Below are 121,123 nucleotides of genomic sequence, written 5' to 3' on the forward strand. Positions count from 1 at the left end.
TGAAAAATATAGTAGAAAGGGTGTTAGAGATCATTTATATGTTAATGGTATTGATGAAAGTTATAAAATTTGGTTTTGGCATGGTGAAGAACTTCCTAACTCATATTTCTATGGAGAATCTTCAAAGTTTGACACACATACATGTGAAGAGAATGATGTTGGAAGTGTAAAAGAAATGATTGAAGTTGCTCACGAGGAGTATTCAAGAGATCCAAATGGATTTGAGAAGTTGCTTACTGATGCTGAAAAACCATTGTACGAAGGATGCAAAAAGTACACCAAGTTGTCTACTCTAGTTAAATTGTATAATTTAAAAGTTAGGTAAGAATAGAGTTATACCAATTTTTCAGAATTACTTAAAACTTTGAAGGAAAGTTTGTCAACCTACCAATGAACTCCTAAATTCATTGTATGAAGCAAAGAAAACATTAGGTGCATTAGGAATGGAATATGAAAGGATTCATGCATGCCTTAATAATTGTTGTCTCTATAGGAAAGAATTTGCTAATTCAACTGAATGTCCTAAATGTGGTCAATCGAGGTGGAAAAACGTTAAGGATAGAAATGAAGAGAGAAAGAAAATTTCCTCAAAAGTGATATGGTACGTCACACCCATTTCACAATTCAAAAGGCTATTTAGAAGTATTGAATGTGCTAAAAACCTAACTTGGCATGCTAGTGAAAAAGTTGAGGATGATAAGTTACGACATTCAACAGACTCTCCAGCATGGAAATTAGTAGACTTTAAATGGCTAGATCACTTTGGTTCTGAACCTAGAAATCTTTGTTTAACATTGCTAGTCGATGGAGTAAATCCTCATGGTGATATGAGTTCTAAATATAGTTGTTGGTCGGTAGTGATGGTTATTTATAATCTTCCACCATGGTTATGAATGAAAAAAATACATGATGCTATCAATGCTAATTTCAGGGCCAAAACAACCGGGGGATGATATAGGCACATGCTTAGCACCACTAATTGAAGACTTAAAACTTTTATGAGAAAATGGTGTTGAATGTTATGATGCTTATCAAGAAGAAGTTTTCAACTTAAGGTCAGTTTTTTATGTGCTCATACAATTGTTGTTTTCCATTGTGATAAGATTGGTGCTACCGATACAAGTTCATTATGCTATAACTAGGTTGTGCATTTTTTTCAATTTTGTATGCAACAAGGTAATTAGATGTGCAACAATTAGACAAGTTGGAAGAAGATATTGTGATAACATTGTATTTATTTGAAAAGTATTTTCCCCCTTTATTCTTCACATTCATGATTCATCTCACAATACACATAGTTAAGGAAGTCAAACTTTGTGGCCCTATATATCTTCGATGGATGTATCCCTTTGAAAGATTCATGAAAGTCATTAAAAACTCTGTGAGGAATAGATATCGTCCAGAAGGTTGTATTGCTGAAAGTTATTTAATAGAAGAAGCTATTGAAAATTGTTCTGATTTCTTGTCTAGATTAGAGCCCATTGGGCTTGGGACTCGCAAGTCACAAGACCATTTAGACACTTCAAACATTGGTAGGCCATTGTCCATGGGAGTTCCATTTAAACTTGAACAAGAACTTCTACATCAAGCTCATCGATATGTCTTAGAAAATACAATTGATGTCCAACCATATACGGAGTAAGTTTATTCATTGCTTTCTTGATTGTTTCATTGACTTTTATATAATTAATCGAACTATTTTACAATGTTTGAATGATGACTACAAAGAAAACATATGAAGGCTTTCCAACTACAATATCGTAATAAGTCTAAAAATCAAAAATAACTTCACGAGGAACATACACTACTACAAATTTGGGTTTTAACAACGCAAGTTTTGCGTTATAAAGACTTTCAACGACACAATTTTTGCGTCATTGAAGCCACTATCAAGAAAGACTATTTAACGACACTTTGGAAAATGAACCTTAGCCAACATTCATTACGGAAAATGCATAAGCATAAGCATAAGCATAAGCATAAACATTAAGTACATGCCAAACTGGTCCTCATCCTTATTACATACAGTGGTTATGCAATAAACGGATGTTACTATCACATAAAATCTTGTGAGAACAATCGAAGTGTACAAAACAATAGAGTTAGCTTAGTTGCAAAAGTAATGCAAGTGTGAAGTTCTAAAGATAAAAAACCCGTCATTGGAGATATGTCATTCTATGGAGTGATACAAGAGATATGGGAACTCAATTATAATACGTTTAATGTTCCTGTATTTAAATGCGATTGGGTTCAGAATAGTGGTGATGTTCAGATTGATGAACTTGGTTATGTTTTAGTTGATTTAAGTAAAGTAGGACACAAATCATACTCCTTTATACTAGTAAGGCAAGCAAAACAAGTGTTTTATGTTGAGGATCTAAGTGATGTTGGATGGTCAGTTGTACTCACTTCACCACAAATAGACTTTGAAGATAGATATAATGACGACGAACTTGGTGATATAATACTACAGTGTGAAGGAATACCCAACGATATGCCAAATGTCGATTTAAATAATGACTTGGAAGACAATATCTCAACGTACGTAAGATCAGATTGTGAAGGCACATGGATACCTACATAATATTATAGTGGTGTGTTTTCAAAATTTCAGCCAACTAGACCATATGTTTATCATGTTCATTTATCTCATTTCATTATTTATTGTTTAAAACTTGTATATCATGCTAATTGTTTTTTCATTTTGATTGACAGCCTTCGCATACCATGGACACCTATATGGACGATTTTAATAAAGAACTTGGTGTTGGTGAGTTGAATGCAACAGTTGAAGAGATTGGTACTGGAAATGAAACCCCAAAACAGTTGAAGCGACCATGAGGACCTACTATTATGTTTGATATAACTTGCATTAGAAGTTTGGAAGAGAAGAAGGTGGTGAGGTATAATGAAGACGAAGCACCTATTAATGAGAATAGAGTCAAGCTAAAGTCTTTCATAGGGTTTGCAACACATTATTATGTCACTACAAATACGTCTTAGAAAAATGTGCCTGTAGAACTGAAAGATAAGATATTCACTACAGTTGAGGTATATATAATTTTAATATGCTTATATTGATAATGTTCTTGTTGTTCGGGCACTTTACTAAGTACTTTTAATTATTTAGACTGCATTCGCCATTGATCCAAGATCTAGGAAAAATATTCTCCAAACTGCAGGTATTTCCTTTTGTCAGTTTAAGAACTGGTTAACAACAAAATACATTATGCCGCATAAAGATGAACCACAACTACTTCAAGTTCCACCAGAAAAGTATTCCGTCAATGAGCAAGATCATTGGGAAGAGTTTGTAAGGTCAAACTTATGTGAGACCTTTCGGGTATGAATAACGTTTATACATCAAAATCATTCGAAAGAATATTTATTACTTTCTCATTAACAAATACATTTGGAAATAGGAAAAAAAAAAAGACAATTGTAACAAGATAGACGATCTAAGAACAAATACAATCATAGAATCTTGAGGAAAGGGTATGCCAATCTTAAGGAGGAAATGGTGAGAGAATAAAATTTTTATGGATTTTTATGCATATTATTAAGGATGTTTATGCATATCTTTAGATGTTTAGATGTTTATGTTTATGCAGTATGTTTAGATGTTGAAGGATGCTTGCTGTTGTGCTGAAAATGGAGAAAAATTGAGGAAGATTGTGTGATGAAGTTTTTTATGAAGTTGATATAAGTTCTGCACTTTAGTTCTATCGCTGGAACTGTAGTCATACATCTAATCCCATAGAATCCAATGAAATTATCATAGTATTTTATAGGGCCAGTTTCCTTTTCAACTAAATTATCATGTTGTGATAGTTAAGTTTTATTCCATTAACAAGAATGATGCTATAAATTATTTTCTTCTTTTATTAGCTTCAAAAGGATGTGAAGACGTGATAGTTGAGTGAGTAGGAGAAAGTGAGGTCTTGAGAACAAATAGGATATAAGAATTTTCTTTAGCATGGCTCAATACAAATCACAATATATGTATCTGTTAAATACTCACCGGGACAACAATGACAAGGCAACCATTAGAGTAACTTCAACCATTTCAAAAGTACTCTCGAATAATGTCTTTAATATTGTGGTAGAAACAAAATAGTAGATTTATATTGAAAAACAAATAACATAAGAACTAAAAATGACTCTTAAGAAAATTGAGCTAGTACTCTCTCTTGAGATTATTACTCAAGTATAAACCATCTAAAACAACACCTAATTTCCTCTCCATTTACTCTCTCAATTACTTCCTAGTTTAAGTTTAAATGGTCTAAAAAAATTATATTTTTCAAAAATTAGATATATAAAAGTGGAAAGTATGTGGTAAAAGTAGTTGTTTCTTGACATTTATTATCCCTAACTTTTATAAAGTTAAGTACAAGCAATTAATTTGCAGAGATTTAATTCCCACAAATTAATTTTCTTCATTAATCATCTCAATCAAAATGTAGCTGTGGGGACTACTGAAATAATTCATTGAATGACAATAAACTCAAAGTTATTGAAATAGTTCATTGAATGACAATAAACTCAAAGTTATTTCTATAATAGGTAACTTTTAGTTTAGCTTCAATTTGAGATTTCAACTTTTTGTTTAATTTTAAGAATATTTTGAAGAATATAGTAATTTTTTAAACTTTTGACAAAATTAGTGTAGTTTGAGAAGAAATGACAAGTATAGAGTAGTTGAACAAACTATTGTAAAAAATAGAGTAAGTTTACTTTTTCGAAGGAAGTTGTATACGGTAGATGACTTCCATGCTAGGTCGTGTACCTAGTATACAACTTCCATTATACCTTAGTATATGATCAGGGTTCGACCCCGACGTAGAACATGACTGTATGAAAATCGTGTACCGGGTACACCATTTCCTTGAAAAAAGTTAATTCATGTTTTACAATCTTATAACCTCCCATGGATTGTTGCACATATGTATTGACCTCCCATGGATTGTTGCACAGATGTATTGAAATTGTTGGATGAAAAAAAGTATTAACACATTTGTAAGTAATTGTTTTAAAGGTTCGACAATCCGAAACTTGGCCTTAGCACGCATAAAGTTTAGATTATTAAACCTCCAATGGATTGTTGAACATACGTATATTGAAATTTGTTGGATGAAAAAAGAGTATTTACCTTGTTAATTGTGAAAGTTATTTTGATATATTGGGTCCAACATATGATTGAGATAATGAGACATGCATCAAAATATTGAAGAAGAGTGCACAGATGCAATTTCAGAAAAGAGAGGTTATTAATTCAAAAATTTTAAAAATATAATTTTAGATAGATATGATTTTTAGAAATTATTAATTCTTCAAATGTAAAATGTCATAATTATTTAAAGTTATTTAAGGAGTCTTTTAAACCTATTTTTAAAAATTGAAGACTAGTTTTAAAAACTTGAGGACCAAATGAGCTGATTCTTATAAATTCGGACAAAAAATGTCTATTTTTAAAATTCTGAACGACATCCAAAACTCTCAAGATGTCTTACAATACCACTAAACAAACACAATAACTTAGATATACAATCATTGGGAATCTAAAGGAAGGGCATGTGATGTTAGAATACTTTAAATCTGTATAATAGATTAACCCAAGATCATTCATGCCAAATTGTCAAGAATAAGTTATATATCAGATTTCATTGTTAAGAATAAGTTGCATACCAGATACCATCTCCGATTAATTAATGATGGCTGTAAAATGTCTATTGTCTTCCTCAACCAAAAACTGAATGGCCTTAGAGGGATCTTTCTCTTGAGGGGATAGAAGAAAAACTGAGTGCTTATTGTTTTGAGATATCGGAAATCATATATAACCCTAAATTTGTTTATATACTAGTTCAATTAGGACCCCATTAAATCCTAATCAATCTAGGAATAGACTTCTACCCATTTAATCCATACTCAATTAGGAATCTTGGGCCTTAATTAGATAGATCACATAATAGGCCTAATTTAATAAAATAACCCAATGCGATAAATTAATAATTTACATACATAGCTCATACTTTAATTATTACATATTATTTAAATACGTCCAACAATCTCTTATTTGGGCTATGTTTGTATTCCTGATATAATTAAATCACATAAACTTTAAGTGCATATAAACAGGTTATTTTAATAATAGAGTTTCTTTAGTTCAATCTGATCCATCTCCTATATAAGCATGGAACCAACGCGGCTTTTGTCACTATCCTTGTAACTAAACCTTCTTTGCTTACCAATTTCAATACATTCAGTGACATAGATATCAATTATGGATGGATAACATGGAAACTATATGCAAAGTGATCTAGATCATGTCTGTTTCCAATTGATCCAAATTCTTTAATGAAATCATCATTAAAAAAAAAAACTTTATGCTAAACTACATTTGCAAAACTGCATGCACGATAAGTTCAGATAATAAAACATAGACCGTTCACTTTATTCTATATAGAAAACAAACAAATTAAGGTCAAAGAATATCTTTAATAACAAACTCCCACTAAACCATGAAATCAGAAATTTGACTAACTTCAATATGAGCAACATGCTCATGGAAAACTTTAGTGGTGAACCTTTAGTCAATGGATCTGTCATCGTAAAGTTTGTTTTTTATGTATTCTATCAAAATTTGACCACTATGAACTCTTTCTTTCACAATTAAAACCTTTACGTCTACATGTTTTGACTTTGTATTACTTCTGTTGTCATAGGAATACATTACTGTTGAGTCATTGTCATAAAATAATTTTAATTTATCGATCTTTGTCAACTATTATTTGCAGCCTAGTGACAAAATTTCCAACCATATTCCATAACAATATGCCTCATAACATGCTATAAACTTCACATCTATGGTAGAAGAAGCCATGAGTGTTCGTTTAACACTTCTCCAAAATATAACTCCTTCAACCAACATGAAGTTATATTGGCATCCAATATAATCGTCATCAAAATATAATTTTTGTTCTTTGTAAATACCTTATAACCCATTTGGCTGCTCTTCAATGATCCATCCCGGGTTGCTAAAATATCTACCTAATACTCAAATTATGAACATAATATCTGGATGCGTGCAAATTTGAGCAAACATTAGGCTTTCAATAATCGATGCATAGGAAACCTTTTGCATCTCCTTAATTTCTAAGCTTTCCTTCTAAATCTTGAAATTTGATCCATTCACCTTAGGGATTAAACTTAAATTTTCAGATATTTGAGTAAGGCCAACTCAATAAAGAACAAGTAAACAAATAATATACTCACAATTAGTATGTCATAAAATAAAATATGACAAAATAAGTGGGCCACTTTTAAAAGATACCTAACACAACATTGATGTCCAACCTTTGGGTGGAGACATCAACTGTAAACGATACTCTTACTGTAGTAATCAAAGTAATGACAATAAACTTTGTCAAAAAATTAGTCTTTCTTTGGATCAATTATTTTTCACATGTGCAATCCTTATACCTGTCACATACTCATTACCACACGCACACTCATAATTTGGCTAAATAATTATCTTTTTTTAGGTCGATAATTATATGCATAAATCAATGAATATGCACATCCTATATTTTAGAATTAAACTAATCTAGATAACAGATGCTACTTTGGCAACATGTTATTTTGATCAATTCAATCTAAAATATAAGATACAATAATAATAATAATTTCATTATTGCAAAAAAATAATGGAAGAAGAACACCAAATAATCTTTATCAAAGTTCACCCAATAATTAGGTGCAATATAAACATATGAATATCCCAAAAAAATTTATCATCCAAGTTTAATCTAGAGGATGATCAACTAATTCTTGAATTTTTTAATCTTGAATCAACAACATGATCAATTAAACTTGAATTCACAATATGATTAACCAAATCTTGAATATAATCTAGCTACAACATGATCAATTAAACTTGAATTCACAACATGATTAATCAAATCTTGAATCTACAACATGATCAATTAATCTTGAATTCACACCGTATGATTAATCAAATCTTGAATCTAGATCAATTAAACTTAAAACCACAATATGATCAATGAAATTTTGAATCCACAACATGATCAATTAATATTGAATTCACAAAATGATTAATCAAATCTTGAATCTGGATCAACTAATCTTAAAATCACAATATGATTAATCAAATCTTGAATCAAGATCAATTAAACTTAAAAACCACGATATGTTTAATAAATCTTGAATCAAGAAACTAATAGAAAACAAACATATTCCAACAATTTAACATGAAATTCATGCTCTGATACCCCTTGTTAGTTGTTAGGAATAAATATTTTAAATATATATAATAGATTAGCTCAAGATCATTCATGCCAAATTATCAAGCATAAGTTACATGCCAAATTTCATTGTCAAGAATAAGTTGTATGCTAGATACCATTTCAGAGTAAAATGATGGCTGGAAGATGACTATTATCTTTCATAACCAAAACATTGAATGTCCTTATTGGGATCTTTCTCTTGATGAGACGAAAGAAAGACTGAATACTTCTTATTTTGGTATATCGGAGACCATAGCCCTAAGTTTCTTTATATACTAGTTCAATTAGAATTCCCGTTAAATCCTAATCAATCTAAAAATAGGTTTCTACATTTTAATCTATACTCAATTAGAAATCTTAAATCTTAATTAAATAAATCACATAATGGACCTAATTTAATAAAATAATCCAATATGATAAATTAACAATTTACATACCTAGCTCATATTTTAATTATACCTATTATTTACCACATGTAAACTTAGCGAAATTAGATGGAAAATCGATCTAACACTAAGGTTTGTGCCAAATTTGGAAGTCCCCGACACCTTTATCCTAAATTTGGATTTGTAATTCTATCTCCTCTCCCCCTCCCCCTCTCCCTCTATATACGTGGATATGAAAGAAATTAAAACAAAAGGTATATCATCCAAATAGAGAGAAAAAAGATACTATCCCAAAATGAACTTTGCTCCCCAAGTATCCATATCAAAGAAGGAAGAAGAAGAAGCACGTGTTCAAATATGGAAATACATATTTGGCTTTGTGGAAATGGCGATTGTAAAATGTGCAATAGAACTCAGAATAGGTGATACAATAGAAAGCCATGGAAGCCCCATGACACTCTCCCAATTATCCACAGCTTTAAATTGTTCTTCCTCACTTCTATACCGCATCTTGAGATTCTTAGTCCGACGTGGAATATTCAAACAAGAAATCACTGAAGAAAATGTCATAAGCTATGATCACACACCTTTGTCAAGGCTGCTTGCAAGTAGCAACAACAACAGCATGGCTCCACTTCTTTTATTGGAGAGCAGCCCCGTGATGTTGGCACCATGGCATAGGCTCAGTGCTCGAATTAAAGGCAATGGAGAAACCCCATTTGAGGCTGCTCATGGAAAAGATGTATGGAGCTTTGCAGCAGCTGATCCAATACACAACATAGTAATCAATGATGCTATGTCATGTACTGCTAGGGTTCATACTGTGCCAGCAATACTTGAAGATTGTCCACAGATTTTTGAAGGAATTGGAAGTTTAGTTGATGTGGGAGGAGGAAATGGAACTTGCTTGAGCATGATTGTTAAGGCTTTCCCTTGGATTAAAGGCATCAACTTTGATCTTCCACATGTCATTTCTTCTTCTCAACAATACATTGGTGTTGAACATGTTGGTGGAAATATGCTTGATTCCATTCCTAAGGCTGATGCTGCATTCATTATGGTTAGTACGTACACATAACTAGCATAATTTGATTTAGTAGTTCTACAATTTCTAAGTTTGTGTTTGTTTGGTCATCTAATTTGCAGTAGTGTATATATCAGGTATGAATTTTAATTAAAAATTGTTTGACGGGTCGTTAAACTTTTAAGTTTTTGTCTAATGGATTCTTGAAATTTCAAAATTTTTGAGTCTATTTGATTGATTAGTTAAACCTGCTTTCAGTGTTTATTAACATTCACAGACTTAAATAGGCACTAATAATGGAGATTAAAATCTAGGGACCTTTGTAAGAATGAAATTGAAGACTTTCGGAGATTTAGTAGATACTTTTAAAAGTTAAAAGCATATGAGAAAAAAAATTAAAACCTAAGTTATTCACGAACTTAATTTCTAATTTACTTAAAATATAGGTAACAAATCAAATGACCAGTAATTCTTAACTTTTTCGTAAAAGTATTAATTTAGTTCATATACTTTACAATTTGTAATGATTTAGTCTTCACCAGGGAAATTGTTGTAAAACTGTAATAAAATTGGATACATGTGGAAATCAATAAATTAATCAGGGAGAATCATTTTTTTAGAAAAAAAAATAAAACAATAAACAGTTTAACAAAGTTGACCATTCATTTTGAAGAATTTCATAATAATTAATAGGAACTAAATTTTTATGTTTTATTCCAGTTAAGAATACAAATAATGAATCGTTCCTAATTAAAGTACAAGAAACAAATTGTTGGTTTTGTAAAAGTTTAGGGATCAAACATGTTTTTTAACCTAAAAAATAGCTAGATATGAACCTTAGCTTTCATATTTGCATGTTACATTTATGTGCTGAAATCTTTTGGATAAGAAAAAGGTGTATTAACTTTTGTTTGTTGAATTATTTTATATTAGTGGGTGCTACATGACTGGGATGATGAGACCTGTATCAAAATATTGAAGAACTGTAAAGAAGCAATTTCAGAAAAGAGAGGAAAAGTAATCATTGTAGAAGCAATTATTGAAGAAAGATCAGAGGAAGAAAACAATAATAATAATCTTGGGGATGTGGGATTAATGCTTGACATGGTGATGATGGCTCATACCGAAAATGGCAAAGAAAGAACAATCAAGGAATGGGGTAACGTTCTTCGTCAAGCTGGTTTTACTCGATACACCATCACACCTATTCGAGCTGTTCACTCTGTAATTCAGGGTTTCCTTTGATTTACAAATGTCCAAAAGAAAAAAGTCTATATTTACATTTTGTTATTGTATGAATTTCGTCTTTTTACTTCGACGTAATGTAATGTGTGAGACGGAGATATTTAATCTTTGACCTTTTGGTTAAAGAAATGATAACGTCATTTAAAGTATGTTTAGTTTGTGATTTGTGTGAAGGTTTGGTTAATTATGATAATAAATAATAAAGATTTTGTTGTAAATCCTATTAGATTGACACATGTTTAGCCTCCCTCCTTCATTGAATTTATTTTACATTAATAAACTATACTTAAAATTGACGTTTGAAATAGTTAACTAGGTGGGGTCAAAACTATTTTTGTACTATTTACAACCATCCATCTCAGTAAAAAATAATTAATGTTTTGCATATGATAGATAGAACTAAATAATGGTATGTGTATGATTAACCAGTAGTCTTTTAATTATTATTATCATCGACGTAACTTTTTTAAAGTACATTTAATCAATAACGTTATCTATAATTATTTGTAGATATTTTAGTTTATTTAGATGTTGTATTTGAAAACATGAGGTTTAATAAAAAGAGAGTAAATTTTATTATTTTGTTTCTTCTTTCTTCCAAAATTAGGTTAAGAGTTAAAGTTTTTTAAGTTGAAATGATAAAAACTATAACATAAATGCATCGTATCATTTGAGCTATACTTTTACTATGACTTAAAATATATATATATATATATAAGCCTCCAAGGAGTAAGTGTTTTGTGGGATGTTGAACCATAGGGAAGTAATTATATGCATTTTGCATGTAAATTCTTTATAAAATAGTTTTGAAAATTTAATTTCGAAAACTTTTTGGAATTTTTGCTAAAAAATTTCCTAATTTCTCTTTTATCAAAAATAAACATTTTCACCTCTCTCTTGCACTGAAAAGGAAAATCATACCTTCCAATTTCATCTCTCTCCCTCAAATCTCTCTATTTTTATTCTTTAATCAATCGAGTCCCACAATCTGATTATGAGTCTGGAGGATAGTAAGTGACTACTACAGTGGTCTGTTCGAGTTCGTGAAAGGAGTAGACGTTTATATTTGGAAGCTACCAAAGGTAATTTCTAATTAAACCCTAAATCTTTTTTAGTTTAGGGTTGCATGTTAACTAGAAGCATATAGGATAAATTCTTGATTATTTTTCTGGTGCACGTCTATTTCCATGATGTGGTGTATATATATATATATATTCTTTTGATAAAAATTTTATAAACCTACTGAATTTTTATTTGTATTTTTATGCTAAATAATCACACCAATTTGATATGGAAATTCAACCCCTACTCGTTACCACTCCGATCTAAAATTAAGCACCAAAAACATCTTAATGGCAAATCGTAAGAAATAGCATTATAAGCCTTTTCAAAACTCATTAGAATAGTTTTTCTCGACAATAAGATTTACAAAAAAATCTAAGCTCTTTGTTTTTTGCTTTTTCGGTGAAATCTCGAGTATTAATTAACTTCGGGATTCTCCAAATTTTTTCAAATATTCTCCAAACTTGACTATTTTTATCAAATCTTATATAGTAAATTTTTATATAATTTTCTACAATCTTTTAGCCTAATTTATGTGATCCACAATTTATATGAATTTCTAAATTTCCAAATGTGGATTTATTAGTGATGATTTTTCTAGGTGGATTTTACGTGCATTGTGATTTTTAAATTTTAGAAAAGATCAAATTTTGATTCTCAGTATTAATTTGCCATAGATAACATTGAGAAAACCAAAATATATAGAATTTCAATGTTAAACCAACATGACTTCAAGTTTTTCAATATTTTTCCATATCTTAATTTTTTATTTTTATGCAAAATTTGATTTTTCATGAAAGATTTGATAAATTAGTTAAGTTTTGATACGAACTTTGAATAAAATTGCCTAATACTTTTTAAGGAAAATCGTAAAAAAAAATATAAAATGAACAAGCTATTTACGTTTTATAGCAAAATAAAGTGCAATGTGTTTTTGTCTTTTATGGTTTTTTTACCGTAGAGTATAAATAGTTTGTATTTTTTATTATTGTTGAAAAACCCTCTTTTTTAAAAATTTGGTAGAATCTCAATGTTAATATTGTTCTATATTTCACTGGAAAAGCAAAAGATAACTATTAACATAAAAACTAATTTTTAAGTAAATCCCGATATTGTTCTCGAGCAAGAGATGATCGATCAAGAAAAACTAGTGTAGTGAATTTTCGAAAACGTGCTAATTTTGAAAAGCGAAAACACAGCAAGAAGACGAGTACTTAGGACAATTTCTCCATTCTGATAGGTTGCACATATTTTTGTTTAAATTGAATAAGAATTTTTTTTCCTTTCATTTATAAAAATGAGACACAACTAAAATATAAAAATAAAAAAAATATAATATTAAAATAAAAATTATAATACATAAAATAAATAATTAATTAATAGATGAAATAAGAAATTAGAAAATTCTCTTCAAATCTCCCTCCCATTTATTTAGAAAGTTCGCCGTTCACTCTTTCAAAACCCGGTAATTTAGCAGATAAGAGATGGAATATATAGCCACTAAGAGAATGGACATCTACTTATCTAATATTTATAGTACTTTCAAATTATTCATAGACTCTCACTTTTTTTCGTATATCTAATATAAAGCTCAAAATTTACTATCGAAATCGAATATAAACTTTTTAAAGTTGATACAGTATTGTTAGATATAAACTTGCAAAACATTTATAATTTGTTTAAAACTTTTTTGAAGTTAAAAAAATAATAATAAAGTTTACTATATATCAATAATCAAATTTTAAGAGCTAAACTTGCAATTGAACATAAATTATTTATTATCTGAAGATTTTATTGAGATTCTCCACCTCTTGTTGTCAAGGAAAAGTCTAGCAAAAGAAAATATTTCAGTGTAATTTAATTATAAAAGAAGGTGTTCCCACCATACAAAGATGGCTAATTTTAATCATTTAACATTCTTTCCCCCCATGCCTGTATTAAATAAGTTTGAAAGTTGATTCAATTAACACACACTAGGATCCACAAGGTTGTCAATAGCTTTTTACTTTATTAAAATAATTAAAATGCCTTTCTTTTATACTATAAACAAAGTTTTATATTTTAATTATAGAAGAAAGGATAGCAAAGAGCATAATGAAATGCTATTGTAATAATGAAAGGCGAGGAGTTATGAAGTTTAAAGAGTTGTAAACACTACTATGACCTACGATATAAGGAGTTAATAAGATATTAAAATTGATAAATCTTTAATGGAGTCATCCACAAACTCTTTAGGCCAAACAAAGAGTGGAGTTCATAACTTCCTCTTTTCTTCTCTTACTTCCAAATTCTTTGGATCACTCTCACTCTTAAGTTAAAAAACAGTGTTTTGAACCTATTTCAATAGGCATAAAAAAATGTAATTTTCACTTAGATATCATTTTTTATTTTGTACTTGATTAAAAGACTTATATTATGCTAACCATTCATGTGTTTGTGTACTTTGATGCCTTTAATCTCTTAATCAAATATTAATTATTATTTTGTGTTTTAGCACTACTTGAGGGTTAAATTTATAACCTAATAACAAATCCATCACTATATTAATAATAGAATCTTGCACAAGATGTTGTTGGTTACTTGTATGGAGAGTCACAATGGCAAGCATCAATGTAGTTAACACATTGGATATATTGTGATTTTTTAAGAAGTAATTTAATTTAGTGTATGAAATATGTTATCTATTTTTGCTTAAATTCAGGTTTGTTCCATAATTTTATGATCTTAGTTTATTGTGTTATAGGATTTGAGCAATTCAAGGATAAAATTTTGAGTTTGATGTCAATTTGGCGAGCTAATTTGGACTAATATGAAGTTAAACGATATCAACCGAGGCAAACCGTTGCAAACTTCTTTAATTCTCCCTTTGTCACTACAAGAGACGGTGGTACTTCCGATGCTAAAAAACATCGACGAAAATGAAAGATACGTCGGGAAAGGATATGCCGACGTACATCACGACGTCGGGAAGAACGTCGGGAGAAACGCGTTGGGAGAGGCTTTCCTGACGCCGTGTTGGTACGGCATCGGGAAAGCCTCTCTCGACGCCTAAATACACGTCGACAAAGGTGGCATTGGGAATACCTCTTTCCCGACGCACCTTATGCCGACGCACCTCGCGGCGTCGAGAATGCCTCTTTTCCGACGTTTTTTCCCGACGTTTCATTGCATCGGGAGTTCCTTTTTATATATTTTTTTAGTATTTCATTTCTATTTTGTTTACTAAAATATTTTGCTCAAACATTCACAACGATGTTCGGATTGCTCAAATATTTTTTCCGACGTTTTGGATTAAATTAAAACAAATTGAATATAAATTAAAATAAATTAAGAAATATACAAACACAAATTAAAAAAAAATTAATAATACGAATAAGTTCTCACTACAAAAAATATAGTTCTCATAATACAAGAAAACACAAACATAACAAAAAGTCTCCCAACGAGGTGTGTATATGTCATTCTACACCTTCGGTCCTAAAAATGATATAAAAGTAACTAAGTTTAGTACATAATCATATATTGCAAAAACTTAAGAATAATAGAGACATATATACGTACCGCAGAGCTAGGGATCATGTGGTGTAACGACCCAACTTTCCGGACTAAGCTGAGGTCACTACTCAATACTAAGACTCGATCACAAACACAAAACTCATAAAGGACCGGTTACGATTCATTAAAAACGTTAGAAATTATACAAAAGCAGTTTCGGGCCCTAGTTTAAATCACAGTCACGAGAGTTTCAAATACAATACTCAAGTCATCAAACTCAAAATCACAAAACCAAATATTCTAACAAAATATATCAGCGGAAGCATAAAGAAAACCAGACGCGTCCATATGGCCTTCACGCATCCTTCCTGCCTCTCGCCGGTCTGCCTCTCGCTGTACCCTTACCTGAAAAGTTAAAGAAGAGAAAGGGTGAGTATAAAATATACTCAGTAAGGGACCCACTACTGGGCCCGTTAGGGAACAACAGTTAACTTCCTATTCAGGGGTACCCTACATAATAGTCTAGTGGTTCCATAGAACGCACACATCAGTCTCGTGATCCCGAAGGATGCACATATCAGTCTAGTGATCCCGAAAGATACACCTATCAGTCTAGTGATCCTGAGGGATGCACATATCAGTCTAGTGATCCCGAAGGATGCACGTATCAGTCTAGTGATCCCGAAGGATGCACGTATCAGTCTAGTGATCCCGAAGGATACACCTATCCGTAAGGTACACTACTCCATAGATGAAGCTAACCGTTACCCCTCAGTCCATACGAAACCGTCTACAACAGTCATACCCCAACAACATTCATATTACAATTTCGCTATAGGCTTCGCCAGTTAGATAGTATAGGTTTAAACAACTACATCCTCAGTTGCTATTCAATCAGAATCGGACTCACAGTCCTTCCACGACAAAACTCCATGATCAATGTCCAGATAAAAGACTACCACATACTAACCGTAAGACTTTAAAGTCCATCGACATACAATTCCAATCCAGAACGTAGCCTATTAACATAACTACAATATACCGAACATCCGGGCATCGGTGTCTATCCGTAAACAACTCCTTACACCCGATGGTACACAAGCTACAACTAGCGGTCACGTTACCTTTACATCAGACAAGAGCATAGCAACGATACTTAAAAGTCAAACATACATCCATTTATTCAGTACAGTTACTAACGTGTAATCCCCTGTGGATTACTACGTTTCCAGCCTCGATCCGAGGTCTAGTAGTAGGAAAACCCTTACCTTACACTTGGTTATGCCCCTCGATCGAGTCCACACTCAACAGATCCATCTAAACGAAATCAAAAGGGTTTAAACGACGACACTAATAAAAGTCACCTTTTTAAATCATTCGAGACAAAAAACATCGGCTTACCCGAGTAAAGGGAGCTATACCCAAATGAACTTGCCGTGGGACCTAAGAACTTGAGTGTCAAATCCCTACTACCTCCAAGGAACGAAAGATAGGACTCAGTCTTACTCTAATATTCAAACCCAAAACGGTTATAGCAACATTGGGTAAATTACCAAAATGATCCTTACCGAAAACTCACCGTGACCCGAAGTGGAGGGAGAAAATATGGCTTAAGTGGCTCGGCTCGGCTTGGCTCACCCTCGGCTCGGCTCGGCTCGGCTCAGCTCACCCTCGGCTCGCGGCTTGCGGCTCGCGGCTCAACTCGGCTTGACTCGGCTCGACTCGTGGCTCGGCTCGCGGCTTGACTCGGCTTGCGGCTCGGCTCGGCTTGCGGCTCACGGCTCGGCTAAGATTCACGAATCGGGTCGCTTTGGATGAGGGTTCTCGGGTCGACTTGCAAGATGGGAAATCTGCGACTGTTAGAGGTTCGCCGTCGGCTACTCGGCGAACGACGCGGCGGATGGCGGCTGGACGTTGGCAGACGTGATCAGACGAAGGACGTACGGCGGCGTCTGGTTACGTGAGACCAAGAGGGAGGTCGAGAAAAGACGGGACCGCAGCGGACGAACGTTGAAGCTGAAGAAGTTGCCGACGATGGAGACGGAAGTGGAGACGGAAACGCGACGGAGGAGAAGAGACGAAGTCGGCCGGCGGTATTCGTCGGGTGAAGAACGGAGAGGGAGAAGGCGCTGAAATGGGCGGCGGCGGCGCGAGGAAGAAGAAATGGACGGACAGGGAGGGGGTGTCGCGCGCTTAGGGTTTCTTTTTAAAAATTTATTATATATATATATATATTAAATAATAATATTAATTAAAAATAAAATATTAATATTAAATAATTAAAATAATATTAAAATAATAATATTAATATTAATATTAAATAACAATAAAAGTGTTAATATTAAATTATAATGATAATAATAAATAATAATGATAATAATATAATTAATACTATATTATTATTTTATCGTTTTACAAAATTTTAAAATCCCGAAAAAATTCACATAAAATGATAAAATTTTACCTCGAAAATTCGGGGCATTACATGTGGTGGTCCCTGTTGTGCACGAATTAATTCTTTTATCATCTTTTTCATGCTTTCCACTTATGAAGCTAACGCTTGATGTTTCTGTCTTGTACTTCAATCCGTTCCATAACTTCATGAAGTTTAGCTTGTAATTCAATCTCTTTTTCTGTGGACTGCGAACAAGATGTCGACGAACTGCTTGCACTCGCAGTTCTGCGAGCCTTCGGCTTGGGTCCCCAACCAAGGCCTTTTGAGTAGCCTAGTCGTCTACCCAACACCTGATCGCATATCTCATCCTCAGAGAGTGGCTGACTACCTTCTAGGGTAGGCTGGGATTGGAGTTCCAGCATTTGATTCTGCAACAAATTTGAAAACTATGTTAGGTAACGTGCAAAAATATATAATGAAAGTGGATAATTAATAAGGGCATAACTTACATGCGCATCCTCGGCGGCCTGCGACATGAACGTCCCAGCTCGAACGTGTGTTTTCCGAAACAACTCCACACGATCGATCGGCTCCTCATTTCTCTCAGCGAGCTTGTACTGTCGTTGTAGAAACGACTTGGACCTGCTACTATGATTGTAAGGTTGTTTCTGTCTAGCAGCCTTATTCGTCTGTGATTGCTTCTGCATTAAAACAATTATATTGTTTACTTGTTTATTTCTTATACATATTAAAACTTGTTATTATAATTAATCATGACAAATACCTAGAATGCACGGCTGATATAGTGGTCGCAGAGGAAGTGTCAATCCTCATCACGTCCAACCAATGCGTTTGGTGGGTTGGCACGAGCCTCCTCCGGGTCGCTGTAATTTTTTAAATGTCTGTGACAGTCGGCCCAAAACTCTTTAAAGGTCGTGAGCATCTGATGCTCAATAAACCTGTTCATTGCTTGATCATTGAAATCAAGCATAAACAATCGCTACACATTACAAACATAACACATTAAACTGGTTAAAGTTAGATATGTTTCAAATGAAATCATATATAAATGTGTAGTGTACTTAATTATCTGGAGGTCGCCCTTGACGACCTCAATGTATTCTCTTCCAACGTCCGCCCACTTAAGACAGCGGACGGGAAATGTCCTTCGCACGCACACGCCTATCGCCTGGCTGAAGCGAACGACGTGTGGGGAAATAAGCTTCTCTGTTCTAGGGGCGATCGTCATCGGAATGCGCCCATTAATTGCAACGTGGCGCTCTAACTCCAAGAATCGAAACTGCACACGTCTCCTAGGAGTCGGAGTCGCATGTTGTTGAGAAGAAGACCCTGCTCAATAAATCGATAATAACATATAAAGTTAGAAAAAAGAACATGAAATAATTGTATAAGTTAAAATGAAGAAAATTCTTAGACTCATCAGTATTATCGCCCACAGATGACAACCCTCCCGCGATGTTATCTAAATTGTCCTCAAACTCGAGGAACATATCGTCCATCTCCATAAAATTATTACGTGGATATGACATATATAATGGCTGTGGACATAGAAAACAAACATTCAATAAGCAAATACGAACACATAGCTAGAATCAAAATATATAAACTAGATAAATATGTGGGTACGTGGTTTGTCACTATAATTCGTCATCGCTTGCATGTGATAAGCGTTCATTCACATCGTCGATGAAGTCGTCAGTGACATGACGCACAACCGGTCTTTCAACGATTGTGAGATCAACGTCATTTCTGCATAGAGTGTCATCCTCGATGTGGTCATCCACTTGATGGCTTACAACGGCTTCTAGTATATTAATATGGTCATTCTAAACATCCTCCACTTCTGGCATGTCCTATATATGCTTATTTTGGATGACTTGCACAACTTTCCAATTACTACCATTTTTTGGATCATCTACGTAAAAAACTTGATGTGCTTGAGTTGCAAGAATTACAGGTTCCTCCGCGTACCAAAAACGGGATGTGTTAAGAGATTTGTACCCTACTTCAACGTGTGTTCTTTGACTTTTGTTTACGTCGATGTCATACCACCGACACTTAAATAGCCATACATTTCTTCCCAATGGATATTGTACGTGCAACACATCGTCTAGAACACCGTAGAAATTATTGTGGCTAGTTCCACTTGCATCGCTTTCACCAATGACCATTATTCCACTGTTTTGAGTAGTACGTCGGGAATCAAGTTCAATAGTGTGAAATATTACACCACTTACGATGCATCCATTGTAACAACAAACGTCAAAGGATGGTCCCATCGCTAGTGAGAAGAAATCATCAGATAGGTTTGCAGACTCACACAATTCTAACACCTGAAATGAATATGACAATCATTATAGACTTCTCACGTGCTTAAATATGTTAGTTCTTACATGTCACACTTAAATTTGTTATATACTTATGCTCGAAACCATTCAGGGAATGCCCGTTCATGTATTTTATATAAATTCATAGAATTTTGAGCATGTCGACGTTGTAGCCTCAAATGTTTCCTAATAGGGATGAGTTTAATTTCTGTAAGAACAATATATAACAAATATTTAAAAATTACGAAGATAAGGAATATGCTTACTTGCGATACTCCGATATTTTGTCAGCATTGTTCAGTATGTACCAATGGAAGCGTCGTTTCTCTTCCTGTGATATAGCACGAACACTTAATGTACCTAAAGGTCGTACTTTCTGCTTGAAAATTTCAAAGTCACCAATTACCTCATCCTCTACAATGGTATCATCATTTCACTCATCTTTTGCGAATCGAGTCTCTATACCACGTAGGTAATGTGAACAAAAGGTGCTTGATTCATTCATGACATAGGCTTCTGCAATTGACCCCTCAAGACGTGCTTTGTTCCTAACATACTGCTTTAACGTGCATAGACTTCTTTCAATCGGATACATCCAACTGTAAGAAATCAGACCAGTAATCTTCGTTTCATATGGTAAGTGATCGGCAAGGTGTACCATAACGCTAAAGAAGACAAGTGGAAATATTCTTTCCAACTTACAAAGTATGATTATGATATCTGCTTGCAATCTGTCTAGATCACTTACTCTTATCGTTCTGGCGCACAAGTCACGAAAAAATTACATAATGCGGTTATAGCAGTGTATACGTTCTTCGATAAGAATGCTCGAATACCAATTGATAGCAGTCGATGTAATAAAACATGACAATCATGCGTTTTTAGTTCTGATATTTTCCCCTCCCTTCATGCACACATCTCAATATATTAGAAAGAAATCCATCGAAAAACTTAACTGATTTCAGAAACTTGCAAAACTCTACTCGTTCACTGCTAGTCAACGTGTAGCTCCATGTGGCTTCACCAATCGGTTACCCACTTCTACAAGATGTAAATCCTTTCTTATCTTCAGATCTTGTAGATCCAACCGAGCATTCGTGGTACTCTTCGTTTTCCCTTCGATGTTAAATATCGTACCAAGCAAATTGTCACAAATATTCTTCTCAATGTGCATTACATCAAGTTTGTGACGTAACAGTAGTCTCGACCAGTAAAGAAGATCGAAGAAAATACTTTTCTTCGTCCAATTAAAAGCTCTTTCTTTTTTTATCCTGTATTGAAGGATGTTTACTCATAACTAGAAACTCCAACTGATCTAGTTGTTCTAATATTTCATGCCCATTCATCACCACTGGAGGAGCCTTACGCTCTACCTTTCCATCATGTAGCCTACTTTTATGCCACACGTGATTCTGTGGAAGATAGCGTCTATGTCCCATGAAAGATATTCTACCTCGTATCCCGAAGGACGATCTATCACCCATGCATATAGGACATGCCTGATACCCCTTCGTACTCCACCCTGATAGGTCACCATACGCCGGAAAGTCATTAATCGTTCACAACGAGGGTATGTATAGCTGAAAGAATTGACCTGTAAGAGATTCATACGTACGCACCCTAAAAGTCCATAACTCTTTCAATTCCTCAATCAATGGTTGAAGATACACATCAATTTCCCTACCAGGAGATTTAGGATCGGGTATGAGCAATGACATAAAGAAAATTTTCTCTTTCAAGCATTTTCATAGGGGAAAATTGTAAGGAAGTAACACATCTGGCCACATACTGTACGAGGTACTCATTTGACCAAATGGGTTAAACCCATCTGAAGCCAAGCCCAAATGCACGTTCCGTGGATCAGAAGCAAAATCAGGAAATTCAGAATCAAAGTGCTTCCACCCCTCTGCATCAGCTGGATGTCTCAAGACATCATCTGTTTCAACACATTTATCCCTATGTCATCTCATGTCAGCAGACCCTTCCTACGATACAAACAAGCGTTGTAATCTAGGTACCAAAGGAAAGTGGCGCAATACCGTATGCAAAAAAAATTTCCCTCTATTATGATTAACCTTGTACCTAGCCTCACCACATGTAGGACAATGTTGCAAATCAGCAAACTCTTTCCAATACAATACAGACTCATACTTGCACGCGTGTATAGTCTCGTATCCCAAGCCCAAATCACGAAGTTTTCGTTTTGCTTCATAAAATGAACTAAGAATAGTACTACTACACATTGAAAACGCTGCTCTTAAGAGTTCTAATAACATGTCGAATGACTTGTTACTCCAACCATTTAGAACTTTCACATGCATCAACTTAACCAAAAAATTTAGCGACAAAAATTCAGAACAACCAGGGTACAACTCATTACGTGCTTGATTCAATAAGTCTTGAAATATATTATTTGTTCTATCTTCATCTATATCTACCCCAACATTCATCGGCATTTCATCTTCCAAACGAAATTCCTCTATTTCCTGTTCATGTTCAATAGGGGCTTGTAAATCATTTAGCATACCAAAGATTTCACCTTCTTCATTAAATTGCCTACGACTAGTTCCTTCATTAAAAGGATTACTACTAGTTGTTCCTTTCTCAAAGTTTTCTGTACCTCTAAAGCTTAATGACTCTCCATGATACACTCATTCTGTGTAGTAAGGAGATATTCCAATAGTAAGTAGATGTCGTTCGACGCTCTCTAATGAGCTCCAATTTAAATTCAAACATCTCTTGCATGGACACCTTAATCGTCCGTAGGCATCAACGTAAAACTTGGCAAATTCTAAAAATTGGGTCACTCCATGTCTATACTCAAGGGAGAACTTATTTCTAAGTTTCATCCAACCCTTATCCATCGTTTAAGTCCCTAAAACATAAATAGATTTGATTAGAAACATATCTCTCTCACTCTCTCACATCCATAACTTACTCCCCTGAATTTTCACTATTTTTCAATAACTAACTTCAAACTATAGAGGCTACCATAACTGCAGGATAGCCAACACAACCTAATTATTAACAACAAAATATTTCAAAATCTTCGCATCCTACAAACCCCTCCAAACTACAGAGGCTACCATAACTGCAGGATAGCCAACACAACCTAATTATTAACAACAAAATACTTCAAAATCTTCGCATCCAACAAACCCCTCCAAACTACAGAGGCTACCATAACTGCAGGATAGCCAACACAATCTAATTATTAACAACAAAATACTTCAAGCTATTTCAACTATAAACCCCCCTCCCAATTCAATTTTCAATTTAACTAAATTTTCAATTTAACTATAAATCCCCTCCCCCCAATTCAATTTTCAATTTAACTATAAACCGTCCCCCATTCAATTTTCAATTTAACTATAAGCACCCCCCCTCAATTCAATTTTCGATTTAACTATAAATAACCATAAACCCTAAACCATTCAAATTTCAATTTAACTATATTAACCCTTCCAATTCAATTTTGAAATTAACTATTAATCATAAACCCTAAACCCTTCAAATTTAAATTCAACCACAAATTACACACATTTTATACAAAAATACATTTAACAAACAAAAATCTATTCCAAAAGAAAATCCTAAAACAATTTTCCTAAAAGAAACCCTAAAACATAAATTTAAACTAAACAAATTTTATTTTTCCACTTACCTAAAGTGGCAGACGGCGGCGACGGAAACACTTCGATCTCCTCTCTTTTTCCCTCTCGACTTTGACGATCTCTTCTCTTTTCCCCTCTCGGTTTCAGTTCTGTATTTTACAGAACTGAAACGATTATAAAGGGGATTTTCCGACGGAGTGCCGCAGCGTCGGGAAAAAGGTAATTCTCGATGCTCATTAAATGGTTTTCCCGACGCATTACCGTACGTCTGGAAAACCCCTTATTTCTGACGTTATTCCTGATGCACTGTGCACGACGTCGGAAATAATGTGTTTTTTAAATTAATTTGGCCTTTTCCCGAGCCGCGTGGCCGACGCGTATTTGATGCGTCGGGAAAAAGTGTATTCCTGACGCCTTTCCCGGCGTAGTGTCATAACATTGGGAATACACTTATTCCCGATGTTCTTTATGCCAACACTTTTTTGGCGTCAAAAATTCTTTGTTTTCTTGTAGTGTGTCCCTATAAATTTATGAGAGCTTAAACTTATTTCTATTGTAAGCGCTCGTTATTCTAATTTAACATGCATTATTCTAACCAACTCAGTATTGAACCTATTGAATGTCAATTAAACGCATGAAAATTAGGCATTATCCACTTGAGGATCTCTAGAACTTAATTCTATTGGGAAATTCAATACTCCATGTTTAATCGTATTGGGTTAGAATAATTAGAACCTTTAGATAATTTAATTGGATTTTCCAATTTAAATTGGTTAGATGAAGATTGCAGATAAATAAACAATGATATCTCAATGAATGAATTTTTTGGTTAAGAGAGAAATCATTATAGCCCAAGCTAGATTCTTTAACATTGAATTTTTACCTATCTCTTTGTTTGATGCAAGTTACTTTCTTGCCAACAATTTCTACGAAAACTCTCATGTATGATTTGGAGTTGCTACTAAGATGCTTAGTAGTAGGTGAATTCAGTTATTTATTCGACAAGGGTTTGGACGACGAAACACACAAGCCAAATTGGCACCATTAAGAAGAGCTGCGCTCAGATTTTTCTCCTTATATTTGTATTTAGGTTCAAGTTTCATTTGCACAATATGGTAAATATTCATTCTGATAGGTATATATATATATATATGCAGGTAATTAAATCTCTCTATATCTCGTTATTGTTATTTGTTTAGTCAAACAACATCCTCTATAAACATTTTTCGAGAACGGTTACCTTTTTCTCCTTTGTAGACAGTGGCGTATCCAAAAATTTTGTATAGGGAAGACACTATATAATAAACACACTAAACAATGTAAAAACAAATATTAATAGCTTCAAACATTAATTAATTTAATACGTATTACAATTGTTCTCTATGAGTTTTCATGTTTTGAAATCGATTCATGATAAGTTTATTATCTAACTTATCCAATAAATGTTGTTCAATATAAGCTATAAGACAATCATTCATCCATTGATCTCCCATTCGATTGCACAGTCAAGTCTTCGCAATATTCATAGCAGAAAATGTTCTCTCTATAGTAGCTATTGCAACCGGTAAAATCAACGCTAATGTGAGCAACCAATAAACTAATAGGTAGACCTTATCTCTTTTCGTAATGACCATTTTTACTGTAAGATCACCAATGCTTTGTAGTTCAATAAACTCTGAACGCATATTAATAATGTAATTTTGAAGTTAATCTTCAAGCATAAAGAGTTTAATAGCTGAAAAGTCTCTTCGATAAAACTGAGAAAGTCAACTAAGTTTTTGTCTATCAAAAGTAGCAAATGAATTACTTGGATTCAAACAAGTCATAGAGAGAAGCAATTCAGTACTTGATTCAGTAAAATGGTTGTTCAACTCTTGGAGTTGCATATCAATGACAGTATAGAAGACTTCAACACGATAATGATGCAAATTTGTAATTGGTTGAGATTTTTGACTTTTTCGTCCTCGAACTAAAAACATAGCATCCATTTTAAGAACTTCAATATCATGACTACTGCAAAAATAAGAAACTCTTTCCAATAATCAATCCCAACCAGATTCTCTCATTGCTTACAGTCTACCTTTACAAATGTTGACTACATTCATTGCATTCACAATATCCTGATCTTTTCTTTGTAAGACTTGAGAGAAGTCATTTGTGATTCCCAATATATTTTTCATGAGATGCATATTGAAAACAAAGTCAAATGACATGATTGAATTCATTAGAATCTGTGCTTCGTATTTTTGTTCTGAATTTGATCCATTATCCACAATTGTCTCAAGCACATCAAATATTGAAGAGAAGATTGTAACTAAACTCGTTAAAGTGTTGTAATGTGATCCCCCATCGAGTATCTCCTAGTCTTTTAATCATTATCTCTTGATTTAATCCTTGTCCACTTGATATTTCACCATTATTTAAAGCTTCAAAAATTTTCATGCTATGTTTCTCTCCTAGAATATCTCGACGTTTTGCTGATGCTCCAATAACATTTACTACATTTGTAGCAATAAAGAAAAGACCGGCAGTTTTCACATAATTTTTTGCAGTATTTACAAGAGCTAATTGAAGTTGATGAGCAAAACAATGAATGTAAAAAAGCACATTCATTTTCTTTCAAAATAAGTGCTTTCAAGCCATGGAACTCACCTTTCATATTACTTGCTCCATCATATCTTTGTTCTCGCAAATTATCAATACTTAACCCATGTTGAGAGAAAAACCATCAATAGCTTCCTTAAGTGATAGGGCACTTGTATTATTGACATGGATGATTCTAATAAATCGTTCAATCACATGACCTTCATCCACATATCGTAATACAACTGACATTTGCTCCGTTGAAGATATATCTTTTGATTCGTCTATCAAGATAGAAAATTGTTTGTCACTCACATCTCTTTTTGATTCGTCATAACTGTATTAATAATTTTTGTTGTAATGCAGTTTACTATATCTTTTTGAATATCAGGTGCAATCAATTTCAAATTATTTGGAGCATTTTCAATGTCATGGCTTCAATATCCTTGTTATGGTTGCACAACCATCGCAATAGTTCAAGAAAGTTACCTTGATTCTTTGAATCATCAGTCTCATCATGTCCATGAAATGCAAGACCTTGCCGTAACAAAAATCGAGTACAATCAATTGATGCATCTAATCGAGTTCGATACTCAGCTCGTACTTGGATAGACATCCTATTTAAAAAAGTCTCGATATGTTGATTCTTCACTAACAAAACATTCCCCTCCTAATTCTTCACTTACTTCTGGTTTGAACAAGTAGCAACATAAACAAAATGCAGCATCCTTAGAAATATTATATTCTAACCAATTGGAATATTCTTTAAACCAAGCTGGATTAAATCGTCTTGACTTTGCCCCAAACTTCTTGAATGGAAAAATATGATTTCAAGGTTGACAATGACCTTTTTGTAGATATGCTCTACAAACTTGATCTTGAATATTATAATTATATTCAGAAATTCTAGTTCTTAGACCAAGATCTACAAGTAGTTCTCCTAAATTGATTTCTTTATAAGATCTATCAGAATCAAGACTATGTATCTTTTTTACGGATGATTACTCTATAGTTTCTATTGTTGTTTTTCTTTTAAAATATTTCTCCATATTGATATGTTAACTCTACAAAATTAGTATTAAACAATAAGTATTATGGTTTATCACATAGATTGAAAAGTATTAAAACTAAAAATATTAAGAAGAATTTGAACTTACCGGTAAATTGATATGGTACTATATTCTAACGATGAATGAAAAAAATTTATCTTCTAGCCTTTAATTCTAAAATAAAATAAAATAAATATATACTTAAGTAATGTAAATGTGAATTTAAAAATTACATAAAAAAATTAAAATAAAAAAGAAAGAATAATACCTTTTTCATGGAACATTTTTGAGAGAGTGAAAGTTTAGATCACCGACTTTGTTGTATTTTTTTTTTCTAAATATTTGTTAGATAACAAACGACAGCGGCTAGAAAATAAGTTATGGTTTTATCTTAGTTGGGTTTTTTCCTCTTGTTAATATTGACATTTGGAGAAATAAAATTATTGAGAATTGGAAAGATATTTGATATTTGGGAAAAGAAAATTAATGACGTTTGGAATAAAATATATTTTGTGACAATTTAGGAAAAAATTTGATATTTGAGAAATAAAATTATTGAACTTTGGAAAGATATTTGAAAGGGAAACTTACATAAATGTAACAAAACTGTAAACTATTTACGGCCCGTGTAACAAGCCCATTAAGGCAAATTATTTTTTCAAAATTCCTTATTTGCCCTTAATCTTTTATAACGATCTTTCAAATCTGATTTTCTTCTTCTTTTCGATTTTTTCACGATCGTCATTTTTAAGTTATTCATCTCGTCTTTTATATATCTTTCATCTTGATCATTCGAGCTATTTCGAGTTTTGTAATTTTCGACAACATTTGCTTTGATATTCATTATCTTCGATAACATCGTTTCTCTTCTTATCATCTTGGACAATCAAGATCGCATATATTGTTCTGTTGATATCATCTAAGTTATTTTGGTTTCGGTGAGTATTCTAAATATCCTTTTTCTTTGAACTATTTAGTTGATTATAAAATTTCGTTCAGAATTATATATTTCAGCGTGAAGATAGAATGTTTAGCATATGTAGGTATTACTGTAAGACATCCTGTATTTGGTTATGAAGATCGTTGAAGGTTTTGATTACTGTTTACATTGATTTAAGAATTTATATTTCAGTATGAATGTCGTTTGAGTTTTTTGTTGTTTGTAAGAATTTAAGATTTTTTATTTCGTTTTTAACTTTTAAAAATCACTGTAAGATGTGTACATCATTATGAAGATCGATAGTTTGAAGTTTTCAGGATAATTTTCATTGAATTACTTGATCGTTTACCTTTACCAACATAATCGTTTAACAATATACAGACGATTGTTTTGTTATATGAACACAATCGTTCATCTTTACGAACACGAAAATTTTCAATATTTTGTATGATCCGCATCTTTAAACGATTTTGTATCAAATTCAATACGATTGTTTAAATGATCAGCGTCTAAAAGCGATCGTGTATCAATTTTAATAAGATGGTTTAAACGATCAATATCTTTAAACAATCGTGTATCAAATTGGATATGATGGTTTAAACGATCAGTGTCTTTAAACGATCGTTTAATTTATTATATACGATTGTGTATTGGTGTTAAACAATCGTTTAGTATTTATTAACTTCTTTGCACGATGGTTTAAACGATCATTGTCTTTAAATGATCGTTTAATTTATTATGTACGATCATGTATTGGTGTTAAACGATCGTTTAATATTTATTAACTTCTTTGCACGATCGTTTAGTATTCTCTTATTACATCTAAATACTTAATTATATTTTATTTTTTTTTAGATTAGAATGTTTATTCCTATTGTTGTTTTTTATGGAGGTCAATGGAATGGCTGCAATGTTTATGAGAATTACTCAGTGTCCGGAATTTTGGTAGATATGTGAGTCAGCTTTAATTCTTTGGTTGCTTTGACATGTGAACAACTTGAATTGGATGAATCAGTAGAATTATCTGTTTTACTTGATTTTGATAAAAGTAATGTTCAAACTGTGGTGCCGATAAAGAAGCACAATGATGTTGCTTGGTATTTAGTTTTTATTAAAAATGCAACTAGTAGACATCCATTAGTTGTCCATGTAAGTGTTAATTGTTTGGGAACGTCTTTTTCATCTAGTAGTGTACGGGAGAATGTTGGTATGTCACTGAATATAGGTTTTTCTTCTTCTGTTTCAAATGATGAAGTTATAAGAGACATCTCTTATTATTCTGATTTGAAGGAAAAAAGTTTATTTGAAAGTAAAGAAATGCTTTTAAAGTATTTTTGCATAATAGCAGTGAAGAACAACTTTCAATTTAGGACTACAGTATCAAATTTGAAGTCTCTTAAATTTAGATGTCAGCAATAAGGCTGCAAATGGTATGTAAGGGCATCTCGTTATAAGAAAAGTGATTTGTGAATGCTATGAAAATACACTTCTGACCATGATTGTTAATTGAGTACTGCCCAAAGTTATCACAAGCAAGCTTCTTCAACAGTAATTGACAATTGTTTGATAGATGATTTTAGATTCATGTCTACTGATCGTTCAATTCCTAAAGAGATTGTGCATAAGGCTCGTACAAATCTTGAAGTTAATATCAGTTACCAGGAAGCTTTGAGGGCAAAAAAAACATATGGTAAAGATATTACATGGTGATACAGTTGAATCGTATGCATTGATTCCAAGATTCTTTGATAAATTAGTTGAATCTAACCCAGGTATGATTATTTTTTTATATCAAATTTAAATTGATTTGCAGATAGATGTGGATAAACTAATATCACAGGCTATCTAGATAGACCAATATTGGCATGTTTGATATTCTTTATGTTCTTTTTTGTTTGTGCTGATAGAAATATGTTTTTAATTATTATAGGTACATACACTGCTTTAGAAATGGATGATAGTGGTCATTTCAAGTTTCGTTTTATGGCTTTTGGTGCATCAATTGAGGGGTGGAAATATTGTAGACCTATTATTTCTGTTGATGGGACATTTTTTAAGTGTAAGTTTGGTGGCATCTTATTAACAGCCTCCTCACAAGATGGTAACAATCAAATCTTCCCTCTTGCTTTTGCCACTATAGATTCTGAAAATGATCCATCATAGACATGGTTTTTTTTAGAAGATACGAAGTAGTTTTCAAGAGCAGGCTAATTTAGTCATTTTTTCTTATAGGCATCTTAGCATCCCCAAAGGAGTTTTAAGAGTGTTTCCTGATGTTGAGTACTATGTGTGCACAAAACATCTTTTAAGTAACTTGAAAGTCCATTTTAAGAATCCACTACTTGATAAGTATTTCTTTAGCTGTGCTTATGCCTACACTGTTAAAGAATTTGATTACCACATGAGATGCATGGAGTCTGTTTGTTTAAATATTAGAGATTATCTTAGCAGTGTTGGTTTTAAGAAGTGGTCTCGGACATATTCACGTAGAATAAGGTATAGAATGATGACATCAAATTGTGCAGAAAGTGTAAATTCAGTGTTTAAAGATCTTAGAGAACTAACTGCGGTAACGATGCTTTGTTCAATTAGGTATGTATTGCAAAAGTGGTTTTATGAACGAAGTAAAGCTGCTTCTACAATGAAGAGTCATTTGACTTCTTGGACTGAGAATATTCTACGTTTAGAACATGAAAAGTCGAGAAGATTATTAGTAAGATTTTTTATCCTTTTTTTTTTATCTCGAACAATTAGAGATAGATTGCTATCTTTGTCTATCCAATAGATAAAGATAGCAATTTATCTGTTCCTGTCTTAGATAGCCACTGATAGATTAATATCTATATATATCGAATGTATACAAAGATTGAAATCTATTTCTTCTTATGTTATTAATTGTCCTTATTTGTGTTATGTATTAGGTTGATCCAATAAGTACAACTAAATACCAAGTAACAGATGAAAATCAACAGTTTATTGTGAAGTTAAATGTGGGATGTTGTAGTTGCCGAGTATGGGATGTTGAAGAAATTCCTTATGCATATGCTCTTGTTGTTCTACGAATGCTTAATTTAGATACCTATTCTTATGTATCTGAGTTTTATTATAGAGAAACACTATCAGCAACATACAATGGTTGTATTCAACCTGTTGGATCTCATTTTGATTGGAGAGCTGTAGATTTTGTCATGAAAATATTACCTCCAGTCTTTAAACGGCAGGCTGGAGAACCAAGAAAACAAAGAATTCCATCTATTGGGGAATTTAATAGTTCAACTCGATGTTCTAATTGTAATCGTAAAGGACATAATAGTAGGACTTGTAAGCAAGACAAGGTCTGAACAATTAATGAAAATGTGTACTATCTTTCTTTCATTATTATGTATACACGTTTGATATTAAATTTGATGGAGAGTTGATATTGTTTAGACATTAGATATATAAACGATCGTTTAATATTTTTTATGTTTATTAAGAAGATCTTTTAGACTTTACTAAACGATCTCTTAAAGATATATGCACAATCTTTTACATGAGTGTGATACATATAAACGATCACTTAATATTCTTAACCTGTACGTTTAGGAAATCGCTTAATATTCTTTTAGATATTAGTGTGGTTTATATAAATGATCGCTTAATACTTTTTATGTTTATTAAGAAGATCGTTTAGACTTTACTAAACGATCGCTAAAAGATACATGCGCGATGAGTATTTCTCTACACGAATATTTTTGTATTTTTATACAATTGTTTTGTCACTACAAGAGACGAGGGTACTCTCGACGCACAAAAACGTCAGGGAAAGTGAAAAAACGTCTAAATATGCCAACGTTTTTTACGACGTCAAAAATAACGTCGGGAGAAATGAGTCGGGAGAGGCATTCCCGACGCCGTACCAACATGGCGTTGGGAATGCCTCTACCGATGCAATGACATGCGTCGGCCAAAGTGGCGTCGAGAGTTCCTCTGCCGACAGACCTTATGCCGACGCATGAAGCGATGTCGAAAATGCCTCTTTCAAAGTTTTTTTTGACGTCTTTTGTGCGTCGGGAATTCCTTTTTATATATTTTTTTTAAATATGTAATTTTTAATTTTTTTCTCTAAAATATTTTGCTCAAACATTCACGACGACATTCGGATTGCTCAAATATTTTTCCCGATGTTTTGGATTAAATTAAAACAAATTCAATATAACTTAATAAATTAAGAAATACAAACACAAATTAAAAAAACTGATTTAAAGTTAATAATACGAATAAGTTCAAAAAATATTAGTAAGTTTAATACAAAAAATGTAGTTCTCATAATACAAAAAAACGCAAACATAACAAAAAGTCTCCCAACGAGGCGCGTACGCGTCATTCTACACCTTCGGTCATACAATAAGCTATTCAACAGAAACAAGCTACTATAACTGCAGGATAGCCAAAACAAATCTTAACACACATATTACATTTTCAATTCAAAACATAAACCCCCTTCAAATTTGAATGCAACCATAACCCCCCTCCCCCAAATTCAAATTTGAATTCAACCATAACCCCCTACAAAAATTTCAATTTAGCTAGTAACCCCCCTTCAAATTTCAATTTAGCTAGTAAGCCCCCCTTCAAATTTCAATTCAACTATAACCCACCCCCCCCCCCCCCAATTCAAATTTCAATTTAACTATAACACCCTCCCCCTTCCAATTTAATTTTCAATTTAACTATAAATCTTAAACCCTAAACCCTTCAAATTTCAATTCAACCACAAATTACACATTCTATACAAAAATACATTTAACAAACAAAAATCTATTCCAAAACAAAATCCTAAAACAATTTTCTTAAAAAAAAACCCTAAAACTTATATTTAAACTAAACAAACTTTATGTTTAAACTTACCTAAGGTGGCAAACGGGGGCAAAACGGCGACGGATGGTAGGGCCGACAACGACGATGAAACGAATGGCGACGAATCTTTGTTTCTCTCTTCTCCCTTTCCCTTTTGTTTTCAGTTCTGGGGTAAAACAGAATTGAAATATTTTCGTGCGGCGTCGATAGAACCCCTTATTTCTAACGTCGTTCCCGACGCACTGTTCATGGCGTCGAGAATAAGGTGTATTTTAAATTTAATTTGGCCTTATTCCCAATGCCGTTTGGCCGACGCGTGCTTGACGCATCGGGAATATCCTTTTTCTCGACGCCACTCCCAATGCATTGTGCGTGGCTTCAAGAATAGGGTTTTCTCTGATGCAGCTTTCACGACTCGTCTGTTCGGCGTTGGGAATATCCTTATTCCCGACGTTCTTTGTGTCGAGGTCCTTTTTGGCGTCAGAAAAGCCCCGATTTCTTGTAGTGTGCAATATGTATCTAAATGAATACAAACATTAACTTAAAAGTACAAGAACCAAATATATATTTATTTACCAAAAGTATTTATTTGCCCAAAGTTCCAGTACATACTGTTGTCTAAAGAGTTTCATGTTTTGCACAGTTAAACAATCATGGTTAGCATTTGTTACAAGGCATTCAATAAATTTAGAACAGAAAATGCCACAATCCAATGAACGCCCTTTTTGAAATGTGGTATTCGATCTGAGTACTGGCCAAGGGCTATATTTGAATCGTTTTGAATGGAGGATCACTCCAATTACAATTGTGAGTGAGGCGATGCATCGTGCAGGCATTTCAAGAGCTTGATCAACAAGTTTCTTCTCAACATAATTTGGCATCGAGTCGACACGTAGATCTTGCATGTCCTCATATTAGCTGCAACAGCCAACCAGTGTTCTCTTATGTTGATGCAGCCAATCACGTAGTTGACATCTCTCCACCCTGGTTTATCTTGAAAATCACCAACAGCTGTGTTGAAATAGTATTCCAAATCTTCTTCTGTCCATAGATTTAAGTGTGTTGTTGTATCTGTTCATTCAGCTTTCTTATTATTTGTTATCAACAGATGAGTATCAAAAAGACGTTGTCAAACTATGCAATGTGGCTTATTGATTCCAGTCTTGGAGAACAAGTAAAAAATATTTAGTCAGAAAATAATTATGTCGTTTAACTTCTATACAAAAAAAATTAAAGAATAAAAAATTACTATAAACGCGGAATCTATTACTCTAAAAGTATACTTGCAAAGTTGCTTGATATGCGACATTTTTTTCTGCAAGTGGGATAATAGAAAATCCATGGTCTACAAAGAAAATTAAACGATCGTTTAGTGAATGAAAGGAGAGTATAAGTAATCGTTTAGAAAATACAAGTGATCTTTTACTTACTAAGTGATCGTGTAATATATATAAACGGTCGTGTGGTTAGATAAAGTATGTTGTACTCAATCGTGTATTTTTATATATATAATAAATTTTGGAAAGAGTACTTACGTCGTCTAGTATCCATGTGTTTTCTTCAAGCTTTTTGAAAAAAAAAATCTTTCTGGTTGTGGAGACTACTTTCCTTTCCTCATGAGTTGTTTTTCTTAATATTTTTCATGCTAAGTATGTCTTCCATAATTTTTAATCCACTTGCCACATGGGATTATATCTATCTACTCTCTGATTTCGACATCTGGGACAAGTATTGTAGGTTCTGATATGATCTCAGTAGATGTTGTTGGTGGATTAACTTGTTGATCTTGATCAGACACCTTTTTATTTACTATTTTACATAGCTTTCTTCTCTTTATTGGTTTTTGTTGTTCATTTGTTTCCTATAATGCACAATGTTGTTAACTAAGGAAAAAATATAAAAAACAATAGTAATTGATGCAAAGTACTTCAGAGTTCTTTTATATACATACCAATATAGATTCTAAATCAATTGTAGAACTTTCTTTCTTCATTACTGGTTCATTTTCAAACAAAGTAGCCGTTTCATCATTTTTTTGAATCTCAACCTATTGTTTTGTTGTTTCTTGGAATGTATAATGTATGATATTAGACAAGTAACAAACTATTAATTTAAAGGACTACACATTTTGTTGTGTATACATACCAATTGAGATTCTATTTTTCAGTTAAGGTAGATTACTGCACATTTCCAATTGTTTGATACTTAGTTACTTGTTCATTTCTTTTTCTTTTTCTATCTCAGCCAAAGTAACTAGTTGATCATTTTTTTTTTGTATTTCCTACAATGCAAAATATTAGGTAAGAAACAAACTCTTAATTCAAAGGACTACACATTTGTTATGTATACATACCAGTTCAGATTCTTCATTTACAATTGAAATTGATGGTGGCACTTCATGAATTTATACATTTTGATCTAATGGAGTCATTGCAGGTTAGTTGAGAGTACTACTTGATGATGGTAGTATCTCACAAAGTGGAACAGGATGGCTCACAAGTGAAAGGGTTGTAATCATTTCTGGCAGGTCTTTTTCTTTCTAACTTTGACTATTCATATTATCTGATAAATTTCTTATAGTCAATAGCAAGTCTACATCCCTGCCATCTATGCTAATATCACTATCTGATTCCTTTTGTTGTTGCCTAACAAAATGAGAAGAAAAAAAAGAATAAGAAGAAATACAGTTACTTATTTAGAATGTAAGCAATTTTCAACAATATAAAGCAGTAAACAATGAATGAAACGTTAACCTTTGGGATTCCTCTTGATGTTCAGTATGTTGTTCTTCAGTATGTTGTTCTTCAACATATGGTTGGTCATTGGTGATCATATCTTCTCTATTCTGATGATCATGATTGTCATTCTGATGTGTATGATCATTCCCTTGATTTTGATTTTGATTCTAATAAACAAATAAAAACAAAAATAAAGTTAAAAAAATGTGTTGTTAAACGATCGTGTATATAAAAGTAAACGATCATGTAACTTTAATAAATGATCGTGTAACTTTGATAGACGATCGTTGAAATGTGATAGGAGATCAGATATTTTAGTTAAACGATCGTTTATTTAAACAACTGATAAACGAAATACTTTCTGAAAACAAATTTTACCTGGACCAATCTCTCGAGCATCTGCTTCATTTCAAACAGCTTCAATGGCTACTTTCTGATTGTGTCATCCATCCTAGAGACTATAGAAGTCAGTGTGGATAAATCCTTATGAACTTCTTTTATTTCGTTTTTCAGTTTCTTGTAGGATTTTGAATGACTTTGTTGTTCTTTGTCATTTGACTTCTTTGATCTGCAACATTTCTTATTGGTGATTGGATGCATTTCAGACTGGTCAGCCACTGTTTGACTTTGTTTTCTTCGGGTGATAGTTATGAAGATGAATCTGATTGTTTCAATGATTAGTTGTTCATTGCATGATAAGGAGTATTGATATCATTGTTGTTAATATCTGGAATGGATTCATCGTCCTCCATTTGCATGTTATCATCCCTTCGAATTCAACTCTCCATGAAAGCTTTCTCTTGGGTTGATAGCTTCAGTTTAGGTTTAAAAACAGTCTGCAATGTTACAATCAAAGAATTGTTAATATAAACAATCAAAGAATTGTTAAGCTAAACGATCGTATATGTTAAAATGTATATATACAATCAGTATAAAAATAGACATGTTTGTATGTGGGATAGATCACGATAGATATAGATTGATCAAAATGAATATAGATTAAAACCTTTTTTTATGCGATATAGATGGTGCTAGATATATGTGGATGATGGAGATAGATCGAAATGAATATAGATTCAAACCTTTTTGTATGCAAGTCAGATCGTCGATCGCAACAGTTTTGTTGAAGTAGTTACCAAGATGTAAACGATTGATGAAGAAGACAATGAAAGAAAAAGTATGAGCAAGTTCCTTCACCTTTTTATAACCCTTCATTTAGATCGCATTTTTGTAATTACGATTTATTGGAGTTTCTGTAAATTTTGGTTTATAAACGATCGTTGAAATTTCTCTACACGATCGTGTATACTTAAACTTTTTCGTCATCTTTTACTGTTTATTACCTTATCGTTTATATGTATGATTATCGTTTATATAATGTACAGAATCGTGTATGATTATCGTATATATTTACAAACGTGAACAGATGCACAATCATTAAAGTATATTATTATCGTTTAACATTTATGTATTTGGTAACTTACAAGATCATGTATCAATTGTATATTATTCTACACGATGTCGTTTAATAATTGTTTATTGACATTAGTCGCTTGCGAGGACGATTAATCGCGCGTTTCTTGGGATATTTTTGGTATTTTGCATTATGGGCCTATGGGCTTTTTCCGTTTCTGAAATTGTTCTATAGAGTGTAAACAACTTACTGATTTGTTATATTGTTAAAAAGACCCTTATTTGAAATTTGAGAAAAAAATTAATGATGTTTGAAATAAAATATATTTTGTGTATAATTTATGAACAAATTTGATATTTAGGAAACAAAAATATTGAACTTTGGAATAAAAATGATTAGAGGTCGCAGGATTTGAACCCCTGACTTACTTGTTACAAAATGAGAGTACAACCACACTACACCAAAACCACATTTATAAAAAAAACAAAGCATTGTTTAATATATATTGTAGTTCGACACTTCAAAATTAATATTAAAATACAAAAATCGATAATGTGAGGATAGGCACGTGCCCCCGCTGGCCCCTTAATAAATCTGCCCCTGTTTGTAGAAGAAAATTAATTCCTACACAATAAATAATTTTTGTTACATCCATTCTCTTGGAACGCCATATTTAGAATATTTCCTGATAAAAATTGTTATATATTTAGTAGAGAGCTCGTGCATTTACACTAGACATTAAAAACCAATAAAAATAATTGAGAAACGAAACGAAATAAATACTTATTTTTGTTCCCAATAATTTATACTATATATGAAAGTGTCTATAGGGAGAAAGTTTTTCCTCACCATTTTGCCCTTTTTAAAAGTTAGATTTGCTTAGTTACAACTTTGATTTTATTGTATTGAAATTTTCATTTCATTTCATTTTATTGTATTTATAATTAATTAGTGCACTTTCTGTTCCATTATTTAAGAAAACTAACTATTAATTATTTAATAATAATAATAATAATAATAATAATAATAATAATAATAATAACAATAATAACAATAATAAGTAGAAAGATTAGATGATGAAATACTAGAATGCATCAAGTTTTTCTATTTAAATTTTTAAATATTAATTAAATAATTAATAATTTTGCATCCAATTATATTTAATAATGAAATTTGAGGAGTTATGCACATTGAAATTAATAAAAATAATATTTAGAATAAATGATATGTTAATAAAAAAAGAAAAAAATAAGTAGAAAGTTAAGAAGATTACAAGAAAAAAAAATTATTAAGGATTTTACATTTTATTATATTTAATAACGGAATTTCAAAAGCTATACAACCTTTCCTACTCTATCCTGTACTTTTTTTCTCCAAAATCTTAATTCATTTCTTTTAATTTGTTTATTGTTTGTGTTAGTTTGTTTGTTGTGTATTTTTTTTTCTCAATTAATTCTCAATTTTTTTAAAGAATGTAGAGTAGTATTTTTGCATTAGTAAGAGATGTAAGAGATGTATATATACTTTGACTAATGTTGTCAAAGTAATTCTTTTGGCTTCTATAGATATTTTCAAGTTAATTTATATAATGATCTTACATCAATAATAGAATGTTTTGTAATCTTTTAGGGGCCGTTTAGGGGAAGGGTTGGGTTATGGAAGAGTTAGTGTCACTAGTTTTATTATAACCCTTGTTTAGGGGAAGGGTTTAAAAAGGTAGTTTTATGATAAGAGATGTTTGGGGGAAGAGTTATGATAGTGTTATGAAAAAGATGTGTTTGGGGAGAGGGCTACGTGGGTAGGGTTATGAAATTTTTTGTTCACTTATTATTTTTTTTTTCCAATTCACATTGTACATATAAAAAAAAATCTTATTTATATTGTTTTATTACGAAAGCGTCGAAAATTTGTTGTAACAGTTTCTCTTACTCTCTCCAATGGTGACGTCCATGTCTAATGTTATGTAAATTAGTAAAACAATTGACCAATTTCTAAATAATTTATTAACAAATTCTGTTACTTTTATTCTAAGTCATTTTTACAAATAAAAAACTAGTTATTGCATATTTGTAATTATCGATAACGTCGTACATTTATTTTTAACATCTTCGATTACATGCTCTAACGCATACGTCCATGTTTATATTGGTGAATTCAATTACTTATTACGTAGCACTTAAAAGTCATATTTTTCAACCATACAGTGTACAGATTGCCTTGATTTCAACCAAACTTTTTAAACTAAATTTCGATAGTAGAACATTAAAAATAAAACATATGCATAAAATAGTAGAAATCACATACACATCAAAGTACCGTACATACGAAAAAAAAGTTTGATAAAATAAAATTATAAACAATAGTAAAAATCATAGTCCAAGTTAAGTAAGCCAGCTAAGAAAGGATAGAAACTATCTCGAGATGTTTCGTATGAGGACTCTGCAGAACTTCTTCCTCTCTTTGTCAGTCATCTCTACGAAACCGTGCATGTCATCCATACTGCACATGAGCTGCCTTTGGCATAACGTCCTGTTCAAATTGCTTAGGTCGGGCATCTCACGTAATAGGTGTAAGAATTCTTGGCGAATAAAGGTCTCATTGGCAAGGGCACACGAATGGTCCTTAATTGGTCATTCGTACACTCCAAGGTCATATGTATCATATCAATCTCACCCTCTCATTGGCTTCTCCTCTTGCCCTCGTACACTTCAAGCCCTTCCCTACAAGATGCGACTGCATAAAAAACGGGACCACTTCAAACTACCATTGGGAAAAATCTAAATTCAAACTACAATGCGCAAGTATTTTCACATTTTTATTAGTTTCCTTACCCTAACACAATTGTCGAACACTTCCTTCTCGACAATGATGCACTAGCTTTGCCTCATCGTTCCATCTGAATCCACTGCACGCTGGCCCACAAATCCCTCTGATAACCTGAAAGGTCCATGTTAGTGTCTTAATTCTGCAATCTATTACAATGCTGACTCGGACACGACATCCAGGCAACTTTTCTATCATCATGCAGACAAGTTGGGTCAGGTAACCTTGTCGGAACATACTATTCCTCAGCTTCCATCCGCTGGTGGATACCAACTCCACTAAACATTCAACTAGAGTGTCCTCCTCCTTCATCCATACATATTTGGGACACGGGATGAGATTGTCATACTGAAAATAAAAAATGACAATAAATACATGAAACACGTTAGTAGTTTCGAATGTCCACATTAAAGAGACACAATAAATGCCAAACAATATTAGGACGTATCATTATAATTTATTTCCCCATTGATGTAAAGCATGCACGCATACATTTGATATTCAAAATAAATAGTATAAGTAATTTAAATTGTCATACAACTCAGGGGTTCTAATTTCAAATGGTTTTAGCTATGTGTTACGCAACTGTCATTCGATGAAAATCGCTTCAACTAATTCATTCTACCACTGCGACCACTTGTTTGTGGTCTCAATGACTAAATGTCGTCTCCTGCGGTGGTCATTGCGTATGCGGAGTTTTCCTCGTCAACATCGTCTATGTCTTCCTAATTTGTCATTTTTCTGTTTATCAAATTATATAGCAGGTAACATGCTAGAATGGTGCGACACTGCACTTGAAGGGGATAGTACGACTTTCCACGAAGTATTGTCCACCGATCCTTCAGAAGACTGAACACGCGCTCAATCACATTTCTTACCGATGAGTGTTTCATGTTGAAGTATTTCTTTGTAGTGGTTGGGGCATTTCTAATGCCACGCTACTCTTGCAAGTGGTACCTCTGGCCTCTATATGAGATGAGAAATCCTTTCGCATTTGGATAACCTGCATCGCACAAATAATAATATCTTGTTACAAGAACCAATGGTTTATGCGCGTTCAATATGGAATTTCAAAACGACGTGGTGGGATTAAAAATTGTAAATGCCCTTTGGCACTTGCAGTCCGTTTGGTCATGTAAGCGCATCTCGCAGAATCCGCAAGTCTGCTGCAGATCCTTCCCAACCGGCCACTACGTATACGAAATCCCCTTTTGTGTCACAGACACCGAGTACAATAGTGATAATTTTCCGTTTACGCATTCTGAACGTAAGGAGATCGATTGTGGGCACATTCATCTTTGTGTACGTACCATCTAACACCCCCAAGGCAATTCTGTAGGTTTAAACAAACGGACATACATTAGTGGGACGTACTAATACGTGACATAAAGATGACTTCGACTATGCACACCTCGAAACACTTCCACCGTGGATTCATGTAGTTGTTTGTTACTAGCACCAGTTTCTTTATCAACTTGTCATGGAGTCGGACCACAGCCAACAAGACGAGGTTGAAATGTCACAATATAGTCTCACCAAACCGTACAAATTCTCTTTGAATAACGCGGTTCTTCACGTCATGCAAAAACATGGCAACCATTTTCTCAAGATCGACAATCTCTGTCGACGAAAGGCCAGCGATAGTCCTCAGTAAATGGAATAGAATAGCAAATGTTCATCTCTCCATTCGCGTGCTTTGTCGACACACTAGATTAGACTCGTGTATCATGCGAAAGTACGCAAGCTGCCTAATTCTATGCCTAGTATCATACGGTGTATATGGGAGCCGCTTATTATCATTCATTATTGCCTCCAACATTAGCAGCATCTGACATTGGGCCAATGTGAACGGAGTTAAGACTCCAAGAAGGGTTTATGGATCTATTTCAAAGTACCTAAAATTTCCTAAAAATTATTTAGTAAGCGTGTTATTATAATGTTCATATACATGGTGAAAAAATCTCTATTCATCATAAAGTTAGTATATAGAAGCCGACTTGGGTTACATGATGTTTTAAAGAAATAATTAAAAACCAGAGAGACATTTTTAAAAGTGTAATCTGAAAATTGGTAACAAGTGTGATGAGATGGAATGTGAAGAAACATTTTTTTTTTAACTTTTGCAAAATATTTACTTTTTTTGTTTCAAGTTTCTTTTAACCTGTGATGAAAGTTATACTAAAAAGTGTTTTAAAATAAATTATCTTATTCTAAGTGAAAAAAATACCCGTGACATTTATAAAAATAGTTTTATAATTATGTGTTATAATGAATGAAAAATTTTGAAAACAAAAAATTATGTACAATTAAAACTATAGTATGTTTCTAAGCATCGAAGTTTCATTTTGTTCACAACTTAGGACAATGAGTTCAAAACTTTTTACAATGTTGTCAAATTCAGAGTATAGTACGTTTCAAATGTTGTCAATTTAATTTTTTAAGCACCTTTAAAGTGGCAGGCCTATTTTTTAACTTTTCAAAAGCGGAAAACCAATTTTAATGTGATGTTCTAATTTTTATTGCGTTTCAATTAACCAAATTCACGTTTGACGCCTTTGATTGGTATGAAACGGTATTACAAAATAATGGGAAAGAATTTTATAATCAAATTTTTTGTTACACTACTCGTAGTAGTGAAATTCTTTACATTGGGATAGTAATTTGTGAAAGAAAATCCAACATCATGCATGTAACAAAAAAGAATAAATTCAAAGTTTGAAAGCATAAAATAGAAAAGAATAATACAAAAATTATTCAATAAGTGAAATGTCCATAGAAATGTCCAAAAATTCAAAAATTACAAAACTAAAATTTGTCCCGTACAAATATAATTAAATTAGACATTTGTAAGGAAAAATGAAATAAATGCACTACAAACGAACATTGAATCTAGAAACGGCTAATTCGTAGTACCTCTTAGAAATGTAAGATGACTGAGGACGTTCTACCAAAACAAAATAAAGACGTTACGAAACGAAAAACGGCGAAAAGCAGAAACTATTTTAAAAAGAGCCGGAATGAAGGAATAAAAACCAAAAAAATGAGTACATACCTTGTACGTCGATGAATGCACCCAAAATGAAGGTTCCAAAATGTAATACGTAAAAAAAACATTCAAACGTACAAAAAAAATTTTGGAAAAACTTGTTTAGGAGCCTCAGAGTCATGAAGTCGGTTAAAAAATGTGAACCAGATTTCATAGTAGTGGAAACATCAATTAGGAGAAAAAAAACATAGAACAAAGCAAATTAAGAGAGAGAGTACAAGGTACATACGGCACGCAAGACAGCGAAGAAAATGCATCGTAGGAAGTAAACATATTTAACGACATTAACACAAGATTCATAGTGGTTGAAACATCGCTTAACATATTTGAAAATAGGTAACAGTCCGTATATTATCATCCAACATACATTAGAAGAGAAGGCACGTATTCATGGGATCCTAATAATATAGGAAGAACATAATGAACAAAGAAAGTACATGGGAAACTCATACAATGATAGACCAAAAAGTGATGGACAATGAAGCAAAAAATGGAAACAAAAAAATTACATACCAAAGACAAAGTAGCAAAAGATAGAAGAAGTGAGCAATGGAAGTCCGAAAATGCAAGTGCTAAAACACAAGAGGAAAGGTGAATATATAGGGGTGGATAAGAGAAGTTATGATGTCTTTAGTGACAACACACCAAAAGAAATCAAAGGATCTCTACAAATGATAGTGTGAAAGCATAGAAAAGTCACATATGTAGTCAAACCCTAACCATTGCAAGCTACCATTTTTAACACAGAAAAGGTAGGTTGTCAAGAATATTAAAAGGACTAAACAATCTGCAACGAAAGGGTTTGGACGGCCAATATTTATCCCCTAAAAAGTAGTCAGTACATAAATGAACAAAAAAATGAATAAAGTACATAATGACAGAGAAGGGAAATAACAATGGAGTTATAATCGTCAAACAGCCCAAACAATAAAATTTTAAGGGAAAAAAGCTGACTAACAACCATTGCACACACTAGAAAGTAGAGGACCAAAAAGACAGAACAACCTATTTGTACACAAAATTAGCTAATGAGGAAAGAAATATCAACTATCAAATATCAAATATGAATAAAATTAACTAATGCAAACAATATCAATTATGAGGAAAGAAATTCATAAATCAATCTGTTAATTCATATACTCATCATCAGCTTTCATAAAAAAAAAAACAAAAGATTGAAGTTACCTCCCTACCATAAGCCAACCTCACCGATTGCCACAAAAAAGGGTGTGGCGTATAGCATCGGTCCAAAATCAGTAAAGGCCAACACAAATCAGCAACAGGAACACGCAGAGGCAAATCGGCAAGACAATGTCGAATGGGCTAAACCCGAAATGCATATCCACGAACAACACCGATCGAACATGTGATTGACGACTTCGGAGGTAAGGAATACTCCTCATCAGTCAACGAACACTACTACAAAAATCGGATTACTTGACGTTAAGACAGTGTCAAGTAAACATTTACTTGAAGTTTTTAAAAGCGTCAAGTAATCGACTGTCAAGTATAGTCTGATTACTTGACACTAAAAAATCGTCAAGTATACGTATACTTGACACTACAACACTATCAAGTATAAGTATACTTGACACTTAAACACCATCAAGTATACGTTTACGTGACACTAAAACACCGTCAAGTATACGTTTACTTGACACTAAAACACCGTCAAGTATCCGTTTACTTGACAGTAAAAAACCATCAAGTATACGTTTACTTGACACTGTATTAACGTCAAGTAATCCATCAAAGTTCACCTTTTATGTGTCAAGTAATGTTGTATAGTTGACGCCTTCTATGTGTCAAGTAAACATATACTTGACGTTTTTACATGTAAAGGAATATCGTATACTTGACATATATTTAAACATTATGTATAGTACTGTTTATTAATATATATTAAATACACAAATTTTTCATTTTCTGGTTCTTGCATTAGGTACATTTGTTCCAATAAAACATATCCATCAACAAAATAAACTTTTCAGAACCAGTATAGTTATGCAACAAGAAAATGACAAAATAATTAAGTAAACCAACAATAATTTCATTTGTTCTCACCAATGTCATCAACGATTACACAATTCCAATCTAAATATAGCCAACTAAAATTTTCTATCTGTGGCCTATTCCAAAATCAACAATAATAATAGCTATCTCTTATATAACCAATAATAATAGCTATCTTGTATACCAAAACTAAAGTCTCTATCCCCTTGCATTTATTGCATCATCTATAAGTATAATGGCTATGAACAAAACATTTACACAAAAAATGTTATGGGCATTCTCATATGGATCTTCGCAGCGTGTCTTCGCGACGGTCGTCGGCGTCTTGGGCGAAAGGTTGGGTCACGCCAGGGTAAGGTAAAGGAGATGGAGATAGAGAGATTGAAGGGTTTTGGGAGAGAAATGGGGAAAATGAAAGGTTTTTTTGGAGGGAATTTTTTTATTATTTTAATAAATTTCTTTTTACTAAATTTATTTTAATACATTTCTTTTTACTAAATTTATTTTAATACATTTCTTCTGCTAAATTAATTTTTAATAAGTTTCTTTTGGAAAATTTATTTTAATAAGTTTGTTTTAATAAGTTTATTTTAATAACATTGTAATAACTTTATTTTAGTAATTTTATTTTGATAAATTTATTTTAATAAATTTATTTAATGGAATGAGAGAAATAAAAAAATATTTTTATATTTAATATTTTTATATTTTTATATTTTACATTTTTAAAATATTAATTTTCAAAGTATCAAATAAAAATTTTAACTATACTTGACGTTATTTCCACGTCAAGTAAATGTCAACTATACTTGACGCGAAATCAACGTCAGGTAAAATCTGCACTATACTTGACGCTACAAAATCGTCAAGTACAATCTCAACTATACTTGACGTGACACAAAACGTCAAGTAAAAATAATTCGAAAATTTTGGTGAAAATTTTGTTCTTTAAACTATACTTGACGTTGTTTTCACGTCAAGTAACGTTTCGCAATACTTGACACGAATACAACGTCAAGTAAAATGTCCTTTATACTTGACGCGAAAAAAATGTCAAGTAAAGGTTAGCGTAAAATTATCCGAAAAACTCTGTGAAAACTCTGCTTTTTTGGAACTATACTTGACGTTTTCCTTTAAAATTGTCAATACTTGACGTTTTTTTAACAAAAGCGTCAAGTATGTAAAAGTGCCTACTTGACGTTTTTTTAACAAAAGCGTAAGTATGTAAAAGTGCCTAGTTCAAGTAAAGTAGATTTTGTAGTAGTGGAAACATACAAACCCTAAACCCAAACGTTTTGGAGGCAAAACCTTTCGGCGAAACCTTCAACAAGTTCGTTTTAGGTTTCAGAGAAGAAGAGGGAGACTTTTCAACAAACTGAAAGAGAGAATGGAAAGGGTTTGAAGGGTAAAACCGGGTTTATGGAAAACCTAAAACTAGGATTTCCATAACTCTACATCGTTTAACCTTACCTAGCCCACAGTGTTACCACTACAAATAAACGGCCCCTTAAGTCTCTCATCATAACATTTTTTAATACAACTTATGAATATAACTATGTAAAGCCAACAATTTTTTTATATAAAAACTTTTTTTTTTGTGTAATTTGTTTCTTTTTCTTTCTCAACTCACCCTCTAAAAATTTATTTGTTTGTATTTAGAGTACTGAAGAAAGGTTTAGGATCAAAGAGTGATCGATTATGACAAATTACGAACAGTTTAGTGGTGCCAAATTTGAAGAAAGGTGTCTTATGAGGTTATCAAAAATGGTAAGCCCGGAAGAGTTATGAAGATATCGAAAATGAAATTCTAACGTTAATTAAACTCTAAAATGAGAGCTTTGATTTTTCCATCAAAATTTCAATTTGGTTGTTGTTGAAAGTTTGTTATGATAGAAATTATTTCTCTTTGAGATGTGAAATATAGTGCATGATTTTAATTTACACCTTACCAAATTAACCACGTTAGATTAGTTAAGTTTTTATATATGTTTTTTGAATTATTTAAATAATAAAATCATCTAATAGTTAATTATAGAATGTATATGGGAAACAATTTGGTGTCTAATATTATCATGTGTGTGCGCTTACTTTCATATTCATAGAAATTATACATGTTCAAATAAAAGGAGATCACATAACTATCTTAATTATACAATATGAGATTCTCCTATATTTTAATACAAATTCATATTATGCTATTTGTACAAATCCCACTATTTTAATATATTTAAATAAAATGACAAATTTCACGTGCAATGCACGTGTTACTAACTAGTTCCTTACAAAATGGAAAACGTTTTTTTTTTTTTTTTTAGAACAAGAAACAAGGAATGTTACCAAACACTCTTTGTTTCTTATAAAATGAAAACATAAATAGGAAACAGGAAACAAAAATGTTACTAAACAGGCCCTGAGTGATTGCTTACTAGTATACTCATACTATAAGAGAGACTAATTAAATCTTTTTAGAGGTCTCGCACTTAAGGGGAACCCTAAGTGATCTTTCATCGAGTTGAGTTATTTGTGTGTCCACTACTACAAAACTGGGTTTACTTGACACTTTTTACCTGTCAAATATTTATTTACTTGACGCTTTTCAATGTGTCAGCGTCAAGTAATCCACTTGCTGTAATATATACTATCTCAATCACCAATTGATCCAAAGACTTAAGCTAGCGGGTGAAGTTCAAATTTAATATTATATCCTTTAACACTATATATGGAAATTACCAACAAAAGTTAAAACCAAACAGAACTTATTATTGACCACCTCAATCACACACACAAACACATGATCAATATCACAAAATTAATAAACATACTAACCATGAAGAAAGCAGCATCAGCCTTTGGAACAAAATCAAGCATATTTCCACCAACATGTTCCACACCATCATACTTTTCTGAAGTTGACACAACATTTGGAAGATCAAAGTTAATACCTTTCATCCATGGAAAAGCCTTAACCAAAACACTCAAAGTAGTCCCATTCCCTCCTCCCACATCCACCAAACTCTCAACTCCATTAAATATATCTCCACAGTTCTCAAGTATCGCAGGCAAAGTGATAACCCTTGCATTACAACCCAATCCCTCATTAAACATTCTATTAAACCCTGGATTTCTTGCACCATAACTCCAAATATCCTTCCCATGAGCTACTTCAAATGGCACTACTAAATCACTATTTTCATTATTATTGTAACTATTCTTAAGCTTTGCACTAAGATTGTGCCATGATGCAACAATTTCTGGGCTATTCTCAAGCAAAAGTAAAGGAGCTACATTAATGAGCATATGAGATAGTGGTGTTTGAGAATAGGCTATGAGGTTTTCAGGTGTGGTTTCTTCTCTGAAAATTCCTCGATGGGTGAGGAATCTCATTATGCGAAACAAAAGTGGTGGAGAGCAATTTAAAGCGGTGGATAGTTGAGAAAGTGTCATTGTTGGTCTGCCATGGCTTTCAATGACATTGGCGATTTTGAGCTCTATGGCGCATTTTATGACGGCTGCTTCTGCAAAACCAAAAACGTATTTGTATATTTGGATCTTCGCTTCTTCTTCTTCTTCTTTCTTCCATTTTGATTCTTTGGTGATAGTTTCTTCCATTAATCTTGTGATGTTAATCTCCCTCTATTATCTCTCTACTTGTTTTCCATGTTCTGTCTGTATATATTATTATTGAGAATCCCACCATGTAGAGATCTAGCTACAATTTTTATAAAATATCTTAGTTCCCCAAATATTTTGTTTCTTGTTTCTCTCTCTCTGTTTTTTTTTTTTTTGAAATGAAGTAATTATTAGGTGTAGGGTAAGAAAAGTAAAATTTTGAAAAAAAAAAAAGTTAAAAACTTTTGAAAATTAGCTGAGAATTAAACCTTTTTATTTCCTTGAGAAAAATGGAGTAATGCTAAAAAAAAAAATTGAGAGAATAAATTCAAATTTCTAACTTTTGGTAGATAATCTGAAAACATAAATTTAGAAACAAAAGGAGTTCAATAGTTACATTTTATGTTTTCATATATGTGTTTGGTGGTAGATTAAAAAAATTGGATTCTAGTTAAAAGAAAATGTTTAAATATGTTTCATACTATACTGTATATTTATAAATTATAAAACTAGATATACTTATCCACAAAGATTTGGATGACTATAAACTATTATTAATTTTTTATGAACATAATTTATGTTTAAAAAAATTGTGAAACCGTGATTTTAGTCTCTATTATTTGAAAAAATTTAGAGTTTAGTCTATAGTTTGATAAAATATCAAAAATAGACCTGATGATTTGACAACTTTTATAAATAATTCCTACAAACAAGACTATTTTTCATGATTATATATATATAAAAGAACTAAATTCTAGTTAGAAATAATAGAGACTAAATTCTATCTTTTTAAAGGGACTTATTTTATAATTTAACCTAAAAATTTATATAATTATTATTTTGTTTTATTATATAATTATAATACATACACAATACATATTATAATAAAAAAAATGAATTGAGTTTATACCAGATATATTGTATTTCTAAATACTTTTATATGTATTTAATATAGCTTTGCTTTTTAAAATATAAAATTCAAATTCTGGATGCAATGAAAATATAAAAAAGTTGGTTCTAGAATTGTTTACATAATCAGAAAACAGTTTTTAGAAACAGGATCTGGATTGTTTGTCAAATGCATATTTGTTGAACTTAGTGAATCTGAAAACCTAAAACATAATTCAAATTCTTTACCAAACAGGCTCTAAAACACTACCGTTCGCAAACCGTCGAGCGCCGCAGTCGGACGTTTTCTGTCATGTCGTCCGCCGAGCAGCAAAACCGTCGCAAGTCGCCGAGCCCTCCATTCGTCGCTCCGTCGAAACCATCTGTCATTTCGTGTGTCACCGAACGCCCCAACCCGAGCTGCTGACCCACGCCATCTTCTCCGCCCGACTCGAGTGACAGACCCTCGCCATCTTCTCTGCCCCAAGCCGCACACAGCCGTTTCTCCTTAGCCGCGCGCGTGTCTTCACGTCGAGCCGCCCGCAGCCGCGGTCTCAAGACACCCGGCAATCGACTCCTACCTTCTACCCGAGCCACCCTTCTTTCCAGCCTTGAGCCACCAAGCCATTTTCAAGCCATCTAGTTTATGTTTGGCTTTTTCCCCTAATTTTGGCAAGTCTTGGTAAATTTGAGCGGGTCTTTAGCAAACCTAACTAAGGTTTAATTGTGATCCTAACTAAGTTAATTGTTGGATTAAATTGACTAGAGTTAACTGGAAACCAAGTTGGGAATTTGTCCAACTAAGTCTAAATCAAGTTCGGCCTCGATTTTTGGGTAAGTTAAACCAACTGGATTTTTCGATTCTTAATCTACTGCGAGTTAAATTATTTAAATTGAGTTAATTACCCTTGTGGCTTAGGATTCTTTCCCTTGGGAAGCTTGACCACGACTGTTAGGAAAATCTCGATTTAACCAATCTCTAGGTAAGAGATTCTACTACTAGACTTTTGACTGAAATTAAGAGATCGCATGTGTGTATGGTTATGCATGGACAATAACTAAATTGCATAACTCGATATTACTGATAATTAATGACATTGTAATGATAATTGATGCTGATGACTGATGTTATGTTAAGACTAGTAGTATGTTGATGAGGACGAGCGTTATGTTTATGATTTAGATATTTGGATAAGTATGCTATGATTGTTATGTTATGTCATGTTTATGATAATGTTATGACATGTTACATGCTATGGATAGGGTGTATTGTTAGTTTCATCTATTAGAGTTGTACTCACATGGGTGTCTCTCAAGATCACCACCTTTTTATGACTGTGTAGTTCGACTGGATTACCAGTCCATTATGACATTGACATAGACATGATTACGAGTGATTTGACGGGGTCACTCACAACCCGATTATCTTAGTGTTTCCTTCGGGTACACTAAAGACCAGTTGTTCTAGGTGTCCCCTTGGGTTCACCGAAGACCAGTTATGTTCCTACGGGACTACAGATTGCACGTGTTCGGGAACGTGTCAATTTAGAGATACCACTTTACAGGACTCTAATAAAAAGTTAACAGACACCTAGCGGGATTAGTAGTGGGTCTCTTACTGAGTATATTTTTATACTCACTCTTTCTTGTTTAAATTTTACAGGCAGAGGTAGAGGTAAGAGCAAAGGGAAGCTGGCGACTAACAAGAAGTGACCGTGGCGAGCCATAGGGATCACTTTGCTTCCACGTTATGTCATTTGATTCGATGCACTTTTTATTTTATTTTATTTTATTTATTTTCTTTAAAAACTAGATATGGCCCAAGTTAGGATTTTATCTAATTTTATCTTTACAAACATTTGTTTATGATTTTTTAATAAGTATTAGAGGTTTTGGTTTATTTCTTATTTTTAAAATTAAGAAAATTTTATTTATCTTTTAATTAGTAATGACTTAGGCTTAGTATAAAGAGTTGGATCGTTACACTTGTGTCAATTTAAACCACAAACAAACAATTATATCAATTTAAACCTTGTATTTTAGAAGTTGTATCAATTTAAACTTTAAACTAATAATTGTATCAATTTAAATCATGAACTTTTATAAATATATCAATTGAAAACCCTAAATTTAAATAATTGTTTCACTTGAAACCTTCAATTACGTTTTATTTGGATACACTTATAAAATTAAGGATATAAATTGATACTTTTATGAAAGTTTAGGATTTAAATTGATATAGTTATGAAAATTTATGGTTTAAATTGTATAACTGTTAATTTGGTGGCTAAATTGATACAATCCAAAAATTTAGAGTTTAAATTTGTAATACGAATTATTAATTTATGATTTAAATTTATCCAAATCAGAGTGGAAGATATAAAATGATTTTGTTTGCTTTAAATTTTATGAAGTCTAAATAGATATTTATCCAAAAATTCATTATTGTCTTTGAACAAACAGATATGTTATTGGTTTTGATATTACATAATCTATATTTATCTAATATTTATAGTGTGTGTGTTTTTTTTAGAGAATTAAAAAATGTGTTTACCTCTTAGTAATTACTTTTCAATGGTTTATTATGGCTACTTTAGATTAGGTGCCAGAAATTAATTGTAGAGATTAGCACAAATTAATTTTAGTCATCAACCACCTCGAATATAGTAATGTAGCTATGGAGGACCAATGAAATAGTATTCATTCTTTTTCTTCCAAAAATAATGAAAATAATTCATTAAATGGCAACAAATTCAAAGTTATTTTTTCTAGAAAAATAGTAAAAGATGAATAAATGGGCAAAATATTTTTCCATGATAGCAAACTAACAAAATTGTGCATACATCATTTTTGGACTTAAGGATATTTAGTCACTTTCTAAATATTTTGTGATTTTTTTTACTATATTTGAATAATAGAAGGTTTTTCATTTTTAAAATATAATAGAAAGTCTGCGTAACAAAGCTAAAAAAATTAGTCATTTTTTAAATATTTCAGGTTTGTCTTTTCATCTTCTTATCGGCTTCCTTTGTACTCTTCTTTTTTATCTTTTTTAGCTGCGGTTTCTTCTATTATTTTTTGTTTTTAGATTTGGATAACCAAATCTATTTCTTTCTATCATCTTTCTTGTTTTTCTCTCTTTTTAAGTGCATGTATATCTTTCTTCCTCTTTCTTCGTTTTTTTTTTCATTTACTGGATGCACCGTATCGTCTTTCTTCTTTTCTATTTTTACGTTTAGATTAGGTAACCAAATCTGATAGGGTATAAGAATCTTGAAAAAATTGGTTAAACGTAACTAAAACTAAAAGACTGTATATAAAAAATATTGAAAAAAATAGTTTATACCAAATTTTGAAAAAAAAAACCGTTTAAATTTGGAGTAACCAAATCTAAACAATCATGTACCCAAATCTAAACAATCGTGTAACCCAATGAATTAAAGAATCGTGTAACAAATTAAACGATAGAATTAAAAAACAAATCTAAACGATCGTGTACCAAATTCATTACCAAATATATTATGCTCATTGTTGACGGGACATTTTTAGTATGTTACAGATATATTATAAATGTAGATATCCATAACCTACATAGATTACAATTTTCATATAACTTTCATTCAATTCCATATGGTAAAATTTATCCCATTAAATTTCATAATGTAACCTATACTATGATATGTCCTATAAATAGAGGTGTGTAGGTGATAGGTTTGACATCGCATTTGTGTGTTGAGTGGGCATTGGGCCCGTAGGTGCGCATGGGGCGTGCATGGTGAGCGTTGGGTGGGCACGACGTACCTAGTGGGCACCGAGTGGGCACAAGACAGCGCCAATAACCTCTATCGTGGGCACCTTGCGCGCGCCCCACAAACTCCCGCAGACGCATGGCGCGCGCGGTGTCAAGGGCATAATTGTCCAAGGTATTATTTATCGATGGTCGTATGCCCGAATACCCCTAAATCACTTTATCTTTATGTCTTGAAAGTAGTTTAGGTTAATTCTTTCGTTTAGGTGTCACCGAGTCACAGTGTGACATTTCGGCTTTTTCATATGCAAGCGTGCCAAGGCCAAAAATCTCAATATGTACTATAGAGGGTACATAACTAGTCCGACCCCCGCCCAAGCCTTGTCGCACTCTTTGCAAGTTAAGCTATTTTCTTTGCAATTGACAGTCTTCAATGCTTTCTTTATGATGTTTTCAACTATTTAATTTCTCTCTCTCGTTTTATAAAAATATTTTCTCAAGAACGAGGAGGGAGGCTACATCATACCGCGAGTTTGTCCGCGAATTTTGAATTTCAAACGGCTGACTTGTTGATCGAACTAAACAAGTGCCGCACAATCGTGTTGAGAAGTTACGATTGTGACACGCGGCACTCTGCGCGCACGCCCCACGCAGACACATGGCCATGCGGTGCGCCCGCCCATGGCCGTGCCGCATTCGTGCGCATGGGGGCGCTCATGGTGCATGCTCGGTGGGCATGTAGGCATGCACGGTGGGGGTATGGGTTTGTTCCAACCACCTCCATAGAGTTTTTTTTCATGAATTCTAGACGTGGGTGGTCACGCCCAACGCAGACGCATGTTGCGCGCGACTTGCGCGCACGTCCCACGCAGACGCCTAGGCATGCAGCGCGCGGACACATGACAAAAAATATCATTAAGTCCCATTGAATTTCTTCCTTCTTTATTTTATAACAAAAAATATCATTAAGTCCAAAAATGATGTAGGCACAATTTTGTTAGTTTGCTATCATGGAAAAATATTTTGCCCATTTATTCATCTTTTACTATTTTTCTAGAAAAAATAACTTTGAATTTGTTGCCATTTAATGAATTATTTTCATTATTTTTGGAAGAAAAAGAATGAATACTATTTCATTGGTCCTCCATAGCTACATTACTATATTCGAGGTGGTTGATGACTAAAATTAATTTGTGCTAATCTCTACAATTAATTTCTGGCACCTAATCTAAAGTAGCCATAATAAACCATTGAAAAGTAATTACTAAGAGGTAAACACATTTTTTAATTCTCTAAAAAAAACACACACACTATAAATATTAGATAAATATAGATTATGTAATATCAAAACCAATAACATATCTATTTGTTCAAAGACAATAATGAATTTTTGGATAAATATCTATTTAGACTTCATAAAATTTAAAGCAAACAAAATCATTTTATATCTTCCACTCTGATTTGGATAAATTTAAATCATAAATTAATAATTCGTATTACAAATTTAAACTCTAAATTTTTGAATTGTATCAATTTAGCCACCAAACTAACAGTTATATCAATTTAAACCATAAATTTTCATAACTATATCAATTTAAATCCTAAACTTTCATAAAAGTATCAATTTATATCCTTAATTTTATAAGTGTATCCAAATAAAACGTAATTGAAGGTTTCAAGTGAAACAATTATTTAAATTTAAGGTTTTCAATTGATATATTTATAAAAGTTCATGATCTAAATTGATACAATTATTAGTTTAGGGTTTAAATTGATACAACTTCTAAAATACAAGGTTTAAATTGATATAATTGTTTGTTTGGGGTTTAAATTGACACAAGTCCCCAAAGTTTAAAAGTTCATTTTATTTACGCTTAAAATCTAATATGGTGTTATATAAACATATAAGAACTTATTAAGAAAAGCTAATAATTGACAATAAAAAATAAAATTAAAAAAAATAATTCTATGCCCATTATTTGATAGTGTTTTAGAGCCTGTTCGGTAAAGAATTTGAATTATGTTTTAGGTTTTCAGATTCACTAAGTTCAACAAATATGCATTTGACAAACAATCCAGATTTTGTTTCCAAAAACTGTTTTCTGATTATGTAAACAATTCTAGAACCAACTTTTTTATATTTTCATTGTATCCAGAATTTGAATTTTATATTTTAAAAAGCAAAACTATATTAAATACATATAAAAGTATTTAGAAATACAATATGTCAAGTATAAACTCAACTCATTTGTTTATTATAATATGTATTGTGTATGTATTATAATTATATAATAAAATAAAATAATAATTATATAAATTTTTAGGTTAAATTATAAAATTGGTCCCTTTAAAAAGATAGAATTTAGTTTCTATTATTTCTAACTAGAATATATATATATATATATATATATATATATATATATATATATATATATATATATATATATAATCATGAAAAATAGTCTTGTTCGTAGGAATTATTTATAAAAGTTGATGAATATATAATCATGAAAAATAGTCTTGTTCGTAGGAATTATTTATAAAAGTTGTCAAATCATCAGGTCTATTTTTGATATTTTATCAAACTATAGACTAAACTTTAAATTTTTTCAAATAATAGAGACTAAAATCACGGTTTCACAATTTTTTTAAACATAAATTATATTCATAAAAAATTAATAATAGTTTATAGTCATCCAAATCTTTGTGGATAAGTATATCTAGTTTTATAATTTATAAATATACATTATAGTATGAAACATATTTAAACATTTTCTTTTAACTAGAATCCAATTTTTTTAATCTACCACCAAACACATATATGAAAACATAAAATGTAACTATTGAACTCCTTTTGTTTCTAAATTTATGTTTTCAGATTATCTACCAAAAAGTTAGAAATTTGAATTTATTCTCTCAATTTTTTTTTTTAGCATTACTCCATTTTTCTCAAGGAAATAAAAAGGTTTAATTCTCAGCTAATTTTCAAAAGTTTTTAACTTTTTTTTTTTTTCAAAATTTTACTTTTCTTACCCTACACCTAATAATTACTTCATTTCAAAAAAAAAAAACAGAGAGAGAGAAACAAGAAACAAAATATTTGGGGAACTAAGATATTTTATAAAAATTGTAGCTAGATCTCTACATGGTGGGATTCTCAATAATAATATATACAGACAGAACATGGAAAACAAGTAGAGAGATAATAGAGGGAGATTAACATCACAAGATTAATGGAAGAAACTATCACCAAAGAATCAAAATGGAAGAAAGAAGAAGAAGAAGAAGCGAAGATCCAAATATACAAATACGTTTTTGGTTTTGCAGAAGCAGCCGTCATAAAATGCGCCATAGAGCTCAAAATCGCCAATGTCATTGAAAGCCATGGCAGACCAACAATGACACTTTCTCAACTATCCACCGCTTTAAATTGCTCTCCACCACTTTTGTTTCGCATAATGAGATTCCTCACCCATCGAGGAATTTTCAGAGAAGAAACCACACCTGAAAACCTCATAGCCTATTCTCAAACACCACTATCTCATATGCTCATTAATGTAGCTCCTTTACTTTTGCTTGAGAATAGCCCAGAAATTGTTGCATCATGGCACAATCTTAGTGCAAAGCTTAAGAATAGTTACAATAATAATGAAAATAGTGATTTAGTAGTGCCATTTGAAGTAGCTCATGGGAAGGATATTTGGAGTTATGGTGCAAGAAATCCAGGGTTTAATAGAATGTTTAATGAGGGATTGGGTTGTAATGCAAGGGTTATCACTTTGCCTGCGATACTTGAGAACTGTGGAGATATATTTAATGGAGTTGAGAGTTTGGTGGATGTGGGAGGAGGGAATGGGACTACTTTGAGTGTTTTGGTTAAGGCTTTTCCATGGATGAAAGGTATTAACTTTGATCTTCCAAATGTTGTGTCAACTTCAGAAAAGTATGATGGTGTGGAACATGTTGGTGGAAATATGCTTGATTTTGTTCCAAAGGCTGATGCTGCTTTCTTCATGGTTAGTATGTTTATTAATTTTGTGATATTGATCATGTGTTTGTGTGTGTGAGGTGATCAATAATAAGTTTTGTTTGGTTTTAACTTTTGTCGGTAATTTCCATATATAGTGTTAAAGGATATAATATTAAATTTGAGCTTCATCCGCAAGTTTAAGTTTTTGGGTCAATTGGTGATTGAGATAGTATATATTACAGCAAGTGATTTACTAATTTTCTTCTCTTGTGGTGTGTTCTTTTCATATTTTTAGTCCGTTCATTCACTAACTTAAGTTTTTGGGTCATTTGGTAGTTTAGGATACAACTGATCTTAAGATTCGTTTAAAATTTTGCAGTGGATTTTACATGCTTGGGATGATGAAGATTGCATCAAAATTTTGAGAAATTGCAAGGAAGCTATCGGAGAAAATAAAGCAGGAGGGAAGGTGATAATCATAGATTCAGTGATTGATGAAAATGAAGAGAACAAGATGGTTACAGATATAAGATTAACTTTGGACATAATGATGATGACTCGATCACGAAAGGGAAGGGAAAGAAGTGCTGATGAGTGGACACAACTTCTAATTAACAAAGCTGGTTTCAGTCGATGTACCATTACACCAATTCCTGCCGCTGTTCCATCGATCATTCAAGCTTTCATCTCATAATTAATAACAAATTATTATAGGATTTCATTTATATGCTCTACTTCTTCCTCTTCTTCCTTTTCTTTGATTCCATGTATTGATTAAGGGAAAATTGACCGATATTATCATCCCTACTGGAACTTGTTTACGTCGTTTTTATATTTGAAAACAACTCTTCTGTTTTTATATGTGATTGCTTCTTTTATATATATATATATATATATGTATGTATTATTCGAGAAAGAGGCCATGTTTTCATTTAATTTGAACCTTTGTAATGTAATTTTTCTTTCGGGTATTAACTGATTTTTACTTGTTTGGTTGAACTTTCTACAAATTTTCATAACTACAAGTGAAGGTAATTAACTTTTACTTGTTAACCAACTTTCATTTTTAATTTTGACATTTTTTTAAATTGAACTTTATTTCCTCTCAATTTTTAATTTGCGTATTTATTAAGTATACACATGAGTTGAATAAATATGCTAAATTTCAACAACAAAAATAGTTTTTTAGAACATTATATTTTTTTTATTCATTTTTCAAAATTTAGCTTTGCCTTTTTGTAATAATAAATAACAAATTAGATAACAAATTTAAAACTTTACATGAGAAATGACGGTTTTATTGGCTTAATTTAAAAAAACAAAAAATTAAAAATCAAATAATTAACAAACGAGATTAAAGGAGTATTTTAAAAAATATAGTGTTTTTTTTTTAATAATAACAGGGTAGTTCGTGAAAAAATGACAAAAATAGGATACATGACAAAACTATTGTAAAAAATATGGTAGATTATTAAACGAGCGAAGTCACGACAACTTCCATTAATCTGCGACAGCCTATTTTGGCCACTTTGCTGACTAGTTTGACCACATGGATAAAGAACGTTGAGTACCGTATCCACAACTACCGTAATAAAAAAAATTATGGTTTAAATATGTAATTAAATATAATTAGAAATAAAAATTTTAGTCAAAATTACAAGATTTGAAATCTAATTGATTTTAAATTGATTGATTTTGTTTTGCATTCAAACATCAAAATTCATTTAAAATCTCATTTAATTTGAAATTCTTTCAAAAATCCTAGGGTTCCAAACAGAAGTTTTTTTATTATTCTTATTTAATCCATTTCCATAAAACTTAACTTTCACTAAATTTAAAAATTAAAAATATATAAACTAAAGTATAACTAAAATCTAAAGTAGAAACAGTAAAATCATACATATATATATATAAAAACTAAAAAATTAAAAAATAATAATAATGATAATGATAATATTTTGCTTTCGTTACTGTACTGTTAGGACTGGATGATGATAAGAACAATATTTAAGTACTAGACTTTTTAATTTTACATCTAAAAAAGTACAAATAAAAAAATAAATACAAGATTCATACATACCTTATTTTATTGTTTTTTTTTTTCTCCTTCTAGCTGGTCGAGAAAAAACAATAAAATAAGAGATAAAAAAGAAGTAAAAAACAATAAAATAAGAGATAAAGAAAAGGAAACACAAATAAAGTGATACAAAAACGAGTAAAATGAAAAGCCGTGGTGGAATGTAACCAGCAAGAAGGAGAAAAAAACAATAACATAGGTTATGTATTTAATATATATATATATATATATATATATATATATATATATATATATATATATATATATATATATATATATATAAAGAAAAAGAGTAAAGAGTGCGCAATGTGGGTGACAACTCATTAAAATCATAGACGGAGTTTACAACTTCGGGTGATAGTTCATTTTAGTTGTGAATGGGATCTACGACTTCGGGTGCCAGCTTATTAACCGTCCTATTTTTGTTAATATTTTTTCTCATACCCTATTTTTTATATTACTTTTTAAAATAACATTATTTTAAAAAAAAAGTTTTGAAAATATCCTAGTATTTTTTTTATTAATAAAAAGTGTCACAACAAATTGAAAAAAAAAAAGGTATAAGGAAGGAATTCAAAAAAGAATTACATGAGGCAATAATTGATGTGTTGAGGTAAGTGATGATGACCCATATCAATAAAGGCAACAAAAGAACAATTGAAGAATGGACAGTATTTGTTATATATGCAAGTAGTTGGCCTATTCAATAATTCTTCCCTTGAAACAAAACAATCGAGAAAAAAATTGTGTCTAGTCCCAACCAAGAGATCACAGATATTTTGCCTAGTTTTGCTCAATATCTACCCCATTGCTAAATTATTAGATACGTTTTCAAATTTAAATCTTATCTTCATTGCTCCATCCTTCTATATTTTATAATCATTACTACAAAAACAGACTCTCTTAACGTTTGTCATTTTAAATACTTGACAGTTTTTAGAAGAAGAAAACTTTAAGAAATGGGTGATTTTGAAGATAAAACATCAAAAAAATTTATGAAAGTGTGGAGCTGAGCCAATTTTTTTAAACTTCTTCATGCGGGGTTTTTCTTGATGTTTTAAAACCGTTAAGTGATATGTACTTTTTCTTGACGTTTTAAAAACATCAAGTAGTATCTATTTTTTCTTTAACGTTTTGAAACATTCAAGAATTTCTATGAAAAGGCAAATGTGAGCGAATTTTTGAAAAAAATTCATGCCGAGACCTTGCTTGGCGTTTATAAAACGTCAAGTAATATGTATTTTGCCTGATTTAAAAACGTCAAGTAGTATCTAAAAAATTTTCCTTGACGCTTTGCACACATCTCCAAATAATAAGGAGAGGGTCAAAGAATTTGAGGCGAAACGACTGGTTTCAAATATTTTCAAGAGTGGCTTTATTCAATAACTCTCCAAATAATAAGGTTAGAAGAAACTCGACTCATAAGGAGAGGAGAGGGTCAAAGATGAATAAAGAAAGCGAAATGACTGAATCAAGAAGTTTTATGAAAAATGATGTCAAGAAATATGTCAAAGAAACAAGATGAAGACCACAACAAGCTAAATTAATTTCTTGATGTCATTTTTCATCCCTACCTAAAATAATTCACCACTCATTCTATTGTAAGTTCTAAGAAACCAAAATGCCCTCCCAAGAAATTAATTTAGTTTGTCGTGGCCTTCCAAGTCAAGTAGTGATTCAGATGTGATCACTACAAGAAATCAAGGTTCTTCCGACGCAGAAAAAGGCGTCGGAAGAACAAACGTCGAGAAATATGCATTATCTCGATGCCACTTTTCACACGTCGAACGAATGATCTTTTCCCGATGCCATGATAGAGACGTCGAGAAAGAGGACAACATTTCCAAGTTTTGGTGTAAGGCATCGAGAATAATGGCTTATCCCGACGCAGCATGCACGTGTTGGGAACTATTAGTCGAAAATTTTTGAACATTGATTATGTCAGACAGATATTCCATATGCATCCAGCATGGCATCAGGGACTTCATCGAGAGTAAGGGTAGCTCTCGATGCTATTTTGTTGCATCGGAAATGGCGTCGGAGTAATACGAGATCCCGATGCTATTAGTTATTCGTCGGGAACGACGTTAGAAGTAAAGGGATCTCCCGACGTTTTTGTGTTGTATCGAGAGTTTCCTTATAAAATAGATCTTTCAGTTCTGTGAAACACAAAATCGAAGTGAAAGAGAAAAAGGAGGACAGATCGACTCTGCCGGCGATTAAAGAGAAGAGAAGCGCCCAACCGTCGCCGCTGTTTCCCTCGCTGCCGTGAACCTACCGTCATCTCCCTCCCGCTGTCTGCCACCGCACATTCCTAGTTGAGGTAAGTTTAAAATCCTAAATTTTAAAAAATGTTAGTTTAGTTTTTTGTTTTTAGAAATTAGTTCTAGGATTTTAATGACGAATTAGTTGTAGGATATTGTTTAGAAATATATTTTTGTTTTTGAAATGGGAATTTTGAATGTGGGTTGAAGGAGGACGTATTTGAGAAATTGATTTGAAAATTTGAAATTGAGAATGTGTGGGTTGAATTTGAAGAGTGTGAGTGGTGTTTAATTGAATATTTGTAGGGGGTGGGTTGAAAATTAGAGAAGAGTGGGGTTGAATTGAAATTTTGAGGGGGGGTTGAATTGATATTTTAAAGGGGAGGGTTGAATTGAAAATTTGAGGAATTAGGATTGAAAATTTGAGGGGGGAGGGGAGGCAATGGTTATTATTATGTTAAAAATTCTATAGCATGTGTTAAGATTCATTTTGGCTATCATGCAGTTATGGTAGCCTTTAGTTCAATTCTAATAGTTTATTTTTTAGTAGTTTTGAATAACTTTGTTGCTGATTTGGGATTGCTATTCTACAGTTATGATAGCCTTTTTTGTTTTGACTTTGTTTGTATTTCTGAGGGTTTGAAGGGCTATTCTACAGTAATGCCTCCAAAAATCGTCCATCTTTCCAGTAACACTTGCCTCAAACGACGCAAACTTGCAAACTCGATTACAAAATTAAAATGGTCAAAACAATAGCCCCTTACATTAATCAAATTAATGAAAAACTGTAATCTAAGGTGCCAAAATCAAAAACATCTATTTTCCAAACCCACATTCAAATCGGAAGCGTATGAACGCCGTGCAAGTGAAATTCAATTTGTAAAACCAATAAATTCAAAGAAAAACAAAAAAAAATTTAAGCATGCTTCTTATGGAGGAAAAGGTGTAAAGAAACTAACCTTTGTAGAACCTTAAGAAACTCTTCTTCCAAGCTTTCAAGAGCACCACAAAGTCTTCCTTGTTATTCTCTAGGTAAAGAATACAGAGAGTTGTGGGCTTCTATAATTTTGGTGAGGGAAAAATTTTGAGAGAATTTTGTTTCTTTTTGGAATGCAGAGAGATTGATAAGAGAGAGCACTAAAAATAAAATTTCTCTTTATCTTTTATATCAAATCTTAACCATTGATATTGATATGGAGAAATAACTTCCTCCCTCTTTCCCACGTAGAAGGGAGTTATTCTATTTATTTATTTTTAAAAATATATTAATTAAATTTAAAAAAAATAAATTTAATATAAATTTAATTAATCTATATTATATCATATATAATATAACCAATGGTTTAGATCTATCATATAATCTATAATTCTAATATGAATCGAATCCATATACATTTTAACCTATAGTTTATTTATGAATCTTATTCATATTATTATTATTATTTGAATCATATTCAAATATTAACTTCTCTCATAAAAACTTTACATTATAATGTATCACTATATTAATTGTATCATATACAATTTATTTCCTTTAATCAATTTGAACAATTCAAATTAAACCAAAATAAATTTGATTCTCATTTATCATTATTGAGCTAACAAGGGGACCTTATGGATCTACAGAATGAAGCTCCAATGAAATGTGATTAATTAATTAAACTCTTTAATTAAATTAATCTCTATTCATTAACTATTAGTCATTCCACTAAAGACTAATAGTTGCACTCTTCTTAATGTAGATATATTTTTGTGTCCATTAGATATAACCAATCAACAGTGCAATGACCCTTCACAAATTGCTCGTAAGTACAGCTAGGCCAAAAATTACCGTTTTGCTCCTGTAATTACATCTAACTCCTTAAGTACCATTGATTCCTCTAATAAACAATAATTATAGTCCTACTATAACTAAACTCCTCTCAGGCCAAGAGAGGGTGTGGGGCACATTGTTCAAGTCCTGGGATCAGCCCTTAAGAGAGCAATTTCTCTACTTACTCTATCTATAGAGAATGAGTGAATTTCTTCTTGTGTAGCTGTGTTCCCAACTCCCCAATCAGACGAATCCCCAAAATGGTAGGCATATTGAGTCGGCTACATAGGCCACTCTTACCCATGCAAATAAAAGGATCGTCTTCATAGGCAGGAGTTCACAACTCACTCAAGATTCAGGTCAAGTCACCTATGGTCATCCTGGTAAAATGTAGTCTCAACTAATAATGGTGTTAATAAGAGAGACTATTCATTTCATGGTCCGGTCTTATACAAACTCTTTGTATAGAATACCCCCGCTCTAATGTTTTGACATGAATGATTAGGATCAAATCATTTGTAACACTTTAGAACAATCGTAACAACTACAACGCAAGCCGTATTCGTAGTGTCACCAGGGTAAGGTATCCAGCTAAATACATTTAATACAGACCATTTAGGTTATCACTTAAACATGATCCACTTGTATGTCTCCATATACATGTTTAGATTATAGAAGATAACCTTAGATGTTAGTTTATTGGTTTTGTGGGTTAATGCAACTAAATGTCAAATAAAATAAAACACTTTATTTTATTAGATAAATAAAAAAGTTTGTATAATATATACAATTACAAACTACAAGATCACGAGATTTAAGGCATCAGTCCCAACAGTGAGAGGAGAGAAATATGTTTCTAATCAAACCTATTTATGTTTTAGGGACTTAAACGATAGACAAGGGTTGGATGAAACTTAGGAATAAGTTTTTCCTTAAGTATAGCTCGGGTACAGTAAGGACCACCATATGATCCCTAGCTTTGCAGTAAGTATATATGTTTCCATTATTCTTAAGATTTTTAAATGACAGTATACAGGGATGATATGCATATATATGTACTGAACTTAGCCACTTTTGTATCATTGTAGGACCTGCGGTGTTGAATGGCGTACGAGACTCGTTAGGAGACGTATGGCTTTCTTTGCGCTTTTTTGTATTATGAACATTAAATTTTTTGTATATTATGAACGCTGTTACATTTTTTGAACTTCTTTGTATTATGAACATTAATTTTTTTGTTGAATTTGTGTTTGTATTTCGTAATTTACTAATTTATTTTGAATTTTTTTTAATTTAATTGAAAATGAATGTGAATATTTCAGTAAATAGAGACTCGATTGCAAAACATTATAGGAAAATGTTTCAAGAAAAAAATAAAAATTACATATTAAAAATATTGCTCAACGCAATACAAACGTTGGGAATATGTTACAAACATCACGTCGGGATAGTTATTTTTTACGCATGGACGACGTCAGATATAAACACTTCGGGAGTAGTTATTTCCGACACACAAATGACGTCAAAACTGTGGACGTCGGGGATTACTTATTGTCGACGCATCAAAGATGTCGGTAAAGACGACGTCGGGAGAAGGTTATTCCCGAAGCCTTGTTGGTGACGTGTCAGGAATCAATCTTCCAACGTGTTTCTTTCGACGGTCTTTTCGACGTTATGTTCTACATTGGAAATTCGTTTTTCGACGTCTTTACCACTTTCGCCGACATTTTTGTGCATCAGGAGTCTTCCTACTTCTTGTAATGTGTATAATTTTCTAACTCTACAAACACCTTTTTGAACCTGTAAGATATTATGGTGATGGTGTTAAAAAAATGGAATTTTAGAAGATTAAATTTCGTTGATGTGAGATTGAGGAAATAAAAGAGAAAAGAATTAGGGAAAAATTTTGTTATACTTCTTAGTGACGATTCATCTTACTTTAAAACCATGAACGGTTGGAGGGTGCAGGCAAAGTTATTCCTTCTATCGCATACATCCATGACATTCATTTGTTACACAATATGCCAAAGGTATGCACAAGCTGTAAAACAATGCACATAATTCAAAAACTATTTTTAGATGCACCTGTAAAGGATCTTCTTATTGGAGGTAAGAAAATGCAGCTTAAAATGTGTGTAATTCTTCAGTGCATACGGTGTAAAAACAGTTATCTACGATTCAAAATCCATTTTTTAGTTAGGTTATCTGCAGATTAAAATACATCAAGTTTCCTACATGAGGCACAATGTAAATAGTTTCTGAGTCAGAGCTATTGCAAAACTTGAGCTCGTAACAACGGTAAAGTAATATCTAAATATGCAATATGTACCTTATTGTTTGATAAAAAAGAAAAATTTGATATTAACATAACCTCTAATATGCCTCTATGGCCACGAGCCAATCTTAAGGAAGCAAAGTACTTTCCACCACCAAAATCAAGATCAGAATGGTTTTGGAAGTTGCAAAAGCATAGGTCATGTAATATCAAATTTGCATGTGATGCAAAGATGTAACTTTGGAAGTTCTCTTGCTGATAAGAGAATGGTTGTTGCGAATGGGTGTCTTAATGTGGCTTTTTGCTTTATGTAAAATTGTTGTTACAAAATCTTTTGAAAAGAAAAGATAAAGCAATGAGATTTATTTGGTTTGAATTTGGTTTATGGATTTCTGATATTTTCATTATTTTTTTTTTCCTGTTTACTTTCTAATTTGGTCAGTTAGCTTTATAAGTTGAAAAGAACCAAGTTGAAAGTAAATAGCAGTACATACTACTAGAAAAAGACCCTTTCTTGACGGTTGATTTTTTTTTTGACGGTTTTTGGAAAAACCATAAAAAAAGGGGTGGTTTAATAGGAAAACCGTCAAGAATTTTGATGAAAAGGTGAAGGGGAGGCAATTATCAGAATTCTTGACGGTTTGGAAACGTCAAGAAATATGAACTTTTTTCTTGATGTTTTATAACCGTCAAGTTTTAAATTTTAAATTCTTATTTTTTGAATTCGATATTCTTGATGTTTTTTTAAACGTCAAGTGATATGTACTCATTCTTGACGTTTTAAAACTGTCAAGAAATATTGATAAATTCTTGAAATTTTAAAACGTCAAGAATTTTTATGAAAAGCGGAGGGGATTCATTTTTATATTTCTTGACGTTTCTTGACGTTTTAAAAACGTCAAGAAATAATTTTAAAAAAAAACCTAATTTTTAAAAAAATAAACCTAATTTTCCATTCTCTTTATTACTTTTTTCCTTTCCCTCCACACAACCCAAAATTTTACATTAAGTCCCAACGGCAACCCCATTTTCACACCTATCCCAAACGTCCCAAACGTCGCTGAAGCCGAAGGCATTGTTGTCGAACGCCTCTGAAGCCGAACGCGTTGTCGTCGAACGCCGTTGAAGACGAACATTGGTAGGCCATTGTCCATGGGAGCTCCATTCAAACATGAACAAGAACTTCTACGTCAAGCTCATCGATATGTGTTGGAAAATACAATTGATGTTCAACCATATATGGAGTAAGTTTATTCATTGCTTTCTTCATTGTTTCCTTGACTTTTATATAATTAAATCTAACTATATTACAATGTTTGAATGATGACTACAAAGAAAACATATGAAGGCTTTGCAACTACAATATCGGAATAAGTCTAAAAATCAGAAATGGCTTCAAGAGAACATAATCGGACTTTTATACATTGGTTATAAGAAGAGGTATAGTGTTGAACCTTGTCATTTAGTTATACATGTTATGTGTTGAACTTGAAATAAGAATTCTTGTGGTAGGTATCAACTGAGCTTGAAGTTGGAAATAGTGGAGTTTCAGATAACTTAAGGTTGATTGCTCATGGCCCTCATCCTTTTGTTATTACATATAGTGGTTATGCAATAAACAGATGCTATCACACAAAATCTTGTGAGAAGGATCGAAGTATACAAAACAGTGGAATTAGCTTAGTTGCAAAAACAATGCAAGTGTCTAGTTCTAAAGATAAAAATCTCGCCATTGGAGATATGTCATTCTATGGAGTGATACAAGAGATATGGGAACTCAATTATAATACGTTAAATGTTCCGGTGTTTAAATGCGATTGGGTTCAGAATAGTGTGGTGTTCAGATCGATGAACTTGGTTATACTATAGTTGATTTAAATAGAGTATGACACAAGTCAGACTCATTTATACTAGCAAGCCAAGTAAAGCAAGTGTTTTATGTTGAGGATCCAAGTGATGTTAGATGGTCAGTTGTACTCACTCCACCACAAAGAGACTTTGAAGATAGATATAATGACGACAAACTTGGTGATACAAGACTCTGGTATGAAGGAATACCTAATGATATACCAAATGTCGATTTAAACAATCATTTAGATGACAATATCTCAACGTACGTAAGATCATATTGTGAAGGCACATGGATACCTACATAATATTATAATGGTGTGTTAACAATTTCAAACAGCTAGGCCATAAGTTTATTATGTTCATTTATCTTATTTCATTATTTATTGTTTAAAATTTGTATATCATGCTAATTTTTTCTTCATTTTGATTGACAGCTTCGCATAATATAATATGGACGATCTTAATGAAGAAGTTGGTGTCGGTGAGTTGAATGCAACAGTTGAAGAGATTGATACTAGAAATGAAACCCCAAAAGAGTTGAAGCGACGACGATGACCTACTATTATGTTTGATGTAACTCGCATTAAAAGTTTGGGAGACAAGAAGATGGTGAGGTACAATGAAGACGAAGCACCTATTGGTGAGAATGGAGCGAAGTTAAAGTCTTTCATAGGGTCTACAACCCATTATCATGTCCCTATCACATATACGTCTTGGAAAAGTGTGCCTCCAGAACTGAAAGATAAGATATTCACTATAGTTGAGGTATATATAACTTTAATGTGCTTATTATATTGATAATGTTCTTGTTGTATGGACACTTGATTAAGTACTTTTAATTATCTAGGTTGCATTCATCATTGATCCAAGATCTAGGAAAAACATTCTCCAAACTGCAGGTATTTCATTTCGTCAATTTAAGAACTGGCTAACAACAAAATACATCATTTTGCATAAAGATGAACCACAATTGCTTCAAGTTCCACCTGAAAAGTATTCCTTCATTGAGCAAAATCACTGGGAAGAGTTTGTAAGTTCAAGGTTATCCGAGACCTTTCAGGTATGAATAACTTTTATACATGGAAATTATTTGAAATAATATTTGCTACTTTCTCATTAACAAATACATTTGGATATAGGAAAAAAGACAATTACAACAAGATAGACGATCGAAGAACAAATACAATTATAGAATCTCAAGGAAAGGGTATGTCAATCTTAAGGAGGAAATGGTAAGATGTTTAGATGTTTAAGGAGGAAACTCCCATTTTTGTAGCTTGTTCTTTCTTTGTTGCCGAAGAAACCTTATAGAATTTGGGATGTCTGTTTAATATTATTTCCTTCTTGTTTGGTTTGATATCTGGTGTAACGCTCCTCTTTACTTGCATGGTGGTGGTGGTGGTAAGGGGGAGGGGGTTGTTTGTTTTTTGTAAGGGATTACATAAAAAGTTGTAACTAGGATTCTTGTAAGGCTTTGTCATTTAAGGGTTGGGAGGGTTTGTTTGTTTCTTGTAACCCTTTGTATAGTTAGTGGAGTTGCATAAAAAGTTATAAGTTAGTTTTTTGTAACTCTTTGTTATTTAGGGGGGGAGGAGGGGTTGCATAAAAAGTTGTAAGATATGTGCAATATTCTAAGATATATGCAATCTTATCTTGCCAAAATAGAGCAATAGCGATATTTCACTCGCAAAAGAACATTAATAAAAGCAGGAAACAAACTTTATGGCGAACAGTAAAGGCAAGTATAAATATTTAAATTTATTGTATTTTGTAGATTACTAGCAATTAAGATTAGTCTGTTATTCTAATTTGTTGTTTTTATAGTGTCCACTACAAGTCGGGAGCACTACATGTGGATACTATGTCATGAAGTATATGAGAGAAATTGTAAATAGGGGAAGCATTGTCATCTCGAATTCGGTATGTTATATATCAAACTATTTCTTTTGTAGGTATAATAATTTTCATGAATACTAATTCATTTATTTTGCATGTCTACAGATTGATAAACGAAAATCATACTCACAGGCCGAGTTAGATGAGGTGCGGGTTGAGTTGGTTGAGTTTTTGGGGTTCGTACATATGATATAAGACTTATTTTTCATCTCTGAAATAGGAAAAACTTTATTTTTTGTGGCTGATTTTTCGAAATGTTCATATGGAGGGGGGTTGATTAATATACTTTTGAGACTTTGTAGAGGTTTAGAGTTTAGGTGAATTGTTGATAGGTGAACTGTTCATATGTAGGGGGTTGCAATTGTGAAACTCTATGTATTGAAGATGATATACTTTTGGGCTAGGTTAGTTAATTAGATGATGATTAGTTCAATTCTTGGAAATCTGTTGAAATTGTTTATATACATATATATTTGGTTTTGTAAATGATATATGAATATGATGCAAAGTTTTGGAAATGATATGAATGGATGATGTTTAGTTGTCATTTGATGTATATTTATTGTTTATATGTAGTTGAATTCTTAGACCAATGAGAGCATAATACAGGAACAATAATATAAATAAATTACAATTAAAAAAATGGAAAATTGTTTGACGGTTTTGAAATGTCATGAACAATACATTTCTTGATGGTTCGCAAATGTCATAAATAACGAATTTCTTGACGGTTCCAAAATGTCATTAAAAAGCACTCTTGACGGTTCCCAAATGTCATGAAAAAGAATACTCTTGACAGGTACAAAATGTCAAAAACAATGACTTTCTTGACGGTTATTAAATGTCATGAAAAATGCACTCTTGACGATTTTTAAATGTCATGAAAAATGCACTCTTGACGGTTTTTAAATGTCATGAATATCTGTATTCTTGACGGTTTTTGGCCTTCATCGTCTCATTCTTTACGGTTCTAAACAGTCATGAAAACTTATCCTCTTGACGGATCTAAACTATCATGAAAAATTGAATACTTGACGGTTATAAACTGTCAACAGTATCAATTCTTGACGTTTTTTACAACCATCAAGAAAATTGCCTTTCTTGACACTGGATTCAACGACGGTTTTAAAACCGTCAAGAATACTCTTTCTTGACAGTTTAAAACCGTCAAGAGAGTCAGTTTCTGTAGTAGTGACAAGACTGGTAATAAAAAATTTGTCAACCCAAAGGTTAACATTGTAAAAGGACACACATATTATTTATGTTTAATTTCTCAAGTTCTCCATCTCTCTCTTCTTGAAATTAAATTAAAATTTTCATTTATAGAGTTAATTGACACTACAAGAAATCGGGGTACTCCCAACGCACAAAACGATGTTGGAAGAAAATATATCGAGAGAGACACATTTCCACGATGTTGTTTTGTACACGTCGGAAAATGGCGAACACAATATTTAATTATTAACATTTCTCGATGTCGTGAATGCGTCGTCAGAAAATAAGAACTCATTTCCAACGTCTAGGTTTAAAGCGTCACAAATAGTTAGCAATTAAATAATATATATCTATTCTCCCTACGACCCATGCATGACGTCAAGAATGGGCACCCCTATTCCTGATGGTACTTGTTATCCGTCAGGAATAGTTACCCATCTTCTCGACATCGTGCATGAACCATCGAGAATGTTCAAATATTAATTACGCCATATCACTATTCCTAAAGCCCCATGCATGGCATTGGGAATGGGTTTAGGTTGTTTCAACGTCGTTAGTAATTCATCGGGAATGTGTCTGGCTATTCCCAAAGATTCGCTAATGGCGTCAGGAACATGGAGGATCTTTGGATGTTTTTGTGGTGCGTCTGGAGTCTCCTTATAAAAACTCATTTCAATTCGGTAATTCACATAACCGAAACAAAGAGAAAAGAGAGAAGATCTAAAGTAAAAACGAATAGAAGGAGAAGATCATTTTGTGTCGTTGTCGTCATGCCCCTGCCACTATCTGCTGCTGCTCATCCCTATTTCGATAATTTTAAAACCCTTAATGTTAGTTTAGGTTAGTTTAGGTTATTAGCTTAGAGTTTTGTTTTTTAAAATTAGTTTTAGGATTTCAATGATGAATTAGTTTTAGGATATTGTTTAGGAATAGATTTTGATTTTGAAGTTGAAATTTTGAATGTGTGGCTTGAAATTTGAGGGGGGGATATTTTGAAAATTTGAAAATTTGAAGTTTAAATTATAGGGTTAAGGGTGAGGGAGAAGGGGGTTTAATTGAATCTTTGAAGGGGGTGGCTTGAAAACTGATGGGAAAAACTACAAGAGGCATGCTGCAGCGGAAGATATAGAATCAAGCTTTACTCTATATGCATCTAAACGATTTAGAAGTTAACAAGCACATGCTATGCGATGGACCTAAACGAAGAGTATAAAGGTAAATGAAGAACTTACCTTTTATAGTTATGAGCTTCTTCTTCGATCCAAAGCTTCTTCTATGCCTGAAAATCACGAGCAAGGACAACCACCAAGTTGACCTACTAAGCTCAGGACCAAGAACGGAGTTGTGAGGCTCGATTTTGTGAAGTAAAACTTAGAGAGAGATGGGAATCGGTGTATCGCTTAGGTGATATTTTTAGCAAAACATCATCATCTTCTCATTCTGTAATGAGAAGTTTTATATGAAATTTACATGCAAACTGGATGTAAATTATTTCATATAATATCAACACCTAATCTATTCATTAACTCTTTAATGAAATTAGTGGTCTTTAATTCACAATTGGCTGCCATATCGCCCACTAACATTTAGTAATTAAGTAATTACTCAAAGGGGCATTTTGATCATTTGACCAATTAAGTCAAAGTCAAACTTTGACTTTTCTTAGTCAAAAATCAACTTTTTGACTTTTTTCTATTTTACCCGTCTTGACTAATTCTAACCTCCCGAGTATGAATCAGCATTCATTTTTCTAAAATTCAAATCATATTTGAATATAAATCTGGTCAAAGTTCAAAGTTAAAATCAACATGTTGACTTTTACAACTTTGACCATTTCAAAACTTTTCAAGCTTTTAAATATGAATCTATATTCATATTTATTTAAATCATATTTAAACAAAAAGCTTAAAATTTATTTTTACCGACTTATATCTTATATATTTGTCGATTTCTCTCTCTATTCTTAATTCAAACAATTCGAGTTACTTCAACATATTGTTCTTAGTTGAATCCATATGAGCTAGTAGGGAAACCTAATGGACCTATAGATCATGGACTCCAACAATTCGAGATTAACTGGCTAAACTCTTTTAGACCAAACTTAATCAACATTCGTTAACTAAAGAGTCATTCCACTAAAGACTCTTAGTTGTACTCCCCTCACTATAGATATATTTCTGTCCACCTGATATAACCATGATGGGTAAGTCGATCCTTCACAGGTTGTTCGTAATCTTGGCTGGGTCAAAATATCGTTTTACCCCGAGATTACATCTTGCTCTTTAAGACCCACTGATCCACTATTGAACAATTGGTTTAAGGTCCAACCTATAAACCAGAATCTTTTTCGAGCCAATGAGAAAGTGAGGCCACTTGTTCAAGACTTGGATTCAGTCCTTAAGGGAACAACCTATCTACTATCTCAGAAGTGGGTAGGAGTGAATTCCAACTTGCATCCTATGTCCCTAGCTATCCACTCGGTCTTACCCCTAAAATGAGAGGTTTATTGGGTCAGCAATGTTGAGCTGTCCTCACCTATGCAGATCTAAGGATACTATCGAATGAACAAAAGTTCATAGTTAGCTCAGGATTAAGATCAAGTTACTTAGGTAATCATAATTGAAATACTCAGTTTATAGTTTACGGTGTTATAACTAAAAGTGACTATTTCGTGGTTCCAGTTTTATGTAAACCATTTACATAGGATGCCCCCACTTCCATGTCTCTACATGAACGATTTAGGATTATATCGTTTATACTTACTACGGAGTAGGCCGCATCCATAGTGTTTTTCCAGAATAAGGCGCCCAACCTTATTCATACACTATAGAGTATTTGGGCTATTAACTTGATTAATCCATGTTTATGTCTCTACATAAAGTTCAAGTGTATTTGACAAACTCATTAAAATAGCCTCGAGACTTTAATTTATTGGTTTTAAGATTATAGCATTCAATAATAAATTTTATTGAATCAAATAACAAAGTACGAGTTTTAGGACAAAAATTCCAACAAAAACTTTATAGGGGTAAGGGCTATTAATGTTCTAAAAATTCTGTAACTTGTGGTTGTGATTTATTTTGGTTATCATGCAATTATGGTAGCCTTTAGTTCAAATTTAGTTGTTTATTTCTAAGTAGTTTTGAAATCATTTGTTGTTGATTTGGGACTGTTATCCTGCAATTGTGGTAACCTTTTTTTGTCCCAACTTAGTTTTGAATTCGTTAGTATTTTTTAGGATTTGAAGATGTGGTAGGTAGCTTGTAAAGTAGCATTGTTGGAAGGGGTAGGTAGCTTGCGAAGATTAAAGTTGTTTGTGGTTAATTAGGTTGTAGTGGCTTTCCTACAGGTATGGTAGCCTCTGTAGTTTAAATTAAGTTAGCTTTAGTGAAACATTTGGGACATTGTTATTACTTATTCAAAGGAGTAAGTTTAGGGTGTAAGAGGAGGAATATACTTCTAGTCAAACCTATTTATGTATTTGCTTAATGATTGTTTGTTTCTTTATGTCCACAGGTACTCTGGCATCATTGTCGAGCAGATTTGAGGAGACAGATCAGATGTTCCTCGACTTCGGTGAGGATCTAAACATTGCACAAAAAGGGTCATCCTCGGTGGGCTACAATTTGGGTAAGTCTCTCGGTACATTAATTCATAATTATTTTAACTTGTTTTTCTCATATTTTCTTGTTACTTTATTCAGCAGAAACTACTCAATCATCTTCGACTCCTAGGAAACTTGCGCAGTCTCGACTCTTGGAGGTGGAGAGGTACGTCCATGCCAATGGTAGGATTCTCATGTACATAGCCCCTGGCGCGGAGAAACCCATTTTACCATAAGTTGTTCAGTTCAACCAGGCTATTGACGTGTGTGTGAGGAAAATATTTCCAACTTACTGCCTCAGTGGGCTAACATTGGAAGAGAATACATCAAGGTCGCCAAGGACGATCTACAGATACGCACAATATAAAATTATGTTTTCATTTGAAACATACTTAACCAAGCTAAAGTGTGGTGTTCTGTAATGTGTAGCACTTTTTGGTGCTTGATTTCAACGATCAAGCATTGAATAGATTTGTTGAGCATCAAATGCTCACCTGTTTCAAGGAGTTCAAGGGCAACTATCATAGACACTTCAAAAAGTATAGCGACCCTGAAGAGGCACGTGCCAACCCACCGCACATATTGATGGGACGTATAAAAGATTGATGCTTCCTCTGTGATCACTACATGAACCGTGTATTCCAGGTGAGCCTTTAAATTTTGCAATGGTTCTTTCATTCAACTTTTTATATGTATAAGAAATAAACAATTGTTTTCATGCAGAAGCAATCACGGATGAACAAGGTTGCTAGACAAAAGCAACCTTACAATCATAGCAATGGGTCGAAGTTGTTTCTACAACGATAGCACGAGTTCGCTGAGCAACGAGATGAGTCGGTCGACTGTGTGGAGTTATTCAGGTAAACACACGTTCGAGATGGCACTTTCGTATCCCATGCCGCTGAGGATTCGCATATAAGTTCAAGCAATACTTTTGTCCTTATTATGTCATTTTTATTTGTGTCTTACTAACTTAATTGCGAAATTTGTTGCAGAATCAAATGCTGGAACTCCAGTTTCAGCCTACCCAAGAGGGTTCTCAGCCACTCTCTGTAGACAAGATGTGTAAGATTATTTTGGGTAGATAATCGGGCTACTCAAAAGGTCTTGGCTGAGGACCCAAGCCCAAGTCCCACAAGACGGTCAGTGCTAGCAGTTCTTCGACCTCGTATTCGCAATCCACAATGTACAAATTACGGGTCAAGCTTGATGAAGCAATACAAGCGATTGAAGAACAGAGAAAAACATCATAGATGTTGGCTTCACAAGTGGAATAAATGCGAAAGCTCATAGAAGAAATGAGTTGGGCATAGAGAGGATCATGATCCCTTGCAGTACGTATATATGTTTCCATTCTTAAGTTTTTTAAATTACACTATTCACTGATGATATACATATGTACTAAACTTACTTTTGTATGATTGTAGGTCTCGTCAGTGTAGAATGGCATACGCGGCTTGTTAGGAGACGTACGTAGTTTTTTTATTTCTATATTTTTTAACATTTACTATACTTTTCGTCGGTGTATTATGTACCTTTTGGAACCGTTAACTTATGAAATTGATTTTGAATTTGATATTTTATATAATTATTTACTAATTTATTGTTTATTTTCTGTAATTTACTATTGAATAAATCGTATCAGAATCGAAAACGAATAGTACAATTGAATAATATATATATATATATATAAATGATTTCCCAATGCACTAGATATGTCAGGAATCTAGAACCTCTCCCGACGCACTCTAAAATACGTCAAAATGACATCAGGGAAAGTATTATCCTGACGTCCTGATATTGTGGGAAATATAGACGTCTGGAGACATACACTCGTGATGTCGTGTTGGTAGCACGTCAGGAATATGTCTCCCAACACATTCTTCCAACTCTTTTTCCGACGTCACGTTCTGCATCAAAAAATCTTTTCTCGATGTATTCGAAGCCTATTCTAACGTTTTTATACATCAGGAAGAGTCCGACTTGCTGTAGTGTGAGATTAGTGTTTCATAATAGGGGCACTTGCAAAAAAAAAAGGCAAAACAAGTTAAAAATAATTAAGTTCATAGCCCACACATTTATTATTTGCAAAAATGGAAAAAACAAAGTCTGCCTCACATATATAAGATGTAAAATATCACAAATGCCTTTGTTACTGATATACATTTGATACATCTGTTGGCTGTTACACACCTGATACACCTAATATCGCTTGATACACCTGATATTCTTTGATACACTTGATATACATTTGATACTTCTTGATAACCTTTGGACCTTGATACACTTGATGCACCATGATACTTTTTGATACAATCGATACCTTTTGATACACCTGAAACACCTTGATACACCTAATACTCCTTGTTACTCTTGATTCTTCTTGATACACACTTGATACCTTTTAGGTCTTGATACACTTAAATGTCTCACTGATAAGGTTGATACACTTGATGCACTGCGAATACCTGTTATGTTTTATTAGTACACCCAACAAATTTGATATGCTTGATACACGTGGTATGTTTAATACACCTGATGTACCACAGATACACTTAGTATTCTTTACTGATAAACTCGATTGATTAAATGCACTCGATATGACCATGCATGCTTGAAGTCCTACTTATACACTTGATACGAATTATTGATGTACACTTGTAAACTTGATTGATGTACTTGGTAATGATTCACTTTACTAATATATTGATATACTTAGATAATATATTGGTGATGTGCTTGATAAATGATACACTGAATTATATCGCTTATATACTTAATTATACTACGATAAACTGCATAAATTTGAAAAAATAAACATCACGTAGTAAGTATATCAACTAACTAATACATATAATATAAGTACATCACAACAATGGTATACAAAATTGATACAAAGTAAAATAAAAACCAAACCAACGTAAAAATAAATAAAACAAAATGCTTTGAAATCAAATTTAACTCAAAATGCACATGAAAAAAGTAAAGAAAAATCATAAACGAAGTTAAATTACTCCGATCAACAACCATCTTAATTCATACTGTAAATAATGTACCATTGATATTCTAAAATTAAGATTAAAACATGAAGAACAAATTGGATTAAAAATGGGAGAAGAAATATGTAAATTATTGAAGGAAAAATTTGTTTTTCTTGTCAAAAAAGAAATGATTATGACCTTAAAAAGTGGGAGAAGAAATAACGAACAATTGAGGTATTAGAAAAGGGAAAAGAAATAAATTATTGAATGGTGGTTTGAGAATAATAACATATGTAAGATGAAAAGCATTTCAAAGAATGAAACTTTTTTTATATTTACAAAATTTTAAAACAATATCCTGTATTTGCTAAATCATATTGGTGGTATTTATTTGGGGTCTTTTCAATAATATAACAAAGTGGTAAATTATTTACACTCTATAGAACAATTTCAGAAACTGAAAAAGTCCACAGGCCCACAATGTAAAATACCAAAAATACCCAATAAACGCACGATTAATCGTCCGCATGTGCCCGATTAATATTGATAAACGATTATTAGACGCCATCGTGTAAAATAATATGTAATTGATACACGATCTTGTAAATTAACAAATATGTAAACAATCAAAAAATAAACGCTAAAGAATAACGAAAGACTTTAGATATAAACGATCGTGTAGATTATCTTTAACGGTTATCTCATATGTGCTTCTAATCAAGTATGAAAGTATAAACGATCGAAAACGATCATCATACACGATCTTGTACATAATAACCATATATATAAACAATAAAGTAATAAACAGAAAAAGATGGTGAAAAAGTTTAGACATAGACGATCATGTAGCTTCAACGATCATATGAATAAACATTGCGGTCATTCCATTGACCTCCATAACAAACAACAATATGAATAAACATTCTAATCTGGAAAAAAAATATAATTAAGTATTTAATGGTGAAAGGAAGAATTAGATAGATATCTATTACAGAATAAGAGAATAAAATGTACTAAACAATAAAATAAATACAATGCAAAAAATAAATAAAGATCGTGCAAAAAAAGATAATAAATACTAAAGGATTTAACAACAATAGACGATCGTATAAAATAAATTAAACCATCATATAGAATAAACTAAACGATCGTTTAAACCATCGTATTGACTTAGATACACGATCATTTAAAGATGTTGATCATACAAAATATTGAAAATTTACATGTTCATAAAAATGAACAATCGTGTTCATATAGCAAAATAATCGTCTCTATATTGATAAACGATTATGTTAATAGAGGTAAACAATCAAGTAATTCAATGAAAATTATTGTGAAAAACTTCAAACTATCGTTCTTCCTAATGAAATACATAATTCTTACGATAATTCTTAAAAGTTCTAAATGAAAAAAAAAATTAAATTCTTACAAACAACAAAAAACAAAAACGACATTAATACTGAAATATAAATTCTTAGTTCGACGTAAACAATCATCAAAATCTTCAATCATCTTCATAACAAAATACAAGATGTCTTGCATTAATACCAACATATTCTAAATATTCTATCTTGAAGCCGAAATATATAATTTTGAACAAAATTTTATAATCAACTAAATAGTTCGAACAAAAAACAATATTTAGAATATTCACCAAAACTAAAATCACTGAGATAATATTAACAGAGCAATATATACGTCTTGATTGTCCAAGATGACAAGAAAAGAAACGATATTATCGAAGATGATGAATATGTTGTCGAAAATTACAAAAAAGACAAAGAATAATCAAGATGAAAGATATATAAAAGACGACATGAATAACTCAAAAACGACGATCAAAAGAAGAAAAATTATAAGATTCGAAAGATCATTATAAGAAAATAAGGAGGAATTCTAAAAAAAAATAATTTGAACTCATTGGCCTGTTATACAGAACATAAGTAGTTGAAAATTCCCCGATTTATTTTCTAATTTCCAATTTTCGAATTTGGGCTCATTGGAGTTGTTAAAGTTGGCAGTGAGGAGAACAAAAAAACTGGGCCTTTATTTAGAGGGCTGGTTTTCTGGGAGTTGACAGCCTTTGTTTACATTCTCTCCTTTTCTCTCCGGCCACTGCCTCGCCTTCGTCAACCGTCTCCGATCGGCTTCCGTTAGTCACCGGTAAGTCTCCTTCTCTCTCTCTCTCTTTGCGTTCTTTCCTTGTTTCTTTTGGCTTATATTTTTTCTTTCCTTCTCTCGTTCTCAGTCTCGTGCGCCGTTGTTCCATTGTCGCTCAACTGCCGCTGCCTTTCGACGGTGATTAAAAGGTAAAGTGGGTTTTTTGGGGTTAGTGTCCGTTGGTTTGGTTTTTGGTCATTTGATTTCTTTGAGTGCAAGTTTGATTCCGATTCAGGCTACCCTTTACCAATAGAGTTTAGATCTGCAATTCCTAACCTATTTGAACACGACAAGTAAATGCTGAAAATTGTACAATAATCCTTGAAATTTTCCTTATGTTAGGTTCGTATTGTTTGGATGAGGTCTGTTTCAGATTGAAAGATAGCTTGTATAAGCCCTTTTAAGCCTTTTCAGTGTAATTTCCAGTCCGAACTCGGGTCTTAGATGCTGGTGTTAAATGCAGTGTATGGATTAGGAGTTGTTTTAGGCGGTTGTAAGTCAAAGATTACTTATTTTGTGGCTGGCAATTTATTGATTTAAGTTAACAGGTGTCAATTCAAGTTTTGGATTAACTTTGTTAAAGTTCTTATGGATGAAATTCGATTCAGGGTCATCAAGGATTTCTAAGTTGTGCCAAGTTACTGTTGGAAGTTGTTGGAATTCCTTACGGGTTAAGTGGCCTTATAAGGGCAAGGTTGGGTGCTTAGTGTATATTTATGCGAAGACTTGAGTTAGTCATGAACCATGAAAATCATATTTTATCATGAATTTGTATTCATTGATTTCAGAGCGCAGTGACTGGAATTTCTTTTCCATAAATGATTAAGCCATGAATTGTAAATGTTACAGTTTATGAAAGTCATGAATTTTATGTTATATATGCATGTATGTTATATATGAATTGTAAATGTTACAGATTGATGTGATTGTGGATGGATGGTTCTATTATGTTGCACTCAACCTTTCCTAAATCTTCTTCTCAAGAATGTACTAGACGATCTATTAACTAGAGTTGCCATGTTCTGCACTTAGTCATGTGTTTAAAATTATTTCAATGCTTATATTAAAATTCAGACCTGGCCCTTTTATTCTCACATTCGAACAATTTGTTTTCTTATTTCAACAAGGATCCCAATGCATGACTGATATACACTTTTTTCATTTTGATTATTTGTGGACAAGGTGTGTTTTTTATTTTCTTTTTTTAAGTACAGGTGAACTTATTCTTGAGGTTTTGTTATAAAAGTTCATGCATGTGGTGAATCGTTGATGACCTTAGATAGATGTGTTGGAAAGTCAGGTCGTTACATTAATTATATATTTGTATGTCATGTCTGATTTTTATGTATTTGCAGTCTTCCAGATGACACCCTGTTAGGATTCCATCCCTCAAACTTAGTAAAGTCCCTACAAAAATAGAGAAACAAGACAGTACTCTGCTATAATTCTATTGATGATAAATTCCAGATGAGTTCACAAAATACCCACATAATACACTAAAGGACAGCACAGTAAAATAAGAAAGGAAAGACAAAAATAAATGCTAAGGTTATTCTCCAGCTCCTTCGAGAAGTCTAGAGTCTTCTCCTCAAAAGCCTCAGCAGCCCTTACCCAAAATATGACCTGATTTGCTAATCCCCAAAAAACATTCCTTATATACCTCATCAGGGGTGGGTCCCCCCCAAAACCTCCCCGCCCTTGGCTTTCTGTGTAATTCCCGTCATACCTTTCCCTGACTTCTTCCTTTTGTAGGTGTAAATGATTGGGGGTTTAGCTCACCACCTGAATTGTGGAATTTATCTTTTGTTTTGTTTTGATATTTGGTCATCTGAATGGTGGAGATTTACATTTTGTAACGAAAATGTTCAGGTGACTTGATGGACCTCGAGACAGAAAATAGAATAGCTGCAATTCTAATGAGAGAGGCGGCAGAATTGCGTCGCCAGGCTGAGAAAGATGGTGTGGAGGCCTATCTGCGGCATCCTAAAGTCAGGGGTCGTCCAAATTCTCGTTTTCTTACTGCGACAGTTCTTGGTGTTCAACAAGGTTATTTCTCAGTTTATGTTCTGAAGTGTTTATTTATCTGTAACATGATCTTATGTTTGATGATATGAACCCTAAACCCTCTTGCCGTTTTATTGGTTTTCTTCAATGATTGAAAATTGAAAGTAAACAACTGACCTTTTATGTACTTTCTCTTTTTGAATTTGAGGAGTGGATTCTATTTGAATAGTTACCTTTTTTTTGTTGCGTCAAGTTGATATATTTGTTTTTTTATTATAGCAAATAAAGCTGTGGAAGTGAATGAAATGTGGAGAGTTCGTCAAAAGGAGCTTGAACTGGATGACAGGCTTAGAGGCAACTCAAGAGATCGAAACAACACCTCTAGGAGGCGAGAGAGTTCCCGACCGTCCATCATTTCCAGCCATGAAATTCCCAGTAGTTCAAGCCCATCTAGTAAAAGAATTTCTGAGGATTGTGACTTAAGGGAGGATCAAGGCTTAAAAGATGAAGAACTTGAGGAATTTTTACACTCAAGGTATCTGTGTGTGTTCTAGGAAAAATATGATCTAATGTACTTCGGTTGGATATTTCAATTAATGTATGATGGGGTAATGCTAACAATTACTTAAAAGGCTTTCGGTGGCTTGACATCAGTTTTTCCATTTTATTGCAGGACTAAGCGTGGCAGAGGTGCAGTTGGTTCACGAATGGATGAAACTGGTCCATACCTTGCCCCTTGCAACGAGTCAGATTTGAGTTGGCCAACCTGCTCTAATTTTACTGATAGAAGAGTTGTTCATGGACCAGAGAAGCCTAATTCTCTGAAATCAGACAGCTCTTCCGAAGAGGAGAAAGATAGATGGAAACGATCAAAAAGAAGTTCACACAAGCAGCATAGAAAGGACCATAAGTCAAAACACAAGTCTGAGAAAAAGAGGAGGAAAGAATCAAAGAAAAGCAAACGCCACAAATGAGAGCCTCCACAATTGTTCATTGCAGCGCAATGCTCTGTTCCTAAATGTACCCCATACTAGACTTGGGGCTGTGTACATCTTAACTATAGATTTACCAAAAGTATAAGATTAGGGAACTCTTGCTGGGCTGGATTTCCTCCTCTGCATTTGTTTTATTGGTTACAATGCTCTATAAAAATGGTCAGAATTTTGCACAAGTTTATGCTGTATTGAAGTTAAATCTGTGGATTATATCTCTGTATATAAACTATAGGACAAGCTCATAGATGAGTCATAGCTCAATAGCCTTCTCTCTTACTCAAATTTAACTTTGTTAGAAAAAAGTGTTCTTATTACTGTACGAATGATTGGAGGAGCAGGAATATATCTCAAACCTTTCCGAGTGAATTCGTGGGGTAAATTGAATGACAGATGTTATCAAAGTTTCTCTATAGAATGTTGGGATAATTGTATAAGCATGAATCGAGTTGCTAGGCTCATTGAATAATGCAGATCAACCGCTGCATTTTTCTGTTCATTGAGTGCACCTATTTTTTAGATAAACTTGTTCTAAGGTGAAAATTGCAAATTTTTTGACTGTATATATATGTGTGTGTGTGTAATTTAGGTAGCTTATGCCTTTTGATTACAAAATTTAGATTTAATTTGGATAGCTATAAAGTCTATCCAGACTGTAGATTAATAGAGAGCAGTTATATGGTAAAAGAAAGTAAATTAGTGTTTGATAAATTTAACTGGCATTCATGCTTCCTGAGTGATAATATAATGCAAACATAGCTCTTCTAAGGTGAAACACTAAACATGTTCAAATTACAAGAATTTGATTGTTTTTAATCGGAAATTTCTAAAGTGTATGAAAACGTTTTTATATATTAAAAAAGATTGGAAAATTATCAAAATTAGTAAAGTGGAGAAAATAATTACACTTCACAGCAAAATAAATGTTATGAATTTTTGTCATTTAGTGGTTTTTTGCTACAGAGTGGAGACTAGTCAAAGAGGTTTTTGAGTGTAACGCCCCAAAAATTAAGATAATTTATTGGGCGTTATTTTGAATCCATTTAATGAGAATTATTTGATTTAGGTGGGAATTGAAATTAATTAAATATTTCTTGGATGAATATTTAATTAATTAGAGGTTTTGGCATGTGTTGTTTGTTGAGATTTTGATTAGATGGTAAGTTAAGAGAATTAAGTAAAGTTGTGGATTTTTAGTGTTGTTGAAGTTGAATTTAATTAAATAATTATGGATGTTATTTAATTAAATTATCGGGTGAAAAGTTTGTTGGAGATTTAATAATTATATGTATATGTGGAAATATATATACAATTATTATGTTAATGAAAAAGATAATTATATTTGTTGAAATATAATTATTTAAGGATAAGATAATTATTTTGGAGAAAGAATATTTGGTAAGGGAGAAAAAGTAAAATAATTATATTTTGGGAAAATATAATTATTTGTAAAAGGATAATTATTTTGGAGAAAGATAAATAATAATTAATTATGGTGGAAGATAATTAATTATTTTGGAAAAAGATAAATAATAATTAATTATTTTGGAGAAAGATAAATAATAATTAATTATTGTAGAAGATAATTAATTATTTTGGAAGAAAGGTAAATAATAATTAATTATTGTGGATGATAATTAATTATTCTGCAGAAAGATAAATCTTGATTCTGGAGTGAAGTTGTTATGGTTGGGTTAAGATAATTCATGTTGGAAATTATAAGTGATTTATTGGAAAAGATTTGATTGATTTAAATAAATTGAGGATTTAAGTAAATTTGAGATTTTGGAGGGAAATGTTAGTTTTGGTGGAATTGTAATTAATTGAGTATATATATATGGATATATATATTCAATTAATAATTTGGAAAAGTGAAGTTAATTATATGATGGAATATAATTATATTTGTTTGGAAAAGAAGATAATCCATAAAGAGAGAGATGGTTGATTTGATTGGACGAAAAAGATATATATTTATAAGAGAGAATAATGGTTTAAATAAATATATATTTATTGTAGATTTTGGTGAGAGAAAAATAATAATAATAAAGAAGTATTATTATTATTATTAATGATTATAAATGCCTAAGATTAAGGCATTTATTTAGGAAAGATAATGGAAATAAAGATATATGTATATTTTTTTGTATTATATATATATATATATATCCTAAAAGGAAAAGGAAAAGGAAATAATAATAATAATAAATATTATTGTTATTATTTGGGTCTATAAATAGCTTAAGATGGAAATAAAGGAAAAAGAAAGAAGTTATTTATCTTCTTCTCTAAGATAACCCTCTGCTGTCGCCGCCTCAGTTGAAGTTAAGATTGGTCTCTTTGATGAATTTTTCATCAAGGATAAGAGGATTTTCCAACCTTAATTTGAGTAACCTTGGTAAGCCAAAGAAATTAAATTAATATTTTATTAATTTAATTTTGGATCTATTTGGGGTTTCTGTAAAGGTTCAATTGGCTAAACTTTTTTTAAGATCTAAATCTTGGATTTTTCCCAATCAAGGTTGAATTGGTTTCAATCCCAATTTTTAGAAAGTTAATTAATTTGGGAGAATTTTTGGGTGTTAGCCAATTGCCAATTTCATTAATTAAGATACTAAGTGTTCCTTTTATGATTGGGATCAAGTTAATTGGAGAATTTTACTGTCAACTAGGGAGTACCTTTGTTTGGCTAAAATCTCCAGGTAAGAGATTCTCCTACTAGACCTTCGAACTGAATTCAAGAGACTGCATGTAATTATGATTATGCATTGATGGTAGCTAAAATGCATAACTTGATGCTACTGATAATGATTGTCATTGTATTGATGTTGGTGATGATGACTGAGATTATTATGTTGATGATTGATGATGATGACTGATGTTATGTTAATGACTGGTAGATTGATGTTGATGATTGTTAATGCATGATATATTAATCACATGATTAAGGACGTTAAGATTAATACTCATGCCATGTTACGATGTTATGTTATGCTACATGCTATGGATAGGGTGTTCTGTTAACTTTGTCTATTAAAGTCGTACCTGGATGGGTGTCCTTCGGGATCACCACCTATTTAAGACTGCGTCGTCTGACGGGACCGCCAGTCTAGCATGGATATTGATATGATTCGAGTGATTCGACGGGGTCCTCGCATCCCGATTGTCTTAGTGTTACCCCCGGGTTCATTACAGACCAGCATGTCCTAGGTGCTCCCCCGGGACACCGAAGACCAGATTTTCGTTCCTACGGGAGCGCATGTTGCACGTGTTCGGGAACGTGCCAGAGATTGGGTACCATTTTCAGGACTCTAATGGGAAGTTAACAGACACCCAGCGGGACTAGTAGTAGGTCCCTTACTGAGTATATGTTTATACTCACTCTTTCTATGTTTAACATTTCAGGCGAAGGTAAAGGTAGAGGAAAGCTGGCGAGCGACAAAGAAGGATCCGTGACATGCCATATGGGGACTCAGTTTTGCTTCCGCGTTTATGTTTCACTGTTTTAATATTCCGTTTTTAATGAAAATTTATTCTTCCCTCGTTTCAAAAAAAAGTGTCTCTTGTCATCGTTCCGTTTTAGTAACGACCTCAGCTTAGTATAAAGAGTTGGGTCGTTACATTGAGAATATCTACTTTTTGAAGTAAGAGAATGGTGCGTCTTTTACCAAAAGAATGGGGTTAATCCTATAAGCTCAGCACCCAAACCTGTTATTCTTAGTTCACTTTCGAATGAAATGGTGACCTCTGGCTCAAATAACCTTTTCTGAAGCAACAATTGGAACCTCTTCTGAAGCAACAATTGGAACCTCTTCCCTTTTAGGTCGAGTTTGTGCCTTTGGTCTTGAGACTTTGCTCCCCATCTTTGAGTGATTGGAACTCTCATTGAAAGATAGAAATCCATTTGTCGACTAAGGTTAGTCAAGGTGAGGCAGAGGTGTGAACTAGCAAAAAACTAGACCGACCAAGATAAATAGTTTGGTTATTTTTATTATTCTCGAAAAAAAACCCTAGATTCTTCCTTTTTGCCAAAAGATTTCAAATAAAATATTTACATAAAATTATTTGTTAAATCTTTGATTATTTTTTAAAAATATAAGCATCTCCCCATATAATAGTAACCATTCATTTTTAGCAAATATATGTTATCTTTAATTTAAAAAGATTATATTATTTAAAAAAGAGAATGCTTTTACTTCTATCATTAAATTAAAAGTATATTCATTTAAAAAATAGGATTTAGAGATTTTTAAGGTCCTCAAACCGCAAACGTACATTAAAGTGAGAAATGTCATTTTAATTAAAAAAGAACTCTTGAAGGAAGGAACAAAAAAGAAGAAAAGAAAATCTCTTCCAAAGTACACCTTTGAAAATGCGGTTCTCCGAAACTAACAACAAAGAAGAGAGCTGTTAACAGTTAAATAATTAGAGCTAATCACTAAATACATATATAATGCATCAGTTGCATTTCTTGGATTTTTTCGTATTATCAACTGCCGTTTCGGGTAGCACAAAAAGCGCAGATAGCTTGTGTTGGTGGATGATTAAGCTCAAAACGGCTGTGTTTGCCGCCAAGAACAAGATGCTTGCTAGCCATAGTTGAATCAGCACATTCTTTCCTTTGAACTCCAGCAAATAACCCCACATCAACCAATGAAGCTGTGCTCCCGTCCAGATTGATACTGATAAAACGCCTTTCCATTTGAGCTTCATCTTACTCCAAGGAAGAATCAAAGGTAGAAGACAGAAGAACCAAACAAAATATTGTGCTGTGACTACCTGTTGATCAAATATGAAGAGTTTCTCAAAAACTTCATGCGCATCAAGACAATTGAGTATTGATCATGGAGAAAAAAACACGTTTTGACAGGAGTCTTAAACACTATCTATAATATATGATAAGATCAAAAGTTGGATTTTGAAATGAACCTTGTTGAATGCCACAAATGCAACTGTCTGTGCAAACCAGCAGAATGGAAGATCTTGAGCAAATGATAAAACGAGAACAAGCTGCACTACTAACTGAGGCAGAAATGAAATGAGCTTCTCCACAACCGAGAACTCGCGTTCATGGTGAAGATAGATGTGATAGAAATATATTGAGAAATTGTGTCTTGGGTCAGTACGTGTAAGATGATAGAGTAGCGCCTCATGCAGGAATTCCCAACCATATAGATAATAAAACAGTACAGTGCAGAAGATGAAAATCGAACCAGAAATTAGGCCAAAAATGATTCTCTCCTTAGTCATTATGGATCTTAATAGAAACAATGGATTAAAGATATGAGCCAACCTCGACGGTAAATTGCTCTGAGGAGCCTTTTCATCACCCTTGCTCCAATTTTGTAGAGCGGGATTCAGACCAGATTTGAATACATTCTGGTTCAGAATCAGAAGAATAGGAAGGGCATAAATGATCGGGTAGATTCTGAAATGGACGACAAGTCCATACCAAAATGCAGCTTGTAGCAACTGGCCTGTTATAGGGAAAGAGAGTTATACTAAAACTACAAGTAGGTAATCTACCAATTAAGTACTAAATGGCAAATGATATAAACAGACAGGAGAATAATTCTTATTGATTCTGTCATAAAAAAATGAATGCCCTTTGAATGCAAGCATCCACCTATAAAGCTAAAGTTACCAAAGAGTAACTTCTTCTAGGTAATAAACAAAGATGATCTTCAAGAACTAAAGAAAATAAAAGAATCCTCTTAAGAAAAGATGCAAAATAAAAGAATCCAAAGGATACAAGACTCCTACATCAGCAAAGTTTTTTTTTTCCCTGATTTTATTTCAACAATGTAATGACCCTCTAGGTCATTAGTATATGTTTGCCCAAACCAGTTGCTCAGATTGGCACTGAATGGCGAAGGTATTGTTTATGCTTTGAAGTTACATTACATTTACATGGAATATTAACAACAGCAAATTACTTTGAAAAAACTAGCGTTAATTGTCAAGTTAACTCCATATAAATTAAACAAAACCTGCAACTTATCAATCAACAAAAGATTATAACTTTAGAAATGTGAATATAGTGAAATGTGAAGCATGCAAAATCCAGCTACATCTAATGAATTATCTCCCAATCTACAAATTTGCATAATTAATTTTAACTTCACCGAAATGACACAGTTCCGATCGTATATTGAGAGAGAACAGAAACTTACACCGTTCATCAGACACAAAAGAATCTTAAGAACCATTGCACAAACAAGAGGCTCGCAGTTTCCTCTGGTGCCAATGGTAAACGTAAACGGATTAAAAAGCCAAACCATAACAGAACCGATGCACAAATTTTCTGGAACCCCACGTTTCTTCAAAATAGTACGTATAAAGTACCCGACGAGCAAATCTAGACAGAATCAAGACAAAGTGATTCAGATAGCAACAGAAAACTACAATTCAACGAATCAAATGAAAAGGTGAGGTACCTGATGCTGAGAATAGAAATTTTCCCCAACAGCGATGGAAGATAGTGTTCGGTATGAGCAAAAACGCGAGCAATGGTGAATATCTGTAAGTGGATCTCATGTAGGGGGACTTTCCGGACGCCATTAGAGAAGCAGCGTCTGAGAATACGATGTAATCGACATCAGTGTATCTGACCTCCATGTTCGCATCCTGCCACTCGCCGTAGAGTATGAGTACAAACCTGAAGATGGCTGAGAGAATCAGCAAAGAGCCGAAGCTAAAGGACGCCATGGCTGTGCTGAATCAGAAATGGCTGACGAAACGCGGGACGAGGAGACAGATGGGGAGACGAACGAGGGATTGGGCTTCTGAAGAAATTGAAGCCCATGGACCATGAAGGTTGGGCCTGATATTGTGTCAAATGATCTCTTTACCAAACTATATTTCATCTAAACTATATTGAATTCGTAACGGATACTTTCAAATACCTATGATGGGTAGTTTGATGTTTTTGTTTTTATGCTAACGTATGTGATACGATTTTATATATTAGTTTTTATGCTGACTATCTGAGACTCGATTTGACGTATTATTATGCTAGATTCTTCTTTATGTAGTATTTTTCAAATCAAAATTAACAACCTACTTGAAATGTTCATTCGTCTCAATTAATGAAAAAATAAATAAATAACCAAATCTTAGAATCCATCGTCATATTTAGTCTCTACGAAGTCTCGTAAAATATAACTCTCTTGAATATCTTAAATAATTTATCAAGTAAAGTTCTTCGTTTATCTTCATATTTTCCTCTAAAATTCTATGATTGATCTCTGTCTCTTTTCTATTACATTCTATTGATTATTGCACTGCTTTTTGTATTGCACTTTATATGGTATTTCGTACCCTTGTAAATAATTAGACACTTTGTGATCTTTTGTAGATTGATTTATATTTAGCATGTCTATGTTAAATTTCATATATCCTAAAAAATTTCTAAGAAAAAAAAGTATCTTCAAACATTTTTTTTTGCTATCTTAGTTTTCTTGGTCTTTTAAAAATTACAGTATCATTGTCTGCTATGATATCCATATTCCATATTTGTATTCGAGTCTCCCTAGTCATAATATTTTGTTTTTCTATAATAGAGATTCTCGTCATTTATATGAATTTCATATGGTTTCTAGGAAATATCAATTGATGTCCCACAGATTAAAATCCTATTCGATTTAAAATAACCCAAAAAATTATTCTCTCATTTAGGATTTTGTAATAATTTATTAGAGAAAACTTAAGATTTACGGATACAAACGGTAACTTTCACGAAATAATTTTTCTTTGCACTCGCAAACAAATTCTTTTTGATTTAAACCACGTGAAAGGATGGTAAAAAAAAAAGTTACCCTTAGCCATTCACCTTAGTAACAAATACTCCCTTTGAACTAATTAACTTAGAGATAATTCAAGGCAATAATACTAAAAACTCCTTATTCCTCAAAGTGTTCCATTTTTTGTATTGGGATTTATCTGGTTGATAATTCTACTATTTTTCAACATTTTCAATTTTTGTGGAACAGCATTTCAGAAACTATGTATACTTTCCTTTCAAGTTTTGGAAAATATCAACGTGTTGATAAACACTTTTCTCCGTAACTCAATCATCTATCAAGAACTTTTCTCCAGCTCTTTGGTCAAGACTGATTTCATCAACATGGTCCTATCCTGTTCATGCTGCCTTAACATTTTCCAAGGGAAATGGTTAACAACTAGTAAAATCAAGACCTGCTAGTTTATATATTAAGAGACTTCTAAACTCTCCCATTTCCAGAATCAAGGGGATTCCACCTTCTCATCAACTTGAAGTTTCAAAACTGAAGCTCCTATCAGCAGCATAGTCCACAAAGCTGTACAAAGGCATCACTCGGTCTCCGTACTTTTCAAATCCTTCCAATTCATTCTTAGCTTTGGTCCTCAGCTCCTCCGCCACCTCCTTAGCTTTCTCAATCCCATATACTCCAACGTAGCTCTTCCCTTTTCTTCTTTTACTCTCATTTGTTTCATCGAGTTTTTTCGATTGTTCTTCCAAAATATCATCAACTACCTGATACAACACCCCGACCGCTCTTCCGTATCTTCTTAGTCTCTGTATCTCAGGGTCTTCTGCTCCAGCTAGAAGTCCTCCACACACTGCAGAGCACTGGGCCATTTCACCAAATTTTTTTTCTTGGACAAATTCAACGGAGTTGGGGCCTCCCTCAAGGTCAAGAAACTGTCCAGCTGCCATGCCTCTGGAACCAACGGCTCGGGCAATCTCGGCAACCACACGGAGCAGGCGGGACTCAGGCACAAGATCAAAGGGTGTATGTGAGACAATATGTTGGAAGCCAAGGGGGAAAAGTGCATCACCTGCAAGGATAGCCATGTCAACACCATAAACTGTATGGTTTGAGGGTTGGCCACGCCGTGAGGGGTCATCATCCATGCAAGGAAGGTCATCATGGATCAACGAAGCTTCATGAACCTGTCAAAAGACCCATGATCAATTCGTGATACTAAAATGAAATGTGTTGATAAGATATATTGAAAATAATCTAGTGACACGCAATGGCTTGTTACATAGGAACAAATCGTCACATTGACTTTCATATCACAAAGAACTAATAAGGTATCTCAATCCCTAAATGTTAAAACCATCTCCAAAGGCTAAATAAAATTGAAGATCCCAGATTGCTTTTCACCATAACTCAGTTTTCCATTTGGAGAGAGATACCATAACTTGGATCTGGATACCAGTTCTAGACATTAATGGACATGTAAAAGCTGGTAGAAAAAAATAAAGAGAGACAAAATGTAAAAATGAAATCAATGTGCTCGGTGTAAGGACTAGATGAGGATGTCTATTTACAAAATACTCAAACTCAGGTGAAGAGAAGTACACACAAGTACAGATATCAGATAAAAGCTGTTGAAGTATTGATTCAAATGATTTAACTAGATCAAATAAAAACCACAGCTAGAAAAAGAGCATAGAACACAAGAACTATTCAACACTACATTTTCTATCGAACTCTCTACCCCAAACAGCCCTTTTAAGGTTTCTCTTTCATTTATCCATCCGACCCTCTACAAAAGTAAAGCCAAGCAGCCCAGTGCAGTTTCCACGTTTCTAACAATCCTGGACATGATAATGAAATCAACTCACAACTTGAAACGAATTGAATCACTGACTCTGAGAACCAAAATTTATAATGTAAGAGATTGCGTAAAGTGAATTACCCCCTGACCATCCCTCGGGTTTGTCCTACCCTACCTAATTACAATTTATAGTTAAGGATTGAAATTGAACAGCCAGCCTTGTCCAAGTACTATGACAAAAAAATTGCAAGCGTAACACATACAACCAGGAAACTATAATCAAAAGTGAGTAGTCGAATTATTGAGTAAATTAAAGTCAAACTAGATTTACATCCCAAGAAACAACAGAACACAAGAATTCAAGCAACTCTCAAACCAGAAACGTGAAATTAGATAAGAGAAAAGAACCATTTCGAGGGCACAGGCGGTGGGGAAAGCGGCGAGGCGGTCGACGCCGAAGAGCTCGCAGGCGGCGACACACATAACGGGAGGAGCTCGCTTGGCCCCTTGAGCCAAGACGGAGTAACGCATAGCCTCGTAGATCTGCTCTGGATACTGAATTAGAACAGCTTCATCCAGCTTTTGGTTGATCTCGAGAATCAGCTGTTTCCAGTATGTTTTTAGGTCAAAGTGAAGCGATTTGGTTTGAGAAGAAAGAGCGGAGGAAGAAGAGGAAGAACATCGAATAGGGGTCTTTCTCCCAAAAGAGGTACTAAGAGAGGATGCGGCCATGAGTGAGAAGGCCATTATTCTGAGTTCTCTCTCTAAAATCTATGGAAATGGAGAGGAATGAGAAGGATAAACACGTGGAGATGGAAGAGAAGGTGAATGCGGGAAATCAGCACTTGCCATGGATAAGCCAAGCTTTAGAGTTTGTTGGGATTAATAGAAAGAATATTCTTGTTATAAGAAAAATAAAGAATTAGACAAAACAAATATGTAAAATGTTAAATTACTTTGGTTAGTTTATCACTTATTTTACTTGCACCACACCCATCATTTTTGGATTAGGCAACCAAATAAAACGAACAAATTTTAACTAAAAACTCCAATAACTCCTTCAATGTCTTACCACCACACAATACTTCCTTTAAAGAAAAAATTAAAATTTTGGACTAAAAATACACTTTTTCTTTTTTTAAGAAATAGATAAAAGTCTTATTTTAGGTCCCATTATTCCAATATTTGAAGCAACGGGTGAAAAAATCTTGTAATTTGGCTATATTTAAAGAGAAAAATTATCACCACTTCCATAAGAAAAAAAGTTCTTTCATTTTGGTGGCTATGGACAAGAAGAGATTTGATCGCTTCACACTATTAGTCATATGAATGAGAAATTTCTCAAAATTAATAACTTTAAATAAAAACAGTTTTTTAAAAATATATTAAAATCAATTTTTTCTTAACAATAAATGACCTCTCACCTCACTAGTTCTAGAAAATCAAAATCTAAGAAAATAAGTTATTGGAAAACGTCACTTACACAAAAATATATATATATATATATATATATATATATATATATATATATATATATATATATAATTTTAAAAAATAATTTTAATTGGTTTAGAATAAATTTTAGGGAAGATTTTAAATTTTAAAGAAATTAAAATTAAACATTGAGAAATTTCTCATTAGGAAGATTTAGATTTGTTTTAAAAAATCCAAATTAGACTTGATATGAAAATTATATAAGCAAAGAAAACATAAATAAGCACGATTATGATACTTTAAAGTTGTAAAAAATCAAATTTGATAAAATGTTTTTGAACTTCTAGAAAATACATCTTTGAAAATAATTTCTCCATTAAAAAAGAACTAATATTTGTTTAACTTGACTCAAAACGAGTAAATTCAGAGCAACTTCAAAATAAAACTCAAACAGTGTTGAAACTAATAGGAAAATATTACTAAAAAGTTGACATTAATTTAACACGTAAATTCACATGGGCAGAATATGGAACGAAGCATTTAAAGAAATAAGTTGTGTGAAGAAATTAATAAAAACATATTGGAATCGATTTAAATCTCCAAGGAATCCGCTCCTTATCTTAAGATCCTACAAATCGAACTGCAAAATGTTTCTAGAGTCTGTCCTCGATTATTTTTTCAAAAGAATTAACTAAAAATATCAACGAACTTAAACAACTATTACCTATGATATATAATATATTTATTGACATAATTAGAGTTTTTTTTTTAAATGAACGCCCTACAAATTTCTTGAATGATATTTAACAACGATGAAGAGCATATAAAGCAGTTGTTCTTAGGAGGAAAAGAAAATCCAAACATCATTAGAAGGAATTGACACGAACACAAAATACATATAGCAGAGATTCACCAAAAGAAGTAGATGTTTAAACATAGTCTATAGTAACTAACCCTAGCGTCTTGAGAATATTCGTAAAATTAGACAAACTACAAGTATAACAATCAGTAAATCCTAGACAGAAACAACGAACATGAATAAAATTGAGCTTTCAATTATCAACCTGGAAGCTGATGAGTTATACCCTTGTCCAAACTTCAATTCCTTACTTGCTAGATGACTTGTACGCGTCCAGTATCAACTTTGTTTGATCCCTAATCAACTCCGTCCTCTTCAGGAAAAGCTCGAGTTCTGCAAGATGCAATTTCTTCCACTCTTCCTCCAGCACTGTTCTCTTGGATTGCCCTATTAACTCTAATCTAGGCTTCAAGAAACTTTCTGGCAAACCAACAGCACCCAAAGACCTTTCAAACGCAACAAAACCATCCATGCAACCTGAAGGAGCCTCGCAATCATCGACTTTCATCTTACCATCCTCCTTCGGGGCATCTGGAGAAGGAAGCAACTCGGCTTTCAGTGAAGCCACTGACTTACCGGTGTTACCTCTTTGGTTCTTCTTTGGAGTGCCATTAGCATTTGGCTTGAGCTGCTCCACAGCCGGAGTTCGAAGAATCCCTTCGCCGCCCCATATTCTCTTCGACAGTTCAAACCCTTTCTGATCGTGGGCTTTTGAGAACGTTGGGTCTGCACCCTTCTTCCCTCTATCTGCATTGTTCCTATATTTCTTCTTCAGTCGACGTATCTTATCCATTAATTGGGCCTTCGTTACGTCAACATGGAGAGATTTCTTGATGAAATCGTGAAATGCATTCATATCCAAAGATGGGTCAGAACCCTTCTTGGCTGAATAATCGATCATACCGTTCAATATAGCAATCTCGTCGTCCTCACTCCATAGTCTCTGAAATAGCTTCTTGGACTCGTCAACAGATTTCTTGGAATCGTCTTCCGCCACAACCCCATCATCAGCGTCAGCCTCAGAACTCTTCTTTGGCCGTTTTGCATGTCTTGTCGACTCACCAGGCTTCTTCAAAGACGGTCTCGCAGGCGTAGCTGAGGCAGAAGGCTTGGATCTGGGCTTTTTCACCTTCGGAGTCTCTTCCATCGGCTTAGAAGCAATCGGCTTGACGTTTCGTCCGGACTCAGTATCCGAATCGGTGTCGGATCCGGATCCGCTCTCTGAGGAAGAAGACTGAGCCTGAGTGTTAGTAGAAGGTTGAGATTTCTTAGGTACAGGTTTTTTCTCGACAGCAGGAGTAGAAGGAGAAGAAGGTTTCTTCGGTTTCTGAGTCTGAGCTTGAGTTTCTTCTTCATCCTCTTCTTCTTCTTCAGAGGAAGATCCATCTCTGGAAACGCCTTCCTCCTCCTCGCCTGATGAGGTTTCTTCTTCTTCGGAGGAAGACGCTGCCGGAGGCTCATCCAACGGCGAGGGGCGTTTGGGTGCCATAGTCGGGGACGGAGATCGGGGATTGTTTGGTTTAGATAAACCCTAGCTTTTAATTGGGGCTCCGGAAGCGAAAGATTTACAGTTGCGCCCAAAATGTACAAGTATAGAATAGTTATATATTTTGAATATTGGTTTTATCTATATATTCCTGAATTAAGAGATACGGAAAAAATACATATGAATAATATTTTTAAAAATAATATTTTCTAAAAGTAATATATTTTCAAAAAACAATATTTTTTTAACCATGATATTTTTAAAAAATAATTATGGTAACCAAACCTACCTTTTAAATATTTTAGGTTTGTCTTCTGCTATTTTTTTTTATCTAACTACCTTCTTTACCCTTCTCTTCTTCTTTTATTTGATAATTTTTTCTTTTTTTAACGATAAAATTAAGAAGTTCAAATAGCGGGAAATACGAAAAAACAAACCTAAAAAATAATTGCAACGTTGTTATGACACATTTTTTATATTTTAGACTTATTCAAATATTTGGTGGTTTGTTTTATCGAAAAGATCCATTTATTTATTTATATTTATTTCGGTCTTGTAATATTTAAACAGAGAAAGAAGGGGTCGGGTCGGAGGTTGAATTTGGATGAGGATGCAAAGATGGTCGTCGTGAACAGTACATTCCCATATAACCAGATCCATCTTTCATCGAATCAAAGTTGAAGAAACTTGATTTGAAACTGTACCGACAAAATATGGCGGACGGAGATGGCAGCGTCAAAAGCCTCGATCTCCTGCCTTCTGCTGTCCTTGCTACAATCATGACTAAACTCGATTTGCCTTCCATCTGCTCCCTTGCCTCCACATGCAGGATCTTCCATTCTTGTGCTTCCCAAATTCTCAATTTTCTCCCCACTTTTCATCTCCTTGTAAGTCTTGCTCTCCTTCAATTTCCCTCCTACTTGATCCTCAATTTCTTCTTTTCAAAATGGGAACTTTAGTTACTTCCTCTTTACATCAAACACAGAGAAATTCAAGAGTTCGACCCTTTTTCTTTTGCGTTATGCTTATTCTAATTGCGAAATTGTTTCTCTTTCAGAAATTACTCTTTAATTTTGATAGAAAAAAGAAGTTCAAATTTTTCTGTTCTGTAATTTATTTATTTTTCTCGTTTGATGTTTGTCGTCAAGGAAATTTCTCCAACAGTGGAATTTCTGAGGCCTCTACTGCCTCCAAATCCTTTCCTGATAAGCCTAAAGGTAGACTGTGGTCAACTTGATGATTCAGCTATCCAGCTTTTGCTGAAGCCTTCCTTGCACGAACTTTGTCTTCATAATTGCGCAGATTTCAGTGGGAAATTGCTTTCTGAGATTGGAGGGTGCTGCAAAGATCTAAGGTATTTTCTGTCTTGACTCCTAAATGCTAAGCTAAAGACTTTTTATTTATTAGTTACCCATTAAGTCAAATTGCTATTTGAGATTTCTTGCAAGTTTCAATGGTGCTGTTATTGGGTTTTTGGGTCAATATTTCCCTCCAGGTCCCTCTATTTGAGTTCAGTTGCTGAAAAAAGAGGTCGGGCAATTCATATTGAGGATCTAGAAGAGTTACTAAGTGGTTGCACACAGTTGGAAGTAAGACTCAGTAGTATATCTGTTGTTAATATCTAAATGAAATGTCTTAGTAATTAATATAGGACACTCTTAAGTGTTGGCGATAATCAAGAAGATGAACTCCCTAATATGGTCCAAATTACAGCGTCCTTCGCTTTGTTTCTTACACAAAATCTCATGCGCTATGTTGAACCGATTATTGATAGTCTTAGAAGACTTGTAACATAGCACAAGTGCAGTATTGGTGGGACTTTTTGTTGCTCTTTATTTCGTATGGTTAATTTACTATCTAGCTGATGAGACAATTGGTGTTCCAGCTCTAAAGGCAGAAAGCCAGGCCCATTCCCCAAAAGATCTCTTTTCATTTTCCAAATATTTTAGCGAGTAGTTTTAATGTAAGTGGATTTAATTAGCTTGGCATGGGAACTAAATCCAATTTGACTCACTGCTTGTAACTTGCATAGAACTTGCCCAAATCTTCCTAGCAAATTGAGCCAAGGATGAATAACGGATCCAAGTTTGCTTGAGCTACCTTGTGGTGCACCTTCCTTTGAAGCGTTCAGGCTAAGAGCTTTCTGGATGAGTTTTTCAAATTCTGTCACTAACATTCTGATAGACCCCTAATTAGATTTGTTTACAGCAGAAGGAAAAGTTAGTTATACCAGCTGGAGTTTGTTACATTAGTTTGTTATGTTAGTTGTAATAACACTCACACGTGAGTTAGTTAGAGGCTGGCAAGATTAGTATAAATACTAATAGAATTTAGGAGGAAGGATATGAGAATTTTGTAAGAAGATTTACTGTAATTTCTTGAAAGAGAGAAAGGCAGTAGAGAGAGAAAGGAATTGAGTTACTCAATTCCAGAAAGTACCCCTTATCAAAATCTAAATAGAAGAGGAAATTCATACCAAAAGGTGGTGTTCCATCAAATTGGTATCAGAGCGGTGAATCTTGGGAAGGAAATCAACAATGGAGCAAACGCAAATTGAAGAAAAACTGGAAGCCTTTGAACAAGAAGTGATTGGGATGAAGAAAGAATTAAGCAAAATTCCGGCAATTGAAGAAAATCTGAGATCCTTAACAAAGAGCCTTCGGCTGTTAAGAATTCAAGCCGAAAAAAATCAACAATTGTTGTTACAATGCGTTGAAACCATGGTGAAAGAAAAATCGATAGTGAGTGAACAAACAGTGAGTGAAAGAATCACAACAAATCTACCAGTGATGAAGAGTATAGTTGAAGGAGGAAGTACACCTATGAAAAGAATCGAGACCGAAGAACAAAGGAAGGAAATCGAAACTGAAGAGAAGGTGGGCGAAGAACAAACAAAGAAGATAGGAATTGAAGAAGATATAAGTGATCAAAACAAATTCAAGAAGGTAGAGTTACAGAGGTTTAGCGGCAAGAAGTTCAATTCATTTATTTTTTGGATCGAACGGAATTTCCAAAAATATGAACTGATCAATTCTGAGAGAGTAAACGTTGTTGTAATCAAATTCGATGGAACCACATTAGATTGGTCTCGGTCGAAGGATGAACACGATGCATTCAAGGATTGGTTGAGATTAAAACAGAGGTTGTTACTTCCTTTCCAATCAGTGAGGGAAGAACTTAGCCGCGGGCGATTTCTAGCAAACAAATCGGAAATCGTGGAAGATCGGCGAGAATTACCGGCGAGACCCAAAACGAAGATCCAAGTGAAAAAAAAGTTGCAGTTCGGAGACGCTGGAAGTGACTGGTTTCGATGGAAAAAAAAGAGACCGGAAGTTGACTGGTTTCGATGGAAAAAGAAGACGGCAGCAGTCGTGTGGATGAGAAGGAGGAAGAAAATGCTGGCAAATAGTGGTTGTCCGAGAAGGCGATACGGAAAGCGGGAGAGTTGCGAAAAGAAGGAGATGTTGCCGTGATGCTGATGACGTGGCAGAAAGGGATAGAAAAGGAGGTTAGAGGAAAGAAAACTAAACCCTAAAATTGTCGATAACAAACCAAAAAAAAAAAAAAAGGAAAGAAAGCTGTAAACACACCTTGAGGACAAGGTGAATCTGAAAGGGGGGAGTAATGATAGACCCCTAATTAGATTTGTTTACAGCAGAAGGAAAAGTTAGTTATACCAGCTGGAGTTTGTTACATTAGTTTGTTATGTTAGTTGTAATAACACTCACACGTGAGTTAGTTAGAGGCTGGCAAGATTAGTATAAATACTAATAGAATTTAGGAGGAAGGATATGAGAATTTTGTAAGAAGATTTACTGTAATTTCTTGAAAGAGAGAAAGGCAGTAGAGAGAGAAAGGAATTGAGTTACTCAATTCCAGAAAGTACCCCTTATCAAAATCTAAATAGAAGAGGAAATTCATACCAAAAGGTGGTGTTCCATCACATTCGTACTCTAGGGATAGCTGCAATAGATTTAACTTCTGGAGTTATTTTTGTTTTTCAAATAAGCTTGGCCCAAATGTTTCAAGTATTTGTGCCCAATCGTTTCGATGGAGCAAACATTGTTCTTATAAGTTATAAGGCTTTGAATAAAGGTTTATAGGTTGATGACAGTTCTTGTCAATCTAGTTTAAGAATAGTACGCTTCTTGGTTAATTGTTTTAACTACTAATTAGGTATTCAAATCATGTAAGGATGACAAATGTTCTGCAAATGGCTTGGTTTGAGCTAAACTTTTTTGTCTCTCTAAACAAAGATTATACAACTCTGAAGACACCTGAACTGTGATATTATTGATAGCCTTCAACTTCTGTTTAGCACGGGATAGTTAGTTTATTCAAGCCTAACTACTGTCTACAGATTTATTATTCTTGCTTTCGAGTCTAATTTTCTTTCGTTTTTCATGAATGTGTTTTATGCTTAATGTGTTTTCTGCATTAACAGGCATTAACCTTGATGTTTGATGTCTCGTTTTTCCTTCGTCAAAATTTTGCTCGAGTCTGGGCTATGGCTTCAGAAAAACTATCATCTCTGGAGATTGGCTGTATCTATTCTGTTACGGTCACCGAACTTCTCAGCCAAAATTTGGGTGCTGGTAATTCTATGAATCGGATTGTCCCATCCATGTGGCCTAACATTGAAAAGTTGTGCCTTTCAGTGGACTACATAACTGATGCTATGGTTGGTGCAATATCGAAAGGTCTTATCTCCTTGACTCATTTGGAACTACAAGATGCTCCCATCATTGAACCAAGATTTTCTTTTGACCTAACCAACGTTGGCCTTCAACAAATCAATCAGCTATCAAAATTGAGGCATCTTTCTTTGGTCCGAAGTCAGGAATTTCTTGTGACTTATTTTAGAAGAGTAAACGATCTGGGGATCCTCTTAATGGCTGACGGATGTGCTGATTTGGAAAGCATCTGTCTCGGGGGTTTTTGTCGCGTTACAGACACAGGGTTCCGGACAATTCTGCATACATTCTCTAATTTAAATAAGCTTAGGGTGTTCCATGGAATCCAATTAACCCATCTAGTTTTCCATGACATCTCTGCTACTTCCCTTTCCTTGAAACATGTCAGCTTAAGATGGTGCAGTCTCCTAACAAACGATGCCGTTAAGAACTTATCCTTGAACAAGGATCTAAGTTATCTTGACTTGAGAGATTGCAGAAGCCTTCGGGATGAAGCACTTCGAGCAATTGGAACTATTCCAAAACTGAAGACATTGCTTTTGGACGGGTCTGATATAAGTGATGCAGGTTTGTCTCACTTGAGACCCTTGATTATGAGCTCACTAGTTTCCTTGTCTGTTCGGGGTTGCAAGAAGCTTACAGATAAATCCATCACTGTCCTGTTTGATGGCTTATCTAAAATAGAATTACATGTATTAGATCTATCCAACCTTCCTTACCTGTCTGATGCTGCAATCTTACAACTAACCAGAAGCAAGTTTGCAATATCCGAACTCCGACTGCGTCAATGTCCACTCATTGGTGATGTCTCAGTCATGGCATTAGCCTCTATGCAGGTCAATGAAGACCAACGACACGGGAGTAGCTTGCGGCTGTTGGATTTGTACAACTGTGGGGGCCTTACACAGCTCTCGTTCAAGTGGTTGAAGAACCCATACTTTCCAAGGATGAGATGGTTGGGTGTGACAGGAAGTCTACATCGCGACTTGGTAGATGCTTTAGCTAGAAGTAGACCGTTCTTGCATGTAGCATGTCATGGTGAGGAGTTGGGTGCCGACCATTGGGATAGCTCAGACAGTTTCTATATGCACCACTATGATGAGGTGGATGAATTTGAACAATGGCTCTTTGATGGTGAGGACGATGATGATGATGACGATATAGCAGATGATGAAAATGATGCAGAGCTACTCCTATGATTCCATGACAATATTTGGATTTCTATGTATCATATTATATGTATGCTCCTTTAAGGTATTGTATGTAAAGTAATTCCATCCCTTCAGCATCACCGCTGTTTAAGGCATTATATGTAAAGCAATTCCATCCATTTCTCTTTCCCCAAATTTTAATTTATAGCTACATACATTCTCATGTGTTTGTCTTAGATTTGTTATCCGGCACTTTGATTGATCCTAAAGTTGTATCCATATAAACTTAGCTTTGATGTACTTCTTTGAATCTATAATATGATATTCTCTCTAATAATAAACTTACTCTCTCCTTTTCTTTCTTGACTTAGTAAACATATTATAAGTAAGTCACGCAAATCTATGTGTTGATTTTCTATTGTTGTTTACATTTTAAATTTTTCTCTCCATTCTGACCATGTCTTGTTTTTGTTTACATCTTACATATCTTTTTAGAGTGGAAGTGTTCAAAATCCTTCCATCTCTCGATTTTATTCTCAGCTTTGAATCATTTGTGATGTCAAAAAAAATGTCGTTCTCATGCAATATCTTTTGGGAAGTCTATGTCTTTGGTTTTAATATTAAATTATTGTTCAAAATAAAAATAATAGTGATGAACTCATTATTACATTCTTAATTATTTCCCAATTGTACCAAACTTATCCAAATAATTTGATTATTGAATTAAAAAAGGAATTAAACATTTACTTAACTAGCTGTTATGTATAATAATAATATTCATTAGTCTTTTAATTTATGCATTCATTCAATTGATTATACTTTGGCTAAAAAGTTTGCACATCCTTCCATATCTTAAAAGTGGAAGGTTCTGTCCTCACAATTATTATATTAAAATGTTGATTATATTTTTTAATTATACTTCACCAAACACAATTTTCTGTCAAAATCTCAAATTTGATTTTTCATGTCTTAAACCAGTTAAGATATGCTCCCTAGACAAAACATAAAGCTTGGCTTAGTTACTTTTAAGTATGAAAGAGTGAAAAAATATATTTGTAGTCTTTTTAAGTATCGGTCTAAATCTTATTTCGGTCTATGCTTTGAAAACTTTTAGTTCTAAGTTTTGAATTTGGTTTCATTTTAATCATTTTTATGATTTTATCCTTGAAATTTAAGTTTTGTTTCAATTTGTTTCTCAGGTTTCAAAATTAATGCCGGTAATCTTATGTTTCCGCACTTACGAATATTAAAAAAAAATCCTCGAACTTTTACTAGATAAGTACTTATTTTACGTATTTGCTAACTAAAGCTTAGCTTAATTGGCATCATATAACACTCAATTTGTACTCGAAAAAAATTAAAAGAATTATAATTAATTAAATTTCACCATTTTCATTCCAACTCAAATTAAATTTAGAATTTCATTATTTATATTTTCGCTACGTTTACTAAACCATAATGATAGTTGGTGTAATTGTAATGATATTTTATTGATGGATCCACTATAAAAAATGAGTCTAATTTAGAAATGTAATTGGATTACTTTTGATTGTGTTTACCTAAAATTATGATTTTTTTTACGTTTACCTTTATCGTTACTTTGAAGGGTCAAATAGTAACGACAACGATAATAGTAAAGGTACCAAAATTCATACCTTTTTTTTTTTTGGAACAGTAACAATAACGGTATCGATATGAAGTAATTTTCAAACGCAATTGGATTAAGCAAGTTTCACTCATCAATCATTCACCTTTTCTATTGCATATTTAGAAGCAAGCCTCGTAAGTTTAGATGCATATACAAGTAAACAAGACAAAAAAAGTAATTAAGTGAGACCTACTTTTCAAATTACCATTGATTTATTATGTTTTCAATGGAGGTAAACATAGCCTCGATGAAAAATTATAGCTAAAGTATAAATCTTGAAATCGAAGCTACCAAATTAATTAAAACATAACTCAAATTCCAATAGTAAAATTGTAACATTTGAAACCTAATTCAAAAATAAATTGAAATCATACTCCAAACTTGAGGATTAAGACTTAAGACTAAAAAAAGCGACAGAGATTTGAAATTATAATCTTGTTTAACCAGCTGACCTGGCATGGCATGCTTATCAAGAAAATTACATTTGATAAAAAAATTGAGCCCATCAAAAGCAATTAATGTTTTAAAATTTGCATTAAATAAGTAAGGTATATATATTTATATATATATTGAAATGAAGCAAAATTGGTTTCTTTATTTTTATCCAATGGGATTCAACATCAATCATCAATATGACAACGTTTTTCTCATTGTTAGATATATAACTCTACAAAATGACAAAGTCAAAAATTTTAAAAATGGATAGATCATGCCAACGTGGAGCATTGTCAGCACAAATTATAAAACATACCTTAACAAAACAACCCATCCATCCTTACAAATATTTCACTTCCAAATTAAAACCAAATACTAAAGAAAAAGAATACTATCAATCTCTCAAATAATAATAATAATAATAATAATTGATGTTTAGTTATTGTTTACATCTTAAATAATATTTTTTTAAAATTTATAAATTCATCGGATTTTTTCACTATAAAACCGATTAGAATATGTATATATTTATAATTTAGATAAAGTAAACTTAGTTCGACGATAAAAATATATACACTATGACATTTTAAGAGGTTGGAAGTTCAATCTCTCACTCCGTTGTTGTACTCAGAAAAAGAAAAATCAACGTAATCTTTAAAAAAGAATTGAATTGATGTGTGAGATGGAGAATTTAATCTGTAACCTTTGGTGGGAAATACAAGCAAAATGTAAGATGCTCGTTTTATTAATGTAGTTGCTATAATCATATAAAATTGATTTGAATTTTATTATTCTTGACCGTATAATTTCAAAGTCTATTTTATCTTGGTACTTAAACCCTAAATCCTAGACCTCGACTCTCTATTTAATCTTAGTTTGTTATTTTCATGGGGTAAAAAACAACTATTAGGTGCTTCTAGCTAGGTCACTTTTCTAATTAGTTACTATTTTTAAATTATAATAAAATGAGGAAGTAAAAATGAAAATAGTTACTTTTCAAAAGTTGAAGAACTAAAATAGACTTTCCGAAAGGTGCAGACTAATAATTCGAATTCAAAACTAAAATTGGTATGAAACGAAAAGTTAAAATGGACCTCTTAGAAAAATTTGGAACCAAATTAAAATATAGGATTTAGGTCTCATTTCATACTTTAATTAAATGCATAGATAATTTCTTAATTAGCATTATCAATCATTATACCATATGTTACCTCAAAATTTATTGTTAGCTAACAAATATGAACATAATAATCAAAATTTTGAAAATCTTTCTCAAACCCTAATTTTTTACATTTAATACCAAAATCAAAAGTGAAACGAAACATGAGATATTATTTCATCAATTATATTATTATCTAAAAACCACTAATAACTTTCAACTCCTAATGTAAAAAATAAATAACAAAATATCGCAAAATATAATTATATAATTATGACCTTTTTTACAGTATAAAAATAGTTAATATTTCAATAATTATTTTAAAGGAAAATTATCAAATATAACAAATTCAAATATTTACAAAATACAATTATAGACATTAATATGTTTCTAATGTGACATTTATAGACAATAATAGAAGTTTATCAATTTCTATCAACCGATATAATCCAAACTTTTGTTATATTTTGTAAATATTTTAGTTTATTTTACTATATTTGAAAATATCCCTATTTTAAATGACAAACTTTTCGAAAATATTTGCAAATATAGCAAAATAACATGATATATCTATAATTGTAATAGACCAAAATAGGCTATTATATATTTCTATCATGATATAAATAGATATAGATAAAAGTCTATTTTGATGCATCGTAGTTTACTATAGATAACATGTGATATTTTGTAAATATTCGAGGATGTTAAAAATAATAATAATAATAATAAAGCATTATTAAAGAAACATTAAATTTGTCAAAAAGTGAATAAAAGAAGTGAGTTTTTGGGAGTATGTCTGTGGGTAATCTTCTTCATCCCATCAGCTTCCACCATTTTTTGCTTCATCAATCGTGGGTTTGTTTTTAGTTTTTATCATTTCCCTAAATTAGATACCCCCACTAGGGCTAGTGGATTTCTTTTCTGCATATTTATTCTTTTTCTTCTCTAGGGGTCTTTTTCATTAATCTAATTTCAACAAAAGTTTGTAAAAGTTGTTTTATTATATACCATCTCAAGCTTACAGAGTTTGTGGTAAAAGTACTTTGTATGAATCAGAAATTTGACATTACTGGCCATGTTTGTTTAGGTTAAATTACATATTTATTCACTTTTACAACGTTTTGTGTCTAAAAGTTTTAAACCTTTAAATTAATTTGCATTTCATAGATTTATATGTATACTCTAAATATTATATTTTTTATTTTGATTTTTCTCTAAATATTTACTTTTTAGTATTTAATGGAATGTTTATTATTGATCATTAATCTTAAATAATTGTTAAGTGAAATCTTAAATATAATTTTATTGTCATGAATAAAGCTTAATAGTGATAAAAGAAAATAGTGAAACCTAAATAATTTAATTTTTTTAAAATAATTAACACTTAGCACAAAAAATGGTTATTTGATTAAAAAAATCAAACTTAAATGTGTAAATGTTGAACAAACTCAAATCTCAATAAAAAAAATTGTAACATTTTGAAACCTATTGAAACCAAACTCAAAACTACAAGCGTAAGTTTGAAACATAATTAAAAACCAAATGAAACCTAAACCCAAAACTTAAATATGGAAAAAAAGAATTTCTTTTTCTTTTCTCTTACAAAACTAGCATTTGAATTCATTACAACTTGAGAGAGCTATCAAACAAATCTTTAATGTTTTCCAAATAAGCATAGTTCAATTAATCCATGATTTGTGTTAAGGATCAAACAATCTATGGATTGTAGTTTATAATCTTTTTACTCCATATGCATAAACAAAATCAATCAAAATATGACTAAATCGGTTAGCTATATACAATGTAGTAATAGCAAAAGTTATACATAATACATCATGATTTAGTAATAGAAATTAAAAGATAAGGATTCTATGAATTGTGTCCAAAATGGCATAAAGTTGTGTGTAACTAATCATGGGTAAAATTATATGATATTTGCCTTAATTAGTTTTCTAAAGGATAATAATTGTCACTTTAATAATTGGAATTTCTTCCCTGCTATAATCATACCGAATATTATTGGAAATTTTATTATTTAAAAATTGTTATAGGTTGCTGACTCAAATATAAACTATGAGTTTTAATAGGTCAACTATAATGCCACGTCACACCAACAACGGTCTAGTCTTTTGATTACATTCACAAAGCTTATCTTATCTCGATCCTAATTGGCACTTTTTTTTTATTATTATTTGACGACCAAACCATAATCAATATGTATATAAAGGCTTTTATGATTCTACCCTATGAATTATTGATATGATCATACACATGTTATTTATACACTAGCGCATACATAAATACATATGGATCTACGTGGCATTAAATAGTTTTTGTTGCTATGTAATCATTTGAGTTTTAGTTTTAAGAATTAAGTCGCAAACACTACTTATATTTATTGGTTTTTTTTTTTTTTTTTAAGTTTTAAGATTGTTTGCAAAATCGAATTTTGTTTTTGTATTTGAAATTGTCTAAGATAAAATTATTTAGAGTGGAGAAGCATATGATCACATATGTAAAACAGAAGTAAATCTACACGCACGTGTTGTGTGCTTGTCACACACAATCAGATGTTTAAGTCAGAGATTGAAAGAGTGGGAAAGTTTTAGGATTTTAGATACAAGATTGACTTCATTTTTTGAACTATAACGATAAAGTATTTACAAGGATAAATGACCTACGTAATCGTTTTTGGAGTTTTGGAAAAATATTAGAGTGAACAACTCCTTTATGATCTCGTTGGATCAGGGAATGCCTCGTTGGTTATTTTGTTGTGTTCGACTTTGGCCAAAGTCAAGACCAAGCACCTTCCGAAAGATCATTTGATGTAATTGAAATAACTGAAGTTTGGGTTGTTCGATCAAGTAAGGGAAACTCGATGGAATTCATAACTGTCTCAATGTTTTTTTTAATTGTCTGAATATTCAAAAACTAAGACCATTCCAATGCTCCTTTTCGCCATGCATAAACTAAACCGACAATTAGGATAAGCACGAAAATTAAAGCTTCTATAACTCAATCCATTTTCATCTTAAGAAAATTTCTTAGGTCGAGGCATGCCTTGTTGGCGCAACTTCACACCCTCAATCGAGCACATTAATTTGGACCAGACCTAAGTCAACCTTCACTTCTCTCTTATGCCCATATGAGCCGTCATAGGGACTTTTGGTATGAATTAGTTATCGATCATGTTTTTTTTTTCTTTTTTTGACTAATTATTTGACCTTTGACTTTCAAAAGTTTCGATTCTTGAACTTTAAAAAAATAATTAAATAAATAAAAATACATTAACCATCATCGATAAATTTAGTACAAGTCCAGAGGAGGCTCGAGCCCCTCTCAACTTTATGTTGATCTTTATATAATATATGTATGCATATGTGTGTATATATAGACACATAGATATATATAATTTAATAATACCAATATTAGAAATTAGTTTAACGGCAAAATTGTCTTCTAGACTCCTTTAAACTTAAGTTCAAGTCGTATTCTATACAATTTTTTCAAATTATTTTTTATTAAAATATAAAGTCTCTATTAACAAAATTTGATCCGTAGCTTACTTAATGTTATCTCCTATTTTTCATCTTCACCTTCTTACTCCCCCCTTTTGTTAGGTATTTGACACTTGTTAAATAAGTAAAATTGCAAACTTTAATTAAGTTGGTATATGAATTCTATAAGAAAAAAAGATAATAAATAAAACCCAAAATAATTTGAAGGCTTACATATTTTAACAAACTTGTGTTTTAATATAGTCAAATACTTTTTTATTTGATTATTTACCATTTTGGTATATTTTAAGAGAAGATTTTTTTATTTTGAAATTGTGTTCGATTTTATATTTTTAACTTAAATTTTTTGTTTTATTTTAGTGGTTGAGAAAATTAGTATAAACTAAACGTTGGAAAATTAAGAGATATGAAGGTATTTATACGAAAAAATTGAGGGTGGCTATATAATTTATTTTAAAATTGGTTTTTTTTAAATTAAAGAAACTTCAAACAAATAAATTATCATATTGATGGTAGCAGTTTAAAAAATTTAAACTTCGTTATTTTTAGTCACAAGCAATTAACAGTTTTTATTCAAAAGATGGAGCCTTTGGAGCCATTTTTTCACTCTTATTAAGTTGAGAATACTTTTTAAACTTTTTGAACTCTATTGTATTAAAAAAAAAAACTTTAAATTTAGAGACGTTTTTAACTTGCTTTTTTGTATATATAATTTAACTAATAAAACATCAAAATCGAAAGTGAAAAACTTAAAATCTTTAAATCGAATTGAAAAATTAATTGTTATCTTTTGAAAGTTGGGAACTAAAATTGAAATCTAACTCCCAACTTAAAGATTAAATATGTAACAACTTGAAACTTAAGAACCAAATGAAAACTAGATTATTTATATAAAAAGCTATCATCTCGAACATCAACAAGAGTTTATAAAATTTGATAAAGTATTTTAAATATGTGATTTGACACTTTGAATAATCAAGTATAGATAAGTTATTTGTGGTTTTTATCATCTTTACATTGTTTATATTTTTTATCAAAGAACTTAAAGAAATAAGTGAATTGTATAAACTTTCTAACCTTAAACATGTCTTTATTCTGTATGATTCTCTCCCTTTAACCTATAAATATAGCCAACATACTCTGTGAGTGAACCACATAAATCTATAATTCAATTCTCTATTATTTTATATTTTTATGTTTTATTTGAAAATGAAAAGGTTTCAGGTTCAAATCTCCATTATTTATATGTTAATAAAAAATGTAATTCCATAATAGAACCTTCCAAACATAGATATATACATCAGAGTAGAAGCATTGAAAAAACCTTTAAGAAAAATATAAACTTTAACCATTTGTATCATATAGGTTTTAGGGTCAAAGTAATATTTGGCTAAAATTCAGAAGTTTGAATTGAGAAGTTGAGGACATTGTTTAAAGCACGCTTGGGATCTTTGTTTCTTTTTAGAACAACAAGTTCATGAATATCATGAGTAATTTAACCTAAATAAATAAAGAAATAAATAAGAAGCTTTTATAATTATATTTGGTTCAATGAATGTGGACGAAACTTTGTTGATTCATTGCACTTGGACCGAGTTGGATTTGTAGTTTTCTTCAAACCCGCATTTGCCCTTTTACATAAATTTTTCGTTGGCGTTTTCCGACCAGTCCGGTGATTTTATTTAGCCACCACACCTCTAATTAGTTGGAAGTCGATGCTTCGATAATGAGACCTTTCCTTTTCCTTTTCCTTTTCCTTTTTCTTTTTCTTAAATTAAAAATTCTAATCTTACTTATAACTTTTAAGTATTAATTTCTATAATTTAATCAAGTTTTATCCAACCACGCTCTATAAATTATTCATGAGAACTTTATCGAATAAAGATTAAATTCTAATTAATTGAACTTAGGTAGTGTCAATTATAAATGTTAAGTTGATATAAAAAAGTCAATTATAAATGTTAAGTTGATATAAAAAAGTCTAGAACTTAGGTAGTGTTTGGAGTCCAATGTTAGTTATTATAATATATAGTTAATAGATTATAATAGTAAATGGGCTATAACAGTTAGTTAGTTAGTATTGTATTTGGAGTACATTTATTTATTAGTCTATGTTTGAAAGATGAACTAAGTTTGTTTGGATAGAAATTAGTAAATTTTGTAGCAAAGAAGAAAATAGAGAACGAGTGAAAAACGTTGTTTTATAGGTTATAAATAATTGTGTGTCTCACTATTATAGTTGGTACCTAAAACATGGAGTGTGGGTTAGAGTAACTCACCTCACCAAATAATAGTTGGTGTTCTAAACAACTCTTAAAGATTATGAACTCTGAAAACTCTCAAATTCAAATTCATTTAAATCCGATGATCAGCTTTTGTTTATTATTCCTTATGTGACATTCATTAATTGAATTTGTATGCAAAACTAAAAAATTGTTGAGAGTTGCTCTAGCTAGGTAAGACTCAAAATCCATGGACAGATATAAGTCTAAAACAAGACTAGGAAGGGCATTGGAAAACTTGTATCCTAAAAGGGAGAAGTCATGTAGAGCCTCAGATTTTGGACCAACCAATTGAGTAAGAGAATATATACAAATCGAAAAGTCAACATATCGCCCTACAATTTAAAGCATCACAATAACCCAAACATTGTTTGAGTTAAACATGTCAAACGAATTTTAAATGAAAAGCATTATAAGTTGTCTCATTATCAACGACCACACATTGGAGGGACAAGCAATTTTGAAAGGTGACGGCCCTAACCTTACTTTTAAGCTTAACTAAACTATACACTTCATATACCAACTTAATTAGTCATCAGAGTGTGGTATACTTGGCATTATATATCAATGTGAGAAACTCTCGTATGTACAAATCAACTCAGAGAACAAGATCGTACCAAGAAAAGTTAGACAAGCAAACAAGTGTTCTATGAAACATATGTGGTGGCAATGAATTAATGCATGCGAGTATCTCAAGCCAACAAAAACCGTAGTTGTTTGACCCTAGCGCGTGATTGTTTTCGAAAGAAATAAAATGATATGTTGATTTATATTTGAAAAAACTGTGAGATAATTAAAATATCATATAGTTAATTCTAAAGTAAATAACTGATAGAATAGCTAGACGATCAGTAGAAATAAATAATATAAGAAACTTTGGTAACCCAGTTCGATGAATGTCTCCTAAGTCTATGGAGCTTTCTCAGCTCAAATAAGTAATATTATTAAGATTCAAAGTTGTCAATATGAATCAATACAATAAGAAATTTTCTTCTTATATAAATGACAATCTTTAAGTACAATATAACTTAAAAAATTCAAGCTCCCCTAAATTCATGGATGAATCTTCTTGAAGATAAACTCAAGCTCCACTTGATCAATTCAATGTCAATTCTTAATAATCAAATTTTCATTCATATTACTTATCATTGGCTTCATCAGTGATTGACATATCAAAACCATAATTAAATAATCACACATGCTACCTTCTTCAGCACACAATTCAACAGCTTTTCTCAACTAATGAGAATCAATCGGTTTCGTTAAAAAAGAACGAGCTCAAGCTTCGAAAATATATACACTCTTCTTCACAAAATCTCAAAAAGATATTACTAAAATATTCCTAAAAATATGGAAGATCTTTTATTTTCTTTTAATTAAAAAATCAATAAATAATAAAAGAATCTCAATAATTCTTTTGACAGAAATACCAACAATATTAATTAATGAACTCTTAGTAAATGTAATAATATACAAATTCTGACTGCGTGTAGTGATTTCATTTTAAATACATTAAGCATAGTTCGATACATATTTATGAATGATTTAAAAATTGTCCAAACATAAGCTTTTAATCACTCATGTCGACTTAATATTTAATTTACATTTTTAAAGGTACTTCTTCATGTATCATCAAAAATGTTTTTCTTCATATCATCAAAAATGTTTCTGGATAAAAATGTTTTATAATTTTTTTAACCATTTTATATTCACTTTAAAACATGCTCTTATGTTGTAAGTAACTAGTAAACTAGCAACACTAAAACGTTTTATGTAATAGTAAAAGAACAAAAATTAATAAATGGAATGTTTAATGGCTAAAACATCATTGGTAGCGTTAGAGAACAAAAATTATTTTTATCCAAATTTATCAAGTAAAGTACATTGATTTTAACCTTCAACTTTTCATTTTTATTAGTTAAGTGTTATAATTACGGCTCATTGAACAAGTTTTTTTTTAAAAAAAAAAAATAAGCTTTGTTACAAAAGTATCATTACATAGTTTTTATAAATTATAAAGCAGCAGAAAACTATATATTTAATTACTACATACTTCTTTTTACTCATACAAAGATTTTTTCATATGATTTTTATTTTTTTGTTAGAACTCGTTTATGAGTTAACAAAATTTGAATTTAATAAACAATAGAAATGGTATTTTAGTCCATATATGGTCTGCTTTGGTCATGAGACTAGAATATTAGAGTGAGTTTTATTTGACGTGACAAGTTTTGAAGTATAATGTTACATGTGAGTGATTCCTAGAATTAATGACAAAAAATGTCATGATAAGAAAGGAGGAACGAGAGGATAGCAAAAAGATAAGCTATGAGAATGTTAGGTTTGGTCAACTTTGATTGGGTTAAGTCCGAGCTTGCAGAATAGACGATCCAATAACCAAAGGACCAATCTAGTTTATCTTTTGGGATTAAGGCTAGATTTGCTTGAAGTGGTTTGGATAGCTTGGACTCGGTCCAAGCTAGTTCACATTCACTCCTATCCACTCAAAATATTAAGAGGATTAGGGAATCATGAGAAAGAGAAACCTACAAGGAAAATTAGAATAATTATCAAAATCTATAAATAGGGGAGAATGGAGAGGTAACAAGACAAGCAAGTTCTTCGTTATAATCGAATAAGTTATGGCTCTTTAGATCTTGACTTAAGCATTAGAGCGAGTGCGACTTACACCACATATGGTGTGTATATTTAAATTTGGCTTTGCAAGCGAGCTCTCTACCCAAAATATAAATTTATCGTGTTGAGGTAAACTAAACCTCTCTAACCAAAATTTATTCATTTTAATTATATAAATGCAAATGAAGTTAATATATGTAAAATTAAAAAAAAATATATGTATAAGAGGATGTCAAGAATTTGAAAACCAACGTTTTAGAAAGGCACTTGTTTTTTTATACTGGAAAATCTTTCGATGTTGGACATTTTACACTACTACAAAACAAATAGGATGATCTAAATATCGTCACCCTACAAAAATTTAGGATGTATGTTAAACCGATTATGGGTCAGTGCAAAATGTTAATTTAGCCATAAATATTAAGTCTAATTTGAAGAATTCTTAATTTCTCAAACCTCATGTATGAATAGAGAGAGTAGAATGGGGGCATCTAAAATTCCAAGAATCTCAAATTTTGTCAAATATTTGGTTGGGCCCATACCCCATACCTGTGGGGCCAATATTGTCAGTCCACAAAGGACCACCAACGGTAGAGGATCAACATTTCTATCTACATTTAAATCTAAACCACTGAATCGGTCAGGTCAGCAATAAAGTACATCCATCCAATTTTGGGTTTCGACAGTCCAGGTTATCACTAGGTCATCCTTCTAGTTTCCCATATTGACTTGTCCCCCTCCTCGCAAATAATAAATAAACAAATAAAACACTTTGCTCTCTATTATATAACTTTTTTTTTTTAATTTTTATTTTCACTATATTCAATTTACTCTATCTTGAAACTCATCCTGTTATTGTATTTTTTTCTCGAGGTTGAATGCTTTAAAATTTCAATCTCCAAAACCCTATTTATTATGATAAAAATTTGATACGAATGTGTTATTATATTTTATACAATTTAATGAATGAAGTACTAAAAAATAAAAAGGGATCACTTTTTCAAATGTACATGAAGTAAAATGAAAAAATAAAAATAAAAAAGTAAAAGAAAGATTTTGATCAAATATGGATTATAATAGGTGAAGTTGAGAGCACATGCATAAAAATAAAATATTAAATTTGTTTTGTGTTCGGATAATGCTTTTTTTTTTTCTTTTCTTGCATTACTTGATATGATAATGCCAATTTTCTAATATTCCTCCCTTAAAACATGCGCTTTTTTTCTCTTTCAAATGTTTACTAATTCCTTTTTTCTTTCCATCGGCGATTCCAGCGGCCTCCACTCGCCGCCTCGCTGGCAAACCTCGTGCTGTCCTGACATTCTACTTTGTTGGCCCTTCGTTACTTCCAAAGGCCAATTATGCCACGTCAGATATGTTCCCCCCCCCCATTCCACGTCGTCTCCACGTCATTCTTCTGCCAGGTCAACACCGGCCAACGGCAGTTTATTCTCATCCCAAGATGCGGATCCCCTGTGTTCATGTCTGCTTCGTGCACCTCACCTACCTCCCCTCACGCTCCTCCCACTTGTTGCCACGTGGATCACGTTCTCATTGAAAATATATTGATCAACTGCACTAGTAGTAACGCTTCTAGAGATAATAATTAATTAATAATACAGTCTACAACCGATAGATTTTCAAGAACTAAATTTGAAGTTTGCATTGTGTTATATATCTATAAATAATTTGAACTTGATTGTTATATTATTTGCAATTTTCTCAATTAGATTTCATACCATTCACGTATTGTATGCTTTATCAAAATACTTAATGGTGAATTGTGGAGTCCACCAATAATTATGAATGTAAATCTTCAATGTTAAAAAATGGTGTATGATTTAACATAATGATAATTGACCTTCTTTGCCTAAGAAGAAGTTGGAGGTTCGATCTACCGTTGTCACAATTGTTATGCTAGAAAAACAAATAGGGTATGTACTCCTCCAATATTAGAAAAAAAATAAACGTATATTTTTAAAGTTGAACTTAGTCTACTAAAAATTCAATTACAATTTGTAATTTAATAACTTTTTTTCTCATTATTTGATATTTAAATTCGTTTTATATGATCTGAAAATGTCGCAAGGACATGGAAGTTGTTTGTATGTTATTTTAAATTGATCTTAATCGTTTCTTATTCCAATATTTTAAGGGTGTGGGAGATTAAAATGTACCAAACTCTTCAAACTTAAAATAACTAAAATAGACATCTATTAAATTGAATTTTTTAACTATGATAAAAACCATTAATATAATAAACTAAAATAATGTCGATTGAAAGTTTAAATACGAGAAATATTTGTTTAAAAAAATTATAAATCTTAATGATGAGTCACCATGAATATATAATCCATAAATAAAAAATATATGTGTTTTTCTAAGTATAACAGGAGATTCGAATCACTAATCTTATAGTCATTAATATAAAGTATATGTGTTGCCAACCAAGAAGTTAAAAACTTAAAGGTTGAAATTTTCACCTATTTGTTGAACTAAAAAAGTAATAAAATAATTTTTGTTTTTTAAAATATCATCATCGACTTTTATTGCTTAAATAATTTTCACCAATATAATTGAATAAATACTATTTCAATTCTTGAAAGACGAAGTTAACATTTTAAATCATTACAAAAAATTTTAAATTATAATTCCTTCTAAAGTGTCTTTTTAGTAATTTACTCAACTTTCCAAAGCGATATCTTAGTCCAAAATGTTTCATTGAAATTTACTCATATATTACATTACCATTTCTTAATCTACACGGACCTTATAAACATAATGGTAGAGTGTCCTAAATAAATACTTCCTTAATGCAAATTCATTGACTAATCCAAAAAAAGAAAAAATCAAATTCTAGGCAATAATAATAATAATAATAATAATAATAATGATAATAATAATAATAAGATAAGTCATTTTTTAAACTCCATTATTATTAATCTTAATTTACGAACGATCAACAATTAATTAATCCATAGAAAATAATAAATTGTTTAAAGAGAGAAAAAAAACCCCGGTATTATTATATCAAATCCCCACGAATCTGGACTTCAATCTCGTCGCCTTGGAACAGCCCACCAACACCCCGTGTCCCAAATCTGAAGTTATAACTATAATTCTTGACCCCACGATTGACATCAACTTGCTCCCACCATCCAATCACAACCGTTCATTCATTTTCTCGGAACAAATCTTGATTAGTTCCACGACTTGCATGCTACTCAATTTGTTAATATTATCATTTAATTTATCATTATTATTAAATTTTGAAACCATACCCTTTATAGAATAAAACACACAGGTGGTATTTGGGGTTGTGGTTCCTTAAAAATATATGTTAAAAACTTAATAGAGAGTGCCTAGATTATAGGTTTAATATTTATAAAAAAAAAAAAGAAAAAAGAAAAAAGAAAAAGAAGATTTATTTAATTCTTAATTTTTAATATTATCTATAAAACATATTGTCGTTTGACTAATTACTTAAAGATATTCTTTTATTGGGCAGATCACAATTATGAATAAACTAAACGTTTACCTTCTTCTAATCCCATGATTTTTGTTCTATGTATTCTTTAAATATTTTTGTTTTGGTCTACTTTGGTTTCATGAATTGTTAACTTTAGCTTATTTTTGGTAATTATTGTGAGCATATCAATTAATATTTCAAATTCATTTAATACTCTGATATCTTAATTTTATATAAGCCTCGATGATAAAAGACGGCAAATATTTTTTATTTAATGTTTATTATTTTTCTATATATTTACATTTTTTTTATTGTTTCTTAATTTTTTTTCTATAATTTTATGTCTATATAAATTGTAAATATGTGAGAGTGTATATGAAAATATTGGTAAGTTGACAGAAAAATTAATAACATAATTTTCTCTCTCAATATATTTATGAGTTAGAATGACAATTTTAGCAAAATTATGAAATTATTTATAATGTTGTCTAAAAGGTTAATCATACAGATGTAAACTTTTTAAATATAGAAATGACTCAGAACTTTTCATTTCGTCTCCTATGTTTATTATATGATTAAGTTTTTCAAAATTAAAAATTGTTGTATGTTAAATTTTATTAGACTCTCTATTTTATGGGGAGCTAAATAAAAGAAATTGTTCAAATATTTATTTCACACATAGTTAAAAGTTGAATGAATTATTGACAAACTTGTCTGTTACACTAGTCAATTCCATATTTTAGCCACTTTACTAACATGTATAGTCCTAACTGAATTTGTAATTAAGTATTGGTAAAATGTTATTTTAGTCGATTATTTATATATGTAATCAAATTGTGGCCTCTATACTTTAAATAGTTCCTCTTAAAAATTAGATAAATAATAATAATAATTTTCATACAAAAAAAAAGTACACCACATGAATATATTTTGGGATCTGGTCATTATTAATGTTAATTGAGGCTAAGCCAGAAAACAACAAATTAATTTAAAGGATTACATAACATACCTAAACTAAAAATTGATATTTTAAAATATTTAAATCAAAATGAAACAAAAGTAAATTACGAAAACTAAAATAATATTCCATTCTTAATGAATTGTCAAATTGTAATTTAAGGAAAAATTTGGTTCAATTTATAATATACTTTCTAGTTGTTTAAAGATTTACCTCAAAAGATTAAGTTCATAAGTTGGGTAAACGTAAAATTAATATAATATCTAACATTTTTCTTCGTTAGTAGACTTTAAAAATGAAGAAAAGGCTAACCAGAGAATTAATTTTAATCGGAAAGGAAAGAACTGAAATGAAATTGTATATTGATTGAAAAGGAAATCATCCTAATTAATATAATCTTAAATCACATATTTAATACTTAAAAGTTTAAGCTAACTAGCAAAAGAGAAATTCAATATAACATTCGACAAAGAGGGAAGATTTAATTGAGCACGTAATTTTTGGATAGGTTATTGAAAGAAGAAATAGAAGCATGAGAAAATAGATAATTTGAGACGATTATGGGTCTATCTGGCAGATTAGATCTACCCACGTGGCGATGAACGGATGCAAAATTAAACATTAACGACAGCGACTTGAATTCTCATACAACTTCGACAGGATAGAGCTTAGTACCTATTAACAAATGTAAAACCATCACTTTTTTTTTTTTGTCAAAATAAATTAATTAAATATCTTATTAATTTTGGTCCCAAAATAAATAAATAAATAAATATCTTATCTTGGTCCCAAATTCTTTGGGTCGAATTACAATTTTAGATTTTCAACTTGTTACAGTTACCGATTATATGTCTATTTAGCATATATACTTTTAAAATTTTTCTTAATATTCTTCTTCATAGTTTGGGTTGTGTCTATATGTCTAATTCATATAATTTTGAATTGATTAAAACATAGATCCTATTATTTTGAAAATCAGAGTTTTGATTTGTATAGTTTGATACAATTTTTAAAATAATTTTTATGGTTTGATATCGTTCTCGTATATAATCTCCACAGTAGAAGTTGTTTATATGTGTGTTATTATCGAACCACAGTTATTATAAAGTTTCTTATAAATCGTATAGACTAAAATCTAACTTTATATATATATATATAATAGATTATAAGGACTAGAGTTAGAAATTTGACTTTTTAACTTCTTATATTTAATAGGTTTTTTTCGAGTTTGTTTATTGTTTTAATGGCATGTTTACTGAATTATCCATAGCTAAATAATGCCCATTGTTATTTGATTCTAATCAACTCTGGGCATTTGAGGATATAATATTAGGAGGTGTCTATTTTCTTTGAGGGGTCGAGAATCCACAAAGTTAAATAAGATGGAAATCTAGGTACCGAAAGAAAATGGAAAAGGGAGCGAAAAAGAATCATGCGAGCTAAACATGAATTGATACACAAGATACATTCTACAAATACAACATTTGTTCCCCTGCTAATTTAGTTTATATTTTTTTTTTATTATTAGATTTATGTATAATTAGAAATATGTATATTTCAATTACTAACTTTTCTAATGTCCCCACGATGATATATGAATATTTTTATTTTGACACGTACGTTCGAACTATTTTAAACTCTTACGTATGGACATACAATTAAATAAAAAATATTTTATTTTATTTCACATAAGAAGTTTAAGATTTTTTTTACAAAATTTGACTATTTAAATAAATGTTCTTAAATAAATGTTCACAACGTAGAAATAACGATTTTGATTGATTCCTTTTTAAAGGAAATAATTAAACAATGAATAGTTTTATTTGGGAGAAATTAAACTCAGACCCTTTTGTCTGCAGGTAGGGATTGGGATGGGGGGCAAAGAAAGTCATCACATTCTCGTGGTCCGCAACATCCATATATAAGGCATTAAGCTAAGGAGTAGAGAAAAGTATAGTTCACATATAGAAACAAATATGACGGTTTAATGAATCATAATTTTACTATGATATTATCAAACATTATATCTTAGTATCCAAATTACACATTATATAACTTCTTTCTTTTTTTCTTTTTTTAATTTTATCATTGATGGGTTTTAATTCTTTCTAAGCAATGTAACGGATGCATGCATGGAAAACACGTTCTATTCACCTACATAATGAATACATTAGGTAAGTATGTTAAACCATATGTGTAAATCGACTGTTTCAATATGAGATAATATTATTTAAGTTGAATTATTTGACAAAGAAGCGACAATATATAATAAATACGAAAAATGATTTTTAATAGCCATGTTAACAAAACTATCATTAACAAATGTTGGAATACCTTGAGTTTGGTATGTGACACTAAGAACAACATAGAATGAAGGTTTAGAGGAGTGCTGTATATAAACTCTCAAACCTAGTGACGTAGTATTGTATTCTCTGAAAAATTATTTCTAATAAAACTGTTCATCTTTGTAGACGTAGCTAACACATTGTTAATGAACCACGTATATCAATATGTTGATTTTTATATGTGCGTTCTTTTATCGTTGAATTATTAGATTTCAATAACAATAATAAGATATTATTTTTATTTTCAAAATTAGGTAAGTAAAATATAATATGAGCATGAGATTTAAATTAAAAGAGGAAAATGATAGAAGAAGTGGGAGAGAGAGGAGATAAGATATGAATGAGAGAATAAGGAAGAAAGTGGAGATGTTGATATTAAGAAAGAAGAAATGGGATTAAAAAGTCACTTTTCTTATCCTTTTGAGAGAGAGAGTTTCAAGTTTCGTCCAACCTCCACCTTAGAAGCTTGCATCAAACAACACCTAAAATTAATAATAAAAAGTGCCTCATCCTTCTAATTTTTCTATCATCTCTTTTGCCTGCTTCACGTTTCTCTTGCCACCTCATCTAATTAATCTCTTTAATTTCTCCCATCTAATCCCATGTTACAAGTGGAGTGGGGCTTCCTTTCTGAAAGTATAGAGACCACGTTCTAACGGTTAAACCATGATAGAATTGACTAAAGTTAAATTGTAAGATGTGGTGTGTGATGAAAACTATAGTTAACAAACGTAGAAATATTTATAAGAGCAATACTTGAATGCATCATGGACTGTACCTCATCTTTATATATCTTATTCTAATTAGTTATATAAAATAAATAATATATATT

At 32.1% G+C, this 121,123-nt stretch overlaps 8 protein-coding genes, 1 long non-coding RNA gene and 1 pseudogene across 13 annotated transcripts; 4 read left to right on the forward strand and 6 right to left on the reverse strand.

Annotated features, from left to right (window-relative positions):
• Nucleotides 1-8,793: 8,793 nt before the first annotated feature.
• On the forward strand, nucleotides 8,794-11,179 carry LOC103490252 (acetylserotonin O-methyltransferase-like). Its single transcript, XM_008449684.2, has 2 exons — nucleotides 8,794-9,752; nucleotides 10,650-11,179. Exons 1-2 carry the CDS (start codon nucleotides 8,988-8,990, stop codon nucleotides 10,959-10,961), a joined length of 1,077 nt encoding a protein of 358 aa, XP_008447906.1. The 5' UTR covers nucleotides 8,794-8,987; the 3' UTR covers nucleotides 10,962-11,179.
• A 14,985-nt stretch (nucleotides 11,180-26,164) lies between these two features.
• On the reverse strand, nucleotides 26,165-27,074 carry LOC127148447 (uncharacterized; annotated as a pseudogene).
• A 12,619-nt stretch (nucleotides 27,075-39,693) lies between these two features.
• LOC127150992 (uncharacterized) lies at nucleotides 39,694-42,216 on the reverse strand. 2 transcript variants are annotated; one of them, XR_007823656.1, is made up of 5 exons: nucleotides 41,673-42,216; nucleotides 40,848-41,594; nucleotides 40,486-40,609; nucleotides 40,270-40,375; nucleotides 39,694-40,171 (listed from the first exon to the last, which is right to left on the reverse strand). It is a non-coding gene; the product is annotated as an uncharacterized LOC127150992 (long non-coding RNA). The 2 variants fall into 2 exon arrangements; XR_007823655.1 differs by having other exon boundaries at nucleotides 40,486-41,594.
• A 2,244-nt stretch (nucleotides 42,217-44,460) lies between these two features.
• Nucleotides 44,461-49,057, reverse strand: LOC103490399 (acetylserotonin O-methyltransferase-like). 2 transcript variants are annotated; one of them, XM_051090150.1, is made up of 2 exons: nucleotides 48,147-49,057; nucleotides 44,461-44,723 (listed from the first exon to the last, which is right to left on the reverse strand). In XM_051090150.1, the coding sequence occupies exons 1-2, from the start codon at nucleotides 48,927-48,929 to the stop codon at nucleotides 44,631-44,633; spliced, it is 876 nt and encodes a 291-aa protein (XP_050946107.1). In that variant the 5' UTR covers nucleotides 48,930-49,057; the 3' UTR covers nucleotides 44,461-44,630. The 2 variants fall into 2 exon arrangements, with proteins under 2 accessions (XP_050946107.1, XP_050946111.1); XM_051090154.1 differs by having other exon boundaries at nucleotides 44,461-44,726.
• A 7,610-nt stretch (nucleotides 49,058-56,667) lies between these two features.
• On the forward strand, nucleotides 56,668-58,396 carry LOC103503261 (acetylserotonin O-methyltransferase-like). The gene is made up of 2 exons (XM_051090159.1): nucleotides 56,668-57,581; nucleotides 57,915-58,396. Exons 1-2 carry the CDS (start codon nucleotides 56,799-56,801, stop codon nucleotides 58,227-58,229), a joined length of 1,098 nt encoding a protein of 365 aa, XP_050946116.1. The 5' UTR covers nucleotides 56,668-56,798; the 3' UTR covers nucleotides 58,230-58,396.
• Nucleotides 58,397-79,500: 21,104 nt separating this feature from the next.
• LOC103490253 (uncharacterized) lies at nucleotides 79,501-82,846 on the forward strand. Its single transcript, XM_008449685.3, has 5 exons — nucleotides 79,501-79,674; nucleotides 79,760-79,820; nucleotides 81,541-81,717; nucleotides 81,955-82,210; nucleotides 82,349-82,846. Exons 3-5 carry the CDS (start codon nucleotides 81,549-81,551, stop codon nucleotides 82,647-82,649), a joined length of 726 nt encoding a protein of 241 aa, XP_008447907.1. The 5' UTR covers nucleotides 79,501-79,674; nucleotides 79,760-79,820; nucleotides 81,541-81,548; the 3' UTR covers nucleotides 82,650-82,846.
• A 4,093-nt stretch (nucleotides 82,847-86,939) lies between these two features.
• LOC103490254 (GPI mannosyltransferase 1) lies at nucleotides 86,940-89,424 on the reverse strand. The gene is made up of 4 exons (XM_008449686.3): nucleotides 89,105-89,424; nucleotides 88,843-89,025; nucleotides 87,597-88,144; nucleotides 86,940-87,446 (listed from the first exon to the last, which is right to left on the reverse strand). The coding sequence occupies exons 1-4, from the start codon at nucleotides 89,373-89,375 to the stop codon at nucleotides 87,126-87,128; spliced, it is 1,323 nt and encodes a 440-aa protein (XP_008447908.1). The 5' UTR covers nucleotides 89,376-89,424; the 3' UTR covers nucleotides 86,940-87,125.
• Nucleotides 89,425-90,660: 1,236 nt separating this feature from the next.
• On the reverse strand, nucleotides 90,661-93,137 carry LOC103490255 (heterodimeric geranylgeranyl pyrophosphate synthase small subunit, chloroplastic). Its single transcript, XM_008449688.3, has 2 exons — nucleotides 92,625-93,137; nucleotides 90,661-91,602 (listed from the first exon to the last, which is right to left on the reverse strand). The coding sequence occupies exons 1-2, from the start codon at nucleotides 92,961-92,963 to the stop codon at nucleotides 90,934-90,936; spliced, it is 1,008 nt and encodes a 335-aa protein (XP_008447910.2). The 5' UTR covers nucleotides 92,964-93,137; the 3' UTR covers nucleotides 90,661-90,933.
• A 1,389-nt stretch (nucleotides 93,138-94,526) lies between these two features.
• On the reverse strand, nucleotides 94,527-95,998 carry LOC103503168 (probable transcription factor At1g61730). Its single transcript, XM_008467318.3, has one exon. The coding sequence runs from the start codon at nucleotides 95,996-95,998 to the stop codon at nucleotides 94,757-94,759; it is 1,242 nt and encodes a 413-aa protein (XP_008465540.1). The 3' UTR covers nucleotides 94,527-94,756.
• LOC103503169 (F-box/LRR-repeat protein 10) lies at nucleotides 95,962-102,181 on the forward strand. 3 transcript variants are annotated; one of them, XM_051090167.1, is made up of 5 exons: nucleotides 95,962-96,099; nucleotides 96,566-96,882; nucleotides 97,144-97,349; nucleotides 97,491-97,584; nucleotides 100,440-102,181. In XM_051090167.1, the coding sequence occupies exons 2-5, from the start codon at nucleotides 96,709-96,711 to the stop codon at nucleotides 101,886-101,888; spliced, it is 1,923 nt and encodes a 640-aa protein (XP_050946124.1). In that variant the 5' UTR covers nucleotides 95,962-96,099; nucleotides 96,566-96,708; the 3' UTR covers nucleotides 101,889-102,181. The 3 variants fall into 3 exon arrangements, with proteins under 3 accessions (XP_050946124.1, XP_050946128.1, XP_050946132.1); XM_051090171.1 differs by lacking the exon at nucleotides 95,962-96,099 and having other exon boundaries at nucleotides 96,592-96,882; nucleotides 97,160-97,349; XM_051090175.1 differs by lacking the exons at nucleotides 95,962-96,099; nucleotides 96,566-96,882; nucleotides 97,491-97,584 and having other exon boundaries at nucleotides 97,200-97,349.
• The last annotated feature ends 18,942 nt before the right edge of the window (nucleotides 102,182-121,123 follow it).

Source organism: Cucumis melo, chromosome 1, assembly GCF_025177605.1.
Source record: "Cucumis melo cultivar AY chromosome 1, USDA_Cmelo_AY_1.0, whole genome shotgun sequence".
NCBI lineage: Eukaryota > Viridiplantae > Streptophyta > Magnoliopsida > Cucurbitales > Cucurbitaceae > Cucumis > Cucumis melo.

Excerpts from the sequence above, each read along its gene's own strand:
- LOC103503261 (XM_051090159.1), top strand. The coding sequence starts at position 56,799 with ATGGAAGAAACTATCACCAAAGAATCAAAATGGAAGAAAGAAGAAGAA. Across the intron at positions 57,582-57,914 it reads CTGATGCTGCTTTCTTCATG|TGGATTTTACATGCTTGGGA; the intron begins GTTAGTATGTTT and ends AAAATTTTGCAG.
- LOC103490399 (XM_051090150.1), bottom strand. The coding sequence starts at position 48,929 with ATGGAAGAAACTATCACCAAAGAATCAAAATGGAAGAAAGAAGAAGAA. Across the intron at positions 44,724-48,146 it reads CTGATGCTGCTTTCTTCATG|TGTTCGTTGACTGATGAGGA; the intron begins GTTAGTATGTTT and ends TTTTTGTAGTAG.
- LOC103490255 (XM_008449688.3), bottom strand. The coding sequence starts at position 92,963 with ATGGCCTTCTCACTCATGGCCGCATCCTCTCTTAGTACCTCTTTTGGG. Across the intron at positions 91,603-92,624 it reads CCGCCTGTGCCCTCGAAATG|GTTCATGAAGCTTCGTTGAT; the intron begins GTTCTTTTCTCT and ends GTCTTTTGACAG.
- LOC103490252 (XM_008449684.2), top strand. The coding sequence starts at position 8,988 with ATGAACTTTGCTCCCCAAGTATCCATATCAAAGAAGGAAGAAGAAGAA. Across the intron at positions 9,753-10,649 it reads CTGATGCTGCATTCATTATG|TGGGTGCTACATGACTGGGA; the intron begins GTTAGTACGTAC and ends ATTTTATATTAG.
- LOC103503169 (XM_051090167.1), top strand. The coding sequence starts at position 96,709 with ATGGCGGACGGAGATGGCAGCGTCAAAAGCCTCGATCTCCTGCCTTCT. Across the intron at positions 96,883-97,143 it reads TCCCCACTTTTCATCTCCTT|GAAATTTCTCCAACAGTGGA; the intron begins GTAAGTCTTGCT and ends TTTGTCGTCAAG. Across the intron at positions 97,585-100,439 it reads GTGGTTGCACACAGTTGGAA|GCATTAACCTTGATGTTTGA; the intron begins GTAAGACTCAGT and ends CTGCATTAACAG.
- LOC103490254 (XM_008449686.3), bottom strand. The coding sequence starts at position 89,375 with ATGGCGTCCTTTAGCTTCGGCTCTTTGCTGATTCTCTCAGCCATCTTC. Across the intron at positions 88,145-88,842 it reads TCTTTTGTGTCTGATGAACG|GCCAGTTGCTACAAGCTGCA; the intron begins GTGTAAGTTTCT and ends TCCCTATAACAG. Across the intron at positions 87,447-87,596 it reads CATTTGTGGCATTCAACAAG|GTAGTCACAGCACAATATTT; the intron begins GTTCATTTCAAA and ends TTTGATCAACAG.
- LOC103503168 (XM_008467318.3), bottom strand. The coding sequence starts at position 95,998 with ATGGCACCCAAACGCCCCTCGCCGTTGGATGAGCCTCCGGCAGCGTCT.
- LOC103490253 (XM_008449685.3), top strand. The coding sequence starts at position 81,549 with ATGGACCTCGAGACAGAAAATAGAATAGCTGCAATTCTAATGAGAGAG. Across the intron at positions 81,718-81,954 it reads AGTTCTTGGTGTTCAACAAG|CAAATAAAGCTGTGGAAGTG; the intron begins GTTATTTCTCAG and ends TTTTTATTATAG. Across the intron at positions 82,211-82,348 it reads GAGGAATTTTTACACTCAAG|GACTAAGCGTGGCAGAGGTG; the intron begins GTATCTGTGTGT and ends ATTTTATTGCAG.